We start from the raw sequence: 144179 nt of genomic DNA on the forward strand, positions 1-144179 counted from the left end.
TGATCAGGCCCACCACAACAGTGTCGTCAGCAAACTTGATGATGGTGGTGGAGCTGGTAGTCGCCACGCAGTCGTGGGTGTACAGAGAGTACAGCAGGGGGCTCAGAACACAACCCTGGGGGGCTCCAGTGCTGAGAGTGAGGGAGGCTGAGACATGTCCGCCCATCCTTACTGCCTGTGGTCTGCCAGTCAGAAAATTGGAGATCCACTAAAACATTGATGAGCTGAGTCCCAGGTGCTCCAGCTTGGTGGTGAGTGTGGATGGAATTATGGTATTAAATGCAGAACTGTAGTCGATGAAGAGCATTTTCACATAATTCAACCTCCGAGTGTCCAGGTGAGTGAGAGATGTATGGAGGAGATGAGAGATTGCATCGTCTGTGGAGCGGTTTGGACGATAAGCAAACTGTAGTGGGTCCAGGGGGGGACTTTAACAGTGCCAACCTCAAACCCGCAGCGCCGAACTTTTATCAGCACATCACCTGCCCCACCAGGGGCGAAAGGACACTGGATCACTGTTACACTACAGTCAAGGACGGCTACAAGGCACAATCTTGCCCACCGTTTGGTAAATCCGACCACGCCGCCATCTTCCTTATGCCAAAATACAAGCAAAGGCTGAAACAGGAAGTTCCGGTTCAGAGGGAGGTCGCGCGCTGGACGGACCAATCGGTGGCCGCGTTACAGGACGCACTCGATGACGCAGACTGGGACATGTTCAGAACCAGCTCCGATGATGACGTCAGCGTGTTTACGGAAGCGGTTGTGGGATTCATCGGGAAACTAGCGGACGATACCGTAGAAAAAAAGACTATTAAAACGTTTCCCAACCAGAAGCCGTGGGTGGATAAAACCATCCGCGACGCTCTGAGATCTCGCACCGCTGCCTACAACATGGGACTCGCGTCGGGGGACATGGAACCATACAAGGCTGCGTCATACAGCGTCCAGAAGGCGGTGAAAGAGGCAAAGCAGCGCTACGGGAGGAAACTAGAGTCACAACTCTAACAGAGTGACTCTAGGAGCCCGTGGCAGGGACTAAGGACAATAACGGATTATAAAGCACCAACATCCGGTATGACGAATGCGGCAGACGAGCTGAACACTTTCTATGCTCGCTTCGAGGCTGCAGCTAAAGATGCTAGCGATGCTAATGCTAGCGGCGCTAACGGCTGCTGACAGGAAGTCACTGCCAGCGCCGGAAGCGTGTTCATCATCACCGAGCATGACGTGAGGAGAGCCTTCAAGAGAGTGAACACCAGGAAAGCAGCAGGACCAGACGGCATCTCAGGTCGTATTCTCAGAGCCTGCGCAGACCAGCTAGCACCTGTGTTCACTGAGATATTCAACATCTCTTTATCTCAGTCGGTGATCCCCACATGCTTCAAAGAGTCCATTATTGTTCCTGTCCCAAAGAAACCTCAACCTGCTTCTCTTAATGACTATCCCCCTGTAGCCCTCACCTCAGTAGTGATGAAGTGCTTTGAACGCCTGGTCAGAGACTTCATCATTTCTTCACTACCAGACCCACTCCACCCACTACAGTTTGCATACCGCCCCAACCGTTCTACTGATGATGCCATCTCTCACCTTCTCCACACATCACTCACTCATCTGGACGCTAGGAAAGGGAATTATGTGAAAATGCTCTTCATCGACTACAGCTCTGCATTTAATACCATAATTCCCTCCACACTCACCACCAAGCTGGAGCACCTGGGACTCAGCTCATCTATGTGCCAGTGGATCTCCAACTTGTTAACTGGCAGACCACAGGCAGTAAGGATGGGCGGTCATGTCTCAGCCTTCCTCACTCTCAGCACTGGAGCACCCCAGGGTTGTGTTCTGAGCCCCCTGCTGTACTCTTTGTACACCCACGACTGCGTGGCGACTACCAACTCCACCGCCATCATCAAGTTTGCTGACGACACTGTCGTGGTGGGCCTGATCGCCAACAACGATGAGTCGGCCTACCTAGAGGAGATAGGAAATCTGGAGAAATGGTGCCAGAGGAACAATCTCCTCCTGAACGTCAGCAAGACAAAGGAGCTGATTGTGGACTTTTGTACAAAGCAGGAGAGGAACTACCAGACCCCAGTCATAAACAGCAGCCCAGTAGCGAGAGTGGACAACTTTCTTTTTTTTTTTTTTTTTTTTTTCCGGCCTGTCAGTATCACAGATAACACATAGCAGAAAGTATGTGTAGCTGTTCTATCATCATTTACAGCCATTTTTTTTTATTTTTATATTTATTTATTTATTTATTTATTTATTTAGTTTGTTTCCCATATTATAACAGACAAGACCGGGGACCAAAAAAAGAGAAGAGAGAGTAAAAAAAAAAAAAAAAGGGGGGGAAAAGAGAGAAGAAAAAAAAAAAAAAGAAAGGGGGGGTGAGAGGGGGGAGAGAATATAGTCAAAATTCGCTTCCGCACCTGCCGAAGAAAAAGAGAAAAAACAACAGCAGAAAAACCGCAGCCACAACCAACACCTGCACGACTCGCGGCAAACCACAAATCCCAAAACCTGTTGAGCCGCGCACATAATAAAATATTTTGAAATAAACATTTTGTTTTGAAGCAACAGCAAAGACAGTGTGTGTGTGAGCACCTGTTTGTACACCAGTGTGAACGTTTGTGTGCACACCTGTGTGTGTGAGCGCGCTTGTTTTTATAGGGCTCCTCCATGTAAATGTTTAATAGTGTGTGTGGGGGACCACAGTCCCATCCCGCGAGGCATGGAGCAGATACGGCGGAGACACGGGTCCCAGACATCCAGAGGCCCCCCAGAGCACAGGAGTCTCAGGAGAACCACCGCAGGGACAGCCCCTCCACCCCGAAAGGGGCAGCGGAGAGCCCAGAGGGGGGTCATCTAGCAGCCCCAGTGCAGACGCCCCAGGGTGCCGTGGTGACAGGACCGCAGGCTCCGCCGGTGGTCATCCACTCCGAGGCAGTCCGGTTCCTGGGTTCAGAGATCCCAGGGCCCCCCCCATCCACAAGCCGGTGCCTCGCCAAGCCAGGAGAGCCAGATCCCGCCCAGCGACCGCCGCGAGTGAGCCAGCGCTCACCCGAGCGCCCCGCCCCGGAGCGAGAAACCAACAACCCACCAGCGGCCGGGGGCACCCCACAGCTGTGTGTGGTGGCAGAGCAGGGGGGGCCTGGGATGTTGAGAGAGGTGGAGTCTAGGACCTGACCTGACACCTAAACGTAGACAGCCAGACACACACATACACAAACAAATATTCACACACTCACACATGTAGACACACAAAAATAGACAATATACACACTCACACTCCCCATATACCCACTTCCCTCCGCCGTGGGGACAGAAAGACCCCCCCGGTCCCCGCAGCAGCGGAAAGGACCACCAGCCCAGACCCCGACCGAACGGCCAGCTCCTCCTCTCAGCCCCCGGCCCTGGACCGCGGATAGAGAACGGGGGTGTGGAGAAAAGGAAGACCCCCGCTTCGCTCCTCCCGCTCTAATGTAGTGTTGGTGTGTGTTGTTCTAAAGTGCTTTAAAAGAGTGGACAACTTTCGATACCTCGGTGTTCACATCACGCAGGACCTGTCATGGTCCTGTCACATCAACACCGTGGTGAAAAAGGCCCGGCAGCGTCTCTACTACCTCAGACGCTTGAGAGACTTTAGACTGCCCTCCAAGGTGCTAAGGAACTTCTACTCCTGCACCATAGAGAGCGTCCTGACGGGAAACATCACAACCTGGTTCGGGAACAGCACCATGCAGGACAGACGAGCTCTACAGAGGGTGGTGCGTTCAGCTGAACGAATCATCCGCACCGAGCTCCCTGACCTGCACTCGATCTACAGCAAACGGTGCTGGACTAAGGCCAGGAAGATGGTAAAGGACCTCAGCCATCCCAACAATGGACTGTTTTCTCTGTTGCGGTCTGGGAAGCGATTCCGCTTCCTGAAGACCAATACAGAGAGATTGAGGAGGAGCTTCTTTCCGCAGGCCATAAGGTCTCTCAACAACCACAACACAATACAGCACTAATATCATCTCTTTTACATCCAACAGTGGGCATTCATGGACACTATGGACACATTCATGCACAATTTTTGCATTCATACATTCATGGACACTGTTATTGCACAATCCTATATTCCTCTTGTAATACAGCGGCCGGCAAGAAAATCTTCTTACTCGTCACAAGATCCGTAACCAAGTGTGAGTTTAATAAAATTACAAAACAATTACAAACAAAATCCAGATGGTCCTTATGTCCTTTGATATACAGTTATTAACCCTTTAACTTGTATTTCCTTTAAACGCTTAAACACAAGTTTTCCTTAAAGACAGAAAGACGGTAAGAAAACTGTTTCTCTTTACTTCTCCGGCCGTGTCAATTCAACCTAATGTATCAGCATGACGTGGTCGTTAAAGAGACAGCGCCAAAGTACACATCAGAAATAATAGTGTTATTAAAGCATACATAAAAATATCAATATTGCTTTTACTAAACAGAAATAACATTATGAGCAACATAATACAAATTACTGACATATAAGAAATTGGCTCCTACACACCAGCCCCTAATTGTATTTGTGTTACACAAAACAATTATCAACCTATTTACATCAAAGAGCCAAACAAATTTCTTAAAGATAATGTATTTTCTACAAATCAAACGCAAGAAATACAACAAAACCCAATCTTTCAATGATTTCAGTTTAAATTTAGGTAATAAAACTGTAACCTTTCACTAGGACTGTGAAAAGAAATTATAAGTCAGCCTCTAAGAGTAGACAGATTTTGGTAACAAGCCGCAAGAGTGTATTTGTTTTGGTTTTCACTTGGGCTTGCCTCAAAAGACCTTTGTTGTCTGTGAATGTTTGTAGCACTCGTCCCATTACCCAAGAGTTTCGTGGCGCAGAATCATCAACAATCAACACAATGTCCCCAGGTTTTAGATTTTTCACTAGGGTTTGCCATTTTTGTCTCTCTTGCAAGTCAGGTAGGTACTCTTTGACCCAACGCTTCCAAAATAGGTCAGCTATATACTGAACTTGGCGCCACCTACGTCTGGAATATAGATCTGCTTTATCAAAAACTCCAGGAGGCACGGACGGTTTTACTTTAAGCAGCAGCAAGTGATTCGGAGTGAGGGCCTCTAAGTCGTTTGGGTCATTTAGTGATGGGACGACTATTAATTATTGCCTCCACTTCACATAAGAGCGTTTGAAGACTTTCTTCATCAAGAGACTGCTGCTTTACAGTGGAGTTGAGAATTTTTCGGATGGTCCGTATTTGCCGTTCCCAGACTCCTCCGTGGTGGGATGCAGTTGGGGGGTTGAAAATCCACTGTACACCCTTTGCAAGTAATGTGGTTTGAATCTGGTCATTCTCCAAACCTTGTATGGCTCTTTGCAACTCCCTTTCTGCCCCAATGAAATTTGTTCCATTGTCTGACCTGATTGTTTGGACTTGGCCTCTCCTAGATATGAATCTCCTTAGCGCATGGATGCACGAGTCAGTATCTAAAGAGCTAGCAATCTCAACGTGGACAGCTCTTAATGTCAGGCAAGTAAAGATAACCCCATATCTTTTGATCAATGATCTCCCTCTTTTTATATCAAATGGACCAAAATAATCAATGCCCACATTTGTGAATGGGGGTTCATCTGGCAAAAGTCTGTCACGGGGAAGGTCGGCCATGAATTGTTTACTTGTAATGCTGCGCTGGCGTTTACAAACGGTGCACTGAGACAGAATTTTTCTGATGGCGGTTTGAGCTTTTGGAATCCAGTATTTCTCTCTCAACTTTGACAACATATGATTACGGCCACAATGACCTACATCTACATGAATTGATCGTAAGATCAGATGCGAAACATGGTGGTCCTTTGCCAAAATTGCAGGATGCTTGGATTCCTCAGGCATTGCAGATTTGCTTAGTCTGCCACCTACTTTTAGGATTTTATCTTGTAAAACTGGAGACAACCTGTAGAGAGAGCTACTGCGTTTCACAGTTTTATGCTGTTGGAGGGCTTTGATTTCCACTGGAAACATGATTGTTTGGCTGTAGCGAATTATCTCTTTCCCAGCATTTTCAATGTCACTTACTGATAATGTAACACCTGACAGTGAGACTTTGAAGTTTTCCATTTCTTTTTCAAGTTCAGAATGCACTGATGTAGTGTATCTTAAAGTGTGGCACAGCTCCTTCCTTTTTTCCATCAGTGTCTTCAAAATGTTTTTTAATTTTAGGAACCATGCAATTGCTCTTCTCAAACGGTACCAATCTGAATAGTGTGAAAAGAGCTGAGAAGTATAGTCACAAATTTCAGCGCCCACTGCATTATTTGAGACTTCCTTTACTTCAAGATCATTGTCAGATATCTTAAGAGTGTGACTTGGTATTTTTGGCCACTCTGATTCTGGCTTTGTCAGAAAGAATGGACCTGTGAGCCATGAACTTGCTTTAAGGAAAGCATCCACAGTAAGCCCTCTTGAGGCAATGTCAGCTGGGTTGGAAGAAGAAGTGACATACCTCCATTGTGACGCCTTTGAGAGCTCTCAGATCGTAGTTACCCTGTTGGCCACAAATGTACGGAAGCGTGCGCTTTCATTGTTAAGATACTCCAGAACTGAAGTACTGTCTGTCCAAAACACAGATTCCTGCAGAACCAAGTCCAATTCAGATTTCAGCATGTTGTCCATTCTTGCAGCCATTGTAGCTGCAGTGAGCTCAAGACGTGGCACAGTAACTTTTTTAACTGGAGCAACCCTTGCTTTACCCATAACAAAGGCACAATGTTGGTTACCTCTGTTGTTCTCCATGAGCAAGTACGATACTGTGCCATAACCCAGCTCACTGGCATCTGCAAAATGATGCAGCTGTGCAAAAGTGACTTCACCAAAGTTAAGTGGCTTCATGCATCTCTTAACCTGAAAGTCATTTACGTTCTGAAGACTATGAAACCACAAGTTCCACTGATGTCTGAGAGTTTCTGGAATACTGTCATCCCACTCATATTTTGTTCTACAAAGCTCTTGCAGTATTTGTTTTGCAGGGAGAATGACCGGAGAAAGTATTCCAAGTGGATCATAAATGGAGCTGACCATGGACAAAATACCTCTTCTTGTAAGAGGCCTTTCCTGCAGGGTTAGTTCAGTATCAGTCTCTATACACCACTGAACTCCCAGGGCTCTTTCCAATGGCAACTTGTCTTTCTCCAGGTCCAAGTCCTTCACTGTCTTTGCTTTGCTCTCCTCACTTATGGATGCAAGTACATTGCGACTGTTGGACATCCACTTGGTCAAATTAAATCCTCCTGATGCGCCCTTAGTTCATGCATCAGAGCAATACCTTGTTGCTCGGTAGCCACAGATGTCAAACAGTCATCCACATAGAAATTCCTAAGTACCATTTGAATCACCTCTGATCTGTGATGTGCAGTGTTATCCTTTGCACAGCTTTGCAGCGCATAGATTGCACAACTTGGAGAGGATGTGGCACCAAATAAGTGAACAGTCATTCTATACTCCTCCATGTCTTGGGCAGTGTCCCCTTTAGGCCACCAAAGGAATCTTAACAGGTCTTTGTCTTTAGCAGGAACTCTGACCTGATGAAACATCCCTTCTACATCCGCTGCAAGGGCTATTGGCTTGTGTCTGAATCTCATTAGCACACCAATGAGAGAATTATTCAAGTTGGGTCCTTGTAACAATTGAGAGTTGAGTGATTTCCCTTGGTAGGTAGCTGCGCAGTCGAACACTACTCGTAGTTTGTGTTTCTGTGGATGATACACCCCGTGATGTGGGATGTACCAAATTCTATCAGGGTTTCCTTTGATTTCACTTGCAGGGATTTTTTCAGCATGACCTTTGAGTAACCTATCCTCCATAAAACTACAGTAGTCCTTGTGGAAATCCAAATTTCTTTTGAATTTTCTTTTCAGAAATTGAGCACGCAAAGATGCTACAACATAGTTGTTGGGAAATGTTGCATCCTTTTTCTTTAATGGAAGGTCAATGCAGTAATGTCCATCAACAAGCTTTATGGACTGTGATACTGACTCCATAAACTGCTTATCCTCTATGGACATTTCCAAATTTTCAGCTTGCTTACACTCAGGAAAATCATAACTAGTTTGTTGTTGAATTAGGTTTTCCAGGCTTACTACTGAAATCCTGTTTGCAATTACCTGTGGCCATTCTGCATCATTGTTAGCTTGGATGTTGTCTCTCTCCAAAGGTCCATTTACAATCCAACCCAGGATGACTTTCCAAGGTTCAAGGATTTTTGGTACATTTGTACCTATGAGTAAGCCGATACCTGCATCAATCTGAGGAAAACGCACTTCATCAAGGTACTTCCATTTCTTAACATAGGAAGGAATATTTTCCCTTATAACAGGAATCTCCTTTTGCGAGAACACCTGAGGGAGGTCCACAAAATTGTTTTCATTCAGTCCGCTTATTACAAGCTCTGTGAAAACGTGCGTAGTAACAGGTCTTTCCTGTCCCATAGTACGCAGCAGGATGTTTGTTTTCCTACCCGTTAGACTTAGTTCTGTCATTAGTTGTTCCGTGCAAAATGTCGCAGAACTACCCGGGTCTAGGAATGCATAGGTCATGACCTCATGATTGCTTTTTTTGGATTTAACTCTGACTGGTAAAATGGCCAATGAGCACACCAAATTACCAGCCCCAGTACAGCCACAAGTTTCGCTGTTTACAGAACATGACTCAGTAACAGTTGTGGAGCTTTCACCATCCTGAGATGGAAGTACTGGCTTCTTTTCTGGGAGATGAAGGATGGTTGGGTGCTTTAGTGAGCATTTCTGACAAGTCAATCGTTGCATACAACCTTTACTCATGTGACCTGGTAACAAGCAACCATAACAGAAGCGCTTGGATTTTAGAAATTCAAGTTTTTCTTTGTGTGGCTTGTGCTTCAGAACATCACAAACATCCAATCCATGGTCTTTATTACAGCATGAGCAGAGGGTTCCTTTGTTTGCTTTTGCTCCATCCTTTTCCTTTGCTCTTTGACTTTTGGATTGTGGAACAGGTGTCACGCTTGTAACAAATGTGGTTTTCTTTTCTTTCATTTGAAAATTACCTGATTTGTTTGGTTTGAATTTCTGATAGTCTTTTGTTATTCTGTTATCTTGTATATCACCAAACAGTGGATGTGAAACAATCTTTGCCTGTTTGTCTACAAAACTAACCAAGTCAGAGAATCTTGCTCTCAAGCCAGTCCTTTCTTGTAGCTCGCAGGCAACTCCTCTCCATTTCTCCCTCATTTTGAAAGGAAGCTTGGACACAATAGCGCGCATGTTGCTTGGACTGTCCATCTCTTCAACATATTCCACACTGTCAACTGTGTTGCGACAACCAGTAAGAAAAAGGGCAAAATCTGTTAAGCCTTTATTATCCTCAGGCTTTAAAGCTGGCCAGTTCAATGCCTTTTCTGTATAGGCAGTGGCGATAGTGTACTCATTGCCAAAATGTTGGTAGAGCAGTCTTTTAGCCTCATTGTAGCCCCTTTCAGATGGCATGTGTTGACAGCTGCGTACAAGTATCTTTGGTTGTCCTGTGGTGAACTGCTCTAAAAAGTACAATCTGTCTTTGTTGCTTGTTGTCTTATTCTCTACTCCGTGTTCAAATGCTCGAATAAAGAATGTGAATTCAAGCGGGTCTCCACTAAAGACTGGTATATCCATAGGGGGAAGAGAAAATAATGACTGCTGTCTTGCAAAAATCTCTGCAATGTCATTTTGACGTTGCATGATGTTGAACAAACTTTCTGTATCCATATGCTCAGGCATATCTGACCTAGGTGGCTGTAACCTATCATCATTGCCAGGTAATAACGAATGAAAATGTGATTTTGGCCTGTACCACTCTTTCAGATGTGGCTTTAAGATTTTCTGCAGTTGTGGCAGCCTTTGCTGCACCACCAGATGCAACAGAAATACTCCGAGCTGGTTCATACATGGACAAAATTTTAAGTTTGGCTTTAGCCGCAGCAATTGCTGTTTGGAGCTCTAAATTTTCCTTCCTTGCTTTAAGCTCAGCTTCTTCCATTTCAAGCTCTTGTTTCTGTTTCAAAGCATTTGCTCGTGCCAACAACTCTGCCTTTTCAGTTTCAATTCTCAGCCTGGATGAAGCTGTAGATGACATGCTTGAAGCCACATGACTACCAGATTTTTCCATCAAGAGGGTTTGTGAAGAAGAAATAACCATTGAGGCGCTGTCTGAGCATTCAACCTCTGCATCACATTGCTCTGCCTCTTTAGATTGGAGTTTTACTCTTTCAATCCAATCATTGACCTTGTCAACAAAATTCTTAACTGCTTGAGACTTAGGTTCAAACCAGTATAGCTGATCTAAATATGTCTCATCATCTGACATAAGTTCTCTGGTTGCATTATTTATGTCTTGGAATGCAAGGAAAGACTGTGCAAACTCACCATTTATGCATTGATACACAGTGTCAATGTTACCATAGTCCTCAAGCAAAGTTTCAATTTCTCTCATTTGCCTTGTCAAATGTCCTAACTTGGCTTTTCTAGACCCCATCAACTGGTTAAGCCGTTCCTCTTGGGCTTTAGCAGTCATCTTAGGCACTCTTTTAGAGGCCGCGCTCTTTTCCTCAGTTTCCATATTGATCAATGTTCGTATTCAAAGCGCGCGTTGCGTTCATCACGAAAGCAGATGAGATCGCCCTCTTGCGATGTTGTGTGAAGGCGCAAATACGGCGGGTCCATGACGCAGCAACATATAACAATGTCCAAAGCTTAATAATATCCCCAAAATATCCAAAAGACGGAAATGTTCACCATAGTCAAATCAGATAAATCCTTAGAGTGTAATCCAAACGCCATCGCATAATTTTAGTCACGGTAGTCCATTATAATCCAAATATCGTGCCTGAAGGCGCGTGAATCACTCAACGATCCTCTTATAAACAAAACCAAAACATTGCACGTTTTGGACGTTTTTTTTTTCTTAAAAAAAAAAAAAAAAAAAAAATCTTTCATTTTTTTTCTTGTGAAGCTGCTTTGGGACAATGACCATTGTTAAAAGCGCTATATAAATAAAATTGAATTGAATTGAATTGAATTGAATTTTATTACTAATGTTATTGCACAATCCTATATTCCTCTTGTAATACAGCGGCCGGTAAGAAAATCTTCTTACTCGTCACAAGATCCGTAACCAAGTGTGAGTTTAATAAAATTACAAAACAATTACAAACAGAATCCAGATGGTCCTTATGTCCTTTGATATACAGTTATTAACCCTTTAACTTGTATTTCCTTTAAACGCTTAAACACAAGTTTTCCTTAAAGACAGAAAGACGGTAAGAAAACTGTTTCTCTTTACTTCTCCGGCCGTGTCAATTCAATCTAATGTATCAGCATGACGTGGTCGTTAAAGAGACAGCGCCAAAGTACACATCAGAAATAATAGTGTTATTAAAGCATACATAAAAATATCAATATTGCTTTTACTAAACAGAAATAACATTATGAGCAACATAATACAAATTACTGACATATAAGAAATTGGCTCCTACAGACACTATGGACACATTCATGCACAATTTTTGCACTATATACTTATACTTTCATTATGGACCACTGCACAAATCACTTTAATAATAAGACACTTTAAGAAGACAGTCACTTTATGCATATTTGCACCTCAGCCATTTTTTACATTACTTATGGACAAATTTCTATTTTCTTCTTTCATATTTCTCTATTATATATTTTTTTGTTCTTATTTGTACAGTATATTTTTATTCATATTTTATCTTAGGTAGCACAGTATATTTTTACTTTTACTAGTTAATTTCATTTTCCTGCAATATTTCTTCTACTGCAATATGTCTTTATTTTTACTTGTACAGTATATTTTACCAGTTAACTTTATTTTCTACCGTATTACCTTTTATTTATATTTATTCTTATGTTTAAGTTTTTATTTTAAGGTCACTGGTAGTCGGAAAAGCATTTCACTGCATATTGTACTGTGTATGACCGTGTACGTGACAAATAAAATTTGAATTTAAAGTCATTGTGGAAGAACAGAAACGGTTGAGCATGTATTATTACACTGTGAAGCATATAGAATGAAAAGAAATCAGCTTGTTGATAAACTAAGAGATCTGGAAATTAATGTCATCTCAGTCAAAGATATATTTCAGAATGAAACTATCAAAGGTGTATGATTTTTTGTTAAAGTTTTTGAGGGATACAGGTTTAATTAACAGGATATAATTTATATATATATATATATATATAATATGTAAGCAATTTTCCTTCCGCTCGCTGAGGTTTCACACTCCAACTCAGTAGGTGGCGGAAATGCACCATAAGTTGGTTTGCCACCCGCCATTAAACCTAAAGAAGAAGAAGAAGAGTCAGCGAGAAACTTGGTTTCTGCGATTCTGAGAAATGAAGAGATGGTCAACACTTTTTTGCGTGTACGGCCCAAAGTGGTGCAGTAAGCCTCACTCAATATCAGATTTCCACATTCGAATATGTTTAAATCCACCACGAGCTGTTATTACTTTTTTCTCCCTAATGTGTCACAGCTGCGTTTGGTTTTCCCATTGATTGCGTTGTATTTAAGCCTAGCGTTTCGTTGTGAAGTAGGCTGTTACGATTAGTTTCTTTGTGGCTTGCTCTAATTAATTTGCCCTCTGTGAATGTTTTCGGCTACGAGTTCGCCTTATGCCTAATTCTGTTGTTTGCACATCAACTGGACTCTTAACTTCTTTGGCTTGATTGCCTTTGTTTTTGGTTTGAATACGAATTAGTGAGTGTAACTTTCTTCACTCTCACTACCAAACATCACTTTATACAACACTAGTGTAAATACTCGGACGGGGAAATGAGCAGGAAATGGACTTTGGACCGTACACGCTCTCACTAACATGTTGACCATCCCTTCATTTCTCAGAATCGCAGGAACCAAGTTCCTCACGGACTTCTTCCTAAAGATGGCTCTGTGTTTCGATGACGTCATGTTTCAATCAATATATTTAGACTTTTCATTTAATATATTTAGAATTCATTCAATATAATCAGCTCAGCAGACAGCAGCAGCACAGAGTGAGAAACTGAGATCAAGGCGTGTGTTTATGGATAAATTGATAGATTTACATCTGTTCAGTTCTTTACTATAAATACAGTCATCATGAGGGGGCAATCGGGTTTCCATTTTAAGTAAAGTTTCGCTGCATTCACCTGTCCTCACACAACTGTTTCCTCCAGAGATGAGATTAAACGCTGTTTGCGTTTTACTTTAATGTAGTGTGTATTTTTGAAAACACTGTTACAACAACAACAACAATATTATTATATATAGATATTTGATTTATTTCACATCAGTCTGTCACGTTAAACCTGCGTGGCTCCGCTTCCGAAAATGCACGCGACTTTGGCAGAACCCAAAGAAGAAACTTGGTGTAAAGTTCTAAACAAATAAACAAATATATAAGAACTGTGTCTATTTGTTCAGTATCTATTGTAGCTGTTTTCACACAATCACTAAGTTACATGTGCATATAGACTATACTATACATTGCCGACTTTGAATGATTATACATATAATGTGCTCTGGCAGAGTTCTTCCATGTGCCACCTGGTGGGAATTCTGTGAAGTACAACACTTGGATGAAAATTGCAAGGCGCGCACTTACAGAATAGCGCGGCAGTCAACGTTTTTAAATGCCCCATCAGTATGTCGAGTGCCCAAACTTTTGCACAGTGCCACAATAATGTTTTTATTTTATATCTTTTTTCAATTTATGACATAAAAAGTAACTGTGCATCAATATTTGCTGACAATACTGTGCATTTTTTCGCTTTCCAAGAGAGACTGTGTTAACGTCTTTTCAATTAAAAAATTACCAAAATCTGTTATTTATTAAGGGGTGCCTAAACTTTTGCATTAGACTGTATACTTTTTGTCAGCCAAGCGTCACATGATCACAACTGAGCTAATGGTTCTTCTCTCTCGCGCGCTGTGGTATTGTGGGTAATCACCTCCCATGCTAGGTCTTAGTATCTCTCTATCTTTCTTAGTATCTCTCTATCACTAAAGTATTCTTTAGTATAATTCATATAGTCAACGTCCATGTGCTTGTGCACTGTTTACTATAACATTGTGTGTGTGCCCGCATAAACCATTTTTTTTTTATTTTGTGTCCAAGTGTAGTGGCTGTTCTTTAGTAACTCTACTGCAACAACAACCTCTGTGAAGAAAAAAGGTTAAAAAGCCTGTAGCAGTGTAAGAGATGAATCTGTTTAACGACAATGCAATGATTTTTGCCAAATCCTTAAAAGAAGGGAAAAGCAAGTGGCATTAGAAAGGTTCCTGTTAAAGTCCCTTAAAAAGAAGACAATTCCAGTAACCAGAGATTCTGTCAGAGAGGAGTGATTACATTAGTGTGTGTGTGGGTGTGTGTGTGTGTGTGTTTGTGCATGATTGTCTCTCTCAGTTTAATGCCCTGACTGGTACAGTGGTGTTTCAAATAATATCAGTGTGTTGAAAAAAGTGGGTAAAGCTCCATATCCATATAATAACTTTTAATTTTAAATCACATAAATGCATTGGACTCCCTGCACGGTCTATTCTGAATTACAACATGAAGAAAAATGTGCTAAATGGATTATTAGTTTATTGTAAGTGAAGAAAAACAAATATTAGCCTGTTCAAAAAAATAGCAGTGTCATCACTCATCTTTATAAAGTGATGAATTTACTGTTTAAACAAAAATGCTAGAAGTTTAATCTTTCTTGAGCATCTCTGAACTAATATTTAGTTGTATAACCTGCTTTCTGAGAACTGCTTCACATCTGTGACAATTGTACTACACGCCACAATTCCTCTGCATTTCTTGGTTTTGCCTCAGAAGCAGCATTTTTAATGTCAGCCCACAAGTTTTCTATTGGATTAGGGTCTGGGGATTGGGCTGGTCACTCCATAACGTCAATCTTGTTGGTCTGGAACCAAGATGCTGCTTGCTTACTGGTGTGTCTGGGGTCATTGTCTTGTTGAAACACCCATTTTAGGGGCATTTCCTCTCCTTGTTTAAGTATTCTGATGGACTCAAATTGATCCATGATCCCAGAAATATGATAAATAGGCTCAACACCATAGTACGAGAAGCCTTCCCATATCATGATGCTTGTGCCTCCATGCTTCACTGTTTTCACAGTTGAATTCAGCGTGTGGGGGCCTGATAAACTGTCTGCGGGGCCTAGACCCAAAAAGAACAATCTTGCTTACATCAGTCCACAAAATATTGCACCATTTCTCTTTAGGCCAGTCAATGTGTTCTTTGGCAAACTGTTACCTCTTCAGCACACGTCTTTTTTTCAACAATGGGACTTTGCGCGGGCTTCTTGCTGATAGCTTGGCTTTACATAGCTGTTCTTGTAGTACTAACAGTTAACTTTAGATTTTCTTTGAGTCAATTTTGTTATTCTTCAATCCATTTAAATGGTAGTTTTCCATTTTCCTCCACGTCTTTCTGGTTTTGGTCTCCATTTTAAAGCTTAAAAATGATTTGGTATTATTTTAGCAGAGCAGCCGATAATTTTCTGCACTTCTTTGTATGTTTTTCCATCTCTAATCAACTTTTGAATCAAAGTATGAACTCCACACTGCTATTTATTTTAACAGACTAATATTTGTTTTTCTTCACTAACATTAAACTAATAATCCATGTAGCACATTTTTCTTCATGTTGTGATTTAGAATAGAATGTGCAGGGTGTTCAATGCATTTATGTGATTTAAATTAAAAGGTTATTATATGGATATGGAGCTTTACTCACTTTTTTCAACACACTGCTATTATTTTGAACACCACTGTAAGTGTATCGAGGTGTGGCAGACACAGCAAACAATAACTCTTCTTATTTTAAACTTAACAATAAGTAAAATTTATAAGACAGAATAATTGAAAATCTATTTTAATGAAATTAGGTAATAATCTGAAAATGTTTTCTACATTTAATCCACATAAAATGATGACTTGCCAAACAAGAGCTGTATTTTGCTATTGCTGCTTAAATGTAAGCAGTTAATTAAATTAATTACATTAAAATATGTAACCTTTGATACATACAAGTTATTTATCACAAAAAGCCATTATTATATTAAACATAAATTATAATGCCCTGTAAAGGACTGGCACCCTGTTCAGGGTACCCTGCCTCGTGCCCTAAGCCTCCTGGACCCCAGGTAGGCTTCAGGTCGCCGCAACCCTGAATACAGGATGAAGCGGAATAGAAGATGAGTGAGTGAGATAAATTACAATGGCTATGTAAAAATAATTCGATTCGTCTCAATAAGAAACATAAATACAGACATGTATATTAAAACATATACAGATCATGTAACATCAATAATATTGATTAAATAAAAGAATGTAATTCTTCTTGATTCATCAATGCTGCCACACGTCACACCCCTGTTTTAGTACCTGGAAAGATGCAAAAGAATTGTAACCAAAATTTAGTGTTTCACTGTAAATCAATGCTTTGTGTCTTCAGAATATTTTGATTGCATTTTTATTTATGAATGATGAGAAAATAATGTCTTACTTGACAAAGCCAGGTCGATTTTGTGTGATGATGCTAGATATCCAAGACTGGTACTGGGACACCAGGGTGTACACACCAGGTTTGCTGGCACAGCCCTCACCCCAACTGGTGATACCAGCCTGAATCCAGGCTGCACCCAGCTTAGCCACCAAGGGACCTCCAGAATCGCCCTTTACAATGAAACAAATATCATTATAGTTGTTTATAATGCATCTAGATTGTATTATTTAGACATTTATTCATATTTTATCTGTGTGTACCTGGCAGGTATCCTTGCCCCCTTGTAGATTACCAGCACAGATCATGTATGGGGTAATAGATCCAGGTCCCAGTTGAAAATCACACAGACTTTTGTCGACAATGGGCACCATGGCCTCCTGAAGCACACCCGGAGCTGGCAGTTGCACTACAACACAAAGAAATACAAGCATCTTTTAAAATAACCATAAATTAGAACTCTGTTTATACCCACAGTAAAGGTTCCTGCAGAGCAATCATACATAAGCTTTCAGTCTTGCCTAGTGAGGAGCTTTGTGCATGAACAGATGAAGTGATGCCTGGCAGCTGTTTTAAAATAGCTGTAGTTACCTCACACTAATTGCTGTCTTTTGTTTCTGTGATTAGAAACCAAACCTTGAGCACCTCCACTTTTCCTGAAACATGTATATGATGTTGCAAATAAAACACCTCTTAGGTTGAAATTTGCCTAATATATATTATGGTTGGTATAGTTAATTCCATGATACACAGAGACCTGTGTGTGTGTGTGTGTGTGTGTGTGTGTGTGTGTGTGTGTGTGTGTGTATTTTACCTCCACTTGCAGTGTTTCCCCAGCCTGTGATCCAGCAGTTGATGCCAGCTGAAAATGTGCTGCCTTGCCCGGCCAGACACACTGGAGTGATGTAGCTGTTGAAGGGTACTGAGGAGTTCAGAAGGAGAAGCGCAATGTCGTTGTTAAGGGTTGCACTGTTGAATTGAGGGTGAATGACCACCTTTGTCACATCTCTTACAATTTGATTGGGATTAGAGCCGGACAGTGTCTGTTTCCCCAAATACACAGTCAGGCCAGACATGGAAATGCTAAAGGGGTGGAAAAAATATTTTATATTTATATATGTTTTAATATGTATATTTTGTATAAGTTGTGAAGTTGCCCAGAAATAGGTATAAAATTTAACTGACCTGTTAACACAATGTGCTGCTGTCAGAATATACTTGTCGTTGATGAGGGATCCACCACAGAAATGACCGCCGTAAGCGGGGCTCTGTAAACTAACCTGCCATGGCCAGGCCCCAACTGTGGCATTCTGTCCACCCACAATACGGCTGTTAAAAGGTGCCTGACCACAAACTGAGAGAAGAGAGATAAAAATGTAATATTTTATTGTTAACCCTCATCTTAATCTCACTGAGTAGAAAAAAAGGGAAGTTCAATGCCTTGTAGTGATTAAGTGTGAGAGAAGTACCTACCATTGAGTTGAGAAAAGGAACCTGAAATTAGAGGGAAAAAAACATGAGTCACAAAATACAATATGCAGACACAAGAGATATGCTCTTATCGAGCAGAGTGCAATATATTAAAATAAAATACAAGATGTAACATAAAATCTACTACATCAAGTGTTATTTTAAATATAACATACAAAAAAAATCCACTTATACTGTTCAATGCAATTTCCTTACCTTTCAAGTACAAGACAAGAACAAAAAACACACACTGAAATCTCAGCATTTTTGCTTTCAGTCCGTCTTTGTCTGTAGTAGTCAACAGGTGTTTGTCCCCTCTCAGCTTTGTTTCCCTTATATCTACCCAGTACTGCTGCAACTACAATACCAATGGTGTTGGTCTAACCTGTTATGTGACTTGAATCCTTTTAGGAAATAACCTTATTACTGAACCAATTATATATCCTGTCAAATGACATTCCAGGTTCAAAAGATCATGAATTACTGGAAAATCACTAAGGCAGTAACCAGGTCAAATGTGTTCACTACATAAAGCTGTTCTATTAAAATTGGCACCAAACACTGGGGATAATGTAATTATATTTAATTTAGTACAATGTTCAATAATGCCTGTTATCTACCAATAATGTTTCATGAGAAAAAAAAGGAAGGCCTGCAAAAAGACGTGCAACTTGTGCCAGGTCTTGCAGATTCACAGTGTAATTCTCTATCACGGTCAAGGTGTGATTTGTCCCAATATACCTGTATGGGTTTTTCTCTGGGAATATCATATTTAAATCATGGATAAATTAAACCTTGTAGAGGCTGGCAGTACCTGTCATGCTGAGAATGACAGGCGTGTGAAACATCTAAATGGTGAATATCTCTAAGTGAGCTGCACGGCATTGGATGGATGATAGACTGTTGCTGTCATTTATATTGACCTTTTGCCAAACCATCGTCGTAAAAAAAACATCATTACCAAACAAAGAGGTCAAGAGTAAATAGAATTGACACCAAGCTGCACAGACTATTGGAGAAAACATTCACTTCTAGTGCACATCTATGTCCATTCATAGTCTGAACATACTATGAACTGCTGGTCTTAGTATGATGATGTCATGTTTTCTTCTTCAGAACTATTCCAGGTCCAATTCCAGGGCCAGTGGCAAGAGATAGACCTCTTACTGAACTTCTCAAGAAAAAAAGTGACAACACCATACAGTGTGTGCCCTAACCATATTGGTTTATTGTCTACTAGACGTTATAAACTCATAACACATTGTTTTTGACTCCCCCCCCCCCCTTATTTATTCTCCTTCAGTGAATGGCCCAGCTCTGTTATCCTGGTGCCCAAAAGCACATGGTCAGGTTCGGGATTCATTTGTGGGATTATTCAAGAAAACCATTTTCTCTGGGGTATTGGTGGGAGCTTACACACAGATAAAACAAAGGTCTCATTTTCATAAAAAGTTTTAACTCTTAAAATTCTTTTATTTAAAACTTCTTTTACAGTGTAATAGAGCATTACAGAACAAAACCCCAATTGTTTGGTTCTTTTGTATAATCAAACAAAATCAATACAGAGAAGGAGAGATTGAAGTGGACACATCAAGGTTGAAGCTGGATGGACACATCAAGTGATCCTCCCCTATTTTAAATGTAACACTGAGCAGATGTTTCAAGCTTTGTTTTTAAAATTACATTTCTAAAAACCAGCAGGTTGGAGTACTAAACTATACCAAACACAACATTATGTGCAAAAGTTTTTTTTTTTATAACTCAGGAAGTATTTTAAAATCTTAGCATTGATTCCTGGTTGTGTTCTTTTGTCATGTGAGTGGAGTTATGACTATAATTACATATCAATATGTTGACCGTAAGTGCTATAATTGTTTCAGTAACACAAAGGTGAGTCCTGGGTTGGGCATTCCATTTCAGTGATGTTATGGAATATAAAGCAAAACCTAAATAATTCTTTTGACTATGTAAAGCTGCTTTGCGGCAATGAAAATTGCTAAAAGCGCTATACAAATAAAAATTGAATTGAATTGAATTGAATGTGCATTTCCATTTGCTTTAGGCACCTTGCAGATAATTGGTGTCATACTGTAGGTTTGGAATATTAAAAAAATTATAAATCTGGTCAAATTACATGATTTGTAGATTTTTTTGATGTTTATATATAAAAATATAATTACATTTAAAAGTCACTTTTATTATTATTAAAACATATTTACTTTCATAAATAATCAAAACACATTAAATAGTAATCTTTTAAGGTTTATTGCATTTCTGTATTTACTTTTATGCATGGGCTCGATTTACAAATTACTGGTAATAGTAAACTGTAACATTTTTAATATTGTTAACCTGCTGGTTTTAATGTTGTCGTGGACAGAGGTCAGTATGGACATTGACTAGTTTCAGGTGGTGTTTGTTGTGGCTCATCACTGTATGCTGTTAATTGAGAATGTTTCATATGTTCAATAAAACTATAATGATTCTCATGTGTCTCTGAAGAAATTTATGCATAAGCAAATGAGCCATAAGCATATTGCATAATGATATTATGAAGAAGTAGATATATTTAATCAAATTTAATATATTAAAAAGTATATTGTTAAATATAAAATTACATACATTAAGATATATTTAAATATATTCAATATATTAAAAGCAGCAATTCCTTATGTATTTTTTCTATATATTGTAATAAATTAATACAATATATTATTCCATATATTGTAAATATATTTAGATTAGAACATTAAATCATTCAATATATTGACAGTTAATAATATATAAAGAAATATATTTTCTTTCCATACGGGTGAAGTCAGACGGCGATCCTTTTACAATCCTTTATTTGTAATAGGCACATTGTGTCACGACCGGGGTGTAGTGGCAGGTGTTGAACGCCGTGGGCGGAAGGAGCAGACATAGAGGCAGAGGGGTGTGTAATCAAAAAAAAAAAAAAAGGCTTTTAATGATTATTTATACTTTGTGTTAAACTAAGACACAAACAAAGGAACAAACAAACTCAAACAATATTTAACTCTGTGATAACAGGGGCTCTCTGGCAAGACACAGACTGGAGGACAAACACACGCCCTGTGGCGAGACACAGGCAGGGGGACACATAACACGCCCTGTGGCGAGACACAGGCAGGGGGACACATAACACGCCCTGTGGCGAGACACAGGCAGGAGGAGGAGGACAAACACATAACAGGACACACAAACTATGCGTGGAGCTGAAACTGGACACTAGAGAGAAGGGAGACATGTAGAGACTAGAGGGAGACCAAGAGAGAGACGGGACGAGGGCTAAAGACATGGCAATCAGCTAGGCATGGCTTTTAGCTAAATATGGTTAAGCTGTGCCACCCAGCCTCGACCAGATCTGACTCTTGCCAGGCAAGAGGCACAGAAGGAGAGTGTTAGCAGCCGGGCACCCCCGTAAGGACTGGGGTATGGCTCGCCGCCCCTTACAGGCCACCTCTAAAAGATCAGATTGCCGCACCATCTTCTTTTTAAAGAAGAAGTCCTGAAAGCTTATGCGCCCAGGACCGTGGGGGTGACCCACCCCGGGTGGGGCATGTAACGTTCTTTCCTATATACAAACATGCCCTCCAGGGCACCCCCCTGGGGTCGGTGTTCAGTTTCCGCCGCCTTTGGTGTTTTGGACAACACTGGTCTCCAACGACTTGTTAGTCCTTCGGTCATATCTTGCTATATTCCAGGATGCCGAACCACTAACACCACTCCCTGCAGTCGAAATACTGAAACTCGTACCCCTTTTGGAGAAGCTGGCAGCATGAAAGCGTGAAGCATATCTTCCTGGGTGTTAAAGACTGTAGAGAAAGGCTACAGGATTCAGTTTGCACATCGTTTAAGCGGCGTGGTCTACACTTCCATGATACCGAAAAAGGGTGCATCTGCTGAACTCCAAACTCCAGGCGTTGCTGGAGAAGGAAGCCATAGAACAGGTTCCTCCTCCAGACATAGAGTTAGGCTACTACAGTCGTTATTTCTTGGTCCCCAAGAAAGACGGGGGGCTGCGTCCAATCTTGGATCTTCGCGGGTTGAACCGCTATCTCAAAAAGTACAGATTCAAAATGTAAACTGTCAAAATTATTGTTTCACAAATCCAACCAGAGGATTAGTTTGTGACAATAGACTTGAAGGACGCATACTTTCACATAGAAAAAAGTATGGCCATCTTCTCGCATGGCACATCAATTGCCTTGAAATGATGGCTTTATTTTTGGCCCTACAGCACTTCCTCCAGCAGCTGAGAGGCTACCATGTTCTAGTGAGGGTGAACAACACATCGGTAGTCTCCTACATAAATCGCCAGGGCGGACTGCACTCGCACCGCTTAAACGAGCTAGCGCATCAGGTTCTGCTCTGGGCACAGGACAAGTTCCTGTCCCTCAGGGCGATTTACAACCCTAATCCTAACATGAATGTGGGAGCAGATTTACTGTCCAGACAAGTTGTGACACACAGAGATTGGAGACTCCACCCCGAAGTGGTCAGTCGAATCTGGGAAAGATTCTTTACAGCAGAGGTGGTCCTCTTTGCCTCCCAAGTGACTCTTCCAGCTCCCCTGGGTCAGGACGCGATGGCCCATACGTGGCCCAATTTACACCTTTATGCGTTTCCTCCGATAGCTCTGCTCCCGGAAGTCCTGGCAAGGGTCCGTCAACACGGTTTGCGCCTTTTTACTGATAGCGACACGTTGGCCCACCAGAGTATGGTTCTCGGATCTAATATCTCTCCTCGACAGCTCAACTTGGATGATTCCAATGAGGAGGGATCTTCTGTCTCAGGCGCAGGGGACAATATTTCATCCCTGGCCCAAGCTTTGGAACCTTCACGTTTGGTCAAGCTGGTCTTCCAGCCAGCATAATTGACACTATCCTAAACGCTAGAGTTCCCTCCACTAGAAGAGCTTATGCCCTCAAATGGAATGTATTTGAAAGTTGGTGCATGACGAAGCAGGTAGACCCAGTCCACTGCCGAATTGTTTCAGTGCTGGAGTTCCTGCAAGAAAAGTTGTCCTCGGGCTTGTGCCCTAGTACCCTCAGGACGTACGTAGCCGCTATTTTAGCCTGCCACGTTCCGATTGAGGGGGTTACTGTGGGAAAACACCCTTTAGTTGGGATTTATCTATTCGTACTCGAAGGTCTAATTATCACTCCTTTTGAACCACTAGAGTCAAAGCCTGACAGGTTTCTGACCCTTAAGATGGTTTTTGTTATGGCCATTATCTCTCTAAATAGGATTGGAGATCTGCGCGCCTTGTCAGTCTCCCTATCCTGTCTGGACTTTGCCCCTGGGCAAGTTAAGGCCATTTTGCATCCACACCCACACTATCTTCCGAAAGTTCCATTTTCAACCATGCACCCTGTTGTTCTTGAAGCCTTCTGTCCTCCGCCTTTCACAGCTTCGGAGCAGGAGAAACTTTACCTACTGTGTCCAGTACATGCTCTTTGGATCTACGTCCACCGCTCTAGCCAGTGGCGTAAATTAGAGCAGCTTTTTATATGCTATGGAGGCCGCAACCAGAGGGGGCGGCCACCACTACACAGACCTTCACATTGGGTGAGAGATGCTATTGCTCTCTTGTATGAGGCGCGTGGGCTCACTTCGCCTCTAGGAATCAGGGCTCACTCAACCAGGGGGATCGCTTCATCTATTGCACCAGCAAGAGGTATTCCCCTGCAGCAAGTGTGTAACGCGGTGGGCTGTTCCTCTCCACAAACATTTGTTAGATTTTATAGTCTGGATGTTTATGCCACTCCGGGCCCACGAGTCCTCGAGTCAGCTTCCCAGACATAGTTCTGAGACCTCTCGGCTTTGTGCGCACACGCTACACAACCTGGGGGTCCAGACATTTGCAGTGCGGCAACGTTGGTACTCTCGTTCCCATAGCGTTTCCATGCAGCATCGAGTGTAGCCTTTAAAAGCGAACGTCTCGGGTTACTTTGCTGTAACCCTGTTCCCTGAAAAGGCGGAAACGAGATGCTGCGTCCCAATGCCGCACTGCCCATGTGACCAGACGTCCGTTCAGACAAATCAATCTGAGGAATGTTTCCGGTTCACTCCTATTTATAATCTGCAGGTGCGTCTCATTAGATGCCGTCACCCGACCGAGGTTATATAAGCCAAAATTTGGCTTCTTTGATACACACATGCTTCACAATCGGCAACATGAAAAGATTTTCCCATAGCGTTTTCACACAGCATCTCATTCCTGCCTTTTCAGGGAACAGGGTTACAGCAAAGTAACCCGAGACGTATCTGAGTGAACTGCTGGTGTCTTACGATCCACCACACCCACTTCGATCAAAGGATGCAGGCTTGTCAGTACCTCGTATTATGAAAACTTAAACAGGGGACAGAGCTTTTTCTTAGAAAGCCCCAAAGTTATGGAATAGCCTTCCAATGTTCGGGACTCAGACACAATCTCAGTGTTTAAGTCTAGGTGAAAAAACTATTTATTTAACCAAGCATTTTGGCAGGCCACATCGGTATTTGCATACAGTACACTGATATGATTTATATCAGCATTCTAAACCCATGTGGCCAACACTCTGCAAGGTGCCTAAAGCAGAGGGGAAATCACACAATTTAGTTTTATAATCTAGTGATGTGTAAATCAAAAAGAAAATATGCCAGAGATGGCTCTTTGAAGAAAACCACCAGAGCCAGCTCCTGCCTGTGAGCTGCTTTTTTTTTTTCTTTTGAAGCCACACAGGATTGGCATGTCATGATTTGTGGTGGTGGTGGTGTTTGTGTGTATGCAGTGAGAGGGAGAGGAGGGGCAGGGTTACAAACACAGAGATCGAGAAACAAGAGGGAGGGTGATGACAGTACAGACGAGACACAGACGAGACACTGGAAAAGATCCAAAAATGAGTTATAGCAGAAAACACAGTAAAATGTGAATGCATTTCATTGTAAATAGTTTATAAAATTTATAAATAAAACTTGTTTTTTAGAGCATTCATGTTAAGTATACTAAGTCATTCAAATTATAAAAATTGTATACAATGTATGTTTTTTTAAAATTCATAATTAATTTTACAAATAATTTTACATTTACATTTTACATTATTTTAATGATAAACTAATTTAAGCAACTAAAAAATTTAAAGAGCCACTTGGGAGCTGACAGAGACAGCTCTTTTTATTGAGATGAACCAAAAGAACTGACTCTCTAAAAAGAGCTGGAATTTCCATCACTATTATAATTGACAGCTTCACTGGAATGGAATGCTGTACCCAGGACTCACCTTTGTTCCATTGAAACAATTATAGCATGTACAGTCTAGATAATTGATATGCCATTATAGTTATAATTCCACTTCCATCACAAAAGAAATCATTCAGGAAACAATGCTAAGATATTCAAAATAATTAACCTGCATTCTAACAGGAAATCTCTTACTGTAATGTTGGGTGTAGTACGGTATAGTACTACAACACTGCTAGTATTTTTAAACTACATTTTAAAAGCCTTAAAATCTTGAAACATTTAACGTAAATTTTAAGTTTGAAATCTTAGGGGAGCATCACTTGATATATTTACTCATCTCCGATTTGCTTATGTGTGTGAGCCAACTGGGAGAGGAACACACACGTGAACATGATGTTCTCTGTTTATTAACAGCATAAATGTTCTGCATCATGAAAATCTGCCACATCAAGAAAACAAGAGTCATGTTCTAGGGAAATTTGGGGAATCGTTACTGTCACGAACCCCAGTTACTCCTCTCTTTTGTTTTGGTTTGTTGTTTTTTTTCCCCTCGCTGTCAGATTTCTCTACACGCGGTCATGTTTTCTCTAGACTGTCACGTCTCTTCCCACGCATCCGTACTGCCCCTCCCACACACACCGGTTCCCCATTTACAAATAATTTCTCCCGGCATTTAAGGAAGCGCTTATCGCTCTTCGCTTCGGATTTGTTGGACCTGATATCTGCTTCACGGGCACCGATTCACGCTTCGCCCCTTGACTTTGCTATCGTCTCCCGTTTCGGATTTATTTGATCTGACTCTGATTGCTCTCACGGATACCGACTCATGCTTCGCCCCTCGACTACGCTTCTGTTTATTACTTCCGGATTCCACACATTTTGAGACACCAACAGGTGAAACGACTCTGCTCTTCCCCTTATCTCTGACCTGTGCGGATCTGCATCCACTTCTGTTTTTTCCACTGCATAACGATACCCAGCAGCCATCATTCACGTCAAGGCTAACTGTAGGATCTCACTTCATTAAGACATCAGAGCCTTACTGCAGAGCTGCACCTCAATCCTCCTTTGCGGCTCCGTATTCACCATACAGTTACATCCGTGATAAAGTTACACCAAGCACTACCCACCCCATCTCAAACTCATTGGAGCCACTCCAAGTCTATCCTCAGGCTATCATCCACAGACAAACGGACAAACAGAGAGAAATCAAGAGTTGGAGGCAACTCTTCGGTGCATGACCTCTCAGAACCCAACCTCTTGGAGCAAATTTCTCCTGTAGGTCGAATACGCCCACAACTCTCTCCCAACTTCCTCAACGGGCTTGTCCCCGTTCCATTGCTGCCTGGGCTATCAGCCACCCTTGTTTCCTTCTCAGGAGGAAGAGGTAACAGTTCCTTCTGCCCAGCTTTTTGTTCGCCGTTGCAAAAGAACCTGGCTACAAGCCAGAAGACAACTCCTCCAGGCCGTCAAAAGTTATAAGAAACAAGCGGACCGACGTCGCTTCACAGCCCCAAGATATCACATCGGCCAGAGGGTCATGTTGTCCACAAGGAATGTACCTATAAAGACGATCTCTCGCAAACTCTCACCCAGATTCATCTGACCTTTTACCATAATTAAGATCATCAATCCCTCTTCTGTAAGAATAGCTTTACCTTCCACCATGCATCGCATCAACCCAACTTTTCACATATCCCAAATCAAATGTCTGATTCCCAATCCGCTATATTTTTCTAGGATTCATGTGTATTTTGACCAAGTGTTTTGTTTAACGGTTTTCGCTTATCGCTCTTCGCCTTCGGATTTGTTGGACCTGATATCTGCTTCACGGACACCGATTCACGCTTCGCCCCTCGACTTTGCTATCGTCTCCCGATGTTCTGTTTATTACTTCCGGATTCCACACACTTCGAGACACCAACAGGTGAAACGACTCTGCTCTTCCCCTTATCTCTGTCTGTGTTCTGATTTTGTTTAGTTCTACAAAAGAACGTACATCCTGAACTTGACTATCTGCTTTGGGCATTAGGACCACAGAGTAAGGCCATTCACTGAGGACCAAATAGTTTTTTCCATACCAAGCTTTTGATTACTACTTTACTATTGGAAAAATAAAATGGATTGTATGCTTTTTTTCTTTTTGACCTGGAATGTAATTTGACAGGATTATATAATTGGTACAGTAATATGGTTATTTCCTGAGAGCATTCTAGTCACGCAACAGGTTTGACTAATACCATTGGTAGTTGCACCAGTGCTGGGTAGATATAAGAGAGAGAGAGCGTTGGGAGAGGACAACTACACCTGTTTACTTCCACAGATAAAGACAGGCCTGAAAGCAAATATGCTGAAATTTCAGTGTGTGATTGTGGTTCTGGTCTTGTACTTGGAAGGTAAGGTATTTGAGTATTCAGCAGTATATAAAATAACACTTGATCCAGTTTGTCCTTTTACTTATTGTTACATATTGTTGTATTTTATTTTATAATATTGCACACTAATTAATAATTGCATATCTCCGGTGTAAAGTCTGAATATTGTATTTTTTTAAACATGTTCTTTTTCTCATTTCAGGTTGCTTTTCACAGCTCAATGGTAGGTACTTAATTCCTGCCAGGCAAAAAATTTTCTTTGTTCTGCTCAGCTAGATTGAGATAAAAGTTAACAATGGCGTTTAAATCTTTGATTTTTATCTTTCTTTTTCCTCAGTTTGTGGTCAGGCACCTTTTAACAGCCGTATTGTGGGTGGACAGAATGCCACAGTTGGGGCCTGGCCATGGCAAGTTAGTTTACAGAGTCCCGCTTACGGCGGTCATTTCTGTGGTGGATCCCTCATCAACGACAAGTATATTCTGACAGCAGCACATTGTATTAACAGGTCAGTTTGTTTGAAAGCTTTCCAGAGGGGAAAAAATATATATATATACAGTATAAACATGTATCTTTCGTTCTTTATCCTTTCAGCATTTCCATGTCTGGCCTGACTGTGCATTTGGGAAAACAGACTCTGTCTGGCTCTAATCCCAATCAAATTGTAAGAGGTGTTACAAAAGTGGTCATTCACCCTGACTACAACAGTGCAACCCTTAACAACGACATTGCGCTTCTCCTTCTGAACTCCTCGGTACCCTTCAACAGCTACATCACTCCAGTGTGTCTGGCCGGGCAAGGCAGCACATTTTCAGCTGACACCAACTGCTGGATCACAGGCTGGGGGAACACTGCTAGTGGAGGTAAAATACACACACACACACACACACACACACACACACACACACACACACACACACACACACAGGGGTGTCTGTGGATCACACAACTGAATATACTCATATTTATTAGGCAAATTTCAACCACAGAGGTGTTTTACTGTATTTGCAGCATCATATACATGTTCCAGGAGAAGTAAAGATGCTGTCAAAAGACAGCAATTAGTGTAAAGTAATTACAGCTATTTTGGGACATACTGCCAGGCATTCCTTTATCTTCTGACTCACAAAGCTAGGCACTAGGCAGAGATAAAGGCTTGTGAATGGCTGTGTATGTGCTTTTCATTTCATTCTATGAATCATATCTATTATATATGTATATATAATTGTAAATACATATCTGTTGTCTATTATGTAACTATCCTTGCAACTGCATGTTTGAGATCTGTCTGAAATGAGGGTATAAATGGTGTTTTAATAAATACCTTTTAGAAATATGTTAATATTTATGTGTGTTTTGTGTGTGTAGTGCAACTGTCATCTCCTGGTGTGCTGCAGGAGGCTATGGTGCCCACTGTGGACACAAATGTTTGTAATTTGCTACTGGGATTTGGATCCATTACCCCAAACATGGTCTGTGCTGGATATTTACAAAAAGGAGGCACGGACACCTGCCAGGTAACACAGATAAATATGAATACGTTTTTAAATTATACAACTTAGTTGTATTATTAACAAACATAAAACAAATGATTTTTTTTTTATTGTAAAGGGCGATTCTGGAGGTCCCTTGGTGATTAAGCAAGGTGCAGCCTGGATTCAGACCGGTATCACCAGCTGGGGTATAGACTGTGCTCTGCCCTACAAACCTGGTGTGTACACCCTGGTGTCCCAGTACCAATCCTGGATTTCTACCATCATCATACAAAATACACCTGGATTTGTCATGTAAGAGATTATTTTCTCATGATATATAAAAATATAATCAAAATATTCTCACGACCTGAGTCATTGACTGATAGTGAGTCACTAAATCTTTGTTAAAATGTGTTCTTGTGTCTTGCCAGGTTCTAACAAAGTGGGTTAACCTGTTGCAGTACTTATGGATCAGCGAGAATTAAAGCATTGATGCCACACAATCTGTATATGTTTTAATGTACAATTTTGTATTTTTTTTTACTGGGAAAAATATAGCAAAGTTTTTTTACATAGTTATTGTTATCACCTTTGATGTAGTAATGGCACATTGTGATAAATATCTTGTATGTACTGAAGATTACATATTTTAATGTAATCACATTGATTATCTACTTACATAATTAAACAGCAAGCACCTAAATAAACCCCATGTTTGTCATCATTTCATGTGGATTAAATATGTAGAAAACATTTTACACAACATAAACATTCTGCTGAAGTAAATATAAAAATATAGTCACTTTTTCATAGTCTCTCGAAAATATCTCAGATTATTACCTCATCTTTTTAAACAATATTTTATGCACACCACACACACACACACACACACACACACAGATCATTATATAATGTGAACTTCTACTTATTTGGCCAAATTAATCTCACAAGGTTGTCTATAACAAAATGTACACCAGCCTATATTATTATTAGGACCCAAGCACTATAGGGTGCGCAAGGGTACCCTCTTGTTTTCCTAAGGATTATTAATTTATTTTTTTCAATACTTTTGGGCCTTTTGGGTGTCTTAAAATGCTACATTTTGATATACAGTAAAACCTTGGATAACGCGTCAAAACCAAATTAAATTTTCCCATAATAAATAATAGAGACTCAAATTATTCGTTCCACAGCCCCCAAAAAATAAATACATAAAAATAATTAACACAAAATATTAAAAGAATAAAACAAATTAACCTGCACTTTACCTTTAAAAAAAAGGAAAGACAGATAAGTGTTTCCGGTTGTGCACCAGGGGCTGTGTGTATGTGTGTGTGAATCAAAAGTAAGCTCCGCTCTCCCCCTTTTTGTCCTACACAGTTACCCTTCCTCCACTCTTTTCACACACGAGCACACACACAACGGAAACACTGTTTGATCAAAAAAGTAATCTCTTTAATGACCCTTGATTGAGTTCAAGTTCAAGTAGGCTTTATTGTCACTTCAACCAAAAAACAGTTAGTACACAGTGAAACGAAACAACGTTCCTCCAGGACCAAGGTGCTACATACAACATAAACTAACAACATAAATTAACAGAAAAACTAAACTAGCTAACTAAGAGGCCTAATTAGCTGACTAGCAGAGACAAGACAGATTGACCTAACACAGTGTCCCATGATGCGTGCGCACACAGACACGAAGAGAAAGCTGAAAATGAGAGTGAAAATGGATCTTTAACCTCTCTAATGAGACTTGCTTTTGCTTTACATGGGCGCTGTACACACACGCATGCAAACACAAAATAAAATATGTTTTACATACACACAGACACGTGGTTACAGGATTATACAGTAGTAAACAGTACACATGTGCATGGATGTTGATTATACCAGTAAGAGACGAGCACTAAGACCCAGCAGGGGAGATGATTACCCATAATTTCACAGCACAAGAGAGAGAAAAACTGTTGGCTCAGTTGTGATCACGTGACGCTTAGCGTTAAAACAAGAAGCGCATGCGTGAACATGATACTCCGTACTCGTAAACCAAGATTTGTTCGTTTTTCAAGTCAAAACTTATTAAAAATCTTTGCTCGTACTGCGGAACACTCGCAACCAAACTCGAAGGTTTCACTGTATTCCTCGTAGGGAATTTATGCGATCACCACTAAACCGGGGCGATGTGTTCTAAAGACATTACGATGCAAAATTGCAGAGGGATTTTTTTCATATCTCAAATGAGTCAGCCATGATAATGTCTTAAACTTACACTAAAATTATTAATAACTTTCTGTCTGGCATTATATTGAGTGACATTATATTTAGTGTCACGTTCAGTGACATCATATTCAGTTACATCACATTCATAACATCATTATCTTCTAGCATCTGCGGCCGATTCTACATACACATCACAAATGTGAACTCACACACACACCTCTGTCATGACACACACACACACACATGCACAAACACATGTATATCACACACACCTTACAAATGTTAACACTTTCACACTTACACAGATGCACGCACACACGCACACACACACACACACACACACACACACACACACACACACACACACACCTCTCTCTCTTACTCGCACACACACTAACCCTCACACACACACACCTCTCTCTCTTACTCTCTCTCTCACACACACACACACACACACACACACACACACTAATGCATTAAACAAATGTTTAGGGCCCAAATTGACATTAGCCCTGTATATTGTGTGATGTGTACAAGTTGTGCGGTGCAACCAGGTGGCGATGGCTTTTTCGATTTTTGGCTTAAATCCTAATTGTGATTCTTATAGCACAATTTTTAAAACTATTAATACTTATAGCAAAACCACTCACTGAGTTTGCAAAACTAAAAGCACAAACACTGCTTTGCACTTAGTTTGCAATTTTGTAACACACACTTTGCAAAACTGTAGGCACAATTCACTGCACAATAATCTTTTTGCAGAACTTTAAACACAACTCACTGCTTACACTCAATTACCAAATTTCCAACACACTCCTAGCAAAATTATACACATGTATGGCTATCATTAACACTATTTTGCCAACTGTCTGGCACACTTTCACATGTAAAAACTGTTTTAGATAATTAGTTCACTTTGCAATTAGCCTAAGCACTATAAATAAGCCACAGGTAAGCTGTCTATGTGGACTACAATGGAAGGAGCAGTAGGAGTGAGAAGAGTGAGAATCAGAGGAGGCCGAGGGACTGGACGTGGAGGTAAAGAAGTTGGAGGAAGAGGACGTGAGGGTGACGAAGTGAGAGGGTTAGAGGAAGTTAGAGGGAGAGGACAAGGAGGAGCAAGAAGAGGACGAGGAGGGGAAAGAGGAAGGGTAAGAAGAGTAAGAAATAGAATAACTGATGACATCAGAGCTACAATAGTGGTCCATGTCATCAACCATGGGATGACCCTGAGGGAAGCTGGCCAACGGGTTCAGCCTAATTTGAGCCGCTACACTGTGGCAAGCATCATTAGGACATTTCGAAATGAGAATCGGTAAGTCATTTATAGCACTTTTGCATGTATGGCACTGTTGTGTTTCTCTAATGAGAAACACAACAGTACCATACATGCAAAAATACTGAAATTGTTACAGAATTGCTAGACGTCCAGATGTTGGGGGCAGAAGAAGAATGTTTACTCCAGAGCAAGAGATCCATATAGTGAACATGGTGATTGCCAATAATGCAATAAGACTGCGCAAAATACAGCAGCGCATATACACAGTGCAATATACACAGTGCAAGAATATACACAGTGCAAGCATTTCTGCACTAAGTCGGGTACTTGCGCGCCACAGAATAAGAATGAAGCAAATTTACAGAGTTCCTTTCGAGAGAAACACAGAACGTGTAAAGCAACTGCGATATGACTATGTGCAGGTAAGCTATAGTGTCATTGGTTCTGAATTTGGAAGTGCCTACTGTAGTGCTGTGGATGGGCCTGATGTGTTGCATTTGTTTTGTCTTGTCCAAAGAGTGATGGAACTAGAAGCAGATGCCATGGGACATGAGCTACTTTTTGTAGATGAGGCCGGTTTTAACGTCAGTAAAACCAGGAGACGTGGCAGGATTGTGTGCTTAGTAGATTATGGCTTGTGTGTACTGTTTGATACGAAAACACCATTTTTACGAAGGTGTGAAGAGTTAATCTAGCTGTGTTCGCTTTTGCAAGAGAACTACAATGTTTTAATAATTGGGTGAAAGGTTTTCTTATGTGTGTGTAGAGTTTTGCAAAAATAGTTACAAAAAATGTGCTTAAGCAATTAGAAAAAACTGTAACACACTCAAATAACACAGGCACAGGGTGCTTGAGCCCAGCATCGTTGCTTGCAACTATGCACAGATTCCTTAGTATTTACAGATTATTATTATTATTATTATTATTATTATTATTGTGAAAATCTTACCTACTGACAGTTCACGAACATGTTGTCATGAACTTTTTGCTTCTGAATCATAATTTCATGTGTGGCCTACTTCTTCATAGCAGATTCTTCTAGTCTTAAGCTTTACTTATTGACACAGTGACACATTTATAATTTTCTACTGATATATTCAGGTATGAATATAACCATAAATCAAGAGTTTTGGATTAGCAGGCTATTTGTTAAGTTTAGGTGTTTTTATGCGGACTCAATAATCTGATGGTAAAAACAGATTCAAAACAGCTGGAAACAGTTGTTTATTGTGGACATCTTTTTAAATCACGTTTCCACTCTTCCAGTTCATCTGAGCATAACAAGCAGTGATTACACAAATCAGCAATTGGTTTTAAAACGTTTAAATATAATACTTGACTGAAAGTAAATTACAGTTTTTGCCTATTGCTTACACACTAAAAGTGAATGCTTACACCAAAGCCTCAATACCTAAACTTCTAGGATCTTATCTTAAACACAGTGTAACAATAGCTTAAACACATTTTCAACTTTGCACTTTGTTTACAATTCTGTAACACACTTATTGCGAAACACTACACACGTTTTCTTACATTAGACACTTTGTTCAAAAACTAAATCACCTGTTATCATTGGGAAAACACTCTGTTCAAAAAGCAAAACTCATCTGGCAATTGTACACACTTAGATACACACCTGAAATCACTTTCACAGAAAACAGAACACCAATCTGTCTGAGCCTTAGCACTACAAATAGACCTCAGGTGAGACATTTAGAAAACTTTGCAAGCATGAAGGCAATGAGAGTGAGAGGAAGAGGAGGACAAAGACAGAGAGGAGTCGGACGTGGAAGAGGACGAGGACAAAGACGAGGACCAGTGCGGAGACGTGTGTCAGATGACATCAGGGCTACTCTGGTGGACCACGTGATCAATCATGGCCTGTCCATGAGGGAGGCTGGGCAAAGAGTCCACCCTAATCTCAGTCGCTACACAGTAGCATCGATAATAAGGACATTTCGACTGGAGAACAGGTATATCTTCAAGTTTCTACTCCAGACTGTACCTACTGTATGTGTCACATGATTCTGTATCATATTACAGTATTACTGTACTAACTGTACTACATAAATGTACTAAATGGGTAGAAATACCATTGTGATGTTACAGTACTGTGTACAGTTGTGAAAAAAAAGTACAGAAAGTACATTATGTGAAAAAGAACCTAACCAATGACATCTTGTGGTGGCATTTTCAACAGAATGGTTAGACGACCGCCTCAAGGTGGGAGGAAACGGCTCTTCACTGAACAACAAGAGCTTGCCATCATTGAAATGGTGCGAGAAAATAATGCAATCCGACTTCGTGAGTTGCAACAACGCATAATTGCTGAGAGAAATGTATTCAGCAATATCAACAGGGTCAGCACTTCTACACTAAGTCGCATCCTACAGAAACATAGCTTCAGAATGAAGCAGCTGTATAGGGTGCCATTTGAGAGAAACAGTGTCAGGGTCAAGGATCTGTGCCATGATTATGTGCAGGTATGTGTCACTTTACTTTACATACTATATGTTGTGATGTGGGAATGAGGGTTTATGCTGCCTCCTGCCCTGCCTGCAGCTTGTAGTTTTTGTCTATAGTGACCCAACCCAGCCCCTACTTGTGTGAAAATATATACAATATGTTTTTTTACAGTAGTAACACTATTCCATATTTTCTGTTACAGACAGTTCTGGATTTTGATGCCGCCGAACTGCCACAGGAGTTCATCTACGTGGATGAGGCAGGCTTCAATCTGGCCAAAACCAGGCGTCGGGGCCGTAAAATAGTTGAACAAAGGGCTGTTGTAAATGTCCCTGGGCAGCGTGGGGGTAATATCACCATGTGTGCTGCAATTAGTGTCCAAGGAGTCCTGCATCACCATGCCACTCTAGGTCCCTACAATACAGGACAGATCATTGCATTTCTAGATGCACTACATGCAGTTGTGCAGGACAGACCAGAGCAGTCCAGGTTTCAAACTTGGTGAAACTTGTTCTTTCCTGACATCACACAGATGCTGAATTGAATTGCTGTCTGGAGAATTCGGAGGTCAAGTTAACACCTCAAATTCTAAACCTCAACCTCTTTAACAGTTTAAAAGTAGACCCAAGACGCATCTCAAGATGCATCTCTTTAATCTGGCATACACGTAATTCATCCGATAACCTCATAATCCAGTACATCTATCCTGAATGGCAACTATGCTAATTCTTTTCATTTGTTATTTTTCTACCAATCCCAAGGCATCTAGAAATTGTGCCAGCTTCAGTAGACCTAAGCCAACCTTGCGAGTATCCTTGGGTATCCAGAGAAGGACCAGCTCCAGCTGGATTTAGCTTCATGATGGTTTAGAGCTACACATACTGCTCCTGAGCTCCAGTGATTCAGACCCCATCTGCCCTCTGCACCTGCTGACTCGCTCCCTGGTACAGTATAATGATCACGCGCGCATTTTAAAACCGACTGCTCGGAAATTAGAACGTAAATGGCGTCAAACTAAATTGCTAGTATTTTAAATAGCATGGAAGGAGAGCATCCTGAACTATAGGAAAGCTTTTAGTGTAGCTAGATCAACATATCTCTCCACTCTTATAGAAAATAACAAAAATAATTCTAGATTTTTATTTAATGCTGTAGCCAAATTAACCAGAAATAAGACCACTGCAGAAATCTCCACAACAACATCATGCAATAGTGAGGACTTCATGAACTTTTTTAATAATAAAATTGTAAATATTAGGCATAAAATTGAGGTTTTGAAACCGAACAATGTAATTGATGCAGATGTTAATCTAGCCATGTCAGATCAGAACCTAGAATACTTTACTCCCCTTGAAGAGAATGAACTAATTTCACTCATCTCTTCTGGAAATTCATCAACCTGTATATTAGATCCTGTACCGACACATTTTCTTAAACAGATAGTACCAGCAATAACAGAACCCCTGTTGAGAATAATTAATTCTTTACTCAGCATTGGTTATGTTCCAAAATCTTTTAAATTAGCAGTTATCAAACCAATAATTAAGAAACCTGACCTCGACCCCTGTCAGCTGTCCAGTTACAGGCCAATATCAAACCTCCCCTTTATCTCTAAGATTCTGGAAAAGATAGTAGCGGAGCAGCTATGCTCATATCTACATAGAAATGGCATACATGAACTGTATCAGTTAGGATTTAGGCCTCATCACAGTACAGAGACAGCACTCGTTAAAGTAATAAATGACATCCTATTGGCCTCTGATCAGGGTTGTGTAACTATGCTTGTATTACTCGACCTCAGTGCAGCTTTTGACACCGTTGATCACGCTATTCTTCTTCACAGATTAGAAAATGTAGGAGGAAATTAAGGGTACGGCCCTCTCCCGGCTCAGATCCTATCTGACCCATCGTTATCAGTATGTAGACTTAAATGGTGATTATTCTGCATGTTCTCTAGTGGAGACTGGCGTTCCACAGGGTTCAGTTTTAGGTCCACTGCTTTTTTCCCTTTACAGGCTTCCTCTGGGCAACATAATCCGTAAGCATGGTATTAGTTTTTATTGTTATGCTGACGATACACAGTTATATGTCTCAGCAAAACCTGATGAGAAAAAACAGCTTACTAAAATTGAGCAATGTGTGCAGGACATAAGAAATTGGATGCTAATTAACTTCCTTCTGCTAAATCCGGATGAGACAGAAGTTCTAGTCATAAGACCGTATACAGCTAGGAGTAAAATTTTAGATCACACCATAACTTTAGATGGCCTTTCTGTTCCATCAAATGCAACAGTGAAAGACCTTGGTGTGATTATTGATTCCAGCCTTTTATTTGAAGCTCATGTAGATAATATTACCAGGATAGCATTCTTCCACCTCAAAAATATTGCCAGGATAAGAAATTTATTGTCGCTAAACGATGCAGAAAAACTAGTTCATGCTTTTATCACCTCTAGGTTGGACTATTGTAATGCCTTACTGTCTGGTTTTTCAGCTAGATGCATAAAAACTGCTAGTCCAGAACGCAGCAGCGAGAGTCCTCACTAGAACCAAAAGATACGAGCACATCACCCCTATCTTATTTTCACTGCATTGGCTTCCTGTGAAATTTCGCATTGATTTTAAAATACTACTCTTGACATATAAAGCGTTAAATGGTCTCGCGCCGCAGTACCTGAGCGAACTGCTAGTGTCTTACGATCCGCCACGCCTACTTCGATCAAAGTATGCAGGCTGCTTGTCAGTACCGCGTATTATGAAAAATACAGCTGGGGGCAGAGCTTTTTCTTACCAAGACCCAAAATTATGGAATAATCTTCCAAATAGTGTTTGGGACTCAGACACAGTCTCAGTGTTTAAGTCCAGGCTAAAAACCTATTTATTTAGCCAAGCATTTTTATAAATAGATTTGCCATAGGTAAAGGAGCAGATCTGGGGGACTCATGGACATAGAGTATTATGGTGAACTGGTATGTTTGGATGCTGTCTTCCTCACTCTCATTGATCACTCAGGTTTGCTGATGGTGAAGTGATTGTTTGCTTTACATCTCAGGAAGCCCTCATGTTTGTGTTTCCTTCTGGCTCTCCCTTTTAGTTATGCTGTCATAGTTAGTCCTGCCGGAGTCTCTGCTTGTACTCTACAGTTAATATACATTTACATTATACATTGTGTGACTGTGACCATACCTAACTGCCATCTCTCCTCTTCTTCTCTTCCCCCCCCTCTTTTTCTTTCCTCTCTCCACCTGTCTCCCCCTTACACTCTTTCTCTCTCTCTGTCGAGCTACACATGTCATTCCCGAGCTGCCAGTGATCCAGACTCCCTCTGCCCTCCGGACCTGTCTGACCCATCCTGGTGCCCCACTTCTGGCTAAAGATCTCGTCACATGGATGCCCATGCACATGTGTGTCTCTCTGGGTGTCTGGTGTCTGGGGATGATTCTCTCTACCTAGAAAATGGTTCTGGCCTTGACTGGTGTTGGCAACTGTTTCTCTGGGGACTTGACAGTTCGATAGTTCAGGACTGGACAAGTCTACCTGGGTCTTCAATAACTACCTGGCCTCCATATTAACATCAATTAACATCAGCTATTATAGCTGAACTGCCTCCCACCCTACACACTGTATAAATGCAGATCATTTACTGCTTTCTGTTTCACCCAAATAAGGATGGTGTAAGGATTTTTTGAATTTTGGTAGACCTCCTTGTCTACTCAGTGCTCAGCCTGTATTCTGCTTGTCCCGCCTGGTACCAGGGAACCCCTCAATAAAAACACACAAGTCAGTGCTCAGTGAGACGTTCAAAGTTTATTGTGGGAGACAGGAGTATATATACGCACACACACAAAGAACCAAAGAAAAGGTGGATGCAGAAGTGTTTACATCCAGTCTGGAATGCTTTTAAAAGATAAGGTAAGGAAGAACATAAATTTAGGAGTAGCTCTGCATTTACGAGCATTTAACAGTTTTACGACCTTTAACATGAACTACCATAGAATGTGTTTATTGAAAGTGCAGCTTGTGTCGTGAGAAAAGGAAGAAAATCACTCTGTTCTCATGTACACAGAATATAATGAAACACACTAAAAATCAAATATTCCCTAACAATTCCCCCCTTTTATTCATAAGAAATATCGTTGAATAAAACTCAGAGCTTTCAAGAAGTCGCCGGCGGATAATAGGTCATCGGACGCGGCGCAGGAACATAACCTGAAACATACTTATACAAAAGATTTTGCACACAGCGAAAAATGCATAGACCTAAAAGACACAACAACAATAAAATAAACAAAACCGGTATGACAAGGGAGAGATAAGGAGCCCATTGACCAAACAAAGTATACCAAACTCCCCAGCCTACTTGACCCTTTTCATCATCCTTTAACTGAGAAGCAACCTCGCGCATCTTTTCCAAAGCAGTAGAAATCTTTCCATGTTCATCATCATTAGCTGGAATGTATGTACAACAACTATCACCTACCATAGCACAAACACCCCCCTTCTCTGCGAGGATTAAATCGAGAGCCATTCTATTCTGTACCGTGGTCAGTCGAAGAGCAGTTAATTCCCCTTTAATACTTTCTACAGCAATATTAGTGGCATTAACAAAAGTAGTTAACCTGTAATGTCTTACCTCAATCTGATTCCATAACTGAGTCACACCATACTGAGGGAAAAAAGCATGCCAAAATTTAACTGCCTTAATCTGTAACTGATAATCAGGGGGAGGGAATGGATCACTATCTCGCTTAAGGCGAGCATGATGTTGGGTTCCACGTGGGTTTCGTGTGACCAGTGTAAAAGAGCCTCTAAATTGAGAAGGGGCACAAATTCCAGCCCAGTTAGCAGGGAGGAAAATGTAAACAGCCTTATCACAAATCCAATACCAATCTGAATAGTGATTAATGGTCCCACGTGGGCCAGGGTGGATTACTGAGCAATTACCTTCAGGATAAGAACGATCTGGAGAATAGGGAAAATATGCTTCACTACACATATCTAGATGCGTGTTTCCAAGAAATACAGAGCCATTTCCTATAAAGCAGTAAGAAAATTTAAAATTGGTCAAAGTGAAGACCTGGAAAGCAGTGACGAGAGCTCTTTTCCTCGTGCTGAAGCGGAGGAGGCTAATATCTAAAGCGGTAAGTGAATAGTCACAAGGGTTTGAGAAATTATTATCATAGTGCATCAGTCTGCACCACCAGTCAGACCCTGTTTGATTCAAAAATAAGCTATGTGTTAGGTTAGAGTTAATATACTGAGTACCATTTCGACAGTAGGAACTAATACAAACTCGTGCAGCTACTAAGAGAGCTGATTCATTACCAGGTAGGGGTCTCAGTGACGTCTGTCCTACAGCGGAAGGGAAATGTTGGCACACATAGCAAGACTCATTGGTATATTGCTTAGCGGTCCAATTAGCGAATCGCCAAAAATCATTATCATGTGGAATGAGATTGCACTAACTACTAGTGGTGAACTATTGCCTTTCTTGACGATACAGTGCTCAGAGTGCGAGCACGCCTAATCTGCACTCGTCCCACCTTACGAGGCGCTAAGACACCACCAGAAATGCTACACTAATAGCAGAAGTAAAGTCGTTCAGTGGCAACCCCAGACGATCCCTCTGTGTCACGTCACTCTCTCTATGTCACATTACGGGTTGGGCATCACTGCAGCACGTCTTTAGTCTAGGAAACAAAAATCACAGAGACAGAAAGATAATAATACACACGCATTTATTCATCCTTTGTTCTCACGCCGACAGGACATCTCTTCAGCCTAGTAGCATGGATCCACTGTGGAAAAAGATCAGTTAAGACAGCAGTACGAGTAATTGCGATTATTTCTGCTGGTCCATTATATTTACAATCTCCCAGTTTTCTGGGGGTCAAAGATTTTACCAGAACAGTATCTCCCACATTAAAAGGATGTGTGGGTTTTGTTAAGGGTATTGGAGTCACATCAGCAATTTGTTCATAATGTTTAGTTAGAGTATCTATCAGAGCAGCAGAATATTCAGCAATATGTACATAAAGATCAGTTGTTCCTATCGTGAGTTTACCTTTTCTCCATGGCACGGGAAAGGGTCTGCCAAATATAATTTCATGTGGGGACATGTGCACGTCTTTTCTTGGTGTCATTCTTATTTCAGCTAGAACAGCAGGTAACAGATCAACCCAGTTTTTACTCCCCATGGTTTGCATTGCTTTAGTCAATTTTTCTTTCAGTGTCCTATTTGTTCTTTCTACTATACCTGATGACTGTGGATGATAAGGAATGTGAAAATACCAGGACAGTGAAAGATATTTACACAAATTCTGTGTTACCCGAGATGTAAAAGGTGTTCCTTTATTTGAGTGAATAGCATGAGGCACGACATAACAAGGTATTATTTCTTTCGCTAAGACTCGGGTCACCACTTTGCATTCTCATGAGCACACGGGAAAGCTTCCACCCACCTAGAAAACTTGTCGACCAAAACCAGAAGATGTTTGAATGTGCCACATGCAGGCATACGCGTAAAATCAATTTGCCACTCTGCAAACGGGGCAATAGGTAATGGAAGACTTCCGTGTTTACCTAAACCCTTTGTCACATTATTCTGAGCACACACCAAACATCTAGATATTAATGAATCAATTGTTCCAAGCATGTTGGCTATGCAAAAGAGTTTTTTCATATCTTCCCTAACCCCCCTTCGCGCGCGATGTGTAACACCGTGGAACTCGCGCACGAGGAACGGAAGACAATGAGATGGCAGGCACAAACGACCATCAGCACAATACCATAAACCATCAGAAGCAACGTAGGCACCTTGAGCTTGCCAAAAAGAGGAATCATTTGGCGTGGCTGAAGCTTGCAAAGACCATAAATCTACATCGGGAATCAAAGAGCTAGCAAGAAAGGATGTATTGATCAAATCAGAACCAGAGTCAGGAAAGAAAATCTGTTTTTGAGCTGCTTTTTAGCAATACAATCAGCTAGCGAATTACCTCGCACTTCCATAGAGTCACCAGAAGAATGACCCTTAGTTTTTACAATAGCGAGAGTACTAGGTAGATGGCATGCGACTATCAAATCCTGCACTAGAGAAGAATGAGAAATTGGCTTACCCTCAGCAGAACGAAAACCCCTGGATTGCCAGATGCAGCCAAAGTCGTGAGCGATACCAAAAGCGTAACGAGAATCAGTGTATATAGTAACATCTTTTCCCTCAGAAAGAACACACGCACGAGTTAGAGCAAAAAGTTCAGCCGCCTGAGCAGATGAAAAAGGGAGAGAGTAAGCTTCAATGGTTATATCTGGCAATGCACACACAGCATAACCACAGAGAAATTTCCCATCATACGGTTTTGAACAGGAACCATCTACAAACAGAGTGTCACCAGTTGGTAATGGAGTAGAAGACAGATCAGGGCGTATACTAGTGGAGTGAATGATCTCTGAACAGCAGTCATGATCTGTATCTACTAGCGTGTCGTCCTGTGCATTGATCAAGCGTGCCAGAGCATATCCAAGGGTGTCAAAAGAAGAGGTGGATTTTATCTTTAAGTTACTTGTAGAACAAAGGATAATCTCATACCCAGACCTTCTCTGAGCCGTCATATGTTGTGTTTGAAGGTTCTGTAGCACTTGTTTAACCTGATGTGGAGAATACAAAATTAAAGGATGAGAGAGAACAATCTTCTCAGCATCTTGTGCCATCACCGCACAGGCGGTCACAGCCCTGAGACAGGCAGGCAAACCTTGTGCCACAGCATCTAAAGTTTTCGATAAGAAAGCACATGGTCTCATGGATCGTTGTGTGAGATGGCTGTCCTGATGCGTTTATCATGAAATGAGCAGTCAGGAATCCACTGACGACATTAGTTGATCAGTCCCAGGAAAGCCATGAGAGCATGTTTAGTGCTGGGACGTTTAGTGTCGAGAATAACCTGGATTCGTTCTTTTGAGAGCCTTCTTTGGCCTTAGGAGAGGTTAAAACCCAGGTATTTTACAGTGTCTCTGCAAAACTGTAATTTAGTCTTGGATACCTTGAAACCCTTCTGTGCCAGGTGTTTCAGGAGACAAATGGTGGCTTCTTCGCAGACAGCAGGCGAAGCGGCGGACACCAGTAGATCATCCGCGTAAGATAGGACAACAGAATCAGTGGGGAGAGTTAGATCACCAAGTGCATCTCTTACTACAGCCGAAAAAACAGCCGGTGAGTCAACACAGCCCTGAGGAAGACGAGAACAGGTGAACTGACGCCCCCTATGGGTGAAAGCGAACCCTTGTGTAAATCTCCACGTACCATCAGGTTTTAAGACTGGGTTAACAGGTGTGTTATAAGAACTTACACATGGTTTAACAAGAGAGTGGATATTGTTTGATGTCCACAGGTTGCAAGTGTTTTAATTTAGCTTCATAAGGCACACAGTGAACTAACCCCACCTCATTCTTATGTTTAGCCCACAGACTGCTTGGCACACATTCAAGGGCAGCAGGAAGAGAGCTGTTCTGTGAAGAAAGGAAACAATTATTTACACGCATATTTGTAAGGTGGGAGAAAGAAACTGAATCAGGCACTTCAACAGTGAGTTTCGCACCAGAAAAAGTCATTGACATGTGTAGCCTGCTCATTAAATCACGACCTAACAGATTAAAAGGACAATCAGGCATGCAAACAAAACGATGAGGAAGATAAATTCCCTTATCTAAAGGACATGTTACAGTTAACTGAGCAGTAAAATAATTTCGTTGAACAACCCCTTCAATTCCCACAGAGCTGATACTTTTATTCGAGAGCGGCCCCTCGTAATCACGACCCAAAGACGACATTGTGGCTCCCGTATTAATCTAGAAAGAGAATACGGAACCATCTATACATAATTCTATAAAGGGCAACTCATTAACCTGAGGTGACTCGAAAGTACAAAGTAACATCGCGGGGCTGGAACTCCTACCTGCATCCCTGAGAAGGGATTGGGTCTATATTGCTGTTGTTGTAGTTGTTGTTGTACTCGCTGTGGTGGCTGCTGGGAAGGATTAGGTGAAAACACCTCATTAGCATCATTCAATTGATTATACGCATTTTGTCCACTACGTCCCTCATCTCGGGCCTTCGTGTGACATTCACGAGCCCAATGACCTTCTTTATAACAATAATAACAATAACCAGATCTACGGGGTACACTCTGACCCTGCAGACCTCCTCTACCTCTTCCACGGCCTCCTCTGCCTCCTCTCCCTTTTTTTTCCACCTCTGTATCCTTCACTTTCCACAAACATGCCACTTGTTTATTTTTTAAAATACCATCTTCTTCTAGTGTTCTCACACGCTCACCTAATTTTTTAATAGTCATTGTAGAACGATCTGACAATTGAAACTTTAAAATTTTCACGATTTCTGGTCGACAATTATTCAAGAAGGTGGTAAGGAAAAGTGGGTTAGGGTTTTCTTCAGGGAGGGGCATACCACCCAAAAGGGCCCAGGTCTCTTGAAACCGCTCAAGAAACCTGGATGTAGTCTCACTCTTTTCTTGTCTACAATTAGTTACCTGTGACAGATCTTGACTAGTAAGTAGTTAGCTCATCTTTTAAAAGTTTTATAGCCTCATTAGAATTACCCCAATGAAAGTCATATTCCTTCTTTTTCCGTCTTCCCCCACCCTCTACGTCTTCATGTTTCACCACTACAGTCCATGTGTCTTTTTCAGGGTCTAAGCATTTTACTGTTTTTATCAAATCAGCCTCATCGTACCCATCTCCCAAAACCGATTGCAAAATAAAGCGGTAATCTGCACCCACGAGCTGACAGTGCCTAGAAGCCTTTATCAGCATATCAACAAAATGCAAAGGTTTGTTGGGAGAAGGGAGCATCTTAATAATGTCCTTCAGCGTGCTTACGGATGGTGGAAGGATTTTTGGACCCTTTGGTCCCATAGAGAAAGCAAACGCAGTGTTTTCTTGTAGAGGTTTTCGGGCGAGACCTCTCATCCGGACCTTCATCGTCTGAGTTATCATCATCCTCACCATCGGTATCCTCGGGATCATCTGATAGAGGGCTGTCAGAAGTTCGTCCTGACACCTTCTTGGGAGTCTTTCCCTTTCCTGAGGCACACATTTCCGGCGAAGGTGAGCATGGTATTGTGGGTACGTGGGAGACAGGCAGCTCACAAAAGGATTAGTGGGATTCAAATTAGGATAGATTTTCTCAATAATTAGTTGGTTAGTTGCTGACGTTACTATGTCAGCATGATATGGAGGAGGGATCGGAAAGGTTGAGTGAACGGGCGGCTTGAATTTAGTTTCAGATGTGACCTTTGGAATCTTTTTCTTCTGTATTTTAGTTTCTTTTATGTCTAAATATTTATCCCAAAGAGCTTTCATTTCTACCTATTTTTGATAACATGAACCCATGTAAGGATAATCCCAAACTGGATCACCCATACCCTCATATATCTGAGAGTAAGCAGAGGCTAGATATTCAGGCTTAAAAGTACCACCTTGTGGATAGGTTAAAAATTGAGATTGTGGTTCAGTCCACCCTGATAAATTATCAAGCCAAGGTGTAGTAAAGTAAATAAGTCCACACCTATTCATCCAGTCATGCGGAACCTCTTCTGGGTCCGGCTTTGGATAAGTAGTTGTGTTCTTATTACCCATTTTATAAATGTGAATTAACCCGCGACAGAAAAAAACAATATCTTTAACAAACAACACACAATACTTCAACAAAGACAACAACAAAGAGCTCAACAAAGACAATAACAAAGAGCGGGCAACAGAATACAGCTTCCACACTATGCTTCAGATCAAGGAACCTTTCAGAAGCGAGCGCGCGCTAAACAGGCGTTAAAAGCCCCAAGACAATCCTCCCACGTACTGTATATGGTCCAGATACCAAAAACCAGGGAGCGTGCTTGCTCTATGCTTATAGAGAAAAAAAATTTTAAGCACCACTCACCTGATTAGAGGTATCTCGGACAGAGCCCCCAAATTGTAAGGATTTCTTGAATTTTGGTAGACCTCCTTTTGTCTACTCAGTGCTCAGCCTGTATTCTGCTTGTCCCGCCTGGTATCAGGGAACCCCTCAATGATGCACACAAGTCAGTGCTCAGTGAGACGTTCAAAGTTTATTGTGGGAGACAGGAGTATATACACGCACACACACAAAGAACCAATGAAAAGGTGGATGCAGGAGTGTTTACATCCAGACTGGAATGCTTTTAAAAGATAAGGTAAGGAAGAACATAAATTTAGGAGTAGCTCTAACAGTTTTATGACCTTTAACATAAACTACTATAGAATGTGTTTATTGAAAGTGCAGCTTGTGTCGTGAGAAAAGGAAGAAAATCACTATGTTCCCATGTACACAGAATATAATGAAACACACTAAAAATTTAATATTCCCTACACAGTAAATTTGCCCGAGTAAAATTTACTCAATTTGAAGAAAATTTTACTCTATGCCAGATAACATTTGGTCCCTCTCTGAAAAGAGTAAAAGTTACTCTTTTGATAGAGTTGTTTTTACAGAGTTAATTTTGCTCAATTTAGAGTTAATATTTTACTCTTTCATTTTACATTTCACTCTATTTAGAGTTTTTTAAAAGTAACTCTTGTACTATTTTACTCAGTTCAGAGGTACATGAAATTTACTCTGCTACTTTTTAACTCTGTTCAGAAGAACTTCAAATTTACTCTACCACAATTTCCCTCTTCTCCAGAGTTGTTTATCATCGATTATGAGTGGACTCTAATTAATAACTTACTCTTTCCAGAGTTATTCCTCTGAATTACACCATTCACATTTCACCCTCAAAATTAAGAATTTGCTTTTCAGTATTAAAATAAAACCAACAACAAACTGTATACTCATGTCTCAAAATTTTATTTTTTAAGCTCCTCTCACAAACATTACATTTAATTCACTTGTCATTGAGATTGTGTCATCGTGTTGTAATTGTGACAAATGATAAAATAAAAAGCAGTACTAATATAATGGAGGGGATAAAAAAGAATTATATGAAACAATACGGTACAATAAACAAATGAGAATCACAACCATAAGACATCAGGATGTCAAACGACTTGTGGTGCAAAATATCCCTGATCTCCAAAATATAAAGTGCTTTTGTGGTATGTGCAACTTTGTAAGCATGAATATGTTCATCCAAACATAACGTTTTTAGTGCAGTTGTTATTAAAAGAATTTGCTCATCTTTAACAATAATATTCTGGATTACATGAAATACGGGCATGTCATTTTGAACTCGAACACAAACTGCCAACCTTGAACGATAAGTGTTTCCACAGCACTTGACCCATTTCACATTTAGCACCTTTGTCCACAGAGGCACATCAAGTTTTCCAGCCATCTCAGCACCAGCTTCCATTTCATTCAATGAGACAGTTTTTCCAGGACCAAATTTCATGGCATTTGGATCAAATGTTTGCCAAATGTAAGCCATTTGGCACTGGTGTTTCTTTGCTAATGTTTTCGTTATATTTTTAAAGCTTTTTAGCTGCTTTTTAAAAACACCATGCTTAGATTCATAACGCATACACCAACAATGTATCAGTGGTCCAATTTTCTGCATACAAATGGGGTAATGCACTATTAGATGATGCTTTGGCAACAAGTTCTTATCAGGAAACAAATGCTTAAACAAACTGTGGTGTTCTGCAATCAAATGTTTCAAGTAAATGGTTATGCCAGTGGATATAACTGAAGAAAACACAATATTGACTATCCTGAGCAATAAAATAAACAAATACCAGTGCAGATCATTGGGATGCACAAGATCTCCAAAAATAATGGGCAGATAACACAATAAACACCAGCTCTGAGTGGCGTTTAAACCCAAGTCATTGGAACCGTCTCTTAATTGTACACCCGGAGGTTTGTTGTTTTGTTCCATGAAACCATAGTTAAAACTCTGAATTCGTCTGTTTACTTCTGCTGATGTGGTATAATTTTCAATCAGGTGCTGAATTAGTAACTTTATCTCAAATTGACCTACCCCCTCTAATATGTCGTGCATAATATCAACTGAAAAATTTTCAGTGGTGTGGAAATATTGCAATGAGTTTAAAAGACAAGACTTTTTTACTCCCATTACATAAGGCAGACTGGGATTGCTCTGTATTCTCTGGCAGTGTTCAGCGTGAAGTTCTTTTGTTCGCAGTGTCATCTTTGGACTATCTTCACTGAACACTGTCTGAAAGTCCTCTTTCTCTAGTAGGCAAAAGCGGCAACAGTACCTAGCACTAAATGATTCCACAAAACCAAACAAAGAATGAACACCAAGGTTGTCACCTGTAACCTGTACTATGGTTCCATTAACTCTCTGATCAAACAATGGAATCTGAATTCCACTGGTTTCCAGTGTTGAGATATCCTGGACAAGCGGCTCTAGAATTTTATCAAACCCATAGTTTTTGATATCTTGTGCATGAAATAAAGTGGCTAAATGTATATTTAGTAAACTTGAGTTGTACTTAGGGGAAATTATTTCTAAGAGTAAAATAGATAGCCCCTAACTTATGTATTCCTCGTTTTGATCCAATGGGGTTTGAGCATTCAAATTCATCAAAAAAAAGCTGGATCTGAACTGTATGTCTCTGTTTTGAGAAGAGTAAATGATTCTTAAAGAATTCTCCATCGTGTATGTCATAAAGACAATTTGGTCTTTGCCGTAAATCTCTTGCCATCATATCTGTAATTTTAGGGTGCTCATAAATGGACTGTAATGTCTCAAGAATCGGTCCATATACAAATTTATCTTTAACAATTGTTTGGGAAAAAGTTCCAGTTGTTCTGTTATGCCTCGTTGCAAATCTTGTTCCTAGAACATATTCAACAGGATCTATTTTTCACCATTTGTCTGAAAAGTACAGCATTCTCTTAGTCTCAGTGTTTAATAATGTGAAAGGATTTTGCATTTTTTCAAAACACTGATCAATCTGAGACTCAACGACGCTTTTTATGGGCTCCTCTAAGGACAGGCTGTTTTTCACAGATTCGTGGGTTTTACTATGAATGTCTCCAACCACTTCTTCTAGAGCACCAACCACATAGTTAATAGTTGTCTCTGCAACACCAGCAACTTTAAGTTCAGCTACCACTGTTGCACAACTGTTTACTATATTTGTTTTTAAGAGCGACGAGTCACATGGTGGATTTTGGTTTGATAAAACAGCTACATCAACTAATGAAATGGAGTTGGCGTTGGATGAGTTTTTATTAAAATCAAGGTGTGAATGGTCACTTGCACACTTGCTGAGATGCTTTCGTAATCCAGAAAAACTATGGTAAACATGTGAACAACCTCTTTGAGCACATTTTAACTTGAGTCTTTTCCCTGGACAAAGGCCATGAACTAACTTAAAGTGCCTTATAAGGGCATTGGCATTAGTATGCTCCTTTTTACAAATAAAACAAATCATCTGCTCACTGGAGGACTCTAGCTCTCAACTCAGCCACCCTGGGATTCACTTTGGTGGTTTCAACATCTATATCATAGACAGTAGTTTGCAAAAAGCTATACACATTGATCAATTCCTGACAGTATGAAGTGCCAAAAACAAAGTGAGCTTTAAAAAGCTCATCAACACACGCCAATGAATTAGCAGCCTTACAGGGTAGAGCATGTTGGTCAATTACAATGAACCAAGAATGCACCCTACTTTTCTTTGGCCCAACAGCAAGTAGATACGGCTGTAGGCTCTCTCCAATGCTATCCAAGTGCCCTTGGATACTGGTACCAGTCTGTAAAAGAATGAAAACACATTAGTGCCAATGTGACTTAACAGTTAAAAGTTAATAAACAGTACAAAGAAAGATACTGTTATGTCTTCCACCAAAGTTTCTATATTACATACTTAGGACATACCAGGACATTCCAACAGATCATTATAATATATGTGCGAGGTAGAAAAGAATAGCACAACAATTTGGAGGACAGGTGATCTTTAAGGGAAATAAGCAAGTCTGAGAAATAAGCAAGTTCACACAATGACAAAAATAATTATGAAATAGGGTCATTTGATCAGCTTAAATCAGTAGTTTTACCTTGATGAACTTCACAAGATGATCACATGCATGTCTAGCTGAGATCTTTCCCGGTCTCTTGCGGCCTTGACTTGAGGGTGGCAAAAGGTGAACCAGGATCAGAATGGAAGACATGTTGCTATCCCAACCTAGACACACAAAAAAAAAAAAAAAAAAAAAATTTGCCATATAGGCAGAAGAGTTTAAGCATAACCTAAGTATTTTAGTTAATACTGAACACAGATACAGTATAAGAGCACATTCATAGCTTGTCTTGATAGCTACAGATGTGTGGATGAATTTAGGTGAAACCTCTACAGATACTAAACTGAAATCATACAGTAAAACTTTACCTACAGCATATCTAAGATGCTTTTGTTATTTAGACTCCCAAATTAAAACAATTTTGAACTCTAAATATGCAGTCCTGTACTAGGCCATTGTGAAAAGATCAGGGTAGAAATGTTAGAGAAACAGGTGAATTTAGACAGTTTACCCCATTGCATGTGATCTTGTGAAAATGTGATCATCTTGTAAAGTTGATCAAGGTAAAACTATTTATGCTTTCATGAATGCATAACTTCCTCTTAAATAATTTAAAGTGTAGATACCTTCTTCAACTTCAGTGGCTTCAGCATTTTGGATGAGTTCTTGGAGCTCGCAAGTCTGTGTGAGGCCACGGCTCTGTGCAATAACTTTTGGTTTTAGGTTGGTAGACCACTTCTCCAACAACTTTGTAGAGGTCGCATCACCAAAAAGAAGTCCAAAATCTTAATCAATCTGCCAAATATAATTAAAGTAGAAATTGACTTTGTTTACCTAACACATCTGTGTTACTGCAGAACAACTATAGCACTCTATTCCATATTTGCCTGTTTTTATGTTTTAGGTCTCACATACCAAGCCTGGTATATCCAGGAATCGTGGAAAAAATGATAGAATATTAGTTGACTCTTTAGGGTCGTGCAGTAGTTTCTGGCGATAGCGCAGTGTTAACTTCATCTTTTCCTTTACCACTGACTCATCAGCAGTATGCTTCATTAGGGCTATTGCTTCCTGACACTGTTGGTGTTCAGTCAGAAAGGAGTCTTCTTTGTAGGGATGTCTGTCAGCAGTTGGCCCACCTAAAGTGTTTAGACCAATATGAAAACCACATTTGTAATTACTATTATTTTTTCCAAAACACAATGCATTGATGCCAAAACTAGATGAATGAAGCTAGATTTAAAACATGCATATATCCCAGAGTGATATTTAAGTTCACCCAATGTTGATGGCTATACAAAAAATGCATTTTAAAAGAAATGAGAATATTTTCTGTAGAGATGCTGTGTATCATGAGACCTCATTCACTATATGACTTGAAGGAAAGACCAATTTGGAACAAAATTACTTCAAAAACAAGTCACAAATGTTGAAAAAAAAAAAATAAGCAAGTTGTATATTCATTTAAAAAAAAAAAAAGGCTAATAAATATTAGTCAAACTACTAAAAGTACTGAATTAACATTAAATCTTGCACCTGTTTGTGGTTCCCGGGCACGCTTCATCCGTCCCTCTGATGCTTCTTTTTGCAGGGTTTTAATCCTCCGTGCCAAATATCCACTTCCATCTTCTGCATTGTAGTAATGCTCCTATTACCAGAACAATACACCTAGCAGTTATACATTACCCAATTAAGGCCCCGATCATACCAAACTTTTAGTTCTAAAAACGCCAGGCGCACAGCACTTCCTTTACTTCGGTCAAATTTTGAAAAAAAAAAAAAGGGCAGTGCCGTCTCTGCATCTATACAATTGGACAATGGGAAAAAACGTGAATGACATTGAGAGCTTTTCTGCTTGGAGTGCCGAGAGCACTCCTGCAAAAACGCAAAGCGCAGAGAGTGCATAAGCGGCACGCAGAACGCTTAAAACCAACCGGAAATAATTTTAAAAAGGCATGTCTCACTGCAAAAACGTGTTCGGTGTGATCAGGGCCTTACTCTATGAATGCCACATCAATTATAATAAAGATAGTCTTCAGTCTGCAATATACAGAATGTCTCCTCTTCCTGTAAAACAAAAATATTAAGAGGCAATAGCTACTTACATATCCAAGCTTGCTTCTGGGGTCAGCCAAACATGGGAAAAGAGAAATGATTCCCTTTGCATATTCTTCCTTTAAACGTCGAGACGGGCTTGTTCTACACACACAAAACAAAGGAAGCAATTATAATTATACATTTAACCCATGACATCATGGACATCAATTTACAAAATAATGTATGAACTTACCCATGTTCATTTGTCAGATATGCTACTAAGATTTTCACCATGTCACGTCTTCGGGCATCTGATAGACCTTTGGTGCGGGCATATTCATTTAAGACCTTTTCTCCTGCAGGGCTGCTCTTTAGGATATCTTCGATCATCTGGAGGGGGAATGATGCAATATTGTGCAGGGATTATAAATTAAGAAATGTAGTTCCAAATGTTTTAATTTTTAAAGTCATTCCATATATGTAGAAGTGTAAGATGTGGATGTAGATCTACAGTACAATATGTAAATGTAATTCAGAGGCAAGTTTGGTGACCCTTACTTGGGCAAGATGACGTTTGTCAGCTGGATTCTTTTCAGGAGGGCTTCTAATCAACATTGCTGTGTCATCAGACTCTGACAACCCATCAGTATCTCCTAATGAGCTTGAACTTAAAGAATCTTAAATATAAACCATATCAATTGTCTGATTAACTGCTCATGCTACTGTGGTTACACAGCTATTAAGAATTAGTCCAATAGCCAGATTAGACTATGCAAATCAGTGAATATTGCTGTGAATAAACAGAACAGAATAAACATTTTACCATCAATGTTTGCTGTGCTTGGAATGACAATTTCTAGGACACCAAGATCTGGTCGTGTCAACAGATATCCAAATGCTTCCTCATCAACCTCTGTCTTCGAGTCATCAAAGACTTTAACATCCATTGTAGGAAGATCAAATTTCTTAGCAACTGAAGGAAAACACACCAATGAAAATTGACAAAGGCCAGCAATGCCAAAGAAACAGTTATTTTTTAACCCCATAATATACAATCAAACACGTAATTTATTGCTATAAAAAAATCATAGGGAAAAGTATTTATGATATTAACAATTTTAAAGTGCATCTCTTACCACATTCCAAAAACAACTGAAATGTAAAAAGATTTGAAGAAAAAATATATTTCTGGCTGTCTTTGAACCTCACTCTGACAACACTATTGGTCTGCATCCTGAAAGACCCAAAAAGACAAATCTAAACAGGGTGATAACACTCAGGGTCAGATAAAGAAAATAACATTCATTAGTGCACTCAAATGTGTTCACAAATGTGTTTTTAATATGCAATAACTGTCTTATTAGTTCTGTTAAAGCAGGGTTCTTAATATTTCTATACTTAGATGGTTATTGTTGGAATTTTTATTTTATTTTATTAAGATCTAATTGAACAGGAAATGAATATCCTATTTATTATTTGATTATTTAGGCTACATCTGGAAAATAGACACACAATTGAATAACTTAAAATGATGGATGTCATTTTTAAAATATGAAAATCAGTTGTAATGCAACCTCTTATTTACATGAAATAAAGTTTCTTGGTTTACATTTTAATCTATGTAGTTAAATTATAGGCTATATTATGAATATTAATAGCAACAACTATCGTCTAAGTAGGAATAATGCAAATCAAAACGGTCTCCAGAAATCCAAATATGGCTAACGTTAATTTAACTCTATACTGAGTCAGGTACATTTGGTGCTCAACTCGAAACGCCTGTTATAAAAGTTTAGTGGATAATCATTCGATATGCTGCTTGTTCATTTTACCTGTCGAAATTATGTTCACGTTTGCAGTCTAACTCAACAATATATGCTAGTTATTTGATTTTAATATAACTTAAACATGAGAAAGCACTCTTTAATCGCTCTTCAATATTCAAAAAAACGTGACGAAATAGTTTGAGCTAAATGTACAGAGGTGAATATCCTAAAAATGAATACTAAGACTTTGAAACTTTACTTACTTTACCATCCAGCTGAAGCGCACGTCACGTTCTCTTCTCAACCCAAAGCAGCAGCAGCGGTCGATGGCCGTGACTAACAGTAATGGTGAAACTTTAGGAGGAGAACAGTGAATTTGGATTTGACACCCCGAAAATTCTGGATTCGGACGACAAAAAAAAAATTACAGACAAACCTTGTAAATGCTAAAAATACCTTCTCAAAATTACTATGCGAATTGGGGTAGTAATGCACATTAAAATCGCCAAAATTTGCCACGCCTCCTTTTATGTCCATGATGGATCACTGGGCTACTTCGCAGCGGTACCTACCTGAACCAGTCTAAATAGTCCCAATATAAATATTTATTATGTCCCCAATGATCCACGACAAGCCAAAAACACGGTTTGAAAAATGGATTCATCGTGTACTATCTTGCATAATTTCTGTACATTTTGAACACAGACGTACAAACCGCAGCTTTAACTCTATACCGAGTCAAGTACATGTGGTGCACAATTCGAGGCTATCACACTATTTTTGTGGACTAAATATTAATAGGCTACTAGCCTACTGACTAATGTCAATTAACATTAGAAATGTAAAGCTATATTAGCTATTTGCTTTAAAGATAATTTAGTCTAACTTAGTTCTAACCTGGCCTTGTGCGTAGTCTAACACGACAAAGTGGTCTATGCAAAAAAAGAAAAAGCATCCGACCAGTTAAATATTATGAAAATTAATACAAAGACTTTTCAAACTTCACTTACATTACCATTCAGCAGAAGCGCACATTCTATTCTCAAGCCAAAGCACAACTCAGCAATATATGACAGTAATGGCGAATAAACTAAACTTTTGGAGGAGAGTTATGGGAGGAGTCACAACAGTTACTCTGGGATTTTGCTCCCACTCTATGGACCAATTTTACTCTGTATACTCAAAATAGAGCAAAAACTACTCTTTTTGAGGAAAAAAAAATTAACTCTGGAAAAACTACTCTGCCATTTTTCCTGTGTACAGATGGGTTCCCTGTTGAGTCTGGTTCCTTTCAAGGTTTCTTCCTATTACCATTTTAGGGAGTTTTTCTTTGCCACTGTCGCCCTCGGCTTGCTCACCAGGGACAAACTGACCATTTTGATTCATACAAATTCACATTTCATACAAACTTAAATAATTCTTTTAATTGTGTAAAGCTGCTTTGCCGCACTGAAAATTGCTAAAAGCGCTATACAAATAAAATTGAATTGAATTGAATTGAATATGCTGAACTGGACTGAACTGGATGTTAATTTAAAGAACTTCTGTTATATTGAACTTTCACCTGCATAACAGACATGATGTTATATAATTTCTATCTGTTATCACCCAAATAAGGATGTGATTTTTTTTCCATACCAAGCTTATGATTACTGCTTTAGTATTAAAAAAAAAAAAAGCATTACATGCTTGTTCCGTTTCAAAAGCTACACTCGATGCTGCGTCATGTTGCCCGTTGTGAAGCAGGTGTGTATCAAACACGCCAAATTTTAGCTTATATAACCTGACGTCATTTGATTGGACGCACCTGCAGGTTATAAATAGAAGTGAACCGGAAACATTCCTCAGATCTTTGTCTTCACCGCATTGTGCGCGTGTGTGTGTCAGTAAAAGCATATTAAAAATATATACAAGCAGAATTAAAGCTCATAAAACTCACCACATAATATAGCAGAGTTTAGAGTTAGATGTCCCTCTCGTTGCGAAAATTTCATACGTTATGCTTACATTCTGCTTTAAAGGTTTGGGTGAGAAGCAGGCTCTCGAAGGGCTTAATGGAAAGTGTAAGCACTGTGATCTTTTCCCCATGAAGCTGCTTCGCGCGCGCCTCGCGTTCTTTAGGGAACCACGAGCCGCGTGCCACTCATTGGGATCACAAGCAGATCTGGCCAAGGCACGAGAGATGGAGTCCCTCCTTTCTCTCGCCCTCTCCTCCGATCCCAAAGTCGCTCCTACCACTTCACGAGCGCACTCCGGTGCTTATCGTGGGTGTGTTGAAGAGTCTCGTTCTCCGGCTTTTGTGGAAATGGAAGTAGCTTCGTCGGAACACTCATCTAAAGATGATAGAGAATATGAGGAATTGCTCGAAGTCATAACGTGTGCAGCCGAACGACTGCATATTGACTGGCAACAGGAGCAAGCTCACCCAAAACAATCTAAATTAGATGACAGATTTCTGTCGGGTGGCCAGGAGATGGAGCCACAACGCCGCCATTTTTTGATGACCTCCACAACAAATTATCTCGTTCTTGGAGTAAGCCTTTTTCTTCCCGTAATTTTGTACCATCGACTTTTATTCAAACATCATTGATGCAAAAGCACGAGGCTATAGCGTGATGCCCCAGATAGAAGAGACACTTGCGGGCTATCTCTCTCCTGGGACATCATCCTCATTAAAGAAACCAACACTTCCCTCCAAGCCGTGTAGAACTTCTTCTCCCACGCCGTGCTCAAGAGTCGAGGCTATCGGCCACCCAGCCTCGACCAGATCTGATTCTCGCCAGGTGAGAGGTGCAGAATGAGAGCGTCAGCAGCCAGGCACCCCCCGTAAGGACTGGGGTACGGCTCATTGCCCCTCACAGGCCGCCTCCAAAAGATCAGATCGCCGCACTGTCTTCTTTTCAAATACTAAGTCCTGAAAGCCTATGCGCCTAGGACTGTGGGGGTGACCCCCAGGGAGGAGCACAACGCTCTTTCCTATAAGAGGCACCCCCATGGCATATCCCCACAGAGATATGTTAGTGCTTCGGTTATATCCTGCTATATTCCAGGATGTCGAACCACTAACACCCATCCCCACCCATAGAACAGGTTCTTCCTCCAGACAGGGAGTCAGGTTACTACAGTCGTTATTTCCTGGTCCCCAAGAAAGGCGGGGGGCTGTGTCCGATTTTGGATCTTCGCGGGCTGAACCGCAATGATTGTTTCGCAAATCCAACCAGAAGATTGTTTGTGACGATAGATTTAAAGGACGCATACTTTCACATAAAAGTTTTGCCACAACACAGGAAGTTCCTGAGGTTCGCTTTCGGGGGAGAAGCTTACCAGTATCAGGTCCTTCCATTCGGTCTAGCTTTGTCACCCTGCACATATACAAAATGTATGGATGCAGTCCTGGCTCCCTTGCAACTCCAGGGCATCTGTATTCTCAATTACATAGACGACTGGCTAATCCTGGCCCAGTCTCAGCAGCTAGAGCTCCGACATTGCGATGTCGTCCTAGCTCATCTTCATTTGCTGGCTTTTAGACTCAACGCTACCATAAGCATTCTCTTTTCAGCTCAGAGGACAACATACTTGGGTGTCAGATGGGATTCGATCACTATGTGAGCACAATTGTCTCCCGCTCATGTCTAATCCATCCTCAGCGCCCTCAAGGAAATCAGACTAGACCAGGAAGTAACTGTATATCACTTTCAAAAATGTTTAGGCCTCATGGCAGCTGCATCCACGGTGATACCTTTGGGCCTTTTGCACATGTGGCTAAGAGCCAGGGGATTTCATACAAGGGCCAATCTTTGAAGGCAAGTAAGGGTTATGTGCAAAGTACTTCGTACCCTTTCTATGTGTTTCAGACCCCGGTTTCTCACCTTGTGTCCTACTCTAGGTCCATCTTGTCGACACAAATTGCTAACGACAGATGCTTCCCTTACCGGCTGGAGCGTGGTCTTGGATGGCCATCCAGCCCAAGGGCGCTGGAGAGGTCATCTTCTTGCATGGCACATCAATTGCCTTGAAATGATTTTGAAATGATTTTGGCCCTACAGCACTTCCTCCAGCAGCTGAGAGGCTACCATGTTCTAGTGCGGGTGGACTACACATCGGTAGTCTCCTATACAAATCGCTCGGGTGGACTGCACCCGCGCCGCTTACATTTACATTTACATTTAGGCATTTGGCAGACGCTCTCATCAGGTTACTATCTCATTTTTTATCTCATTACACATCTGAGCAGTTGAGGGTTAAGGGCCTTGCTCAAGAGCCCAACAGTGGCAACTCGGTGGTTGTGGGGTTTGAACCTGGGATCTTCCGAACCGTAGTCCAATGCCTTAACCACTGAGCTATCCCTGGCCCCCTAAACGAGCTAGCGCATCAGGTTCTGCTCTGGGCACAGGACAAGTTGCTGTCCCTCAGGGCGATTTACATTCCAGAGCACATAAATGTGTAAGCAAATTTACTGTCCAGACAAGCTGTGACACACGGACAATGGAAACTCCACCCAGACGTTTTCAGCCAAATCTGGGAACAATTTTTTACAGCAGAGGTGGACTGCACAATGTCCCCTCTACTACTACTCTGACTTATCCAGCTCCCCTGGGTCTGGACGCGATGGCCCATACGTGGTCCGATTTACGCCTTTATGCATTTCCTCAAATACCTCTGCTCCCGGGAGTCCTGGCGAGGGTCCGTCAACACGGTTTGCGCTTCTTACAGATAGCGCCCTGTTGGCCGGCCAGAGTATGGTTCTCGGATCTAATATCTCTCCTCGTTGGCTCACCTTGGATGATTCCAATGAGGAGGGATCTTCTATTGCAGGCACAACGCCTGACAGGTTTCTGACTCTTAAGATGGTTATTCTTATGGCCATTACCTCTCTTAAGAGGACTGGAGATTTACGTGCCTTGTCAGTCTCCCCATCCTGCCTGGACTGAAAAGTACCATTCTCTACCATGCACCCTGTTGTTCTTGGAGCCTTCTTTTCTCCACCTTTTACAGCTTCGGAGCAGGAGAAACTTTACCTACTGTGTCCAGTACGTGCTCTTCGCGTAAATCAGAGCAGCTCTTTATATATTATGAAGGCCACAACCGGACCAAGGGCGCACAGACCTTGTCACACTGGGTGAGAGATGCTATTGCTCTCTCCTTTGAGCCGCGTGGGCTCACTTTGCCTCTAGGAATCAGGGCTCATTGAACCAGGGGGATTGCTTCATCTATTGCACTAGCAAAAGGTATTCTCCTGCAGCAAGTGTGTGATGCGGCGGGCTGGTCCTCTCCACACACATTTGTTAGATTTAATAATCTGGATGTTCATGCCACTCCCGGCTCACGAGTCCTCGAGTCAGCTTCCCAGACATAGTTCAGAGACCTCTCGGCCTTGTGTGAACATGCTACACAACTCGGGGTCCAGACACTTGCAGTGCGGCGACGTTGGTACTCTCGTTCCCATAGCGTTTTCACGCAGCATCAAGTGTAGCCTTTGAAAGGGAACGTCTCGGGTTACTTTGCTGTAACCCTGTTCCCTGAAAAGGAGGGAACGAGATGCTGCATCCCAATGCCGCACTGCCCACGTGACCGGACGTCCGTTCAGATAAATCAATCTGAGGAATATTTCCGGTTCACTCCTATTTATAACCTGCAGGTGTGTCTAATCATATGATGTCACCTAACCGAGGTTATATAAGCCAAAGTTTGGCGTGTTTGATTCACACATGCTTCACAACTGGCAACATGAAAAGATATTCCCATAGCGTTGACACGCAGCATCTCGTTCCCGCCTTTTCAGGTAACAGGGTTACAGCAAAGTAACCCGAAAGGTTTTCTTTATGACCTGGAATGTAATTTGACAGAATTATATAATTGGTTAAGTAACATGGTTACAGTATTTCCCGAAAGCATTCCAGTCACGCAACAGGTTTGACTAATACCATTGGTAGTTGCACCAGTGCTGGGTAGATATAAGAGAGAGAGAGAGAGCGTTGGAAGAGGACAACTACACCTGTTTACTTTTACAGATATGGTAAAGACAGGCCTGAAAGCAAATATGCTGAAATTTCAGTGTGTGATTGTGGTTCTGGTCTTGTACTTGGAAGGTAAGGTATTTGAGTATTCATCAGTATATAAAATAACACTTGATCTAGTTTGTCCTTTTACTTATTGTTACATATTGTTGTATTTTATTTTATAATATTGCACACTGATCAATAATTGCATATCTCCGGTGTAAAGTCTGAATATTGTATTTTGTTAAACATGTTCTTTTTCTCATTTCAGGTTCCTTTTCACAGCTCAATGGTAGGTACTTCTCTCAAACTTAATTACTACCAGGCACAAAATTATCTTTGTTCCACTCAGCTAGATTGAGATAAAAGTTAACAATGGCATTTAAATCTTTGATTTTTCTTTTTCTTTTTCCTCAGTTTGTGGTCAGGCACCTTTTAACAGCCGTATTGTGGGTGGACAGAATGCCACAGTTGGGGCCTGGCCATGGCAAGTTAGTTTACAGAGTCCCGCTTACAGCGGTCATTTCTGTGGTGGATCCCTCATTAACGACAAGTATATTTTGACAGCAGCACATTGTGTTAACAGGTCAGTTTGTTTGAAAGCTTTCCAGAGGGGTAAAAATAAAATATATATATATACAGTATAAACATGTATCTTTGGTTCTTTATCCTTTCAGCATTTCCATGTCTGGCCTGACTGTGCATTTGGGGAAACAGACTCTGTCTGGCTCTAATCCCAATCAAATTGTAAGAGGTGTTACAAAAGTGGTCATTCACCCTGACTACAACAGTGCAACCCTTAACAACGACATTGCGCTTCTCCTTCTGAACTCCTCGGTACCCTTCAACAGCTACATCACTCCAGTGTGTCTGGCCGGGCAAGGCAGCACATTTTCAGCTGGCACCAACTGCTGGATCACAGGATGGGGGAACACTGCAAGTGGAGGTAAAACACACACACACACACACACACGGGGGTGTCTGTGGATCACACAACTGAATATACTCATATTTATTAGGCAAATTTCAACCACAGAGGTGTTTTACTGTATTTGCATCATCATATAAATGTTCCAGGAGAAGTAAAGATGCTGTCAAAAGACAGCAATTAGTGTAAAGTAATTACAGCCATTTTGAGACATACTGCCAGGCATTCCTTTATCTTCTGACTCACAAAGCTAGGCACTAGGCAGAGATAAAGGCTTGTGAATGGCTGTGAATGATTGCTTTTCATTTCATTCTATGAATCATATCTATCATATATGTATATATAATTGTAAATACATATCTGTTGTCTATTATGTAACTATCCTTGCAACTGCATGTTTGAGATCTGTCTGAAATGAGGGTATAAATTGTGTTTTAATAAATACCTTTTAAAAATATATTAGTATTTATGTGTGTTTTGTGTGTGTAGTGCAACTGTCATCTCCTGGTGTGCTGCAGGAGGCTATGGTGCCCACTGTGGACACAAATGTTTGTAATTTGCTACTGGGATTTGGATCCATTACCCCAAACATGGTCTGTGCTGGTTATTTACAAAAAGGAGGCACGGACACCTGCCAGGTAACACAGATAAATATGAATATGTTTCTAAATAACACAACTTAGTTGTATTATTAACAAAAATAAAACAAATGATTTTTTTTTTTTATTGTAAAGGGCGATTCTGGAGGTCCCTTGGTGATTAAGCAAGGTGCAGCCTGGATTCAGACCGGTATCACCAGCTGGGGTATAGACTGTGCTCTGCCCTACAAACCTGGTGTGTACACCCTGGTGTCCCAGTACCAATCCTGGATTTCTACCATCATCATACAAAATACACCTGGATTTGTCATGTAAGACATTATTTTCTCATGATATATAAAAATATAATCAAAATATTCTCACGACCTGAGTCATTGACTGATAGTGAGTCACTAAATCTTTGTTAAAATGTGTTCTTGTGTCTTGCCAGGTTCTAACAAAGTGGGTTAACCTGTTGCAGTACTTATGGATCAGCGAGAATTAAAGCATTGATGCCACACAATCTGTATATGTTTTAATGTACAAGTTTGTATTTTTTTTACTGGGAAAAATCTAGCAAAGTTTTTTTACATACAGTAGTTATTGTTATCACCTTTGATGTAGTAATGGCACATTGTGATAAATATCTTGTATGTACTGAAGATTACATATTTTAATGTAATCACATTGATTATCTACTTACATAATTAAACAGCAAGCACCTAAATAAACCCCATGTTTGTCATCATTTCATGTGGATTAAATATGTAGAAAACATTTTACACAACATAAACATTCTGCTGAAGTAAATATAAAAATATAGTCACTTTTTCATAGTCTCTCAAAAATATCTCAGATTATTACCTCATCTTATTAAACAATATTTTATGTACACCACACACACACACACACACACACAGATCATTATATAATGTGAACTTTTACTGGCCAAAATAATCTCACAAGGTTGTCTATAACAAAATGTACACCAGCCTATATTATTATTAGGACCCAAGCACTATAGGGTGCGCAAGGGTACCCTCTTGTTTTTCTAAAGATTATTTATTCTTTTTTTTTTTTATACTTTTGGGCCTTTTGGGTGTCTTAACATGCTCAAAAACTGCTCGTCCTGGGGCTCAACTTAACAGGAGGCCGGCGAGTCATTCGCAAAAACGCACCTGATGGATTTTGATATACAGTAAAACCTTGGATTACGAGCCAAAACCAAATTAATATTTCCCATAATAAATAATAGAGATTTAAATTATTCGTTCCACAGCCCAAAAAAATAAATACATAAAAATAATTAGCACAAAATATTAAAAGAATAAAACAAATTAAGCTGCAATTTACCTTTAAAAAGAAAAGTAAAAATAAATCCCGATAGGTAGGAGTGTGTGTGTGTGTGTGTGTGTGTGTTTATCAGTACAGTCCAGTCCCTCTAAGCGACACTAACGGAATCACTGCTGTAAAGTAAAAATAAAACAAATTAACCTGCACTTTAAAAAGAATCGCGACGGAGCAGTGTTTCTGTGTAGAGCAGAGAGAAAGAGTGTGTGTGTGTCTGTGTGTGTGTTGGGACATACGTACACATCACAACTCACACCTCTGTCATGACACACACACACACACACACAAACACACTTATATCACACACAAATTACAAATGTTAACACTTTCACACTCACACAGATGCACACACACACACACACACACACACCTCTCTCTCTTTCTCGCACACACACTAACCTTCACACACACACTAACCTTCACACACACACACACAAAAAGCTATATGAATAATTAGATAAGTAAATAAAAACACACAATGAACAAACGAAACTGGTATATACTAATACTTTATTGAATAAAAAATAAATACTATAATATATTTTTTATAATATTTATAAATAAATACAACTTTATTTACAATGCTTACCTTATATAATTACTTTTCATTTGTATTCTTATTTTATACAATAGTATAATTTTAATTTCTTGTAAAGCTGCTTTGAGACAATGACTATTTTAAAAGCACTATACAAATTAGAGTATGCGTTATGTGGTCGATATTGCCAGCTGATGTGTGTGGATGTCTGTGATTGGCTGGTTTTGTGGCAGTTTTGTAACACTGGAGAAAGTTAAGTGAGCGTACATCCAGAGTCGAGCGCACACAGAAAATAAATGTTGCACGCGCGTGCAGGCAGAGTCGAGAAGTCGCGTGTGCGCGGAGAACATGTTGAGCGCGCAGTGGAGACTTGTGGCAGGAATATAACGCCATATAAATCACGAGTTATGGATAAGCAGGGTATTTGTTAAGTTTAGGTGTTTTTATGCGGACCCAAAAATCTGATAGTAAAAACAGATTTAAAACAGCTAGAAACTGTAATGGTTAACCCCTAGAGGGCGCCAAAGCGCCTGGGTTTGTTCTTTTTATGTTGTAGTTTTGTTTAGTTTGGACTTCAAGTCCCAGACTGCACCTCGGTCAGGTGACGTAAGGATTCACCTGAACCGAGGTAAGCTAATTAAGTTTATTATAAATAGCCTGACTGGAGCGCAGTCAGGCGTCTAGCTTTTGTTGTTGTTAATATTATATGATTTATGTCAGTGTTTATTTATGTGTTCGTTAAATAAAAGCCTTTACCAAACCGCCAGCTCGCCTCCTGCACTTATGCCACCAAAACACAGACGCCGATTTAGGAATCGTGACAGAAACAGTTGTCTATTTGGGACAGCTTTTTAAATCACTGTTCCACTCTTTCAGTGCATCTGAGCATAACAAGCACTGATTAGACAAATTAGCAATTGGTTTTTAAAAAGTTTAAATATAATACTTTAATTTTTTTAAATAAATAAAAAAAAATTATAAATACATTGCATGTTTGTTCCCTTTTAAAAGCTACACTCGATGCTGCGTAAAAACACTATGGGAATATCTTCTTGTTAGAATTATTTTATATATAAAGGAGTATATATATAAAAGGAGATTTCTACTCTCTTGCTCTCTTCCTCATAGATCTGATATTAACGTGTTAAATCTTTCCTGCTGCTATCTCTGTCTCCTCTTAAATCTGCTCTTTAAGGTGTGAACTCTCCCACGCTCACCTTCCCATTCTCTCTTTATGTCTTTCTCCCCCCCTCTCTCTCTCTCCCCTTCTGTCTTCTTCCCCATCTACCCCTAACTCGAGCCAACATCTTGTGATCTGTCTCTGGACGGACACCTCTCTATCTTCCTCTCCTTTGATTCTTCAGGATCTCACCAGGACATTTACAGTGGTTCATGTTCTTTGTAGTTACATATGTTTATAGCACAGGTGTTTGGTCAAACATATATAAACCCCATCTTTTGCTGTTAATAAACAGAGAACTTTCTGACAGACAACGTGTGTGTGTGTGTTTGACTAAGTCTCTCTTGGCCAGAAAAGCTTACCGAAGCACAGCAGACAGACCGAGCAACTCGCCTCTCTTACTATGTAACTTTAGAAAAACTTTACACTTTTTATGTTGCCGGTTGTAAAGCAGGTGTGTATCAAACACGCCAAATTTTGGCTTATATAACCTCGGTCAGTTGAGGTCATCTGATTAGACGCACCCGCAGGTTATAAATATAACACACACATACACGCACATTTTACACACATACATTCTGCGTGCACAAACGAAAACCCTTATCTGTCCGGATTTATTTTTACTTTTTTTAAGGTAAAATACCGGTTAATTTGTTTTATTTTTACTTTATATTTTATATTAATTATATTTATGTATTTATTTTTTTGGGCTGTAGAACGAATAATTTAAGTTTTCATTATTTCCTATTGGAAAATTAAATTTGGTTTACGAGTGTTTTGGAATACGAGCCCGCTCCTGGAACGAATTAAGCTCGTAATCCGAGGTTACACTGTATAAGGAATTGCTTGAAGTCATAACGAGTGCAGCCGGCGCTTACTTGCACACCATGGTGGTTTTGCAGGCGTATCAGGCTGATCTGCTGCCCCCGTCTCACCTTCCGGCCTCTTTGGCGACGCTGTGAATACCGTCGCCACTAGGTTCCGAAAAGCTAAGCTGTATGAACAGGCTTCTGGGAAATTTCTCCCACGCCGTGCTCAAGAGTTGAGGCTATCGGCCACCCAGCCTCGACCAGATCTGATTCTCGCCAGGCGAGAGGTGCAAAAGGAGAGCGTCAGCAGCCGAGGACCCGCCTGTAAGGACTGGGGTACGGCTCGTCGCCCATCACAGGCCGTCTCCAAAAGATCAGATCGCCGCACTGTCTTCTTTTCAAACATTGTCCCTGAGAGCCTACATGCCCAGGACGGTGGGGTTGACCTCCGGGGAGCAGCACAACGCTCTTTCCTACAAGAGCAGCCCCCCCCTCCCCGGGCACAACCAGGGCATATCCCTGACTCATCCAGCTCCCCTGGGTCTGGACGCGATGGCCCATACGTGGCCTGATTTACGCCTTTATGCATTTCCTCAAATACCTCTGCTCCCGAGAGTCCTGGCAAGCGTCCGTCAACACGGTTTGCGCGTTTTACTGATAGCGCCTTGTTGGCCGGCCAGAGTACGGTTCTCAAATCTAATATCTCTTCTCGATGGCTCACCTTGTATGATTCCAGTGAGGAGAGATCTTTTGTCTCAGGCACAGGGGACAATATTTCATTCCGAGCTTTGGAACCTCCACGTTTGGCCCCTGAACGGAACCAACTAAGTCAAGCTGGTCTCCCAGACAGTGTAATTGACACCATTCTAGCCGCTAGAGCTCCCTTCACTAGGAAAGTTTATGCCCTCAAATGAAATGTATTTGAAAATTGGTGCTTGATGAAGCAGGTAGTCCCAGTCCCCTGACGAATTGTTTCAGTGCTGGAGTTCCTGCAAGAAAAATTGTCCTCGGGCTTGTGCCCTAGTACCTCAGGACGTACGTGGCCGCTATTTCAGCCTGCCACGTTTCGATTAAGGGGGTTACACTGGGAAAACACCCTTTGGTTGCCCGTTTTATTCATGAAGATAAACGTGAAGATAAACCATCTTAAGATGGTTTTTCTTATGGCCATTAACTCTCTTAAGAGGACTGGAGATTTACGCGCCTTGTTAGTCTCCCCATCCTGCCTGGACTGGAAAGTTCCATTCTCTACCATGCACCCTGTTGTTCTTGAAGCCTTCTGTCCTTCACCTTTTACAGCTTCGGAGCAGGAGAAACTTCATCTACTGTGTCCAGTACGTGCTCTTCGGATCTCCCTCCACCACACCAGTCAGTGGCGTAAATCAGAGCAGCTCTTTATATGTTATGGAGGCCGCAACGGGACCAAGGGCGCACAGACCTTGTGACACTGGGTGAGAGATGCTATTGCTCTCTCCTATGAGGCGCGTGGGCTCACTTCGCCTCTAGGAATCAGGGCTCATTCATCTTTATTGATTGCTTCATCTTTTGCACTAGCAAGAGGTATTCCCCTGCAGCAAGTGTGTGATGCGGCGGGCTGGTCCTCTCCGCACACATTTGTTAGATTTTATAGTCTGGATGTTCATGCCTCACGAGTCCTCGAATCAGCTTCCCAGACATAGTTCTGAGAACTCTCGGCCTTGTACAAACACGCTACACAACTCGGGGCCAGACACTTTCCGTGCGGTGACGTTGGTACTCTCGTTCCCATAGCGTTTTCACACAGCATTGAGTGTAGCCTTTAAAAGGGAACGTCTCGGGATACTTTGCTGTAACCCTGTTCCCTGAAAAGGCGGAAACGAGATGCTGCGTCTCAATGCTGCATTGTCCACATGACCGGACGTCCGTTCAGACAAATCAATTTGAGGAATGTTTCCGGTTCACTCCTATTTATAACCTGCAGGTGCGTCTAATCAGATGACGTCTAACCGAGGTTATATAAGCCAAAATTTGGCGTGTTTGATACACACATGCTTCACAACTGGCAACATGAAAAGATATTCCCATAGCGTTTTTACGCAGCATCTCGTTCGCACCTTTTCAGGGAACAGGGTTACAGCAAAGTAACACGAGACATTTTCTTTATGACCTGGAATGTAATTTGGCTGGATTATATAATTGGTTAAGTAATATGGTTATTTCCCGAAAGCATTCCAGTCACGCAACAGGTTTGACTAATACCATTGGTAGTTGCACCAGTGCTGGGTAGATATAAGAGAGAGAGAGAGAGAGCGTTGGAAGAGGACAACTACACCTGTTTACTTTCACAGATACTCTAAAGACAGGCCTGAAAGCAAATATGCTGAAATTTCAGTGTGTGATTGTGGTTCTGGTCTTGTACTTGGAAGGTAAGGTATTTGAGTATTTAGCAGTATATAAAATAACACTTGATCCAGTTTGTCCTTTTACTTATTGTTACATATTGTTGTATTTTATTTTATAATATTGCACACTAATTAATAATTGCATATCTCCGGTGTAAAGTCTGAATATTGTATTTTGTTAAACATGTTCTTTTTCTCATTTCAGGTTCCTTTTCACAGCTCAATGGTAGGTACTTCTCTCAAACTTAATTACTACCAGGCACAAAATTGTCTTTGTTCCACTCAGCTAGATTGAGATAAAAGTTAACAATGGCATTTAAATCTTTGATTTTTCTTTTTCTTTTTCCTCAGTTTGTGGTCAGGCACCTTTTAACAGCCGTATTGTGGGTGGACAGAATGCCACAGTTGGGGCCTGGCCATGGCAAGTTAGTTTACAGAGTCCCGCTTACAGCGGTCATTTCTGTGGTGGATCCCTCATTAACGACAAGTATATTCTGACAGCAGCACATTGTGTTAACAGGTCAGTTTGTTTAAAAGCTTTCCAGAGAGGTAAAAATAATATATATATATATATACAGTATAAACATGTATCTTTCGTTCTTTATCCTTTCAGCATTTCCATGTCTGGCCTGACTGTGCATTTGGGGAAACAGACACTGTCTGGCTCTAATCCCAATCAAATTGTAAGAGGTGTTACAAAAGTGGTCATTCACCCTGACTACAACAGTGCAACCCTTAACAACGACATTGCGCTTCTCCTTCTGAACTCCTCGGTACCCTTCAACAGCTACATCACTCCAGTGTGTCTGGCCGGGCAAGGCAGCACATTTTCAGCTGGCACCAACTGCTGGATCACAGGATGGGGGAACACTGCAAGTGGAGGTAAAATACACACACACACACACACACACACACACACACACACACACTCACACACACACACACACACACACAGGGGTGTCTGTGGATCACACAACTGAATATACTCATATTTATTAGGCAAATTTTAACCACAGAGGTGTTTTACTGTATTTGCAGCATCATATACATGTTCCAGGAGAAGTAAAGATGCTGTCAAAAGACAGCAATTAGTGTAAAGTAATTACAGCTATTTTAGGACATACTGCCAGGCATTCCTTTATCTTCTGACTCACAAAGCTAGGCACTAGGCAGAGATAAAGGCTTGTAAATGGCTGTGTATGTGCTTTTCATTTCATTCTATGAAATATATCTATCATATATGTATATATAATTGTAAATACATATCTGTGGTCTAATATGTAACTATCCTTGCAACTGCATGTTTGAGATCTGTCTGAAATGAGGGTATAAATTGTGTTTTAATAAATACCTTTTAAAAATATGTTAGTATTTATGTGTGTTTTGTGTTTGTAGTGCAACTGTCATCTCCTGGTGTGCTGCAGGAGGCTATGGTGCCCACTGTGGACACAAATGTTTGTAATTTGCTACTGGGATTTGGATCCATTACCCCAAACATGGTCTGTGCCGGTTATTTACAAAAAGGAGGCACGGACACCTGCCAGGTAACACAGATAAATATGAATACGTTTTTAAATTATACAACTTAGTTGTATTATTAACAAACATAAAACAAATGATTTTTTTTTTATTGTAAAGGGCGATTCTGGAGGTCCCTTGGTGATTAAGCAAGGTGTAGCCTGGATTCAGACCGGTATCACCAGCTGGGGTATAGACTGTGCTCTGCCCTACAAACCTGGTGTGTACACCCTGGTGTCCCAGTACCAATCCTGGATTTCTACCATCATCATACAAAATACACCTGGATTTGTCATGTAAGAGATTATTTTCTCATGATATATAAAAATATAATCAAAATATTCTCACGACCTGAGTCATTGACTGATAGTGAGTCACTAAGTCTTTGTTAAAATGTGTTCTTGTGTCTTGCCAGGTTCTAACAAAGTGGGTTAACCTGTTGCAGTACTTATGGATCAGCGAGAATTAAAGCATTGATGCCACACAATCTGTATATGTTTTAATGTACAATTTTGTATTTTTTTTACTGGGAAAAATCTAGCAAAGTTCTTTTACATAGTTATTGTTATCACCTTTGATGTAGTAATGGCACATTGTGATAAATATCTTGTATGTACTGAAGATTACATATTTTAATGTAATCACATTGATTATCTACTTACATAATTAAACAGCAAGCACCTAAATAAACCCCATGTTTGTCATCATTTCATGTGGATTAAATATGTAGAAAACATTTTACACAACATAAACATTCTGCTGGAGTAAATATAAAAATATAGTCACTTTTTCATAGTCTCTCAAAAATATCTCAGATTATTACCTCATCTTATTAAACAATATTTTATGTACACCACACACACACACACACACACAGATCATTATATAATGTGAACTTTTACTGATTTGGCCAAAATAATCTCACAAGGTTGTCTATAACAAAATGTACACCAGCCTATATTATTATTAGGACCCAAGCACTATAGGGTGCGCAAGGGTACCCTCTTGTTTTCCTAAGGATTTTTTTTTTTTTTTTTTTTTTTAATACTTTTGGGCCTTTTGGGTGTCTTAAAATGCTCAAAAACTGCTTGTCCTGGGGCTCAACTTAACAGGAGGCCGGCGATTCTGAGTCATTCGCGAAAACGCACCTGATGGATTTTGATATACAGTAAAACCTTGGATAACGAGCCAAAACCAAATTAGATTTTCCCATAATAAATAATAGAGATTTAAATCATTCGTTCCACAGCCCAAAAAAATAAATACATAAAAATAATTAGCACAAAATATTAAAAGAATAAAACAAATTAACCTGCACTTTACCTTTAAAAAAAAGGAAAAATGAATCCCGACAGATAAGTGTTTCCGGTTGTGCACCAGGGGCTGTGTGTATGTGTGTGTGAATCTAAAGTAAGCTCCGCTCTCCCCCTTTTCTTCCTACACAGTTACCCCTCCTTCACTCTTTTCACACACGAGCACACACACAACGGAAACACTGTTTGATCAGAAAAGTAAAAAAGTATTCTCTCTAATGACATTTGATTGAGTTCAAGTTCAAGTAGGCTTTATCGTCACTTCAACCAAAAAACAGTTAATACACAGTAAAACGAAACAACGTCCTCCAGGACCAAGGTGCTACATACAACATAAACTAACAACATAAATTAACAGAAAAACTAAACTAGCTAACTAAGAGGCCTAATTAGCTGGCTAGCAGAGACAAGACAGATTGACCTAACATAAACTAACAACATAAATTAACAAAAACTAACTAGCTAAGGAAGACTATCTAGAGGGTTTTTATAGACAACAGACAACATAAAGTGCACGTGCAAATGTGCAAACAAAAGCAACAAAGTGACAGTGCGACAACATAACATAATAATAAGGTGTTGACGTGATGAGTTGAGGTAGTGACAAGAATTAAGAAGTTATGAAGTTAGTGCAAAAATTAGTGGAGTAATAAATATTGTGCAAAAGAGCATTTACAGGTTTGTGTGTACGATAGTTTGGTGGTGTAGGTCAGTGTGTTTGCGCTTGTGTTGATTAGTCAGTCCAGTCTAAATGTTTTAAGGTGGTTGAGTTAAGCTGAGTGATAATGTTTGTGTGTGTGTGTGTGTGTGTGTTTATCTGTCCAGTCCAGTCCTTTGAGCGACACTAACAGAATCACTGCTGTAAAGTAAAAATAAAACAAATTAACCTGCACTTTAAAAAGAATCGCAACGGAGCAGTGTTTCTGTGTAGAGCAGAGAGAAAGAGTGTGTGTGTGTGTCTGTGTGTCTGTGAAGGCGAAAGTAAGAGGGGTCTGTGTGTCTGTGTGTGTGTGTGTGTGTGTGGCACGGTGTCCAATGATGCACATTCACAAAGAAAAAACTAAGCTTTGGAAAGAGAGTAAAAATGGATCTTTAACCTCTCTAATGAGACTTGCTTTTGCTTTACATGGGCGCTGTACACACACGCATACAAACACAAAATAAAATGTTTTACACACACACACGTGGTCACAGTGTTATAGTAAACAGTACACACGTGCATGGATGTTGATTATACCAGTAAGAGACGAGCACTGACCCAGCAGGGGAGATGATTACCCATAATTTCCCAGCACAAGAGAGAGAAAAAACATTGGCTCAGTTGTGATCACGTGACGCTTAGCGTTAAAACAAAAGGCGCATGCGTGAACATGATACTCAGTACTCATAAACCAAGATTTGTTTGTTTTCCAAGTCAAAACTTATTAAAAATCTTTGCTCGTACTGCAGAACACTCGCAAACCAAGTTACTCGCAATCCAAGGTTTCACTGTATTCCTCGTAGGGAATTTATGCGATCACCACTAAACCGGAATGATGTGTTCTAAAGACATTAAGGATGCAAACTTTTTTCTCAAACGAGTCAGCCATGATAATGTCTTAAACTTACGCTGAAAAATGATTAATAACTTTCTGTCTGGCATTATATTGAGTGACATTATATTTAGTGTCACGTTCAGTGACATCACATTAATAACATCATTGTGTGATGCATTTCTTCTAGCATCTGCGGCCGATTCTACACACAAATGTGAACTTACACACACACACACACACCTCTGTCATGACACACACACACGCACAAACACACTGATATCACACACAAATTACAAATGTTAACACTTTCACACTCATACAGGTGCACACACACACACACACACACACACTCACACCTCTCTCTTACTCTCACACACACTAACCCTCACACACACACACACATTTCATGTGTGGCCTACTTCTTCATAGCAGATCTTTCTAGTCTAAAGCTTTCCTTATTGACACAGGGACACATTTATAATTTTCTGCTGATATATTCAGAGGTCCGTTCTTCGTACGTCGCTTGACACATACGACATCTAAGATGAGATCATCGTGCTAATTACGATCCAGCTAATTCGGTTCTTCGAGCACACCTGTTGACAGGGCTGGACTGGGACAAAAAATCGGCCCGGGCATTTTGACTAGAGACCGGCCCACTAGGTATTATTGGCAAAGCCATAAAGCCTTTAAATGAAAACAAACGCTGTTCTGACAGCGATGTACACTGTCCTGTTAGTATATGTATCAATCTAATAAACTTAAACCTACACCATCCTCCCTATTCTGTTATTCTAAACAGTACTTAGTGAAAAAAAAAAGACTGCCTGGTCGAGTTAACCTCCTGAACTATCTACAACACATGGAGGAAACCTTAAATTAAGACAGAGAAGACTAGAGGTGAGACATGATCATTAATGAGTATTAAAATGAATAAATTACAGATTTAGTGATATTTTCATAAACTATTTATTTACCACATCAACAAACAGCATGGCAGCACAAAATATTTTTTTAAACATGGCAACCTTTAAAAAGTGAAAGGAGGCAGAGAAAGAAAGTTAAGAAAGAATAACACTTAATTGAATTTTTGATTCCATTTTACACACAGTACATGGCACAAGAACTGACAACACAACAAAACACAAAGATCACAATCGCTGGAGTGTCATCCAGAGACCTGGGCTGCCACAACCAGCTAGATCGTAACACACATGTGCACAGAAATCAATTATTTTTCTACAATAATTAAATAGATTCAACATCTTTCTTCGACATAATTTCAGACTGCACAGATGGTAAGATTACTGGGCTTACAGAGACTTAATATTTTTAGACTTAATATTTACTATAAACCATAATGGATTTCTATACATTTAACATCAAATGACCACTTTGGTTGTAAGATTCAGATAATTATTTAAAAGCTAGACATTTAAAATGAGAATAAGAAAGAAAAGTATTTCTTTGTGCCCCCCTTTCCTTGTTAATGCCCTACCTGGCCCCCTGGCAAAACTTTGCTAGACCCGCCCCTGCACAGTTACCAGCTGTCAGCTATGTAGAAAAGGATCCTGGTGTTATTTGTCTCTCAGAAACAGTTCATAACTTCCCTTCAACTCATTCATGTCACCTAAAAGATAAACCTGTTTCTCCATCACCTGTTCAACTCTGATGATTCAATAAGGACATCTCCTGGTTTCACCTTTATGTTTCTCTCTCACATATCCAAACCGATCATGACTAGCAGCTTTTATGGCTGTGGCTCCAGCAAACAGCTGATAAACCGATCAGCTGATCAACAGGAGAAGGAGGGGAGAGAATGAGAGAAGCCGAGGCAGCTGCAGCGTAAAGACACAGGATAACTCCAGCTTTGTGTGTGTTTTTTTTTTGTTTGTTTGTTTTTTATTCTAGCTAAAATACAGGACAAATCGCGTTCCTTTTCACCTCAATACGTAACACGTAATATTTTCTCTGAAAACGGGTCGATTGCGTTTTTTACGTTTGGCAACCCATACTAATTAACCTTATCAATAATTCACTCTCGGTAACATCATAGCACCAGCATAGAAACTCTGTCATCATGCTAACTAGTACACAGTAGGAGTTATTGTAACTGACTGTAAAAAGTTGGCAAGCACAACGAAAATAAGCTACACCTACTTGGTTAATAAGTTTTTTTATGGTTTTACTTGGTTTTACTTAGGCTACCTCAGGTTCAGTTCTGCCACTTGGACCGGCGGCCGCCTCGGGTCTCTCCTCCTCCTCCTGCCGCCTCGGGTCTCTCCTCCTCCTGCCGCCTCGGGTCTCTCCTCCTCCTCCTGCCGCCTCGGGTCTCTCCTCCTCCTGCCGCCTCGGGTCTCTCCTCCTCCTCCTGCCGCCTCGGGTCTCTCCTCCTCCTCCTGCCGCCTCGGGTCTCTCCTCCTCCTGCCGCCTCGGGTCTCTCCTCCTCCTCCTGCCGCCTCGGGTCTCTCCTCCTCCTGCCGCCTCGGGTCTCTCCTCCTCCTGCCGCCTCGGGTCTCTCCTCCTCCCGCCGCCTCGGGTCTCTCCTCCTCCTGCCGCCTCGGGTCTCTCCTCCTCCTGCCGCCTCGGGTCTCTCCTCCTCCTGCCTCCCCTTTCCCTCTTCAACCTGCGGCTGCTGGCCTCCATCACTTGCTAATTTTACTGAAGTGGAAGCTCCACTATAGCCACCAAACAACTGTGATATTTTAGCACATTTGGCAGCATCTGCCTGAAGGGCTAGTTTCTTTTTGGCGCTAATTTTTTCGGCTCCTCCTGCTGCTTTGCGTTTTTTGTTCTCCATTTTTGTTCAGCAATGATATGTGATTGCTGAGCCGTTGTAAGGGGGTGGGTGCATCTGACCTCCTCGGCTGTAATTGGTCCAGCCCAGAGTCGATCATGACCAATTGGCCAATCCGTCACCTTTAATAGTTTATAACGTTACAAAAAAAAAAAAAAAACATCGGCAGCCGGCCCACAAAAGACGAAAATCACCATCGGCCCACCGGGCAAATGCCCTGTATGCCCTATGGCCAGTCCAGCCATGCCTGTTGATGATTAGTATAGCTGGATTGAGTTGTCTAGGATTATTGTGCGTTCGTGCGTTGGTTTAAAAGGCGATATGCATCGACAGTAGAAACACTGATCACAAGCCCTTTGATTGGTTGACGAAATGGAAAAAAAGCGGCTCAACTTTTTTTATAACACGTGTTATGCGCTGAAATGCCCCCCTGCCATGGATTGCCCCCCTACATAATCGCTATCAAATATTATATTAGAACATTAATTCATAAGGTAATGGTTTACAAATTACATGAGACAATAAAATAAAATAAGCAATATGAAAATAAATATGTTGTATATAAAAAAAATAGAAATATTATGTATACTTTTATATTGTTTATTTTATAATAAAATTAGTTTCGTCCAATTTATCATTATAAAATATTTTTTAATATAAATATTTATTTGCATATTTTTATGACAAAGCCCTAAAAAGTTAATGTGTTACAAAATAAAAATTATACAAGAATTTGTAATAATGGTCTTGACGGCTGTCTCGTGCCCAGGGTTTATTATAATAGTAATATCATATTTGATAACAATGAACCTATGAATTTATGTTCATATATAATGTTTGATACCGATTATGTGTGTTTGTGTGGGCGGGGGGTGGGGGGGGGTCTGGCATGGGGGCATATACTTTTCTTTTTCCACGCGAGTCAGTCGTGCTCTTTAACCAATCAGATGTGACCTCGCCATTTCATCATAACCCGCCAGGAGCGCAGGCTAAATCCTGTTTACATGAAATAAACATGCTCCCGAGCAGGTTCAAGCTTACGGATATGTTGCTATGACAACAAATGCTAGAAGCGCATCGAAGAATGAAACAATCCAAGATATGGACAAATCCACAACAATTAAATCTAGCTAACTGAGTTAGCGACGTACGAAGAACGGACTCCAGGTATGAATATAACCATAAATCAAGAGTTATGGATTAGCAGGCTATTTGTTAAGTTTAGGTCTTTTTATGCGGACCCAATAATCTGATGGTAAAAACAGATTCAAAACAGCTGGAAACAGTTGTCTATTTGGGACATCTTTTTAAATCACGTTTCAACTCTTCCAGTGCATCTGAGCATAACAAGTAGTGATTAGACAAATCAGCAATTGGTTTTAAAACGTTTAAATATAATACTTGAGTGAAAGTAAATTAATAATACTGCTTGTCAACTTTTGCTCAGCTTAAAGTGCCAATATTCTACACTAAACAGTCATAACACTAAACATTATCTAGTTCCCCTTGTGCTGCCCAAACAGCTTGTATATGTTGTTATGTGGGGCCTCAAACTTGGTGAAACTTGTTCTTTCACACTCAAAAAAATAACTTGTTGAATGAACATAATTAAATTATGGAAAGAATTTCCACCTGATTTAATGGCTTTCTTTCAACATTAAGCAATTTTGTTGGCCCAACTTAATGTTTTTAGGTACAGTCAAATTAATTTTATTAGGTTCATTTAACTTACTTACTACAGCTGCGTCCAACATAATTTAATTCTGTTCACATAAATGAATAGCGTTGGTACAACACATTTTTCAGTTGTAAATTTAGTTGATAAAACTCAAGTAAATTTAAATTTCAAGCCCTGGTCAACAGAATTCTGTGAAGGAAAGAAGCATAAGACAAACGGGATAAAACTGAGATTTTTATTTTACACCAGCAGCAACTTACAAATGAAGTCTCAATTTAAAAAGATGTACAAAACATAAAACACCACAAATAAATATTAATCATAGGAAAAAAAATTAACACCAACAGAAAGTTTTGTACTTTATAACTGTCCGTTATGACTTTTAAATATGACCGTTAGAGACGGTTGGTCAGGAAACTCCTGAAGTCAGATGCAGACAGGACACTTTCACTCACAAACTCCTGTGAAAAAATACAGAGATAGATTCAATTAAAATTCATGATAATTTATCAAATGAACAATATTTATACTTTCTTCCTCTCGCTTCACAACTCATGAGAACAGACCGAAACCAGAACCGAACCACAGATTAAGCACGCGCATATAACCGTCGGTATTTTAAGTGTGATTAAAAATACAAGAAATAGCTTAAACCAAAATAACGTGACTAAACATCGCTAAACAGAAGGTGACATTTATGTTCAGTATTTGGTTTCTATTTAGAAAGACGGGAATTAATTCCTGCTTACCTTTTCCACACGCCCGCCAAACGTTTTGTCTTCTCAACACGCTGTGTTCTCTTCTCGCGATATTTCCGGTTTTGCTATTTCCGGTTTTCATAGTGACAAGATCTCTTTGGTTTATCTCAACATGATTAAATCTAATACATGTTAAGTTGTTGAATTTCATGTAAATACAACATAATTTATTCATGTTCACCTTGGAAACATGAAATTATTATGTACAAAACACATATTACATTTTAGTACATGTAACAGGTAGCCATGTTCATTTTTTTGAGTGCAGGACATCACACAGATGCTGAATTGAATTGAGGTTGAATTCAAGTTAACACCTTAAATTCTAAACCTCAACCTCTGTAACAGTTAAAAAATAGACCCAAGACGCATCTCAAGATGCATCTCTTTAATCTGGCATACACGTAATTTATCCCATAACCTCATAATCCAGTACATCCATCCTGAATGGCAACTTCGCCAATTCTTTCCATCTGTTCTTTATTTTTCTACCCATCCCGAGGCATCTAGAGATTGTGCCAGCTTCAGTAGACAAAGGCCAACCCTGTGAGTATCCTTGGGCATCCAAAGAAAGGACCAGCTCCAGCTGGATTTTGCTTTATGATGGTTGGAGCTACACATACTGCCCCTGAGCTCCAGTGATTCAGTCCCCATCTGCCTTCTGCACCTGCTGACTCGTCCCTATGCTGAACTGGACTTCATGTTAGTTTAAAGAACTTCTGTTATATTGAACTTTTACCTGCATAACACACATGGTGTTACATAATTTCTGTCTGTTATGACCCAAATAAGGATGGGATGTTTTTTCCATACCAAGCTTATGATTACTACTTTACTATAAAAAAATACATTGCATGCTTGTTTTCTTTATGACCTAGAATGTAATTTGGCTGGATTATATAATTGGTTAAGTAATATGGTTATTTCCCGAAAGCATTCCAGTCACGCAACAGGTTTGACTAATACCATTGGTAGTTGCACCAGTGCTGGGTAGATATAAGAGAGAGAGAGAGAGAGCGTTGGAAGAGGACAACTACACCTGTTTACTTTCACAGATACTCTAAAGACAGGCCTGAAAGCAAATATGCTGAAATTTCAGTGTGTGATTGTGGTTCTGGTCTTGTACTTGGAAGGTAAGGTATTTGAGTATTCAGCAGTATATAAAATAACACTTAATCTAGTTTGTCCTTTTACTTATTGTTACATATTGTTGTATTTTATTTTATAATATTGCACACTGATCAATAATTGCATATCTCCGGTGTAAAGTCTGAATATTGTATTTTGTTAAACATGTTCTTTTTCTCATTTCAGGTTCCTTTTCACAGCTCAATGGTAGGTACTTCTCTCAAACTTAATTACTACCAGGCACAAAATTATCTTTGTTCCGCTCAGCTAGATTGAGATAAAAGTTAACAATGGCATTTAAATCTTTGATTTTTATTTTTCCTCAGTTTGTGGTCAGGCACCTTTTAACAGCCGTATTGTGGGTGGACAGAATGCCACAGTTGGGGCCTGGCCATGGCAAGTTAGTTTACAGAGTCCCGCTTACGGCGGTCATTTCTGTGGTGGATCCCTCATCAACGACAAGTATATTCTGACAGCAGCACATTGTGTTAACAGGTTAGTTTGTTTGAAAGCTTTCCAAAGGGGTAAAAATAAAATATATACAATATAAACATGTGTCTTTTGTTCTTTATCCTTTCAGCATTTCCATGTCTGGCCTGACTGTGCATTTGGGGAAACAGACTCTGTCCGGCTCTAATCCCAATCAAATTGTAAGAGGTGTTACAAAAGTGGTCATTCACCCTGACTACAACAGTGCAACCCTTAACAACGACATTGCCCTTCTCCTTCTGAACTCCTCGGTACCCTTCAACAGCTACATCACTCCAGTGTGTCTGGCCGGGCAAGGCAGCACATTTTCAGCTGGCACCAACTGCTGGATCACAGGATGGGGGAACACTGCAAGTGGAGGTAAAATACACACACACACACACACACACACACACACACACACACACACACACACACACACAGGGGTGTCTGTGGATCACACAACTGAATATACTCATATTTATTAGGCAAATTTCTACCACAGAGGTGTTTTACTGTATTTGCAGCATCATATACATGTTCCAGGAGAAGTAAAGATGCTGTCAAAAGACAGCAATTAAAGTAAAGTAATTACAGCTATTTTAGGACATACTGCCAAGCATTCCTTTATCTTCTGACTCACAAAGCTAGGCACTAGGCAGGGATAAAGGCTTGTGAATGGCTGTGTATGATTGCTTTTCATTTCATTCTATGAAATATATCTATTATATATGTATATATAATTGTAAATACATATCTGTTGTCTATTATGTAACTATCCTTGCAACTGCATGTTTAAGATCTGTCTGAAATGAGGGTATAAATTGTGTTTTAATAAATACCTTTTAAAAATATGTTAGTATTTATGTGTGTTTTGTGTGTGTAGTGCAACTGTCATCTCCTGGTGTGCTGCAGGAGGCTATGGTGCCCACTGTGGACACAAGTGTTTGTAATTTGCTACTGGGATTTGGATCCATTACCCCAAACATGGTCTGTGCTGGATATTTACAAAAAGGAGGCACGGACACCTGCCAGGTAACACAGATAAATATGAATATGTTTCTAAATAACACAACTTAGTTGTATTATTAACAAAAATAAAACAAATGATTTTTTTATTGTAAAGGGCGATTCTGGAGGTCCCTTGGTGATTAAGCAAGGTGCAGCCTGGATTCAGACCGGTATCACCAGCTGGGGTATAGACTGTGCTCTGCCCTACAAACCTGGTGTGTACACCCTGGTGTCCCAGTACCAATCCTGGATTTCTACCATCATCATACAAAATACACCTGGATTTGTCATGTAAGAGATTATTTACTCATGATATATAAAAATATAATCAAAATATTCTCACGACCTGAGTCATTGACTGATAGTGAGTCACTAAATCTTTGTTAAAATGTGTTCTTGTGTCTTGCCAGGTTCTAACAAAGTGGGTTAACCTGTTGCAGTACTTATGGATCAGCGAGAATTAAAGCATTGATGCCACACAATCTGTATATGTTTTAATGTACAATTTTGTATTTTTTTACTGGGAAAAATCTAGCAAAGTTCTTTTACATAGTTATTGTTATTCACCTTTGATGTAGTAATGGCACATTGTGATAAATATCTTGTATGTACTGAAGATTACATATTTTAATGTAATCACATTAATTATCTACTTACATAATTAAACAGCAAGCACCTAAATAAACCCCATGTTTGTCATCATTTCATGTGGATTAAATATGTACAAAACATTTTACACAAAATAAACATCCTGCTGAAGTAAATATAAAAATATAGTCACTTTTTTATAGTCACTTGAAAATCTTCTTCTTTGTCTTTCGGCTGTTCCCCTTCAGGGGTCTCCACAGGGAATCATCTGCCTTTATCTAACCCTATCCTCTGCATCCTCTTCTTTTACACTAACTAACTTCATGTCCTCTCTCACTGCATCCATAAATCACCTTTTGATCTTCCTCTAGACCTCCTGCCTGGCAGTTTCAACCTCAGCATCCTTCTTCCGATATATTTACAATCTCTTCTCTGACTTTGTCTCCAAAACATGTAACATGGGTTGTCCCTCTGATTAACTTATTCTTAATTCTATCCAACCTCAACATCTTCAGCTCTGCTATCTCCAACTCTGCCTCCTGTCTTTTCTTCAGCGCCACTGTCTCTAAGCCGCAGAGCATCGCTGGTCTCACCACTGTCCTGTACACCTTTCCTTTCATTCTCGCTGATAATCTTTTATCGCACAACACACCTGACACATTTCTCCACCCATTACAACCTGCCTGTACCTACCTCTTCCCCTCCTTTCCACACTCTCCATTGCTCTGGACCATTGACCCCAAGTCCTGCACCTTCTTTACCTCTGCTCCCTGAAGCCTCACTGTTCCTTTTGGGTTTTTCTCATTCACACACACGTATTCCGTCTTGTTGCGGCTAACCTTCATTTCTCTGCTTTCCAGAGCATACCTCCACCTCTCCTCTAATTGTGCTCGACCTGTTCCCTGCTCTCGCTACAAAGCACAATGTCATCTGCAAACATCATAGTCCATGGAGACTCCTGTCAGACCTACAGCACATCTCACGACGGTCTTAAAGCTCTCATACATGTCCTGCACCACTCTAACATACTTCTCTGCCACACCAGACTTCCTCAACACCACAGCTACTCTCTCGGCACCCTGTTGTACGCTTTCTATAGATTTACAAAGACACAATGCAACTCTTTATTACCTTTTCTGTACTTCTCCATCAGCATTCTTAAAGCAAATACTGCATCTAATGTACTCTTTCTAGGCATAAAACCATATTGCTGCTAACAAATGCTCAACTCTGCCCTTACCTCATACCTGTAATTGCCACAGCTCTGCACATCTCCCTTGTTCTTAAAAATCGGCACCAATACACTTCTCCTCCATTCCTCTGAAATTCTTTCACTCTCCAAGATCTTGTTAAACAAACTAGTCAGAAACTCTACTGCCACCTCTCCCACGCACTTCCATACCTCCACAGGTATGTCATCAGGACCAACAGCCTTTCACTCTTCATCCTCTTCAACGCCCTTCTCACCTCACTTTTACTAATATTTGCTACTTCCTGTTCCACAACAGTCACATCTTCTACTCTTCATTTTCCTTATTCATCAACTTTTTAAAGTACTCCTTCCATCTTGCTATTACTCTCCTGGCATCTGTCAGTATATTTCCATCTCTATCTTTAATCACTCTAACCTGCTGCACATCCTTTTCATCTCTATGCCTTTCTGTCAGTCACTGAGAAGCTCCATGCTGCTAGATCTGCTAAACTGTCATCCATCCTCATCCTCCTGGACCTGTCAGCTGCATTTGACATGGTGAATCACAAGATTTTATTATCTATTCTCACAAGCCTTGGAATTTGTGGAACAGCGTGGCAATGGTTTGCTTCTTACCTAGAAGATAGGTCATATGAGGTAACATGAAGGGGATCTACATACATTGTTATGCAGATGACACACAACTCATTCTCTCCTTTCCTCCCTCTGACACTCAGGTTTCCATCTGAATCTCAAAATGTCTGCGCGTTCATCTGACATCAAAACTCGGCAAAGTGAAAGAGCGCACGCGCGCCGCGGGTTCACACGAACATTTTAAATTCACTAAAGGATTTATTCACAACCACATTTCGGCCATTTACAAACATGCATTGTGCTATGTTGTTTGTAGACACTTTTACTTTTCTCCTTCTAATCTCCTCTTTGATCAGAATGCTCTTGATATGAGCCGACACTAACTCATATCGTTTCATAAAGAGAGGCAACATATACTTGATTAAACACTGCATTTCTTAAAGTGAAAGCACGCGCGATTTGAGCAGCTTTAATTATTGATAATTAAATAATTATTAAATGGTGACATAAACAGCAAAAAGGACAATATTTTTTTTTACTTTTGATTATTATTATCATGTTATTGAATGATTATTAGCCGTATTGTGGGTGGACAGAATGCCTCAGCTGGGGCCTGGCCATAGGAAGTTAGTTTACAGAGTCCCGCCTACGGCGGTCATTTCTGTGGTGGATCCTCATCAACGACAAGTATATCCTGACAGCAGCACATTGTGTTAACAGGTCAGTTTGTTTGGAAGCTTTCAGAGAGGGGGAAGAAGATAAATATAATTATGCAGACATGATAAACATGCATAACAAAATCGGTACTGCATATAATATGGTGCCTAAGACTTTTGCACAGTACTGCATATTAACATGTGTCTCGGTGCTTTATCATTTCAGCATTAGCATGTCTGGCCTGACTGTGTATTTGGGGAAACAGACTCTGTCTGGCTCTAATCCCAATCAAACTGTAAGAGGTGTTACAGATGTGGTCATTCACCCTGACTACAACAGTGCAACCCTTAACAACGACATTGCGCTTCTCCTTCTGAACTCCTCGGTACCCTTCAACAGCTACATCACTCCAGTGTGTCTGGCCGGGCAAGGCAGCACATTTTCAGCTGGCACCAACTGCTGGATTACAGGCTGGGGGAACACTGCGAGTGGAGGTAAAATACACACACACACACACACACACACACACACACACACACACACACACACACACACACACAGGTCTCTAAATCTAAAAAAAAACTAAATCTATTAGTTATAGATAGAACTAAATCTATAAAACTAAATCTACATACTTGGGCAAATTTTAATCAGAGAGGTGTTTTGTTTGCAACATCATATACATGGAGAATTAGAGGTGCTCATTGTTTGGTTGCTAATCGGTGATATATAAGACAGTAATTAGTGTGAAGTAATTACAGCTATTTTAGAACATCCTGCCAGGCATTCCTTTTTCTGTTGACTCAAAGCTCCTTACTGGGCAGGACTAAGGGCTTGAGACTGATTGTTTTTCAGAAACCTGAAATCGGAATATAGACTGGGTTATATTGAATTGTAATTTAAAGATATGTTTGTATTTATGTGTGTTTTGTGTGTGTAGTGCAACTGTCATCTCCTGGTGTGCTGCAGGAGGCTATGGTGCCCACTGTGGACACAAATGTTTGTAATTTACTACTGGGATTTGGATCCATTACCCCAAATATGGTCTGTGCCGGTTATTTACAAAAAGGAGGCACGGACACCTGCCAGGTAACACAGATAAATATGAACATGTATATGAATAATACAACTTAATTGTATTAATAACTAACATGAAACATTTTTTTATTGTAAAGGGTAATTCTGGTACTCATGGATCATTAACTTCAATATGATTCACTCATTAATCACTATTAATTAAATAAGATTCATTTATTAATCACTATTAATTAAATAAAATGCATAAATTAAACAATTTTATTTAATTAGTGGTGTTTATATAACCTGGACATGTTTTATAATCCGTTATAATAAGATGTTTTAATATACAAGTCTGTTTTTTTATTACTGTGGCAAATCTAACAAATTTTACATTGTCATTGACCTATGACATAATAATGGCACATTGTGAGAAATATCTTCATAAATATGTATGAAGATTGCATATTGTAATGTAATCACAATATTTAACAACTTAATTACCTACTTGGTAAGCACTTTAATAAACCTCATGTTTGGTGAGTCATCATTTCATGTCAACTAAATATAGAAAACATTTTACATACAGTAACATAAACATTCTGCTAAATTAAATAGAAAAATATAGTTACATTTCACAGTTGGAAACTACCTCAGGTTATTGTTTAATTTTAAACCTAATATATAACCATGTTTTTTTAAAGCATTAAAACTTTTCATGATCTTTAACAGTGCCTTGAATTAAAAAGGTTTTTCCAGCAACAAAACAACTCTCTTTTCATTGATCCAATTTGCTGTAAACTATATGTTGTGACTGTGACAAACTGCTCCGGATTTGGACAAGAGGTAGGACTGCTCCTGGGAAACGCATGTGATGTCTCTCAGTTTACAACGCTGAGAGCTGCAAAGCAGGCTACAAATTATATTCGGTGTTATAGTTTTGACAGGTTTTTGTAGCTTTAAACTGTGGTGAAATCAGCAACAGCTGATTTATTCACATAGACATAAATTATAGATGCAAGTCTCAAGTCCCTATTATAGAGCTGCATAGTATCAAAATTTGATCAAAATGACTTTTTTAAAAAAAAAGCAAAACTGCAGAGAAGATGAGAGTCTTTTGCTTTTGTGGAGGAGATAATAAAATGTACAGAAATAATTGAAGGAATAATCTGCCCTACTCTTACCTCTAAAGAGAGTTGACAGTAATTTGTGAAACCTAAGTACATTTGATAGATGATAGATAGAGAGAGAGAGAGAGAGAGAGAGAGAGAGAGAGAGAGATTCACAAAATATACAACATTTAAGCAGCAAACAAGGACTGCAAGAATTGCAATTATAATTAAGGTGCATTAATGAACAGTGTTAACAATTTAAGCTAACAGGGTAGAAAAATTCAATTAAATAATATATGAATATGAAAATACTGCTTCCATGTACGCATGCATGATGATTGTATATACAGGTGGAAATTAAAATGCACATAACGGTCCCCCAGCAAGTAATAAAAAAATGAACCAAACAAAATAATTATTTAGGTTTGTAGGAGATGTAAATGTGTATGAATTAAAATGATACGATTGTCCCTAATGAGCAAGACAAGGACGATGGCAACAATGGCAAGGAAAAACTCTCTAAATGGCAATAGGAAGAAACCTTGGGAGGAACCAGACTTAACAGGGAACCCATCCTCATTTGGGTAAAACGGATAGCAGGGATTGATTCGCATCATAAATGAGATGACATAGATCTATACCTACTTTGTACAGCTGTTCTTATTGTTCTATATTTCTTCATATATTTTCTATATTGTGTTTTTTTTGTTGTAAAGTTATTTTATTTTAGTAACTTTAATTTTATATTTTATTTTATTCTTTTCTAGTTGAATTTACCTTTTATTTTATTTTTCATATTTATTTCCTATTCATAGTCTTTTATTTTAAGGTCACGAGCAGTTGTCTAAGCATTTTACTGCATATCATACTGTGTATGACTGTGTATGTGACAAATAAAATTTGAATTTGAATCATATTGTGTGAGACTGGAAATTCAGTATAACAGGAGATGTGTTTAAATTAAAATTGAGTCCATTTCATTCTTGGAGGCTCAGGTAGACTGTAGAAAACTCCAGTCCTGACCTATCAAGCGACTGAAGTAACAAGTCTTCAGAGAACAGCTGTCTGCATTAGCTGAGGACAGGACCGTCTTCGTGGAAAAGTGAAACTGTCCCCAGTCACCACACGCATCCCGGGCAGACCACACGGGGCATCGAAGTGATGAGATCTCCAAGCAAAAGCAGGACACCAGGATGAGTCAGACAGTCAGGGGTCTGTATCACTGGCACTGGTTGCTGTGCTACTATCTTTTCCAGAATGAAGCGTAGCGTGGACATATGAAGCGCAGAGGAGGTGTGCTCTGGTGGGCTAGTCTTAGCGTTGGCTTTGGCTGAACAAGTATGCCGCCAAGTCGTCATCCACTCGCCCCGCTGTGAGGGCTCTAATGCCTATCTCCACCTGCAGGACCCAGACTTTCAGCTACGGGAATAACACTGCTCTCGCGCTCTCTAACCCTCTCTAAAGTTTGGATACACTGCTCTAACCCTAATATCTTGCACCACTAACTAACACACACCTATCACAAATCAAGTTGTGATAATAGTTACGGAGGAAGAATGTCTAAACATCCTGCACTCTACAGACTGAACAAGCTGAATGGCAGACATGATAACGTACCTCTGTGTTGGAGTTTTAATTCTTTGATGATGGATTACGTTTGTTGTTCTTAGATGAGTAGACACTCGCATTACACATGCAAAAAATGGAAAGAGGCAAAAAGTCCACTAGTATTAGAACGTAAAACTAGTTAATATTGTTATTTAGTATAAACAGAAAAAACAGTATAATTTAAAACGCTAATACAAACAAACAAGAAACTTTCGCAGTAACAATACGAGAACAGGAAGCTACGTCACAGGAAGTGTATAATCAGTTAACAGTTTGTGTAACATCCTTTTCTCCACAACCCAGCTCCATACATTCCAGGGAAGTGCCCAGTATTGAGCTAGCCTTCCTACTGTATTTATCGAGTTTCTTAGAGTCACTGATTCTGATGCTGCTGCCCCAGTGGATGAAATATTATTAATATTATATATAATAATAATAATATTAATATCAATAATCAATATTAATAATATGAATCATTTTCTATTATGTGTGTATTAAATCGATTATTTTCATGTGGCATCCATAACCACTTTCTGATTGATGCTGTGATATTGATTTTGGGGTCATGCTACGCCGAGCCACAGCCCAGCCATGATCACCTGAGCACTTCTGTTCCATGTAGGGTTGCCACCCATCCTTTAAAATATGAAATCGTCCCGTATTTGAGAATGAAATTACGCGTCTCGTTTTGAATCAATAGGGGACGGGTTTTGTCCTGTGTTTTTTTAATCAGTTTTTTAAAGCAGCGTCTCATGCAAATCATCTCATATGCATTTTATGAAGATCGCTCCTTTCCTACTTTTGAGTGGGTAATACTTGATGTCACTGTTAGTTTAATTAGTCTTTTTTAACTGTCCAGTGAGGAGGGCAAGTCTTTTAAGCAGAGTCTGCAAAGTGTTGGCAGAGAGTAATATTTAAAAAATGGCAGATGCTTCTCCAGGTAAACCCCAGTGTCTTAAAGTTTCAGAGCTTAAACGCAAACGGCTGCAAAAATACCGCAGGGAAGGAAACAAATACTTGGCTGCAGAGTGTTAGCAGAAATTGTTATCAAGCCAACTTCTCTGTGGCTCATGGTGGTCTGTCAAACGTGCGACAACATGCCTAGAGAGCAGCATTCCCGCAATGACAGAGCTCACAAAAATCAAGGCATAGTCAGACAGTTCTTCGTACCCCAAGTCTCTCCCGAAGCAGACATGGTAATGACAGTGTCATTTTTATCAACAATTTTGATTGATTGATTGATTGATTGATTGATTGATTGATTGATTGATTGATTGATTGATAAATAACGTAAGTGGACCACATTTCAATATTATGATTGCATTTTTAAGGTTAAGTCTGACACATAAGCATCAATTTATTACACGATTGATTGATTACATTAAATTTAATACATTAATAAACAACCTAATGCCCATGTAAAGAAAAATAAACTAGTAAATTGCAACTTTCCATATTTTTAAATTAGAAATAGTCTTGATAAAAACTTTACTAGTTAATGTTTGTAGCTAGTTTATGTAAGTGCTGTTTCCATGTTTCTTTAAAATTAGGTTCATTAGTATTTCCTCATCTCATCTAAGTTACAGCAGCTGAGTTGACGCAGGTGTACCACACTGTTAAACACAACATCAGCTATATCAGTGCTGACTGTGGAAACAAGCTCAACCAAAAGATTCTGCATGACTCCAAAATCGTAAAAAAGAAAATGTCTGTCGGGAGAACAAAGCCTGAAGCAATGGCCAAGGTTGTCCTTGCTTCAAAAGCAGTGGCTGATGTTGTACTGTAGACGTCTTAAAGTCAGACAAACCCCTCCCATTCTTTATACAGATAGATGCATCAAATAAAAGGAACAAGAAGATGTTTCCCCTAGCAGTAGAGTTAATACTTCAGGCCAGAAACGGGGATCTGTAATAAAATGCTTGATTTTGGAGAAAATGCAGATGAGTCCGCTGCTGGTATTATAGGTTTTATAAACCAATCCCTTGATAAATTTGGCTTATCATTAAGTCAAGTTACTGCATATAATGCAGACAATACTAATGTTAATTTTGGAATCTCTGTCACTAACCTAAAGAAAATGATCTGCTGCAAGGGAACTCCCATGCCCATATTGTGCTCAACACAGTGAAGCATGCTCTCGACCACCTTACTGTAAATGTGGAAAATGTTGTGCTGCAGGTCTATGGCCACTTTTCCACATCTGCCAAACAAAGGGAATCCCCTAAAGACTTTTGCCAGTTTTGTGATGTGGAGTTCCATGAGATTCTACGACATGTTTCAACAATGTGGCTGTCTCTCAATTCAGCCATCTTACGTCTTTTGCAAACCTGGACCGCTCTCAGGTCCTTTTCATCAGCCTCAGAGAAGAGTCTCCCAGACAGATCAGATCTTTGTTAAAGCTCAGTGAAGCCAACTGAGGAAGCTCCGGAAGATGTGGAAGTTTATATTTAAGGTTATTAAAATGTGGTTCACATATCACAAGGTCATCCAAAGCCTGTTTTTGTGGTTACTGTCACACTTTGTTTGACTCATTTTGGCCTATGTTAATTATTGTCAGCTATGCCTATGTGTTCAGCTACGATTATCATTAGAGGAGTTTGTTGAGTTGTAAAAGAGAAAGACTGACTGCATTTCAGTAAAAGACTATTTTATTATTAGTTTATTTTAATGTCCAAGTGTTCATACATTTCTGAAAACATTGTTGTGATTTACCACCACTGGCATGCCATTGGGCCTGTGATCACTGTGGTCTTGGCCCCCAAGGGACGTAACCCCCGCTGCAGTATGCGTCCCTTATTTTTTTGTATTAAAAGTGGTAACCCTAGTTCCATGTTCCCAACCACTTCTTTTATTTCATTTCACCACCTCACTCTCCGCTCTCCACACATCTGTATGCTATAACTGATTATCTCTCATACCTATATAAAACACGCTCTGACACCACCACATCACCAGTTTATATTCCAGTGTTTTTCTCGTCTCAGCCTGCCAGATACCGACCATGCTATGTTTTATTGACTACGCTTTCGTCTCTCGTTTTGGACCCCAATCCTTTTGGAAATTTCACGTTATCGACCTCTTACCTGTTACCGACTATAAGCTTGGGTCTCAGACTTTCTCTTGTCTCTCCAGCTTCGACCCTGGGCTGTTCTATGACCACGATTTATCCTCACGCCTCGCCGAGCTCGCGCTGCTTTCACCAGCCAACTCAAGTTTCTCCAGCCCATGTCGGCTTTGATCACAGAGCTTTTTCTCTTCCCACGCCGTCTCCACACACTTACGCTTCACTGCAAGGCTCATGTTTTACATGCCGGTGTTATGCCCTAAAACGCCCCCGCCTGCCACGGATTGCCCCTCATTATGCAATCGCTATTGTCAAAGAAAAGCCGCCGCCCCCTTTTCTTTTAAACCTATTAGCGAGTGTTTTTCTTTCCCTACGCTTGGTTTTGTAGGGAAAGTTGCGTTCAGTAACACGATGGAACCAATTACCTTAACAGCAGCAACAACAACCATTATGATCACACTTTGTTGAATTTATATTGCTTAAATATTTCGCAGCTCTGTCCTCTTTGCATTGCTACGTGTTTATTTACTTCCTTTTCGTATTGCACGTATAATGCACTCTAAAATCAACACTATCAAACTTGGAAATGATATAATATCCAATCAAACATCACGTTATTAAAAGTAACGAATTTGTCACTACTCATCTCTTATGCAGCACGACTTAAAGGATAATAAAAATTACACCAATCCTGCCATGATGCTCCCCTACCCCTAACCAACCCTGGCTAGGAAGATGAACTCAGACTTTCCAAAACTTACTATAATTTCTTCAGATGAAATTAAACTAGGATGAAGAGAACAGAAATACACTCCCCTCTGTGCAATATCTATGTAGAGGGTAACTGAAGCAGCCACAAAGTGCCCCCCTCACTCCTGTCTAACTGATGAGGAAAAGGTCACAAACAAAAACCTGCAGCACTTACTGGCATATGCCCTGTGTTTATGTAGCTGAGTTTATATGCTGCTAGGACACTTTTCAGGGTAAACAGCTGTACAACAACCCCCCCCCCCCCCCCAACTTATATTTTATATATTATATTCATCACTGAGCCAATCTAGTAACCAATTAAGGCCCGAGGTAGATGACGTAGCCAAAGTGGAGCTTTTCTAATAGCTTACGAGTGGAACAAAAATAATAAAGAGCTGCAATGGATCCCACACTTTATAAAAACATTGTGGCCTATAAAAGCCATAATAAATACCCTAAGAGGTTTTTAAAGTCAGAAAAAAGGGAGTTGAAACGTACATCTTTACGCTTTCTTCTTGAAGGTAAGTTCAACTCACATCGTCGGTTTAGCATGGTGCAGCATGGCTAATTAACATGGTGTTAGCAAAAATTAAAAAAAGATGTAGTAGTAACAATGGATGTCTTTTAACCTTTCTGTTTAATTGGTTTGAATTTTCTACATATTTGTTTCTTATATTTCCGTTGTCAGAATTAACCTCAGCAGTAATTGTGCACTGTCTTTAGTGCTTGCGCACTTGCTTGCCGTTTGCTAAATAAAACATGTTTGTTTTTAAATTTATGCTTACAGAATTAGTTAATTACAGAGCATTGTGTGTCTTACTCCAGTAAGGTGGCACTAAACATTTATTAATTTTATGACAGGAGACGAGTTATACAAGTTAGTTGGCGCTAAGGGTGAAAATAAAGCCAAAGTGGTTTGTGGAGCTGAAGAAGCCAGTTCAATTTTTAAAGACGTTCATTCAAGTCCAATGAGAGCACACACAGGTAAAAAAAAAACAAGAGCTGCAATTGCAGAAAGGTTTTTTTGGCCTGGTATGACTGATGACATGAACAAATGGGTAAATATCCAAAGAAAATTGTTTTTATTACTTTTAAGAAATCTCTTCAACACATTTTGACTCTGAACTTTCACATTACAACATTAGTTACACATTAATTACAACTATAACTCTTATTTGTTTAATGCTGATAAACAAATTGATTATATTTGTTTAATACAGGTGTCCGAATGTTTACCCTGTCAGGCTGCACAACGAATTATTAAACAAGAAGTGGAGTACACTCTGTATTTTAGCATTTATTTATAAATTGTATTTATTGCCAATCTGTTGTATAATTGTTCTTATAAAACCTGCATATGATATGAAAGTCACAAAACTTTTCTTTTTAGGTTACACACCCATTTGAGTTGGTGGGCATTTGAGCCACTGACTGTCACCAAGAGTAGGTGCAAGTACGTTTGTGTGATGGTTGATTATTTGACTAAATGGTCACAAGCTTACAGCTTACAGCTCAAAACGAGCAGAAGAAGTTGCAGCGTGCATCCTTCATTTTGCTTACCAGTTTAAGGTTCCAAAAAGAATTCCCATTGATCAAGGAAAGAAATTTGTTAATTCGGTATGGGTGCACACACAAACACACACACACACACACACATATATATATATATATATATTAGTGGGCAACTCAGAGGTGCCCACTTTTAAAGCAATATTTACTCAGTGCATCTTTATCATCCAAGTGAAAGATATAACGCCAACCGGTCAAAAATTTTTTTATATATAATAATAAAGGATCAGAACCTTCTAAAAATGACTTGTAAACTAAATCAGGTAAAGATTAATCACCTTCTCAATGACACACAATCTTTAAACATCTAGACTTTACAATACTTGCCCACTCTTGTCTGCAAAACTACTTAAATTAAGTTACATTTGGTGGTTACTGTTTGTGGACTGCAGTCTTCAAGTCATTCCACAGATTTTTAATATGGTTGGCATCTGGCCTCGGATTAGGCCATGCACCGATTTTTTCCTTCAACCACAGTGTGGTCAGTTGCTGTTGCTTTGGGTCATTGTCATGTTGGAATGTAAACCTTCTTCCCATTGACATCTTTCTTTGTAGAGGCCAAACAAACGTTATTTAAGAATTAACATTATTTTTCCAACCATTTTCCTTTTATCCCCACAAGTGCTCCAGTCCCTGCTGCAGAGAAAAATCCCCATAACCTGATATTATCACCTCCATGCTTTACTGTAGAAATTGATATTTGGAGGGTGAGGTGTATTGGATTTCCACCAGATCTATGGTTTGGTATTGTGGCTAAATAATTCAATGTTAATAAAAAGCTCAGCGGTGACAACATGTGGCCTTTCTTGAGGAGTAACTTTTTTCTTGCAACCCTTCCATACAAGACACATTTACGAATTTGTGATATTTTTGTCACATGCACACAATGGCCACTTTTTATAAATTCCTTTATCTGCTTGTGAGACAACGGGTCTTTGCGGCCCAATGTCAGACAGAGGGTTCATCGACACAAAAAAGAGGGAAAAAATTAATCCAAAATTATGGCTATGCTCGCAGAGATGTTAAGTAAAAAAGTAATGAGTTATTTACAGTGCTCGAGAGTAACAGTCCCAGTAGAAAAAGGACCAAAGCTTACAAAGTAACAAAAAACACTGTACAAAAACAAAACAAACAAATATATGTACACACAAATTTTTGTTAAAGAATTGCTCACGGCACCACAGTTGCACGCTCGCTTACCAGGTAAACTGACCCCAGCATACTGGTTTGGGGCTCTCTTTTATAGTTTAAGCCCCGCCTCCTCAGAACAAACTAAATTGAAAAAAAAGGGGAAGTACAAAATGGTCAGTATATACATTTTTACAATCACACATAACATACATATACAGAGACATCAACTCAATGCTCGTTTGTTTAGACATGATATTAATTAATATATACAAAAATAACAGAAATTTATAGAAAGAAATTTGCGCCAGCACATCGCAACTCTGGCACTATACAGCCAGGCCGCTAGGTGGTGCTTGGTTTGGCCAGCCGATGAAGGAAAAGCAACGTGGGATCCAAGATAGTTGGTTTCAGAGTTGCACTGGCAAGTCTCTTCCCAAAATTATATCAGCAGGTAAATCAGCCACATTAAACACATAGGTTTGGTCTTGTACACACACATTAACCTCTGTTTGAGGGTACATCCCCATGAACACATTGTACATTGACCAGATTAGTAAATGGAACATGTGACATGTGACTTCTTTCGAGTAATATTAATGAGCTACCAGTGTCCAACAGAGCATCCAAACATTGTCCATTTAAAGTCACTTAAACATATTGTGTTTTGTGTGCATTGTTTACATCAATGTCCTCCTCCCTTGGGACATAGCAAAAACCAGTCAATTTTGTTTTATGAACTGGACACACAGTTGCTTTATAGAAGTTATAGCAAACCAGTCTTTTTTCCTTATGTGCATGAGCAACATTTGAGTCAACCTGAGGTGCATCAGAGCCACTGGGAGAACTTTTAAAGTAACCTTTCATGGGTTGAGGGTGCTGAATACCACAGTGAGCATTGATGTACTGCTGAGCCAGTTTAGCAGCATCAAGTCCAGTTCTTGGCTCATGTTCCTTCACCCATACACGAATCTCATAGGGGAGAACACAAAGTAATTGTTGAAGGACTATTATCTCACCAATCTCCTCCTTTGTGTGCAGCTCAGCCCTCTTGCAACTCTACTAGTTCCGCAGCCCATGGTAAGTTTTAGTCGGTGACTCCCCAGCTGGAGTGGAAAGGGCGCGGAACAACTGACGGTAGGTCCCTGGAGAGATTTTTAACTTATCCAAGAGCCCCTTCTTTAAGTCAGCACAGTACGTCTCCAGTGCCTTCCCTGTTACCAGCAGAACACGACGATAGCTTTACTCGTCCTCTGGCCACCTCCAGGTTTTAGTCAGACGCTCGAAACGATGCAAGTTGTTCTCAGTGTCCTCCCCCTGCTGAAATACTGGCAACTTTGGCTCTGTTTATAGCGTCGGCTGGCTGCTGGACACCATGTTGGTTGGTGTGACTCGGTCTCTTTGGTAAGCTATTCTCCTGTGCTGAGCTGGTGTTGGGAGCTCCATCTGCGGGCTCTCAATGTCACTCGACCCTCAACTGACCGAACAGCTTGCGGAATTGACTCTCATAGACTCTGTAGCTCCAGGCGATAACGCTGCTCACTCTGCTTTTGACCGCTAAGAAAGTCATGCACCACAGCATACATCTTACCTCCAGATGATGCTGCAGTAGAAACAGGTCTATCTTAAGGTGATCTGGACTTGGCCGAACAGCCGGAAGATCCCTCTTTCTCTCATCTTCTGTAGAGTTGAGAGAGGCCCAGGCCACATTCTTTTTAGGACTATAGCTTTGGACTGGAAGCGAAGCCCCACCCTAGGCTTCCTGCCTTTCCTTGTCTTGCGAGTAGCCCTTCTTGCGAGTCTTGCGAGTAGCACTTCTGACACCAACTGTGAGACAGCCCGATGTCAGGCAAAGAGATTACCGACACCAAAAAGAGGGAAATAGTCAATCGAAAAATGATGTAAAGATGTTAAGTGAAAAAGTTATGATTTATTTACAGTGCTTGAAAGGTGTAAGAGGTTCCCTTGACCCTGTTACATCATCGGGATAACCTCGCCCCACGGCTGTGCACTCTCGTGAGACTTCTTCCTCAAACCAAAACATAAGTCTTTGAGACATATAAACCTTACCAGGTGCAATTTATAAGGTGCCTTGTTGTGCCAGTAAGTGCGGGATCTGGCCTGTTTGGCTTTCCGACTTTCGGTGTAAGGTGGTCTCGTCCTCTGCTGTGGTCCTGTGGCTGTCGAGTAAAGTGCAGGCTGCTGGGTCGGGTGTGAGTAGTTGGTGGGTAAGCCGAGTCTGTGGTCCCTGGAGTGGTCTGCCAGACGATGGCTCCGCTGGAGTTTTCCCTTACCAAGGATGTTGTGCCTCTGGCAGACCTGAATTGAAAAACTGCCGGACTCCCTTGCGAGCAGAAGTTCACCAGACATCATTAAATACTTGTACCAGGGTTTTTATTCTCCCCCTGTGTCTGCCTGATGGGTGCTCATGATAGTACTGCAAGAACTTCTTTGTTAATGATTGTGGGACCACCTATCACAAAACTAACCGGGATGATCAGAAGACTTAGCACCCTTTGTAGCGTGGATGGTAAACCCAAACGCGGAAGTAAGCGAGTAGGCAGGATAACCACGCGATTTAGTCCAAGGGAGCAAGGGAAAAACACAAATTTAACCCACGTCCTATAAACACACACTCGAATCAGAAAGTGGACCCAAGAAAGTGAGTACTCACAAAATTCCGGGTCCTAGTGCCGGTCGCAGAGCAGGTATGTGTGACACCACCAGCTGAAATCTTTCTCCTCGCCTTACAGGAACACTACGATATAACAACCCCTGGAGGTGTTCAAAGATGATCCCCTGGTCGCGTGACTCCCTGAGGTCCCCTCCAGTGGCCAGTTGTGCTATCTGGCTGTCTTCCTGTTGGGCTTGTGAAATCTCGCACAGGTTGCCGAGCAGGACGGAGGAAAACTTAAAGGTAGGTTGAGGAGAGTCGGCCTTTGGAGGCAGCACGTCTTAAGGATGAGCGGCAGCTGAAAAGTCTCTGCGGCTGTTGTATCACTGACCTTAACTTGTCCTCTACTTCGGTCAGGTAGTCATCAGTCAGGAACGCAGCCATGAATGCCTATTTAAAAGACTTCCAGTCCTTTACCTTGGTCTCCTCTGCCTTCCACCAGCTCAGAGCAGCGCCTTGCAGAACTGTGCTGAGGGTTCCGATGAGCTTGACGCTGGGGAGTGGTCTGACCTCCAAGTAGCTCTCACATTGCTCTATGAATTTGAGTAAGTCAGCTGTCTCTGTTGGGTGTCCAAACAGTGGAAAATCCACGTGGATGGGCGGACAAGCACAAAAGGAGAAAGTAGTTGGTAGATCCGAGGAGGTAAGTAGATTGGCTGAGTGTGCTGTAACAAAAGGAGGTGCATCATTGGTTACACTGCTCACTTTGTGTTGGACTTTTCCCCTCTGTGCTGCAACTGGCATCCTGGGTAAAAGCAGTGCAGAAGTGTCTGATGATGTAGAGTTGCATGCCTGTAGTCAGCGAAGAGTCTGCCAAATGCCTAAATGAAGAGTAGGCATGCTAGTGCGATGTAGCTTCTTCAACTGGCTCTTCCACATAGCATCTCTACGCAGAAAACAGTCAGCTCTTTCAAGCTTTTCTAGGGCTTCGTGAAAGTAGCTCTACAGCCCTGCTAAGCTAGCATCCATGGCATGCCGAAAATTGGTTTCCCTGTTTATAGCACTGTTATTGGATTCTTTAAAGTTATGCTCTAACGCATTAACCTTTTTTAAATCCACTTTACATTGTTTCACCTCAGTCTGCAATGTTTGTACAACAGCATTTCCAGAAACATAATTAACACAATCAACCTCCTCATTATCATCATCAGAAAGTTTGCCAGAAATATAAAGAAAACTAATTAAAGATGTTATTTCTGCTGCAGGATTACATCGCGTCACAAAAGCAAAAAAGTATCCTGTATATACCGGGAACCAACTGCGTCGGCCATAATGCTATGATTAGCGTTAGGTTTTGGCATTATTATCTGTTCTGAAAGACTACACAACACCAGAAAACACAAAAAAAAAGACTCCTTGTATCGTTACCAGTATGTAACGATCAGATAATTTAATAACTACAGTAAACAGGATCTTTAATCTATTCTCTGGTGAAGGGTTAGCCACTCAGAACAAGAAAAGATGCACACAACAAATGTAAATAGTAACCCAAAGTGTATTAAAAAATAAATAAACAAAAGATCTGCATCAAAACCATCAAAACTAATAATAATATTTACAAAATATATACAAAAAGCGATGGTGTATAAGTGAGTGAAGTGATTGTCCAAAGTCCGGGTTATTTATGAAGGGGGTGTGTAGTGGGAGAGCTGGATTGCCATCACCGGAAGTGTTGTTAATAATCCGGGAGCACGATTTTGGAGCAGGAGTGAAGTGGTGAAGCAGACCGTGGGTGATATTCCAACTAGAAAGGATATCCACCAACGACTTTACAATAGCTTTCGAATTCGTGTTCATGAACACAAACTAACAGCGCGCTGTAACTCCTCATGCTTTCCTCCTTGAGCTTCTCCTTGGGTATCCTTTTATCAGGATCCCTTGACCCTGTTATGTCATCGCGATGACCTTGTGCCGCAGCTGCGCACTCTCGTGAGACTTCATCCCCGAACCAAAACACAAAGTCTTTGGGACACATAAACCTTACTGGGTGTGATTTATAAGGCACAGCAGTTTTATTTAATTTAAAAAATCTGCTTATACAAAACCTATATAAAAAAAACCTTTAATGTGGCTTCGCTACAACGGCTCGTTTGCCAGGTAAACTGACCCTGGCATACTGGTTTGGGGCACTTTTTTTATAGTTCAAGCTCTGCCCCCTCAGAACAAACCAACTTAAAAAAATAGAAAGGGGAAGTACAAAATGGTCAGTATATACATTTTTACGATAACACATAGCATACTGTACATACTGTATAACACAACATCCACTCCATGCTCCTTTGCTTAGACAACTTGATATTAATTAATATATACAAAAATAACAGAAATAAAAATCACAACCCAAAGACAAAAAATGGACAAAACAATGGTGTGCGTGTGCACCCACATCACCTCAGCAGGGGATTACAGAGTAATGCTGTGCAAAGCAACAGGGACAGGTCACTTTGTGACACTGCTTCAGAGTTGCTGTAGGCTTCCTTGAAGCCTCTCTGACCATTTTTCTTTCTGGCAGTTTCATGCAGTTTGGAGCAATGTAGTGATGCAGAGAGGGTCTGTCTCGTACCAAATACCTTCCACTTCTTAATAATAGACTTGTTTCTAGGCAGTGATAAAGCCTTTAGATTTTTTTTGTATACATCTTTCAACTTTTGCTTGTGCACAACTTTATCCTAGACATTTTGTGACAGTACCTTGCCTCCCATAGTTTATTTTCTGTTTCAGTTGCACTACCAGGGACTGCGGTAATCATCCAGCTTTTCCAGCTTTTCATGTTGCGCTAATCAAAATGACCACAGCTGATCATAGTTGACAGTCAAATGGTTTTTAGTGCAATTAAGAAGGTGATTAACTTTAACTGACTGAGTTTACAAAATACATCAAGACAAACAAAATAGAAAATAATGTTTGAGAAAACGGCTCTTTACAACAGGACATGTGTTCCAACAATGATTACAATGATGCAATATAGGAGTGGTTAAATATAAAACCATAAAAACTAAACAGAATTGTTCTAAAATGACCAAGTCAAAATTCACATCCATATTCATTTGAAAATCTATGGTAAAAATATTAACAGCCGAGAACAACAGATGAAAATATGTGACCTCTGGACATGTAAAGTAGCACTTTTTATTTGCAGTGGGTACGGAAAGTATTCAAACCCGCTTAAATTGTTCACTACTTGTTATATTGCAGCAGTTTGCTAAAATTATTTAAGTTAATTTTTTCCTCATTAATGTACAGTACACACAGCACCCCATATTGACAGAAAAACACAGAATTGTTGACATTTTTGCGGATTTATTAAAAAAGAAAAACTGAAATAGGTCCTAAGTATTCAGAACCTTTACTCAGTATTTAGTAGAAGCACCCTTTTCATCTAATACAGCCATGAGTCCTTTTAGAAAAGATGCAACAAGTTTTTCACACTTGGATTTGGGGATCCTCTGCCATTCCTCCTTGCAGATACTCTCCAGTTCTGTCAGGTTGGATGGTAAATGTTGGTGAACAGACATTTTTAGGTCTCTCCAGAGATGCTCGATTGGGTTTAAGTCAGCGCTCTGGCTGGGCCATTCAAGAACAGTTACAGAGATGTAATGCCATTCCTTCATTATTTTAGCTGTGTGCTTAGGGTCATTGTCTTGTTGAAAGGTAAACCTTTGGCCCAGACAGAGGTCCTGAGCACTCTGGAGAAGGTTTTTGTTCAGGATATCCTTGTACTTGGCCACATTCATCTTACCCTCTATTGCAACCAGCCGTCCTGTCCCTGCAAATGAAAAACACCCCCGCAGCATGATGCTGCAACGACCATGCTCTACTGTTGGGACTGTATTGGACAGGTGATGAGCAGTGCCTGGTTTTCTCCACACATACTGCTTAGATTTAAGGCCAAAAAGTTCTATCTTGGTCTCATCAGACCAGAGAATCTTATTTTTCCATATAGGACCATGGAATCCCCCATGCCGCCTTTCATGTGTCTTGCACTGAGGAGAGGCTTCTGTCGGGCCACTCTGCCCTTAAACCCCGACTGGTCGAGGGCTGCAGCCATGGTTGACTTTCTACAACTTTCTCCCATCCCCTGACTGCATCTCTGGAGCTCAGCCACAGTGATCTTTGGGTTCTTCTTTAACTCTCTCGCCAAGGCTCTTTTCCCCAGATAGCTCAGCTTGGCTGGACGGCCAGCTCTAGAAAAGGTTCTGGTCGTGCCAAACGTCTTCCATTTAAGGATAATGGAGGGCACTGTGCTCTTAGGAACCTTAAGTGCAGCAGAAAGTTTTTTGTAACCTTGGCCAGATCTGAGCCTTGCCACAATTCTGTCTCTGAGCTCTTCAGGCAGTTCCTTTGACCTCATGATTCTCATTGACCTCATGACATTTCAAATTAAAATAAAAATAGAACAAAATATAAAAAACTAACTTTTTAAATATAAAAGAAATATATAAAAAATTATCTGTACAATGATAAAAAAATATATAAAGATGAATTTAAATAAAAAATTAGTGGAAATGACCATAAATGTCCATAATCTGCAAAGTGCAAAAGTGCATGAATATGCAATGTGAGAGGTTTAGAGAGGTTTACTCCAGTACCTCTTTAGCCTGAGCCTGTCTCTGCAAAAAGTCCCTGCACTGTGGAAAACATCATGCATTGTGCCGGTACCCAAAACACCACGTCCTTGTGCCCAGAACGATTTCAGGCCTGTTGCTTTGACATCGCACATTATGAAGGTGTTCGAGAGACTGATCCTGGATACACTTCGTCCCCTGGTGAAGTACTCTCTGGACCCTCTTCAGTTTGCCTATCAGCCATTCATGGGAGTCGATGACGCCATAATACACCTGCTACATCGTACTTACTCTCACCTTGACAAGCCTAGGACCACAGTAAGGATGATGTCTTGAATCTTGAATAATGTCCATAACTGTGAATTGTGCAATAGGCAGAGATTGTTTAGTACTGTGTAGTGATCTGGTTGAGAGACCGTATCACCTGCGGGAAGAAACTCCTCCTCAGTCTCTCTGTGTTGGCTTTCAGAGAGCGGAATCGCTTTCCTGATCACAACAGAGAGAACAGTCCATTGCTGGGGTGACTGAGGTCCTTCACGATCTTAGCTGATCGCACCACCCTCTGTAGAGCTCATCTGTCCTGCATGGTGCTGTTCCTGAAACAGGTTAAGATGTTTCCCATCAGGATGCTCTCTATGGTGCAGGAGTAAAAGTTCCTGAGTACCTTGGAGGGCAGTCTGAAGTCTCTCAAGCGCCTGAGGTGCTTCCCCCTCCTAGTGTCAAGACGAGTGAGTGATGTGTGGAGGAGGTGAGAGATGGCATCGTCAGTTGCACGTTTTGGACGTTAAGTAAACTGTAGTGGGTCAAGTGTGTCTGGTAGTGAAGAAATTATGAAGTCCTTAACCAGCCTTAACCAGCTTAAAGCACTTCATCACTACTGAGGTGAGGGCTACAGGGCGATAATCATTGAGAGAAGCAGGATGGGGTTTCTTTGGAACAGGAACAATGATAGACTCTTTAAAGCATGTGGGGATCACCGACTGAGATAAAAAGACGTTGAATATCTCTGTGAACACAGGTGCTAGCTGGTCAGCACAGGCTCTAAGGACTCAACCCGAGATGCTGTCTGGTCCTGCTGCTTTCGTGGTGTTCACTCTCCTGAAGGCTCTCCTTCTGTCATGCTTGGAAATGATGAACATGTTTCCGGTGCTGGAAGTGTCTTTCTGTCTGCAGTCATTAGCGCCGCTAGCATTAGCATTGCTATTGTCTTTAGCTGCAGCCTCGAAGCGAGCAAAGAAAGTGTTCAGCTCGTCTGCTCTCCGTGTCCGCTTGTGGTGGAATATAAACAACGCTGATTATGACCGATGTAAACTCCCAAGGAAGGTAAAAAAGGTGACACATGATGGACAGTAGTTTCAGGTTGGGTGTGCAGGAGTGTGTAAGAGGAAAAACGCTTGCGCTGTTGCACCAGCTGTTGTTTACCATTAAACACACGCCGCCTCCCCTTGACTTCCCAGAGTCTTGTGTCTTCTCCGATAGAAGAACTCGGCCGGCTGGATGGCATGGTCATTTAGCGTTTTTACGTTCGCTGTGCAAAAAAAGAATGCTAAAACATTACATTTAGCAGCCTGACTTTTTTTACTTTAATGATGTAAATTCCCGACCTCAATTTCTCCCGCACCTCGTCTTCCATCTTCACTTTTATTTCTTTGTTTTTGTTGTGACTGGCAGCGGTAGCTGCTTGCCGCTTTCGTGACTTGTTACGTGACGTAACCTTATCGGGGTCCGCGGGTTACCAGACGACCCGCGCATCACTATTCTCCAGTGACTAGGCAGAGGTGTGCGGTGTGCACGAGCTCTCAGCCTGTTCCTGATGCTTGCTTGTTTCCCTATGGGCCGCCGCTTCACATCGCATCCTTTGTTCTCCTTCAGGATCTCACTCAGCCAGCTCGGATCCGGAGTTAAAAACGTCAAATTGTAAGTACATTGTATACCAATAGAAACAAGAGTGTCCCTATCATACCTAATTTACTCAATGGTGGTGGTTTTACTGGTTTAAAGTTACAGAAAATTAACTTAAAAGATAAAAACAAGGTAAAAGAGGTCGGAGCAGTCGTGACGGCAGCCAACCTCACCGGCGCCATCTTGCATTGTGAGCTGTAAGGTTTTTTATAGACAGGTGTGTGGCTTTCCTAATTAAGTCCAATCAGTATAATCAAACAGCTGGGCTCAAATGAAGGTGTAGAACCCTCTCAAGGATGATTAAAAGAACAGCACCCGAGTTAAATATATGAGTGTCACAGCAGATGGTCTGAATAATTACGACCATGTGATATTTGGGTTTTTCTTTTTAAATAAATCTGCAAAAATGTCAACAATTCTGTGTTTTTTTTTGTCAATATGGGATGCTGTGTACATTAATGGGGGAAAAAAATTACTTAAATGATTTTAGCAAATGGCAATATAACAAAGAGTAAAAAAATATAAGGGGGTCTGAATACTTTCTGTATCCACTGTATATGTGTTTAACTTTCACTGTGCTGCTGTAAGTAGCTTCATAGCTATGTATGAGCACACACCAAATAATGCATGAAGTGACATTACAATAGCTGTGCTCAATGTACAGTTAGCACCGGTTAATGCACAGGTCTGTTAGACACTCTGGTTGCAGCCTTCCCCAACAAAACAAAAATCAGCCAGTAAATTTACATTTACATTAAGGTATTTGGCAGATGCTCTTAGTCAGTGTGACTTACAAAAGTGCTTATGTTTCTGTCATTGGACAGACACCTACAGTGGCTTACTAGGTTTCTAATTAGTGGCAAACACTGTTTGGAAGAATTTATTTATTTATTTATTTATAAATAAAATAGAAAATTGAAATTAAAACCTGGTTCACTTGAAAAAATAATTTTGATTCATTTCTTTCAGAATTCACACCAAACTTTTTGCAGGTTTTGCTGCACAAAGCAGTTGGAGTGAATTGGCGCATAAGGCCAAGGATACTGTAGTTAGGGGCTCAACAATGAGAGATTTACTGAGCTGGCCTTCTTGGATGACCAAGCCACTCCCTACTCCCTAAACAACATGTTAATTTGTCTTATTTGCGCTATTAATGTGTCAGCTGCAACATCAAGTAGCATACTGCCTGATTGTGACCAGAGCATGGGGCTGTCCAGAATCACAGTGAGCAGTCCTAATCGCTGCTGCTTCTGTTTGGGAAACCTACCTTAATTGCCCAGCAACTTCCACAGTTATATGTCTTACCAAAGCTAGATATGAGAACAACAGCTTAAAACAGTTGAGCAATGTGTGAAGGACATAAGACACTGGGTGCTTATTAACTTTCATCTGCTTAATCATAAAAAGGTAGGTACTAGACAAGTACTGATACTAGAACCACATGCAGTTAATAGTAAGCTTTTTGTTTACACAGTAACTCTAGATGGCTTTCCTGTTTCATTATGTTTCATCAGTTTCATCATTTATAGCAGTAAAAGACCTTTGTTGTGATTATAGATTCCAATCTTTCATTTGAATTTTATGTAGATAATATTACCAGTATTCTTGCTTTTATCACTTCTAGTTTGGATTATTGTAATGCCCTGCTGTCTGAATGTTTTACTAGGTGCATAAGTTTTGTTTTTGTGCATCAACCGTGTTTGGATGTTTATAACATTTTCCAAATTGATATGCAGCTACAATGGCTTTTCTAAGGCTTATGTCTTTCGCTCTTGGCATTGTGTTAACACACCTGAATGCTCCACACCAGCAAACTGCCAAAACGTTAAATTTTTATGTGCACATCCACTAATGATAAATTATTGGCTGTTTATTAGCAGCGCCAGGCTGCAACCCACCCTCTCAAATCCTGTGAAAGCAGTAAGTAGTGTGCATTTGGTCAGCTTTTTGTTAATTTTAGTCTTAGTCATTGTCAGTTTTTATTATATTTAATCATTTAATTTATATTAAATTATATTAATTTCAAATTCAAATTTTATTTGTCACATACACAGTCATACACAGTACGATATGCAGTGAATTATATTTAATCAATTATATTTAATCACTTATCCTATTTTTGTTAATTTAAGTTTTAGTCAACTAAAAGTCTGGGCATTTTAGTATAATTTAACCTTTAAGTATTTTAGTTTAGTTTTGGTCAATGAAAATGTAACATTTTAGCAATAAGATTAATTAATTAACCTTACAGTACAAAATAATTAACATTAAAAATTGACCTTTTTATCTGATGTTTTTAGCTAATTATATTCATTTTTAACCATCACAACAAATACTCTTTTAACTACAAAAAATAGGAGCAGTATGACCAATACAGTGTTTTAATACTTTCTTTTTTTAAAATATGAATTTACACACTTGGACTGTAAGCACCTTTGGATCACAATCATTTTTTTAGCCTATTAGCTTAACGTGTTTAGCCATTGTTTAACCATAAAATAAAATAATTATGTTATGATGTATTTTAATTTATGTTAACCTGTGGTAACCCTAATTTCCAAATTATACTTATTTAAATGTTGTTTTTCCCCCTATTGGTTGGTACGCGATCCATCGCACCTGCACATGACGTCACGTCACACACTCCAGCAAGGACATTTGAATTTTTTTTGATGAATCACTTGGATTAATCCTTCATTCTGACAGCACTAATGTTTATTGTAGACAACCATACAAGGGTAATTGTTACTAAGCCTGCCCTGGGTGCACTAATTTTCCTGTATGTTGCCCTCACAGATTCCTGCAGCTAAGCTTGTACATGTACATTTACATTCCAATAAAGGTTACTGATGACACGCCTCTGAAGTTTGACTTTTTGCACCATTAAAATACTTATAGGCAACTAGTTATTATATCTTCTTCTCCATTAAACATGTTAATGCTCAGTAGTACACATATATGGTTTTTTAATGTATTTGCATTGTACTAAAAAGCATTTTTTTTTTTCAATTGCCATATACAGTATCCCAAATCACTATGGCCGTTAAGAAATACAACAAAAAACAACACATTATTTTTTTATGTTTTTGTTTGAGTTGATACTTCAACTTTTAAAGAAGTCTTTTTAAAACCTAGTATCTATACTTCTACTCAAGTAATGAATGTGAATATGAGTATGAGATGTGAACTTTTGACACCACTGTTCGTAGCTCTCGGCCTGTTTTCAGTCTCTGTGTAACAGCTAAAATCAACACACCAGGTTTAAACTAATACTGTACCTGTATACTCTAATACTAATGTCTGTCTGTGTCCTCACAATAGTTTCAATTTTAGCTTGTGTGTTTGTAAGACAACCTGACGTTTTGTTGAACACAAATAAACTATAGTAGTGCTTTCTTGTAACTTTGTGCAAATTAAATCTGTTGAATAAAAACTCATGAATAATATCTGCCTTATAATTACTGATGTAATGCTTTTCAAAAACATGTTATAGTGTATAAGATGCATTTAGCATTTGTAAATTATCCTAACACCTTTAGTGTACTGGTAACACATTTGCAATCCTGTAGTATAGAAGCTTGTGTGTACTGTATGATATAATAAAGTATATTTGTATTAACCACAAAGTGTACTTTTTTAGTAATTGTAATGTATATTAATCATGTATTTGAAACACAGTAAAGCTGTTATGTACTTAATACTTTAAATATATACTTAAATTTTATTAATTACTGTCAGGTAAGTACGATAGTACACACAGACATATACTTTAAGTGTACTTAGTACACTTAAAGTTGTTTCACTTTAGTACACAAAAGTATACTTAATACACTTAAAATTGTACTTTTGTACAATTTAATCACAACTTTAATACACTTAGTAAAAAATTAGTTTTTTTCAAATTAGCAACTTCAAGTATACTAGTCATTAGTCTGGCTGCAGGTACATTTAAGTATGCTTTGGCATGCTAGGATTTAATATACTTAGCATGGATTTAATATACTTTTTTTTACTTGGGAAGTTTGTATGAAATGTGAATGTGTATGAATTGAAATTATAAGATTGTCCCTGATGAGCAAGCAAAAAACTCGCTGAGATTGCAGTAAGAAGAAACCTTGAGAAGAACCAGACTCTACAGGGAACCCATCCTCATCTGGGTGATAACGGATAGCAGGGATTGATCTGCACTTATACTGTGTGTTAGGAGGCTGGAAGTTCAGTATAACAGGAGATGTGTTTAAGTTAATATGGAGTCCAGTTCATTATTGGCGGTGCAAGTAGACTGTAGGTAACACCAGTCCTAAACTATCAAGCGACTGTAGTCACGAGTCCTTAGAGAACAGCTGTTAGAATCAGCCTAGGCCAGGCCCATCTTCATGGAAATGTGGAACCGTCCTTAGTTACCACATGTATTCCATATGGGGCATCCATGCGACGAGATCTCCAACCAAAAGCAGGGCACCAGGTCGAGTCAGACCGGTCCAGAGGGCAGCGGGGGTCTGGATCACTGGCAGCTCAGGAGCGACATGTATAGCTTGACAGAAAGACAGGTAGAGGGAAAGAGCGAGTTAGAGAGAGAGAGGAGAAGAAAGAGAAAAGGAGAGAACAGAAGAGTAGAAGAGATAACAGTTAGGTATAGTCACAGTCACACAGTGTATAAGGTGAATGTATATTTCTGTCCTACCCATTCTTAGGACATAAATGAGACCAACCATCTGCAGGTTTCTAAAGCAGAGTCTAATGTGCACATCTTGGTTTCATAATCCACAACATCACTGGAATGGAATGCTGTACCAAGGACTCACTTTTGTTTTGTTTTTTTACGGAAACAATTATAGCATTTACAGTCTGCATACTTGATATGTAATAATAGGCTACTCATAATTCCATGTACATCACAAAAAAAACATTCAGGAAATCAATTCTTATATTTAAAAAATCATTCACTTTCTGTATTCTGACAGGAAACTTCTGCCCCTAATGTTAAGTGTAGTACAATATACTATTACATCACTTGTTTGTTTGTTTTTAAAACATGAAATAGTCAGTATTTAAAATCAGAGGAAGGGTTATTTGATGTGTCTGCCCAGCTTCTACAGGTATATGCTTGTGTGTGTTAGAGAGAGCCAGACATACACCCATGTACTCGTTTTCTACCACAAAAGTCCTGTATCAGGCATCTAATGTCATCGATCCCTCTAAAATCTCCATGTGCACATAACATGTGCCAATCTCATCCTCTGGCCTACACAGCCATAGCTAATAAGGTAGGAAGGAACCGAAGAGCCTTGCTCTTGACATTTTTCCCAAAATATTTTGTTATATTGTTTAATGGCAGTTCACAAACCAGATAAATGCATACTGCATTGGTTTCTAATCTTATCCCTGGTGGTCAATTCCCCTGCATATTTTAGTGGTTGCTTAGCTCTAGCACACCCATTTTAATTAAGAAAATTATGTTACTTCAGAAGCAGGAGACAAAGCTCTCAATCTACTGGTCAATCTTCCTTTTGACCATGAGCGTTGGATCATGACTGAAAGGACAAGGTCATGAATACAAGCTGCCGAAATGGGGAGTAGCTGTAGGGCAGCTGGCTTTTCTCTTTGAGCTTCTTATCCTATCTCTGTCATCTGTAAGAAACCCAGAAAAGGAGCCACTGCTCCTTTGCGTGGAAAGGAGTCAGTTAAGGTGGTTCAGGCATCTAGTAAGGATGTCACCAGTATGTCACCCTAGGAGGTGTTTCTGGCACATCCAGCTAGAAGGAGGCGACAAGGCAGACTAGGTGAAGAGATTATATCTCCACACTGGCCTGGGAATGCCTTAGGATCCCCCAGTCAGAGTTAGCTGAGGTGGATGGGGGAAGTTTGGGGTTCCCTACTGGAGCTGCCTCCGCTACATGATTTTGGATAAGTGTTTAAAGATGGATGGATGGATGGATGGATGTTACTTAGGTAGTTAGTTAAATCAGTGTGCTGGAAGCTGGGAAACCATTAGAAGGGGCAGTAAGAATAAAAAAGTAAGCAAAAATTGGCAGGGCAGTGGTCCTCCAGGACTGGAGAAGAGAACCTTTTCAGCCAACAAGCATAAATAAGTACATAAATACAAGTGTCTTATTTGTAATTTTGTAAATCTGTAATCTGGCTGGTTCTCTAAAATGTTGCTGATATTCCAGGTTTGGGATTTGACCTGATGCAGACAGTAAAAAAAAATATTTTGTTATGGAACAAAGTTTTTGGAAAAAGTAACAGCCGAGGTTTTAGTGATACCCAGTATGGTGGTGCCATGGAAATAGAACCAGATGGCTACCATCCAGCCTTTAAATGCAGAGCAGCTTATTTAGAGATATTTACCAATCAGATGGCTCACACTCCTGTCATTCTTAGAGGGAAAGGTAATGCCAGCCCCTGTAAGGTTTAATTGGTTTAATTATATGGTAAATATATAACTGGTTCAAGAATAAGGTTATTTCCCCGAGCTCATTCCAGTCACGTAACAGGTTTAACCTTCATACCACGGTATGTGTTTATGTAATAAGTGTTCATCCTGTTTTTTTTATGTAGTGACTCTCAAAAATATGTTGTTTATTGTGTAGCGTTTTACCGTCAGTTTTTTTTTTAATCATTACTCTTTCTTCAATGATCTGTATTAATTACAGGAATGTCATGCCACTGGTTAAGTGTCATTTCTGTAGGAGTGCCTCATGCGGGTTTGACATCTGGGCCAAGAAATTAGGTCATCATGATAGCGTGCCGAAATACAATGTACACTAATTGGTTCTCGAGTTCTTCCACTCCACCCCTTACACTTCATGTCTTCATGGAGCTGGCCTTCTGGATCTCACAGGGGTGTTGTCAGCCCTTTGACACCTAACTTATTAGGTGCATTAATATTTATTATAAAATTGATATAGTTTGCAAAATTATTTACAATTTGTGATGGCATGTGAAACCTCCAAATCCATTGATGATTTTTTTAAGAATCAATGTCATCATGAACATTATCTTGTAAACATCCTAACCTAATTACTTACTGACAGTTCACTAATTGCTACTTTCATAAACTTATTGTTTCCCGAGTCACTTCTGTACTTTTTCAAAAGCAGATTCTTCTAGTCTTAAGCTGTATTTACTGACACAGTTACACATTTTTTATGTTCTGCTGACTTACTGATTCAGGTATGAATATAACCATAAACAAAAGTTATGATTCAGCAGGATCTTCATTACGTTTGGGTGTTTTTATGGGGCCCAAAAATCTGAGGGTAAAAACTGATGCAAAAAAAAAAAAAAAACAGTTGGCAACAGTTAAACAACCTTCCTACTCTTCTAGTGTATCTAAACATAACGACCAGGGATTAGAGAAATCATCACTGGTTTTAAAACAAATACTTGACTATAATACTTATAAAATTATTGTAATCCTTTGTTAAACACTTGCTGAGTTAAAGCCAGTCTCTACATTAAACAGCCATAAGATTAAACATTCTGTAGTTTCCCCTCATGCTGCAAAAACAGCTCTGATGCCAAAAGAAAAAACCCAACCCTGATATGCTGGAATGCAGACAGCTGCTTCTTGTATTGCTTTATCATAAGCTGTTATTATGGAATTTCCTGTATGCCTTTCTGTAATAGTTGGTAGTCCTGTTTTTCATGTAGTGACTTTCCCAAAACATTTATCTTGTAGCATTTTACTGTAAGATGTTTTAGCATTTCCCATCCTTTAATAATTTATATTAATTACTAGAATGCCGTGCCACTGGTCCAGTATCATTCCTGTAGGAGTGTGTCATGCAGGTTTAGATCATTTCCTGGCTTGTATAGTGTAACAAACCTGGATCAACAAATTAGATCATTATTGACATGCAAATATAAAATATACACTAATTGGCTCTTGAGTTCTTCCACTCAAACCCTACCACCCCATGTCTTCATGAAGCTGGCTTTTTGTGGATAACACTGTCAAATATACTTAACTTAGACAAACCCTAAATGCAATGACACATAAATATTTATTTTTACAATCAAAATATATATAGAAAATTATTTACAATTTATGATGGCATGTGTTATTCTGAAACCAATAACTCCATTTTGCTGCAACTGGTTACAATTAGGATTTGTGCTAGATAAGTTAACTTTAGTTGCGCAAAGTGCGCAATTAAAGTGTAGATTTCATTATAAATAGACATATTCCGGAAAAATACGAGTGTGGAGTTTTTTTACAAAAAAAAAAATCCAAAAGTTAGCAACTTCTACTTAAGTAAAAAATGTAAGCCGTACTTTTATGTGTAGTGAAATAAATTTAAGACAAGTATTTGTACTTTTAGCCGAGTATTGAGTTTGTATACTTTTGCCACCTCTGGTCAATGTCACATTGCTACACGGGAGTGGATCGGTGTCTGATAATGGCCCTGTCAAACACCAGACCTCGATGTGATTAAGAATCTGTGACAAGCCAAATATGGTTCTACCACAAGGTCAAAATCTGTGCAACCAATAAATAGCTACATTTTATTTGTTTAATTGAGCTGTGTAAAACAATAAGAAAGATATTGCACATTTCCAAATGTCAGACATCTTCTGTACATCAAAATGATGAATAAAAATCTCTTATATGAATTCCAAGAATTGTATCATTGTAAAATGTGGGGATTTCACTCACTCACTCATCGTCGTTACCGCTTAATCCTGTATTCAGGGTCACAGGGACCTGGAGCCTGGAGACTAAGGGCACGATGCGGGGTACACCCTAGACAGGGCGCCAATCCATTGCAGGGCACACAGACATACACACACTCACAAACACACTACGGGCAATTTGAGAACACCAATTAACCTAACCTTCATATCTTTGGACTGTGGGAGGAAACCGGAGTACCCGGAGAAAACCCACCAAGTACGACGAGAACATGCAAACTCCATGCACACAGAGACGGGAATCGAGCATGACCGGGAATCGAACCCGGACGTGCAAGGCGACAGTGCTAACCACTACACCACTGTGCCGCCATGGGGAATGCACTGATGCATAATTATACAATTATATGATGATGTTAATGTTTACTCACATCATCATAAACTTTTAGGAGCAAGAAATTAATCTAATCATTTCAAAATCTGTATTCACAACCTCCACCTAGCCATCGTACTAGATATCATTTGGGAGGAGTTTTTTTTCCCTACTCTATCCTGCTACATTTATTGTCCAAGTAGACACCCATGTGGCCTTACATGACGTGTGCACCAGACCTATAAGAGGAAATTCTTGAATATAAATGGCAGACATTTTTGGTGATCATTCATTGTCAGTCTGTAGATACTGTATGGTTTGTTAAACTTTCATCTGAAATTAAAGAGGTATAAAGAGACATTTGTTTTAAATACAAATTTGTTTATGGAAAGTTTTCCCATGCATTTTCTGCATGTGGAACAAGAAGTGATCTCATTACTAGAGATCTTGACCGAGTGACTGAGTGACCGTTCTAAATGGACTCTGGTGCTTTTCTGATAAATGAGAATAAGTAATACACCAATAATCAAGCGTTTCATTACCTCGAAATGGACGTGGCTATACGCGTCACTCTACAGAGCCAGTCATCGTCATAGTTTACTATGTATGGACAAAATGTGTGGAAAAACCACTCACAAAAACATGACACAGCATGGATTACTCCTCAAACAAATGGAACAACTCACTTACTCATCTCACTCATCTATACCGCTTTATCCTGTATTCAGGGTCGCGGGGATAGCCTATCCCAGGAGGCTTAGGGCATGAGGCAGGGTACACCCTGGACAGGGTGCCAATCCATTACAGTGCACACACACACTACGGGCAAATGCTAACCACTATACCACCGTGCCGCCCTCAAGTACAACTGAACCTTCAAAAGATGAAATGACAGATCAATATATGTTTGGAATCAGTTTTTTCTCATATTGTTATGAGATGTAACATTTATAAGAGCCTTAATGCTAAGCTTCTGAGGGGGTCATGGAAACAGAAGGTTGTGAGAATGCTTATGATCCGAACAGGAAGACCTTCCTGTTTGGAGATAGCGTGGGATTATTAATGAAACAACTAAAAAGAAAACAGAAGAAAACCATCAGCGTGATTCCGGACGAGGCTCTTGTAACTAAATAAAACCTGTATCCTCTATGGACCTATACCCTTACCCAGGATTTATAGAAGTGATTATTTTGTATCTTGTGTTGGAAGACTTTGGCGGGACTTGGAATCAGTTGTCCATGCTTTTATAACCTCTCGTCTTGACTATTGTAATGCTTTACTTTTTGGAATCAGCCACACCGCTATGGCTCGCCTGCAGTTGGTGCAAAATGCCACAGCTCGTTTTTTAACTGGTATAGGCAGACAATAGCATATTACCCCAATCTTGGCTTCCCTTCACTGGCTTCCAGTTTTCGGATCCGTTTTAAAATTCTTTTAGTTGTATTTAAGTGCTTAAATGGTCTTGCTCCAGCCTATCTAGTGGAAGTGCTGCATCCATATTCCATCTCGCTCTTAAGTCCACTGACAAGCTGCTTCTCCAAATTCCAAAAACCAGATGCAAACTTCAAGGTGATTGTGCCTTTTCAGTAGCTGCTTCTCAACTACGGAATGAGTTACCCTTACTCCTTCGACAAGCTCCATCAGTGGCTGTTTTTAAATTTTTTAAAACTCATTTTTACTCTCTGGCCTTCAACCCAGTGTGAAGTATTTTATTGAGTAGTAGTTTTTTTTTTTTCTTCTTTCCATCCTTTTAATTTAATTTTTTTTTAATTTTATTGAATTATTTATCAATTTAATGTTTTATTATAAAACACCCTGCTGTTTTATAGACTAAATGTTGACTGTACAACACTTTGGTCAGCTTTGTTGTTGTTTTAAAATGCTTTAGAAATAAAGTGGTATGGTATGTTATGGTATGGTATGGTATGGTATGGTATGGTATGGTATGGTATGGTATGGTATGGTAGAGGTAAAGTTCAGGTTAATTTGTTTTATTTGTACTTTACAGCAGTGATTCCGTTAGTGTGTCACTCAATCGAGTGTCATTAGAGAGATTTCTTGTTTATTTTTCCAATAATACAGTGTTTCCGTTGTGTGCGGCTGTGTGTAAAAAGAGTGGAGGAAAGGTAACTGTGTAAGACGAGAAGGGGGAAAGGGGAGCTTATTTTAGATTCACACACAAACACACATACAGCGCCTGCGCACGCAAGCAAAAACACTTATCTGTAGGGATTAGAACGAATAATGCTCGTAATCCAAGGTTCCACTGTTGTCAACCGTGCACCAAATCACTCACACACTAGTAAAAATGTAGTACCACGCCACGCTTCGTGAATAAAGGCACACTACTCCACAAGCAACTAGCCTGCCTTCTCCGTGTCCCAGCCCCTAAAGGAAAAAAATAAAATAAAATAAACACAGTTAAGCTGGAAAGCAACCTCCAAACTGGGAGGGCAATTAAAACCAAAGTGTCAGCCCAGCTAAAGAATTGTTAATGCAATAGACCCAAAAACAATGGCCGACAAAGAGCAAAGCAGCATAAACTGAAAACAGAACAAAAAAAACAAACCAGCGCAAAGCAGCAGTAATTGCAATAAAAACACACAGGGAAAAGCAAAAGAAAACTGAAATGAACACAGAAATAAACGATACAGAAACAAATCGAAACTAAAACAAATACCAAAAAGGAAGCAAACAAACATTAAGCCGAAACAAAACAGCAGTGCTGAAGCTGCAAGCCAAGCTGTAAGCAATGCAAAGCCGAGGACACGTGGAAAAAGCACCTTCGCCAGCCGATAAATTTTCCTAAAATAGAAAATACCATTAAAGCAAAAAGATACGGCACATAACTGTGTGGCAGGCGCCAAAAAAATTAAGTTTTACCCACCGCTCGATGCAGACCACATCTATCTGGCAGCCAATCCTTCAAAAGATCAATAGGTAAGAGAAACAGGTCAAATTCTACACCTAAGGATCTTAACACTGCTAAACGGAGAAACAAGAAGACCCACATATTGACTAGACAACAGCATTCGTCTCCTGCAGTGCACGAGCATGAAGCGTGCACATCTTTAGAAGGGGCAAGTACAGTATAACCATGACTACAGGCTACTTCATGCAAAGTTCCTCTTATAGGCTAAATATGTTAAAGTAAATTAAACAGCCAAACATTGAAAATGTGTCTACTTTTAAAACAACCAATTTCCACACAGTAGTTACTATATTTAAGTTCTTACATTTATTTAGCATGCTAATTGTAACGGCTTTCCAATACACCGCTGCATTGGTAATATTTAAGGAAGTTCTTGGACGCGTACAAACAGAGACCATGAAAACGAAGTCGATGCAATGATATGTCTAACTTTTATTTGTGCTCCATTAACAATCGTCTTAAATCCACTTGTTGAAAGTATTTATCCATGTTTTCAAGCCATATTCAATGACACAGTATTACAAATTGTTCCCTCCACATGCTAATCTGTTGTGTGGTCAAAAACTGTGTGCTTCCTAATTACCAAACACATACACCTGGGCCCGTATCCCTAAAGAATTTTTGTGCAAAAAGTGGCTCCTAGCGGCCAAATTCTAAGAAAATTCTCAGAGTCATGATGTTTTCTTAGAATTTCCCCTAAAAGTGACACAAAAATCCCAGTTAATATAAAAGCTATTCCTCAAGATTCCTAGCGCTTAAAAGGGCTCCTAAGGCAAGATCTGCTAAGAGCAGGGAAGAGGACTTTTAGTGGCTTAGGAGTTCCCCTAAGCAGCTGCACAAAATGTCTTGCAAACACTGGATAACAGGGAATTATTGAGACGCTACAGATTGGATCGTGCAGGAATCATGTTTGGTGGATCTCCTTAGAGATGCAATTACTTCACCAACTCGACCGCACAACGCTATTACACCGGAGAAGAAAGTAATCACAACCCTGAGGTATTTGGCAACAGGGAAAATGCAACAATGCAGCAGTGATGACTTGGGTCTGTCCCAATCCTCCGTCAGCAGAGTCATCACCCAAACACTGACAGCTTTGTCACAACCTAATATTGTGACACAATTTGTTTCATTCCCGCTGGGTGCCCGCACTTTACACACACATAAAAGGGCATTTATGGACATTGCAGCATTCCCTGGCATTGTGGGTGTAATTGATGGAACACATGTGAGAATAATTGCGCCATCAGAGGACGATGCTGTCTTTGTTAACAGGAAGAATTTCCACAGCATCAATGTGCAAATAGTGTTCAATGCGGCCTGTAAGATTTTGGACATTGTGGCTAAATGGCCAGGCTCCACACATGATGCGAGAATGCTCTCCGAGAGTGCCATCAGACAGCTTTTTGAGAGACGCTATGTGCCAGCTAATTGCCACTTGTTAGGGGACAGTGGCTACCCATGCAAACCATGGCTCCTTACACTTTACCTCCAGCCACGCCAAAGGCCCCAACTAAACTATAACAGGTAAGCCAAACAATACAAAAATCATGGAAATGAAATGCAAGCAATATGTTAGAGCATCCAAGTAGTGCAATATTTCCATCAAATAATTAAAGGTCTGTATTCTATTGTAGGGCCCACAAGACAACAAGAGCAGTGGTGGAGCGTGGCATAGGCCAGCTTAAGAGGCGCTTTCATGTGCTCCACGGAGAGGTGCGGCTGAGGCCTAAAAAAGTCAGCAAAGTCATCATAGCCTGTGCAATATTACACAATATTTACAAGGTTAGACAGATTGCAGAACCTCTGGAGGATGAGGATGAGGATGAAGACAACAATGAGGATGGTGGTGAAGAAGATATTCACATTCCACAGGGGAACCTAGCCCAGAGTGGACTGCCTTACAGGGAAAACTTCACAAATTTACATTTCAGGCAAGCTGTAGCCCCATGTCATTTGAGAACTTGTGATGGTATTAAGAACTACCACAGTTTTACTGCACATCACCTGCAATTGTTAAATGCAAGACACAGAACACAATCTGTAAATGGTTTATTTTTTAGGTGTTCAATTTTAGCGCGGTAGTACTCGTCCTGAAGGGAAAGGACTTTTTTTTGTTGTTCAAACACATCAATTGTGAGTTGCAATCTTCTCTCCTGCAGGGATGCTGACGGAGCAGGTGCTGCGGATGGGAATGGTGTTTGTTCCGCTGGGCTATCCTGAGTAGCAGCTGCAGATGGTTCAGACGGCAATCTTGTCTGCAAACTTGATGGGCCCGGTTCTTGTGATGGCTCCATGCTACAGAAATACATAGGCCTAGTTTAATTATTGTTTTGATTAAATTAATTTAATACAATGAGCATGGATAACACATGAAATGGCTTCTGCAATTAATAAACACTATTGATATGGATAACCCTGTGTCCTACCTTTGCTGCACTTCAAAGGCCTGCATCATTGACGTGTCAATGCCTGTTGGCTGACCTCAGAGTGTCCCAGGACTTGAAAGACAGTGTCGGCCACCTGGAACAGCCGCTTTGCAGGTGGTCCACCCCCTAGAAAGAAACAGTTAATGAACACAGTACTTAGGCATGTAAATTAACTTTGCCAGCAGGAGCAAGTTGCCAGATTATGTGGTAGGCTATAATATTTTGCTCACCTGTGAGTGAGGATTCCCGCTTGTGTGCTGCAATCTCATCTTTTGCCTTGGACTGCAGCACATACCACCTTTTCTCACAATCGTCGCCTGTCCGCACCATCAGTGGAAAAGAGGCATTTATTGTTTGGGATATTGTGTCCCAGGCGCGCCTCTTGCCTTGGCTAGTGACAGTTGGGCCAAATTTTCCTCGTAACATACCTTTATGTTCGTTTACACCTCCTCACTAAGATAGGATTTTCCATCCATTCCTTGCTCAGAGTTCACTGAAAATGTTCTGGAATCACTTCTAAGCTAAAGCTCCTGGCAAGGAATTTTTAGGTTAAGTTAGGAGCTCTCTGAGAGGATTCTTAGAATCTTTAGGGATACGGGCCCTGGGCCCATATTCGCAAAGCTTCTTAAGCCTAAAACTTGCTCCTAGTGAGGAAATTCTAAGAAAATTCTTATGACATTTTCAAATTCAAATTCAAATTTTATTTGTCACATACACAATCATACAGAGTACAATATGCAGTGAAATGATTTTGTGCGACCACAGAGTCGCGACGGCAGCCACCTAACCGGCGCCATCATAGAAGATAAGGAATAGATACATTAGGATAACGAGGGTAAAAAATCCCCTCCCAGACTGTCCTTCGAAAAGGGCAGTGTGCGATCAGGGGTACAAAAAATACCTCAGCAACGAGCACATAAAAACATGTAAACACAAGACGTAAACATTGCAACGATTAGGGTACAGGGGATAGGAAATGTCCAATGTAGGCAAACAGCTCCAGTCCCTGCAGCTAGAGAGCGCTGGTCCCGATTCCGCCTACCCACACTGAAGGGAATAAGCACACGAAGGCGTTGGATATGGGGAAGGTAGAGTGTCTATCTGTAGCTGTTATGTGTGTGCGTGTGTGCGTGCGTGTCAGTTGTAAGCCTGTAACATCCCGTAATAGTCTGCGCCAGGTGTCCTTGAAGGGGGGGGGAGTAGGATTCCAGAGCGTCTCGTTATCTTGGTCTTCGGGGAGTTTGTTATGTCTCCAGCCACGGCCTTGAAATGCAGTAGCTGGAAAGAAAAAAGGGGCAGCCGAAAAAGAAAATCATATTTTCCAGGTTTCGAACAATATCTGCCAATTTCACAGATATTTAATGTCCATCACTGGTCTCCAGGTCTGTCCAAATCACGTTGCATAGCTGCTAGTCTCACCAAGATGTTATCCAATTTGCGGTCCAGAACCACAGTCTGATTACTGACAGCTCTCGTCACCACTATTTCCCAGCCAGCCAGTCTCTTGGGGTTGAGACTGACTGCTTTTAAGATTTTTCGATATCCAAGTATTCCACCTAATCCAATCAGCAGAATCCCTGTTATCAGAGTTCCGAATAGGTAGATATCTTCAACATCCTCCAGAGACAGTGCGGCCAGGCACACAATGCGCCACTTCTCCCAACCGTCCATCGTGTATCCAGCAGCAAACGTCCCAGCAGGACAAGTAGGTTCCCCAGAACCCACACTTCTCGTCGAGAAGATCGTGTCAATTTCATTCAGAGACCACTTGATCAAATCCATATTCCTTTTTATTTTCAAGAGCAAGACGAGGAGAGTCTCTGAATAGTATCACAAGACAGACAAGAGAAGCAAGCGGGGAGAGATAAGGGAGGGAGAGCAGATGCGACCGCCTTCGTCAAGAGCCAAGAGGAACCTAGAATTTTCTTAGAATTTTCCCTTAAATTTAGGAATAAATCTTAGTTAAGATAAAAAGGATTCAGGAAACATCTTAGTCCTAAAAACAGCTCCTACGGTAAAAATTGTTAAGAGTAGGGAGAAGAACTTTTAAGAGGCTTAAGAGTTTCTATAGCAGAGGACAAAATGGTGGAAAGAAGAAATATTCTCCAAATACTGAACATAAAGATAAAAGAAAAAACTGCTTTTCTGTCCGATTTGGTTTTCTTGTTGTTTTACTTCCTTACATCTCTCTTGGATTGTTCGCAGTGGCGGCCGGCCCATAGGGGGCGCTGGGGCACCGCCCTCCCTGATAAGAGGGGCTAAAAATGTAAAATATATTTTTACAAATTAAGTTTTTAAATTCGGTTTACCCACCAGTATGTGCCTACATGCGATATGAATAACATATACAACATTTCCCACCTAATGACATTCATTCACCAGTGAATTTCCACAGACAGACTTGTATCGTTTCTGTCATGGGGCGCTGAGAAAAAGCGCCCCTGAGTGCAGCCAAATAGCCCGTCATGTAGCTGTTGCTAGGGTAAATTAATAAATATACGGCCAATCAGGTTCTCAGAATTTTATGGTCTTGGGGCGCTGAAAATTCTGCCCCAAGCAGCAGAAAATACCGCGAGATTTAAGTTTTTTTTCTTTTGAGGCGCGGTCAATCAGAGTAATGATGGCGAACTTAACGAGCGAAGAGCAGTTTCCACCAAATTCGGTGAGATCCTTATTAATATACCCGTTTTAGACTGTTGTGTTAAATTGCATTTTTAAAACTGTTTTTCTTTGTGTGAACCACTTTGAGATGCAACTTTGCTTGAAAGGTGATCCAGCTGATCATACCCTTTGATGTTGATTATTGAATTTGATACTCTCTTAAGCATGCATGGCGTATTATACAATGGAAATTTGTTCATTTACTTTATCTGTGAAACTGGTGATTTTGAGGAGGAGATTAAATCATTACTGTTAATTGTAATCATCGTCTGACTGTTGATTTTAATTCTTATATTGGACTAAGCAAAGAAATATTTTGTCACATCAGCCCCACCAGGAAAAATTTTCACCAGCTGCCACTGATTGTTCGCTACATAATCTCCAAAAGTGCAACTTGAAACATGCAATCATGTAAACTGATAAAAGGTCAGCCATTTTGCTCCCATCAATCTGAAATCGTATAATAAAAGTAATAATAAAATCAGTTTGGTAAATAAATGTAAGAACTTTAATATAGTAACTACTGTGTGGAAATTAGTTGCTTCTAAAGTAGACATATTTTTAACATTTGGCTGTTTTAATTAACTGTAATATATTTAGTCTATACAAACATTATGATATCATGTATTCTATTTTCACAAAGAGTGTATTTCAAGACCTTTGCAGAGATCAGAAGTTATTTTTTTATCAACCAATCACAGTCCTTGAATTGCTGCATCATCCCTAGCAACGGGGTCGACCACACCCCCTCACTAAGATAAAGGGTTTTGTAGTTTCCTTACTTAAATTTGCTCTAAGAGGTTTTCTAAATCACTTTTAGTCTAAGACTTCCAGCTAGGACATTTTAGGCTAAGATAGGAGCTCTCTGAGAGAATTCTAAGAAGCTTTGTGAATACGTGCCCCTGGCTCCTACACCGGTTCTACCATTATACTGTCTTACAGTGCCACCCAGTGGCCAAATAAACTTTACAATTAATGGCTCCAACACTGATTTTATTACTTGTGATCCATTTTATCCATGGGAGCAAAATGCCTCACCTTATACCAGTTTACATGACTGCAGGACAGTCTGTTTAAGTTGCACTTTTGAATGGCACATAGCCAACAATCCAAGAGAGATGGAAGGAAAGAAATAAGGAAACCAAATTAGACAGAAGAGCAGTGTTTACTTTTGGCTTTACATTCAGTGTTTGGAAAAAAATTTTTCTCTCTCCATCATTTTCTCCTCTGTATTGAAACTGGAAGTGCATATCTATCTATCTACTGCAGGTACTCAATCAGAATAATGGTTTTACTGTCATGCCTTACAGCAGCAGCATTTGGGTTTGTGCATTTGCTGGCTTTTACCACTGAGTGGCGCTATATAACTATAGACTGACACCTCAGGCCTTAGTTTATTCTCTCAAGGATTAATGAGCCGCGCTTCTTTATAGCTGCACGTAGTAGCAGATAAAATCAAGTGAAGCATTGTAGTTAAACGAGTTCATAATCACAAAACTAAAATTACAGCACAAATTTAGAATTTAAGTTATATTAAATCTTATTAGGATCAAATTTAAGCGAAGTAAATGTTAACACAATGAGCCTTTAGATTTTATCATGTGTAATCAGAAAAGCTACGTGTGTAGGGTTTTGTGTCATCTTATATTTTGTGTTCTTTAAATTTATAGTAGATTTATTAACTGAAATAAATTACCATAAAATTAAAACATTGTCAGGACGTTCCACTGCGTCAGCAGATGTCAATGTCATTCAGCCACGCTTGCGTTTTTGCGTTATTATAAGAATGAAATGCGGTAGACTGTTATGATCATTGTGAGGATTTGCCACTAGAGGGCAATGTGCCCCGGAGTCTTTGTTTGTGTAGTTTTTGTTTGTAGACTCAGTTTCCCAGAAGGCACCTCGGTCAGGAGATGCGGGTGCGCATCTGAATTGAGGTAGCTCATTAGATCTCCTATAAATAGCTGTTTATTCTGGGAAACTTGGTCGAGGCTTTCAAGAATCCAGAATCCAGGTCAGAAAGTGAAGATGAAGGACAGAAAACTAACACAAGGAAGAAGAGATGACAGATATGTTGTCATACTGTAATAAGATTTAATGAGAAGAATCAAGGAAGTATGAAAAGCATAAATCTATTTCTTATCCATTTTGTTTCATTTCTACAACAACATTAGCAAACAAATTAGGGAAGATAGAATATGCAAAAATTTTGAATGATGGAAACTTATTGATAAGATGTGCAGATGAAAAACAGAAGGAAAGAGCTCTGGAAATCAAGGAGATAGATAAATGCAAGGTGGAAAATTCTGGTAGGGTGGGAGCTCGAAAAGGAGGGAGCTGCATGGTAGTGATAATGGGGGTACCTATAAATATAAGTGTATACGGAGTGTTAAAGGATAGTGAATCAGTGGCGATAGAATTTAAAGGAGAGAATGTTCCTCAGAAAGTGTTTATAAGCTACCCGGTGAGGGTGTTTGTTCCAAAACCAATGAGATGCTATAATTGTCAGAGGTTTGGACATACTGCACATACATGCAAAAAGGCAGAGAAGATGCGCTAGATGTGGACGAGATCATAAGTTTTGAAAAGTGTAGAACAGTGGTGGAGCCAAAATGCTGTAACTGTGGAGGTCCTCACAATGTGGCTTATGGAGCATGTGAAGTTATGAAGCGGGAGATAGAAATTAAAAAAACTAGAGTGGAAAAAATAATATATTTTGAGGCAGTAAAAAGATCAAAGGGAAGTGAAGGTGTAAGAAGTGAGAAAAGAGAAATGGGAGCGCAAGGACAACCTCATTTAGCAAATTAGAGAGTCTATGTGGATAAAAGAAATCTAGTTACATTTATAGCAGGGGTGATAAACAGCACAGCAGAGGTCAAATCAAAAAATAAGTCCAACTGGTGGTCAAAGCTGCAATCAATCATCTGGGACTGAAAGGACTGACATGGGAAGAAGTTACCAATCAGTCAACACAAGATACATCATGCATTGGTTGATCATAATGGTAATACTGTTAAAATGGAATGCTAGAAATGTCAAGCCAGTATACAATTGGAAATGAAACACCACAGGGTAGTGTGATTAGTCCAATACTATTCATCATTATGATAAATGACATATTTAGCCAAGTCATTATTAAAAAGACTTGATGTGATACAATCACAAGCCTTGAGAGTGTACTGTGGTGCTATTAAAACTTCACCAGTAGCGGCAGTACAAGTGGAAGTCAGAGAAATGCCAATAGAATTATGGAGGATGCAGCTAACGGCTAACTATTGGGTTGGGTTAAAAGGACATAAAGAAACACATCTTCCAAAAAAAAGTTTGGGAAGAATGCTGGGAGAATGGGAGAAATCGCAGAGAGAATTTTGGAAAAATAGGAAATAAGATAGCAAACGAATAAGACATTTTTGAGTTGCAAGTACCTGAAACTACAGTTATACCAGAAATGGCTCCATGGAAGATAGAATGGCCTGAAATTGATCGGTACTTAGTGGCAGAAAAAAGGAAAATAAACAATGAAGAAAACCTAAAGATACTATTCAATGTACATGTAAATCGAAAGTACAAGAAATTTGTATTAATTTACACAGATGAATCCAAAAATCCACAATCAGGGAAAACAGGATTTGGGATGGTTATTCCGGAAAAACAAGTGGAAGTACAAAAAAGGACATCAGATAAAATAGATAATAGCAATACTATATGCAATAAAATGGGTAGAGAAAAATAAGGAAGAAAAGGTCCTGATATGCACTGACTCACTGTCAGTATTAGCAAGCTTAAGATCATTTTATTAAAGGCAAGACAAGATACTTTTTATGAGATACTTCAAGTATACACAAGGAAAATAAACAAGGGCATTAATGTCACCTTCATGTGGGCACCAGCACATTTAGGAATGAGGGGAAATAAGATAGTAGATAAATTGGCAAAGGGAACACTTACAAGAGATAATATTGAGGTACACGTTAAAATGAGTAAGACAGAAGTGAAAAGTATCATATGGGAGGAAATTATCCAAAGGTGGCAGAATAGATGGGACAGAGATAGAAAAGGGAGACACTTATATAAGATACAAGGAAAGGTGAACAAGGAAAGAGTGGGACCAGATGATGGCGGTAATGTAGCATGATGGATGCCAACCGCCGGAAAACATTCAGAAGAAGAAGAAACTTGGTCGAGCATTGACTACATTGATTACTGTCATTGTTATGTGGGCATTTTGTTTTGTACTTTGGTTTGTTTTGTATTGTACGTCTGAGTTAAGAAGGCTCTAGTTTTAGTTATTTTTATGTTTATTGTGTTTCTGTGTTTGTGGAGCTGTCTCTGTCTAGTGACGTGTCGTGTTTGGCTCGAGGTTTATGTAAGTACTGTTTGTTGTGTCTTTAGTGTTGGTGTAGCCCCTTGTATGTTTAGCTTACTGCATGTTTAGGACACTATATATGTTAAGCTACTTGTATATTTAGCCACATTGTATGTTTAGTCATGTGAGAGCTTAGCCGCTAGCAGGTTTAGCCGCTAGTAGGAATTAGCCTCATGTGTGCTTAACCTTTTGTGTGTTCGTTACCCGAGAAGGTTCAGGGACTAACCTCTTTAGATACTAACACTTGTAAATACTAACATGTTTAGATCAGCCTCCATGTTTACAATAACCAGGGCTCCGTTCTGCGTACGTCACTAATTGTTGTGGATTTGTCCTGATCTTGAATTGTTCCGTTCTTCAATGCGCTTCTCGCACTTGCTGTCATAGCAACATGGCCGTAAGCTTGAACCTGCTTGGAAGCAGGTTTATTTTATGTGAACAGGATTTAGGCTGCGCTCCTGGTGGGTTACGATTGGTTAAAATGGCGAGGTCACATCTGATTGGTTAAAGAGCACGACTGACGCAGACTGACGCACAGGGGACAATTATCTTGTGTGTGTATGTAAGTGTGTGTGTGTGTATATATATATATATATATATATATATATATATATATATATATATATATATATATAAAATTGCTATCAAATATTATATTAGAACATGAACTCATAGTTTTATTATTATCAAATATGATATCACGATTATAATAAACCCTAGGCATGAGACAGCCGTCAAGACCATTAATACAAATTCTTGTATAATGTTTATTTTGTAATACATTTATTTTTCAGGGGTATGTCATGAATATGCAAATAAATATTTATATATAATAAAAATTTATATTTTTTATAAAGAAAATTTGGTTAAAACTAATTTAATTATAAAATAAACAATATAAAAGTATACATGTATTTTAAAAAAATTATATTTCAATTTTTTCATATCTTCATCTTGCTTATTTTATTTTATTTTATTTGTAAACCATTAACCTATGTATTTATGTTCTAATATAATATTTGATAGCGATTATCTAAGGGGGAAAATCCATGGCAGGGGGGCATTTCAGTGCATAACACGTGTTACAAAAAAAATTGAGCCGCTCTTTTGCCATTTCCTCAACCAATCGGAGGGGTTGTGATCAGTGTTTCTACTGTCGATGCATATCGCCTTTTAAACCAACGCACGAACCCGCAATAATCCTGGACAACTCAATCCAGCTATACTAATCATCAACAGGTGTGCTCGAAGAACCGAATTAGCCAGATCGTAATTAGCACAATGATCTCATCTTAGATGTGTCAGTTCATCTCGGATGTGTCAAGCGACATACTAGAACGGACCCCAGATTAGCGAATAACCCCACTAACTACTAACCCGTTCAGTCATATTCTCTCCCGTCCTAGTCTTATCGTGTTGCTAGTCTTGTTTTGCCCCCAGTCTTGTCCTGTCTCTAGTCTCGTCCCGTCTCTAGTCCTGTCCTGTCTCTAGTCTTGTTTTGCCCCAGTCTTGTCCTGTCTCTAGTCTAATACCGTCTCTAGTCCTGTCCTGTCTCTAGTCTAGTTTTGCCCCAGTCTTGTCCTGTCTCTAGTCTCGTCCCGTCTCTAGTCCGATCCTGTCTCTAGTCTTGTTTTGCCCCAGTCTTGTCCTGTCTCTAGTCTAATACCGTCTCTAGTCCTGTCCTGTCTCTAGTCTAGTTTTGCCCCAGTCTTGTCCTGTCTCTAGTCTCGTCCCGTCTCTAGTCCTGTCATGTCTCTAGTCTAGTTTTGCCCCAGTCTTGTCCTGTCTCTAGTCTCGTCCCGTCTCTAGTCCGATCCTGTCTCTAGTCTTGTTTTGCCCCAGTCTTGTCCTGTCTCTAGTCTCGTCCCGTCTCTAGTCCTGTCCTGTCTCTAGTCTTGTTTTGCCCCAGTTTTGTCCTGTCTCTAGTCTAATAGCATCTCTAGTCCTGTCCTGTCTCTAGTCTAGTTTTGCCCCAGTCTTGTCCTGTCTCTAGTCTCGTCCCGTCTCTAGTCCTGTCCTGTCTCTAGTCTTGTTTTGCCCCAGTTTTGTCCTGTCTCTAGTCTAATAGCATCTCTAGTCCTGTATTGTACCCAGCCTCGTCCTGTCTTGTCTTGTTTCAGCTCCAGGTTATTTTGTTTGTCTCGCTCTTAGCCTTTTGTCAAGCTGAAGAGCCTATGTTATGATGTGTAAAGCTAACAAAGCCTATGTTATGTTATGTAAAGCTAAAAGAGCCTTGTGTTAAACTAAGAGTATGTTTAGCTATAAATGCTATGTTTATAGTTTGAGTTCTTGGTTTGTTTCTTTGTTTGTTTTGTTTAGTTATTGCGCCTAAGCCTGCCTCTAAGCCTACGTCAAGTAACAGCAGCCAGTTTATCACCTGTTCGTGACAATCATCATAATTTTTTAACTATAATAACCCCTGTTGTGCTGTACCACCGCTGGCAAAACCTTACAAGTGAAACATTAAACAAATTTACAAAAACACTACTAATATTACAGTACAAATTTAGAATTTAGGTTAAGTATAGGCATTTTTATTTGCATCGAATTTAAGCAAAGTAAATGTATACTTATTCTAAACTTTAGATGATATCATGTGTAACACTAGCGTATAACCAGAAAACTCTCTGGAAAACTTTATGCGTGCGGTTGAGTGCTGATTAGACTACGTAGGAAATTAAAGAGGAGGATCACGATACTCAACATCCCGGAGCCCAAACCCTATTTAAATTAAATTAACAAATATTGTAAGTAAATAACAATATCCAACATTTAAAAAAGCATTTTATGTATACTATAAAAATAATCCTGCATCTCTTTACTGTAAGGTGTTCCAGCTGCCACTCTTCCTAAACGGCTCTTCATCAGAGTAAATCATTCAGTAACAAGCCTGTAAATTTCCATGTAAAACAGGTACATCCTTATGAATAAATTGATATGATGAGCTATTTATCAGTGATTTATGTAAACGACTCAGTTCAGATGTAAGTAAATGCACATTGCTGCGCTGTTTTGGGGAGGGAAGTGCTGATCACATTTGGTCTGCTGTGGGTCAATAGGTCTTACATATTCATGTAATGTCATGGATTATTCAGTGAAACAGAGGTTCTGCTGAAAAAAAGTTAGGCACATCAGTCACTTTACTCCAAATAAAAGGTCTTTCTGAGTGTTATGATATAGTTGTAAAATAACAGATGTACAAACGGTGCGCACTGAATACTAAACCTAAACCAGGCACGAGGATTAATAAACCGAGATGTGTGTTTCTTAGCCCCACCCCGTTTTTCATTTTTTAAATAAAATATAAACTTTAAATATTTTATAAAAATACCAAAGAAAAGGATTAAAAACAGTAACAATGATGGTATTTACACAAATTATTTGAAGCACTGCAGGTCTTCAGAAGAGCCTGATGGTCTTAAAGTGGGGAGGGGTGCATTTCAGTTCCTCTGAATGTATAGGTGAGAACAGCTGATTCACACCTGAGGAGGGTGAATAATTTGCATTTGAATGTTGTCTGACATTGTAAATGTTAAACTTTCTATAAATAGCTGTTAGTTCTGAGAAACTGGTTCGAGCATAAATAATATTATTTTTGTCATGCGGGCTTTTTGTTTTGTTTAGTCTTTTGGTTTGAGTTTGTATTTTGCTGTCCAGGGGGGTATTCCAGAAAGCTTGGTTAACTTACCATTTGGTTAATCTCTGATAAGAGTAAGTTTAATCCCCTCGTACTGGTTACCCAGAGTTAGTGCGCGTGCATGGTGCATTCATAAAGACATTTTCAATAGATCGCCGATTTCACGAGTCAAAATGGAAAATCAAAGTAAAAAAAAGAGAGCGGCGTATTTCACAGAGGTTTTAATGCACGCATATGAGGAATTCAAGCCAATAATAATGAAATAAAGCAATACGGCTGCATCGGCTAAAAAAAAGAAAGTTGGCTTGGCAAAAAATAACGGACAGAGTAAATGCGTGAGTGTATTAAATTGCAAATTTAACATCGCCTCCCCTTTTATTATAATGCAAAATAATTAAACACCCCTTTCCGCATCCTTTTGGCTGTTAAATGAAAGCCTTTACGGTAACACTTTATAATAACTACACCCTATGAATCATTAGTTAAGCATTGGTAAATAGTTAATCAATCATTTATAAAGCATTGTTCCTGCATTAATAGACATTAGTAAGCAGTTTATAAATACAGCTATACATGCTTTATTCTTGCTTTATAAGCATCTATATAATATGCTTAATAATTGTATTTTCATACTTTATTAAGGATCTGTTAATCATTTCTAAATTAAGCATTACATCATTTAAAAACCGATTAGTTAGTAACTGTAAGTGGTTCATGAGATCATTTAGAACGTGTTAGTAAATGATTCATAAACCATTTGAATGCACATTTATACATCTTATTATTCAGACATATATTAACAGTTTGTCAGTGTGTTAATAAATGCTTTATTAACACACATTCCTACTGTAACCCATAATTAATTTAGGTAGTTATAAAACATTTACTAGCTGTCAGGTAATGGTTTTTGTGAGCTCATCTAAAGTGAGGACTATTTATGCCTTGTAAAGGGTTTACAAATGAGATTTAAACCCACTTTTATCTTCTAAACAGAAAAAGGAAAACACAACACAGAGGGAAACATAAAAATATTTATTTCAAGATGCAAAAAAAAAAACATACAACTGTACATATAAATTAATATAAAATAATTTAATATGAAAAATAAACCTCTGTAAAAATGAAACTACAAATATGCTTTTGATGAATGTTTGAATGAAATAAAATTTAAAATATACTTCTGCAGTGTCAGATATAAAATAGAAAAATTTACTAAATAAGCAACAAAAGTAACTAAATTAACAACAACAACAACAAAAAAGTTTGTTTCATGGCTGGGTGATTGTGCAAACAGTGAATCACAAAGAAGTGGCAAAAAAGCCACACAAAATTTTGATAAAAGCAAAAAATAAAAATAAAACAAAAAAAAATCTTCATTTTCATACATTTCACTACTTGTACTTCCTTGAAATGTCATGAATCAATCTGCCAAATGCACCATCAGAGTGTTTCTTTGCCAGCCATTCATTCCACTTAATCACTGCAAGGTGGTCAGAAAGCAAACTCTCTGTGCGATTTCCTCTAAGCCTCCAATCTGCTCCTTGTAGGATCTCCAGGCCCTCTCAATATGTTGGGTATGGGCACCAGTGTGGGGATCTACATACCACCTGCTGTGGTTGACAGTGTGATGGTTGTACCCTAGTTCAGGGAGTATGCGATAAGCACGCCACTCGTCACTGATAATTGATGACCCAGGCCTCACATGATGCGCAACCAAGGGCACTAGATCTCTTCGAGATCTTCTCTCCAGAAGACATAGAATAGGTTTTTTAGATTTTTGCTGCTGATGATATTTCACACCTAACATCCCAAAAACCCACTTCTTTCTTTTCCACCCTCCAGCCATTCTTTCTTTACCATACTAATGGAGAAAAAACACAACAAATACAGACATAAAAAAATAGCCATTTTACACATTTATTTACATTAACTATTGCCATAACATACCTTTCTTTTGTGATGAAAATGGCTTTCGTCGATCACAACAAACTCCCTTCTTCCACCAATTTGCTGGCCTGTACGCCTTCTCATCCTTTCAACTGCTGTGACACAGACCTCCCTTATTTTCTTTGCCATTTTAGTAAGAGTAGCTGAACTACTTGCAATTCTGTCATCCATCATGTCTATCTGGCGTAACCGTAGACCCTGACAAAACCTTTATGGGCAAATAGAACATGTAAGGTAAATGAATGCCTTTATGTAAAATAATTGACATTATATGCATTATACAAATGTTTCTTCTTATTATTATTACAGAATATTATTATATTATTATAGATAATATTATTCTATTAAGAGAATGGCAACAAAGCAAGTTTATAATATGCAGTGGTGGCCAAAATTATTTGAACACTAGCATTTTAACCAGCTAAAATGGTTTAAGGTCAGTTATTTGTATTGTTTGCTGTAGTGTGTCAGTAGGAAATATCAGATTACATTTCCAAACATTTATTCTGCCATAAATTGTAAGATTTTTGTTTGCACAAAGAGTTTGACAACAGCCACACAGGATCTGTTCTCATTATCATCCAGAACAGAACAAACTGTATTTAGTCTGAACAAAAGACAGACTAAATCCAGAAGAACTGTGGCAATGTCTCCAAGATGCTTTAAGAGACCTACCTGCAAAGGCAAAAGTTGTTTTAAATGAATCAATGAAAAAAAAAATGCATAAAACTGTTAACAGTACTGCAGTATGCAGGTAGGTTTCTTGAAGCATCTTGGCGACATTGTCACAGTTCTTCTGGGTTTAGTCTGTCTCAGTTTGTTCTGTTTCTTCATGTCATTCCTGAAGAACTGGAAAATGATGATGATGATGGGATAAGATCTCTGAGTGGAGCACTGGCTGCTGTCAGACAAAACAAAAATGGATGGATCACTGGATTATTACAATCAATGGCAAAATTAATGTTTGGAAATGTAAACTGAAATTTCCTACTGACACCATTTTTTAGCTGGTAAAAACACTATGGTTCTAATAATTTTGGCCATCATTGTACATATTTATATTACTACCTGTACATGAACTGCATCTACTTGCTGAAGGAGATCTTTGATCCACTTAAGATTGATTTGTGGCTGACAGACATTTGTTTTGCCCTTCCCTCATGTACTGCTTGTTAACAAATTCTATTGTAAACAATTAAATAAATATTGACATAATTAATAAACTGTATATATATATATAAACTGTATAATAATTAATATATAATATTTAATAAACTATATATATATATATATATATATATATATATATATATATATATATATATATATATATATAAAAACCCACTTTTTTAGGGCTATCATGAGATATATATATATATATATATATATATATATATATATATATATATATATATATATATATATATATATATTTTTTTTTTTTTTTTACTTACCAAGCATGTTGATCTCCACTGTTTGCCCTTTTCTTCATTTTCATGTTCTGATGGCATATTCTGCATTTAATTTTTGTTTTTAGCAGTTTCCTTCTCTGAAGCCACTTAATAAGCTTCAGAGTGTTTTTTATAGAGCTGGGTTTGTTAATAAGCTTCTTCAGCCCGGTGAATCTGCTCATTTATTATTATTATTATTATTATTATTAATAATTAAACGATTACTTTAGAAAGTGGTGAATGTAGAGCAATAGTTAGTTTTTGATCTGACGGAGCGGGAGAAATTGCGCTCCCGCTTTCATGCGTAATCAATACGGGACAAGGGAAAAGTTCCGTGTTCACACGTCATCAACGGGGGACAAAGGAATTGTGCAGCAGCAGTGTTTTAACTAACATGGAGAACTCCGACAAAAAGTCGAAAAGGCGTGCGGACCCGGGGCAAAAAGAATGACAACGTGGAGATGGATGCATTGAAGAAGACGTGCGTCAGTGGCACTAGTGGTGAGTATGTTACTCTGTTTACTGGCACACATTATTGATGGCTAGCAAGCTATGGCTAGATGCCGGTGTTATGCGCTAAAATGCCCCCCTGCCACGGACTGCCCCCCCTACATAATCTCTATCAAATATTATATTAGGACATACATTTAAAGGTTTAATATTATCGAATATATTATTACTATTATAATTAACCCTAGGCACGTGACAGCCGTCGAGACGATTAATACAAATCCCCAAAAATGATTATTTTATGGCACATTTCTTTTGTAGGGGTTTGTCAAGGTACAAATAACAAATTATTTATTACAATTTACACTAAATAAATATTGTTCGTGGTGAAAAATGACAGGAAACGATTTTTATTATAAAATAAGCAATATAAAATCTATAGTCTTATAAATTATAAATCTAATAAATTGATTTTTTAAATAAATTGTTGCTTTTTTGTTTGTTTTTGGAAACTGTGATACTTTCCCCCCAAAATTTTTTGATAAATAAACAGTAAGAAAAGCATTTATTAAAAATAGAAAGAATTAAGGTCAATACATTTTCTTTAAAAAAAAATTAATACCTTTATTTAGCAAAGATGTGTTAAATGGATAAGAAATGATAGTAAAGATTTTTTTTTATAAATATTGAACTTTTTATTCTTCAAAGAATCTTGATCACAGATTCCCAAAAAAAAAATAAAAATTAGGCACAACAGTTTCCAACACTGAAATAAATCAGCATATTATAACGCTTTCTGAAGGATCATGTGGCACTGAAGACTGGAGTAATGATGCTGAAAATTCAGCTTTGCATTAATGGAACAAAGGATATTTTAAAGAGTATTATAATTAAAAACTGTTATTGTTAAATTGTAATAATATTTTTTTCTGCATTTTTGATCAAATTAATGCAGCCTTAATGAGCATAAGAGACTTATTTAAGAAAATAAAATACAGTCTTACTGCTTCCAATTTTTTAATGGCAGTGTATTTTTGCTGTACAATTGTTTCTCTTGGCTGGTTCCAATAAAAATAAAAATTGCATTGGGGATTTAGAGGAATAACCTGGAAGACCATCTACATAAGCTTTAACACTTTTTGTTTTGTTAAATCCTTGTAAAAGACTTAAAACAAATAGAGGGTGACTTAATAAGCTGCATTTACTGCATTAAATTATAATTTCATAAGGAACCAGTTACTTCACTCTGGAAGAACATACAGTAAACTACATAAAACAAATTCCTTTAAGAGAAGTATTCTTTGGTTAGCTAAAGCACTGTGTAAAAAATAAATCAGATCCACATATCAACATTTTATACCAAATAAAAAATAATACTATTACCGCACGCCGGTATAATAAACAACTTTGTGTCATAATGGAGATTGAAACAATTTATGAGTCAGGTGTGTGAGTGTGTCAATTGGTGTGTAAGAATATCAAAACCAAATACTAACAATAATTTTGTGTTCTCTGAATTACAGCTCAAACACCACAGCAGGTGGTGTCCCGTTACAAAAACATTTTTCGGCACTTCAGTAAAGGAGGGACCATGTCAGCTGCTTTCAAACGTGTTGGCGTGGACCGGAACACAGTAGCAGTCAATGCGCCAATCGCAGAGCTATACATTGCTGCACCTGACAAATTTAAGGATCTTCTTAAAAACCACAGCAGTCAGGTTAAACTAAGTGCATTTGCCACACAGTGTGCTGCCGCAATTAATGATAATTCAGCAATTGAGGATAGAATTAAAGCCCTTAAGGCTTCTGGTAAGCTGTTGCCCCTTAAACGGAAGTGAACTCACCAAAATTATGTACGGTCTGCACTGCTGTTCACTGTTTTTTTCAAGTTTTGAAATATTTTATATTATCATTATTTTTTATAAAAATATTATTTGTTGTATTTTATAATCCATTGTTGGTACTGATTGTTGATACAGTTGTACGGTTTCATTTATTTTGCATCTTGAAATAAATATTTTTATGTTTCCCTCTGTGTTGTGTTTTCATTTTTCTGTTTAGAAGATAAATGTGCCTTTAAATCTCATTTGTAAACCCTTTACAAGGCATAAATAGTCCTCACTTTAGATGAGCTCACAAAAACCATTACCTGACAGCTAGTAAATGTTTTATAACTACCTAAATTAATTATGGGTTACAGTAGGAATGTGTGTTAATAAAGCATTTATTAACACACTGACAAACTGTTAATATATGTCTGAATAATAAGATGTATAAATGTGCATTCAAATGGTTTATGAATCATTTACTAACACGTTCTAAATGATCTCATGAACCACTTACAGTTACTAACTAATCGGTTTTTAAATAATGTAATGCTTAATTTAGAAATGATTAACAGATCCTTAATAAAGTATGAAAATACAATTATTAAGCATATTATATAGATGCTTATAAAGCAAGAATAAAGCATGTATAGCTGTATTTATAAACTGCTTACTAATGTCTATTAATGCAGGAACAATGCTTTATAAATGATTGATTAACTATTTACCAATGCTTAACTAATGATTCATAGGGTGTAGTTATTATAAAGTGTTACCGCATTTACTTTTCCTGCCATTCATTTCTTTAGGTTAAAATACCAATGTATACTGACTAGGAATTTATGTTCCCTTTCCCTTTTACAATCGACTTCGTTTTATTCGAACATCGTTGATGCAAAAGCACGAGGTTATGTGGTGATGCCCCAGATAGAAGAGACGCTTGCGGGCTATCTCTCTCCTGGAACATCATCCTCATTAAAGAAACCAACACTTTCCTCCAAGCCGTGTAGAACTTCTTCTACCCTGGTAGGGAAAGCGTTCCAAGCAGCAGGTCAGGCCGGCGCTTCCTTGCACACCATGGTGGTTTTGCTGGTGTATCAGGCTGATCTGCTGAAAGATTTAAGCATGAGCAGCACACTGAATCATGACGCATTCAATGAATTACGCCGGGCTACTGATTTATCCCTGCGTGCGACTAAACAGACAGCCCGTGCAATCGGCCGTTCCATGGCCTCCTTGGTGACCGCTGAAAGGCACCTGTGGTTAAACCTGACAGGCATCAAGGACAAGGATAGAAGATTCCTCCTTGATGCCCTTGTCTCACCTTCCGGCCTATTTGGCGACGCTGTAAATTCCGTCGCCACTAGGTTCCAAGAAGCTAAATTGTATAAACAGGCTTTTGGGAAATTTCTCCCACGCCGTGCTCAAGAGTCGAGGCCCTTGGCCACCCAGCCTCGGCCAGATCTGAATCTTACCAGGCGAGAGGCACAGAAGAGAGCGTCAGCAGCTGGGCACCCCCCCGTAAGGACTGGGGTACGGCTCGACGCCCCCAACAGGCTGCCTCCAAAAGATCAGATCGCCGCACTGTCTTCTTTTCAAAGACTAAGTCCTGAAGCCTACGTGCCCAGGACTGTGGGGGTGATCCCCCCCGGGAAACGGCACTCAACTCTCTTCCCTATAAGAGCATGCCCCCCCGGACACCCCAAGGGGGTCGGTGTTCAGTTTCCGCCGCCTCTGGTGTTTCGGACCTCACCGACCTCCAGAGATATGTTAGTGCCTCGGTTTTATCCTGCTATATTCCAGGATGCCGAACCACTAACAACCCCCCCGCGCACTAAAACTTGTACCCCTTTCGGAGAAACTGGCAGCGTGGAAGCTACTGCCAGGCATATCTCCCTGGGTGCTAAAGCCTGTAGAGAAAGGCTACAGGATTCAGTTTGCTCATCGCCCTCCGCGTTTCACCGGCGTGGTCTACACTTCCATGATACCGGAGAGAGCGCATCTGCTAAACTCCAAACTCCAGGTGTTGCTGGAGAAGGGAGCCATAGAACAGGTTCCTCCTCCAGACAGGTAGTCAGGCTACTACAGTCGCTACTTTCTGGTTCCGAAGAAAGGCGGGGGGCTGCGTCCGATTTTGGATCTTCGCGGGTTGAACCGCTATCTCAAAAAGTACAGATTCAAGATGTTAACCATCAATATGATTGTCTCGCAAATCCAACCAGAAGATTGGTTCGTGACGATAGATTTAAAGGACGCATACCTCCACATAAAAGTTTTGCCACAACACAGGAAGTTCCTGAGGTTCGCTTTCGGGGGAGAAGCTTACCAGTATCAGGTCCTTCCATTCGGTCTAGCTCTGTCACCCCGCACATATACAAAATGTATGGATGCTGTCCTGGCTCCCTTGCGACTCCAGGGCATCCGTATTCTCAATTACATAGACGACTGGCTAATCCTGGCCCAGTCTCAGCAGCTAGCGCTCCGACATCTGCCAAATTGTTTCAGTGCTGAAGTTCCTGCAAGATAAGTTGTCCTCGGGCTTGTGCCCTAGTACCCTTAGGACGTACATGGCCGCTATCTCAGCCTGCCACGTTCCAATCGAGGGGATTACTGTGGGAAAACACCCTTTAGTTGCCCGTTTTATTCATGGAGCTAAACGGTTGAGGCCACCCACTAGAGCCATGACCCCTTCATGGGATTTATCTATCGTGCTCGAAGGTCTAATTGACACTCCTTTCGAACCACTAGAGTCAGTGCCTGACAGGCTTCTGACTCTTAAGATGGTTTTTCTAATGGCCATTACCTCTCTCAAGAGGATTGGGGATCTGCGCGCCTTGTCAGTCTCCCCATCCTGCCTGGACTTTGCCCCTGGGCTAGTCAAGGCCATTCTGCATCCTCACCCGAACTATCTTCCGAAAGTTCAATTTTCAAACATGCGCCCTGTTGTTCTTGAAGCCTTCTGTCCTCCGCCTTTTACAGCTTCGGAGCAGGAAAACTTCACCTATTATGTCCAGTACGTGCTCTTCGGATTTACGTCCACCGCACCTGCCAGTGGCGTAGATCAGAGCAGCTCTTTATTTGCTATGGAGGCCGCAACCGGGGGGCGGCCGCTACTACGCAGACCATTTCACATTGGGTGAGAGATGCTATTGCTCTCTCCTATGAGGCGCGTGGGCTCACTTCACCTCTAGGAATCAGGGCTCATTCAACCAGGTATATTGCACTAGCAAGAGGTATTCCCCCTGCAACAAACTCCGCACACATTTATTAGATTTTATAGTCTGGATGTTCCTGTCACTCCAGGCTCACGAGTCCTCGAGTCAGCTTCCCAGACATAGTTCTGAGACCTCTCAGCCTTGTGCGCACACGCTACACAATGCGGGGTCCAGACACTCGCAGTGCGGCGACGTTGGTACTCTCGTTCCCATAGCGTTTTCACGCAGCATCGAGTGTAGCCTTTGAAAGGGAACTTCTCGGGTTACTTTGTTGTAACCCTGTTCCCTGAAAAGGCGGGAATAAGATGCTGCGTCCCAATGCCGCACTGCCCACGTGACCGGACGTCCGTTCAGACAATCAATCTGAGGAATGTTGCCGGCTCACTCCTATTTATAACCTGCAGGTGCATCTAATCAGATGACGTCACCTGACCGAGGTTATATAAGCCAAAATTTGGCGTGTTTGGTACACACATGCTTTACAACCGGCAACACGAAAAGATATTCCCATAGCGTTTTCACGCAGCATCTCGTTCCCGCCTTTTCAGGGAACAGGGTTACAACAAAGTAACCCGAGACGATTTCTTATTTAATAAGGTGTAATCCTTCTGGAGCCAGAAGCCGAGTGAAAAATTAAACACAAAAACATTCTGCAAAAAGGTAATATTTAATTACACGATCACTGAGCTATTTATTAAACATAACTTAGTATATGCTTTCTGTCATTTAGCTAATAGAAAGAAGGCCGAAGCCCGTCTAACTGGCGGGGCCCCATCACCACCACCCCTCCCCCCATCTGGGGAGCGGCTCTGTCCCTTAATAAAGGGCGACCAGTGACACTAACATGGTGAAATGTAAGTTTACCACTATGATTTATTTTCATTATACGACTTAAATTACTATCTCTGTCACTTAAAGACTTTTGAACATGCTTTATGTTTTTATGCAAGCTTACTGTATTTAACTGCATATGATGTAGAGGCTACTGTAATCTTAGTTGTATTACTCTGACATGTTTTTCCTGCATTATTGTTTTTTTCTTTGATAATATTGAGAATTCTATGGGTTGTATTTTCTTATAGATACTAATAGAGGGATTGTATTATTGAACACTACAGAAACTTCAATTCAATTCAATTAAATTTTATTTGTATAGCGCTTTTAGCAATTTTCATTGCCGCAAAGCAGCTTTACACAGTCAAAAAAAATTATTTAAGTTTGTATGAAATGTGAATTTGTATGAATCAAAATGGTCAGTTTGTCCCTGGTGAGCAAGCCGAGGGCAACAGTGGCAAGGAAAAACTCCCTGAGATGGTAATAGGAAGAAACCTTGAGAGGAACCAGACTCAACAGGGAACCCATCCTCATTTGGGTGAAACAGAAAGCAGTAAATGATTTGCATTTATAGAGTGTGTAGGGTGGGAGGCAGTTCAGCTATAATAGCTGATGTTAATTGATGTTAATATGGAGTCCAGGTAGTTATTGAAGAACCAGGTAGACTTGTAAGAATTCCAGTCATGAACTATCGAACTGTCAAGTCCCCAGAGAAACAGTTGCCAACACCAGTCAAGGCCAGAACCGTCTTCTAGGTAGAGAGAACCATCCCCAGACACCAGACGCATCCCGGAGAGACACACGGGGCATCCATGTGACGAGATCTTCAGCCAGAAGCGGGGCACCAGGATGGGTCAGACAGGTCCGGAGGGCAGAGGGAGTCTGGATCACTGGCAGCTCAGGAATGACGTGTAGCTCGACAGAGAGAGAGAAAGAGTGAAAGGGGGAGAGAAGAAAGAGAAAGACGGGGGGGAAGAGAAGAAGAGGAGAGATGGCAGTTAGGTATGGTCACAGTCACACAATGTATAATGTGAATGTATATTAACTGTAGAGTGCAAGTAGAGACTCCGGCAGGACTAACTATGACAGCATAACTAAAAGGGAGAGCCAGAAGGGAACACAGACATGAGGGCTTCCTGACATGTAAAGCAAACAATCACCTCACCGTCAGCAAACCTGAGTGATCAATGAGAGTGAGGAAGACAGCATCCAAACATACCAGTTCACCATAATACTCTACGTCCATGAGACCCCCAGATCTGCTCCTTTACCTATGGCAAATCTATTTATAAAAATGCTTGGCTAAATAAATAGGTTTTTAGCCTGGACTTAAACACTGAGACTGTGTCTGAGTCCCGAACACTATTTGGAAGACTATTCCATAATTTTGGGGCTTTGTAAGAAAAAGCTCTGCCCCCAGCTGTATTTTTCATGATACGCGGTACTGACAAGCAGCCTGCATCCTTTGATCGAAGTAGGCGTGGCGGATCGTAAGACACTAGCAGTTCGCTCAGGTACTGCGGCGCGAGACCATTTAATGCTTTATATGTCAAGAGTAGTATTTTAAAATCAATGCGAAATTTCACAGGGAGCCAATGGAGTGAAGATAAGATAGGGGTGATGTGCTCATATCTTCTGGTTCTAGTGAGGACTCTCGCTGCTGCATTCTGGACTATCTGAAGCTTATTTATGCATCTAGCTGAACAACCAGACAGTAAGGCATTACAATAGTCCAACCTAGAGGTGATAAAAGCATGAACTAGTTTTTCTGCGTCGTTTAGCGACAATAAATGTCTTATCCTGGCAATATTTCTGAGGTGAAAGAATGCTATCCTGGTAATATTATCTACATGTGCTTCAAATGAAAGGCTGGAATCAATGATCACACCAAGGTCTTTCACTGTTGCATTTAATGGAACAGAAAGGCCATCTAAAGTTACGGTGTGATCTAAAATTTTACTCCTAGCTGTATGCGGTCCTATGACTAGAACTTCTGTCTTATCCGGATTTAGCAGAAGGAAGTTAATTAGCATCCAATTTCTTATGTCCTGCACACATTGCTCAACTTTAGTAAGCTGTTTTTTCTCATCAGGTTTTGCTGAGACATATAACTGTGTATCGTCAGCATAACAATGAAAACTAATACCATGCTTACGGACTATGTTGCCCAGAGGAAGCATGTAAAGGGAAAAAAGCAGTGGACCTAAAACTGAACCCTGCGGAACGCCAAACTCCACTAGAGAACATGCAGAATAATCACCATTTAAGTCTACATACTGATAACGATGGGTCAGATAGGATCTGAGCCAGGAGAGAGCTGTACTCTTAATTCCTACTACATTTTCTAATCTGTGAAGAAGAATAGTATGATCAACGGTGTCAAAAACTGCACTGAGGTCAAGTAATACAAGCATAGTTACACAACCCTGATCAGAGGCCAATAGAATGTCATTTACTACTTTAACGAGTGCTGTCTCTTTACTGTGATGAGGCCTAAATCCTGACTGATACAGTTCATGTATGCCATTTCTATGTATATATGAGCATAGCTGCTCCGCTACTATCTTTTCCAGAATCTTAGAGATAAAGGGGAGGTTTGATATTGGCCTGTAACTGGACAGCTGACAGGGGTCGAGGTCAGGTTTCTTAATTATTGGTTTGATAACTGCTCATTTAAAAGATTTTGGAACATAACCAATGCTGAGTGAAGAATTAATTATTCTCAACAGGGGTTCTGTTATTGCTGGTACTATCTGTTTAAGAAAATGTGTCGGTACAGGATCTAATATACAGGATGATGAATTTGAAGAAGAGATGAGTGAAATTAGTTCATTCTCTTCAAGGGGAGTAAAGTATTCTAGGTTCTGATCTGACATGGCTAGATTAACATCTGCATCAATTACATTGTTCGGTTTCAAAACCTCAATTTTATGCCTAATATTTACAATTTTATTATTAAAAAAGTTCATGAAGTCCTCACTATTGCATGATGTTGTTGTGGAGATTTCTGCAGTGGTCTTATTTCTGGTTAATTTGGCTACAGCATTAAATAAGAATCTGGGATTATTTTTATTATTTTCTATAAGAGTGAAGAGATATGTTGATCTAGCTACACTAAGAGCTTTTCTATAGTTCAGGATGCTCTCCTTCCATGCTATTTGAAATACTAGTAATTTAGTTTGACGCCATTTACGTTCTAATTTCCGAGCGGTCTGTTTTAAAGTGCGCGTGTGATCGTTATACCAGGGAGCAAGTTTCTTATCTCTAATAATTTTTCTTTTAACTGGAGCTACATTATCTAAGGTATAGCGAAATGTTGACTCTAAATATTCAGTCGCCTGATCGAGTTCTGTGGGGTCAGACGGTGATCTAATCGAAGTTGGGAACTCTGGGAGATTACTGATAAAACTCTGTTTGGTAGTTGATGTGAATGCACGTTTCATACGGTAGTGCGGCGCTGTGCGTACATTATTACTGTGACACACTTCAATTGAGACAAGATAGTGATCTGAGATAACTTCAGATAGTGGAATTGTGAATAAATTTCTTATACTTAATCCGAATAATATTATTAAATCTAAAGTGTGACCTGGTTTATGAGTGGGTCCTACTACACACTGATTTACTCCTACTGAGTCCAGTATGGACATAAATGCTGTTCTCAGAGGGTCTTCTGGGTTTTTAAAATGAATATTAAAATCTCCAGCAATTAACACTTTGTCTACAGAAACGACTAGGTTTGAAAGGAAATCTGCAAATTCACTAAGAAATTCAGAGTACGGCCCTGGAGGTCTGTAAATGACAATTAGCGGGATCGACTGAGCTGACTTAATATAGTTAAATGCACTTATGTTACTATTAAGAATTTCAAATGAATTAAATTTGTGTCCGTGTTTTTGTACAATAGTCAAATTATCATTGTGAATAACTGCGACGCCTCCTTCTCTACCAGTTAACCGAGGCTGGTGTATGTAGCTGTATCCAGGAGGACTAGCTTCATTTAGAGCCACATACTCGTCCTGTTTAATCCAGGTTTCTGTTAAACAGAGTATATCAAATTTCTGATCTGTGATAATTTCATTAACTATAACTGCTTTAGATGCGAGAGATCTAATATTTAACAGTCCTAGCTTCAGATCAGAGGTGCCGGCTGCGCATTCAGTCTGATCCAAGTTTGTGGTCTTTATGTTAATTAAATTACTAAAACAGACTTTCTGAGTCTTTCTAAATTTGTTTTTAGCTCGGGGAACAGACACAGTCTCAATACAGTGAACCCTGGGTGACGACTCTTTGCAGCTAGCAGACGGTTGGTTTAGCCTGTCTGTCTGCTCCCTGGCCTGGGCTCTGGATTGTCACCGATTAACTAGGCCTCTTCTGAGACTATGAGCTATACTACAGGAAATGAGAGCAGCACCTTCCCGAGTGGGATGGACACCGTCCCGCCCTAACAGGCCAGCTTTGCCCTTAAAGGTCTTCCAATTATCAATAAAGCCCACGTTGTTTTCGGAGCACCACCTGGACATCCAGCGGTTCAGCGACCATAACCTGCTGTAAGTTATGTCACCACGTCTCATTGGGATGGGACCAGAGCATACTACTCCATCGGACATCGCCTTCACTAATTTAAACACCTCTATAAAGTTACTCTTACTAACCTCTGACTGACGAAGGCGTATATCATTAGCTCCAGCATGTACCACTATCTTTGAGAACCTGTGCTGTCCTAGAGCCCTAAGATTACCTGCTATGTCCGGTGCTCTGGCTCCCGGGATACACCTAACCACTGCCGCTGGTGCCCCTAAAGGTCTAGCTAATTTCACATGTCTCAGTATAGAGTCTCCTATAACCAGAGCTCTTTCAGGTTTCTCAGCGGGTGCATCACTGAGGAGAGCAAACCTGTTTGACACGTGAAGCGCAGAAGAGGTGTGCTCTGGTGGGCTAGCCTTAGCGTTAGCTTTGGCTGAACAAGTATGCCGCCGAGTCGTCACCCACTCGCCCCGCTGTGAGGGCTCTAATGCCGGAGTCGGGGGCTGGTTATCTCCGCCTGCGGCACCCAGACTGTCCACTACAGGAATAACACTGCTCTTACACTCTCTAACCCTCTCTAAAGTCTGGATGCGCTCCTCTAACGCTGATATCTTCTCCGTCAGAGTGCTCACTAACACACACCTATCACAAATAAAATTATTACTAACGACGGAGGAAGAATGTCTAAACATCCTGCACTCTACACACTGAACGAGCTGAATATTAGACATAACGAACAGACCTAAGAAAGAACACAGTCTGTCACAGTTGTTGCTGTGTTGCTTTTTTTTTGCCAGATAATGTATACTTGCATATTTTTACTGAAGGATGAAGATGTAGAGACCACATCTGCTGTGACAGAAGTGGACAATACTGGTAGATCCACTGAGGTAGGATGCATGTCCCCTTTTTACATTAGAGTAACAAACTGTCATTGTTCTTTCATAGTACATACCTGGGGGTTTCTCCATGAATGAAGGCCCTTCAATCTCAATGCACACTCTAATCAATGTAAAAATTTGTGTGCAGTTGTCCATATTTATTTTATTGTCTGACAGAATCTTATTTATTTAATTATTTTTTAATAATAAATCCTATTTTCCTTCCTAGTTGCCAGTAAAGGAGCTGTATAAGATCCATCTTCAAAAACAAACATGAAAAAGTGACATGGATATGGACCTTAAATGGAAGAGAAAAGGCTATCCATTAAAAAAGCAACACTAGAAATTGAATTAATGGATCGTCGCCTTAAGGTGAGAACTTATGCGTATATAAATCTGTTGCATGTTAAAATTGTTGTGTATATAAAGCAATGTAATAAAAAAAAAATTCATTTTACTTTAATTGTTTTTCAGGAAATAAAGAAATGAATTGCGCAGCAGACCGGTGCAAACAATTTAATAAAAGTAATTTTGACAAATCCTGTCTTCCATCTCTGTTGTGTGCAAAAATCTGTAGAGGTTCCTCTGGGCCATCTCCTTCAATACAAGGAAGGTGGCTCTTTCCTCTTATAGTGGCAATGTGGTGAAGTACAACAGAAGCCACTATGATGTTGCATTTCCTTTCTGGACTGACCCGGAGCCCACGCAGACACTGAAACCTAGACTTGAGGATCCCTATGGTCATCTCCACCTTGGCCCATGTTCGGCTGTGAGCCAGGTTAAAGTGTGTCTGTGGTCCAGGTTCAGGGTAGGGTGTCATTAAATAGGGCAGACAAGGGTACAATACTAATATATATATATATATATATATATATATATATATATATATATACAACATTGTATAGAGCAAAACATATCCTGCTGAAATGTCTGGCATAATGATGACTTGTGGAAAATTCTGGCATCATGCACAGATCCTGACCATTTTGCATCATCATTAGTAATGATGTGAGTTGCCTCACATATTAAAAAAGTTATGAGTTTTGCAAGGCAAAAAATTAAGGACACAAAATTAAGTTGTTACCTGTTACCTTGCTACTATGAATAAATTTCCTATTAACATCGTCTCCCTCATTTATTTAAGGAGCTTTAATAGGAATGTGGGTGCCATCAATGCACCCAATTACATTTGGAAACCCTGAAATAGAAAGTCATATATGGAAGGATCAAGTGTGTGTGTGTGTGTGTGTGTGTGTGTGTGCAGGATGAATACATGTATACAGTAGATATAAATAGTATGACTACATATTAAATATGCGTCATCGATTTTACTACAAAGGACAAACCTGCCACTCTGTGGAATTCCTCTTTAATACCACGCAGAGGTTTATGGCCAGGAAACTGTACAATTCAATTAAATTCAATTTTATTTGTATAGCGCTTTTAGCAATTGTCATTGTCGCAAAGCAGCTTTACACAATCAAAAGAATTATTTAAGTTTGTATGAAATGTGAATGTGTATGAATCAACATGGTCAGTTTGTCCCTGGTGAGCAAGCCGAGGGCAACAGTGGCAAGAAAAAACTCCCTGAGATGATAATAGGAAGAAACCTTGAGAGGAACCAGACTCAAAAGGGAACCCATCCTTATTCGGGTGAAACAGAA

General features: G+C 39.9%; 5 protein-coding genes, 1 long non-coding RNA gene and 1 pseudogene across 6 annotated transcripts; 5 read left to right on the forward strand and 2 right to left on the reverse strand.

Annotated features, from left to right (window-relative positions):
- Positions 1–16841: 16841 nt before the first annotated feature.
- LOC128526365 (serine protease 27-like) lies at positions 16842–18360 on the reverse strand. The gene is made up of 5 exons (XM_053498155.1): positions 18286–18360; positions 18073–18093; positions 17785–17953; positions 17414–17682; positions 16842–17008 (listed from the first exon to the last, which is right to left on the reverse strand). Exons 1-5 carry the CDS (start codon positions 18332–18334, stop codon positions 16842–16844), a joined length of 675 nt encoding a protein of 224 aa, XP_053354130.1. The 5' UTR covers positions 18335–18360.
- A 9305-nt stretch (positions 18361–27665) lies between these two features.
- LOC128527074 (chymotrypsin-like protease CTRL-1) lies at positions 27666–29907 on the forward strand. Its single transcript, XM_053499360.1, has 7 exons — positions 27666–27714; positions 27896–27916; positions 28031–28199; positions 28286–28554; positions 29060–29208; positions 29303–29478; positions 29598–29907. The coding sequence occupies exons 1-7, from the start codon at positions 27666–27668 to the stop codon at positions 29602–29604; spliced, it is 840 nt and encodes a 279-aa protein (XP_053355335.1). The 3' UTR covers positions 29605–29907.
- Positions 29908–49321: 19414 nt separating this feature from the next.
- Positions 49322–50940, reverse strand: LOC128527075 (uncharacterized). Its single transcript, XR_008360834.1, has 3 exons — positions 50785–50940; positions 50195–50322; positions 49322–49891 (listed from the first exon to the last, which is right to left on the reverse strand). It is a non-coding gene; the product is annotated as an uncharacterized LOC128527075 (long non-coding RNA).
- A 9010-nt stretch (positions 50941–59950) lies between these two features.
- On the forward strand, positions 59951–62019 carry LOC128527072 (chymotrypsin-like protease CTRL-1). The gene is made up of 7 exons (XM_053499358.1): positions 59951–60050; positions 60232–60252; positions 60378–60546; positions 60638–60906; positions 61378–61526; positions 61623–61798; positions 61918–62019. The coding sequence occupies exons 1-7, from the start codon at positions 59975–59977 to the stop codon at positions 61922–61924; spliced, it is 867 nt and encodes a 288-aa protein (XP_053355333.1). The 5' UTR covers positions 59951–59974; the 3' UTR covers positions 61925–62019.
- Positions 62020–67662: 5643 nt separating this feature from the next.
- LOC128527073 (chymotrypsin-like protease CTRL-1) lies at positions 67663–69970 on the forward strand. The gene is made up of 7 exons (XM_053499359.1): positions 67663–67748; positions 67930–67950; positions 68076–68244; positions 68338–68606; positions 69120–69268; positions 69363–69538; positions 69658–69970. The coding sequence occupies exons 1-7, from the start codon at positions 67700–67702 to the stop codon at positions 69662–69664; spliced, it is 840 nt and encodes a 279-aa protein (XP_053355334.1). The 5' UTR covers positions 67663–67699; the 3' UTR covers positions 69665–69970.
- Positions 69971–78359: 8389 nt separating this feature from the next.
- On the forward strand, positions 78360–80630 carry LOC128526482 (serine protease 27-like). Its single transcript, XM_053498374.1, has 7 exons — positions 78360–78456; positions 78638–78658; positions 78778–78946; positions 79032–79300; positions 79806–79954; positions 80046–80221; positions 80341–80630. The coding sequence occupies exons 1-7, from the start codon at positions 78408–78410 to the stop codon at positions 80345–80347; spliced, it is 840 nt and encodes a 279-aa protein (XP_053354349.1). The 5' UTR covers positions 78360–78407; the 3' UTR covers positions 80348–80630.
- A 2240-nt stretch (positions 80631–82870) lies between these two features.
- LOC128526366 (serine protease 27-like) lies at positions 82871–89936 on the forward strand (annotated as a pseudogene).
- Positions 89937–144179: the final 54243 nt, after the last annotated feature.

The sequence above is a fragment of the Clarias gariepinus genome, chromosome 6 (assembly GCF_024256425.1).
Source record: "Clarias gariepinus isolate MV-2021 ecotype Netherlands chromosome 6, CGAR_prim_01v2, whole genome shotgun sequence".
Taxonomy (NCBI): domain Eukaryota; kingdom Metazoa; phylum Chordata; class Actinopteri; order Siluriformes; family Clariidae; genus Clarias; species Clarias gariepinus.

Bases quoted from the DNA above. Each gene is read 5' to 3' on its own strand.
- LOC128526365 (XM_053498155.1), bottom strand. From the start codon at position 18,334: ATGCTGAGATTTCAGTGTGTGTTTTTTGTTCTTGTCTTGTACTTGAAA. The intron at 18,094-18,285 runs GTAAGGAAATTG...CTCTAATTTCAG, and splicing joins TCTTGTCTTGTACTTGAAAG to GTTCCTTTTCTCAACTCAAT. The intron at 17,954-18,072 runs GTAGGTACTTCT...CTCTTCTCTCAG, and splicing joins TTCCTTTTCTCAACTCAATG to TTTGTGGTCAGGCACCTTTT.
- LOC128527074 (XM_053499360.1), top strand. From the start codon at position 27,666: ATGCTGAAATTTCAGTGTGTGATTGTGGTTCTGGTCTTGTACTTGGAA. The intron at 28,200-28,285 runs GTCAGTTTGTTT...TTATCCTTTCAG, and splicing joins GCAGCACATTGTATTAACAG to CATTTCCATGTCTGGCCTGA. The intron at 29,209-29,302 runs GTAACACAGATA...TTTATTGTAAAG, and splicing joins GAGGCACGGACACCTGCCAG to GGCGATTCTGGAGGTCCCTT.
- LOC128527072 (XM_053499358.1), top strand. From the start codon at position 59,975: ATGGTAAAGACAGGCCTGAAAGCAAATATGCTGAAATTTCAGTGTGTG. The intron at 60,051-60,231 runs GTAAGGTATTTG...TTCTCATTTCAG, and splicing joins TCTGGTCTTGTACTTGGAAG to GTTCCTTTTCACAGCTCAAT. The intron at 60,253-60,377 runs GTAGGTACTTCT...CTTTTTCCTCAG, and splicing joins TTCCTTTTCACAGCTCAATG to TTTGTGGTCAGGCACCTTTT.
- LOC128527073 (XM_053499359.1), top strand. From the start codon at position 67,700: ATGCTGAAATTTCAGTGTGTGATTGTGGTTCTGGTCTTGTACTTGGAA. The intron at 68,245-68,337 runs GTCAGTTTGTTT...TTATCCTTTCAG, and splicing joins GCAGCACATTGTGTTAACAG to CATTTCCATGTCTGGCCTGA. The intron at 68,607-69,119 runs GTAAAATACACA...TTGTGTTTGTAG, and splicing joins GGGGAACACTGCAAGTGGAG to TGCAACTGTCATCTCCTGGT.
- LOC128526482 (XM_053498374.1), top strand. From the start codon at position 78,408: ATGCTGAAATTTCAGTGTGTGATTGTGGTTCTGGTCTTGTACTTGGAA. The intron at 78,457-78,637 runs GTAAGGTATTTG...TTCTCATTTCAG, and splicing joins TCTGGTCTTGTACTTGGAAG to GTTCCTTTTCACAGCTCAAT. The intron at 78,947-79,031 runs GTTAGTTTGTTT...TTATCCTTTCAG, and splicing joins GCAGCACATTGTGTTAACAG to CATTTCCATGTCTGGCCTGA.